This window comes from Hyaloscypha bicolor (assembly GCF_002865645.1).
Source record: "Hyaloscypha bicolor E unplaced genomic scaffold K444scaffold_165, whole genome shotgun sequence".
Classification (NCBI taxonomy): Eukaryota; Fungi; Ascomycota; class Leotiomycetes; order Helotiales; family Hyaloscyphaceae; genus Hyaloscypha; species Hyaloscypha bicolor.
The window spans coordinates 8,136-140,317 of NW_020194667.1; the positions used below are offsets into that span (position 1 = coordinate 8,136).

Below are 132,182 nucleotides of genomic sequence, written 5' to 3' on the forward strand. Positions count from 1 at the left end.
AATATTAGTCTTTTTTTATTATAGTATTTAGCTATTAATAATTAATATAAAATTATAGGCTACTGTTTTTCTTTTTAATAAATAAGACTAGTAATAAGAAAAGAGATTCGGACGGCTTAATAAAACCCTTTTTTAGGTTCTTAATAAGATACTTTCTTATTTTTTCGAGTTTACTAAAGCTTATCTTATAAAAATAGGTTATTTTTATTAAAGGATCGAGTCTATTAAAACGGAGCTTATAGTTAAAGAATTAAGACTAGGGAAGCTTATCTACTACTTTCTTAGAGAATGCCCTAGCTATATTATATAGCTATATAGGGAGAGATATCCGGAGCTCTTAAAGTTCTTTAAGATTAAAAGATAATATATTACCGAGAATATTAGGTTTATTTATATCTAGGAAATATATTAGATTACTGGTTTAAGTATAGTATTTGGCGGGCTATAGTATTAGTTATCTAATTACTATAAGTAATAGTAGATATTTCTTTAGTTTATAATCCTATTTCTCAAGTATATAATTAATCTTATTAATAGTAACTAATCTAACTAAGTTACTAGGGTTTTTAGTACTTAATTAGAAAATAGCTATTCTAATAAAATAGCAGGAATAGTCTAGTAGCTTGACTATTTCGAGAGTATTAAGGTCTAGCTCTTCCTTTCTTATCTGGTATTTGGCTTTCCTTATAAAAAGATCTTATAAAGAGATAAGAAGTATATCTTTTTGCTTTTCGGATCTAGTTTTACTAGTTTCTTTTAGAATCCTAGTTAGAATATCTTTAGAATAGTTAGCTTTTTAATATTTCTTATTAAAATATCGGATTTTCTAAATAAGGTCTAGCTAATTTATCTTATAGTTCTCTAGCTAATAGAATTAATTCCGTTAATAATCCGGCAGGATATTATACTTTATTAGCTATTTCCTTTCCAGAATTATATTATAAGAGCCGAGGTTAGTAGTAAGCAGGTATTATTAAGTTTAGGAGTACTAATTAATAGCTAGATCTATAATAGCTAGATATTAAATAGCTTTACTAGGTTATCTATTAAAACCTTATAAGGAAATAGGAGTTTTGAGTTTATATAAGGGTATTTATAGTACTTTTATTAAGGGGCAAATATGCTTTTAGTTAATTAGAATATATATATTTACTCTAGTATTTACTAAATACTAGAAGGTTATAGTTTTGCCTTTCTAGTATACTCAATAATTAATAAGAAACTAGTTCCTACTAATTAGCTAAATGAGATCTATAGGTTCTTAATAAAGTTCTTATTCTAGGAAAGTTACTTCTATACCTAGAGCTAGACTTTTCCCGACTTATTAATATTATACTTCTTATTAAATAATAGATAGAAGTCGGTATCTTTATTATTTATTCCTAAATTATTGGCTTTCTCTAAATAATTCTCTTTAATAGGTATGACTTTATTAAAGTCAGGACAGATACTTTTTATATATCTAGGCTTTCTATAGCTATAATAATAAAGACCCTCTGGCCAGTCTAGTTTCTTCTCAAATTCTCGGCAAACTACCTCCTTTAGCTATAATAATACCGGCTACTAAGATTAATTCATTAGATATAGGATTACTATAGCTTCTTGGATTCCGGCAAGCTTTCTAGCCCGAGGTAGTATTTAATAATAAGTAGTTTCTACTAGTTATTTCTCCTGGAATTACTAATTTTTAATTAAGAGAAGCCTATTCTCTTATTTCATATATTACTTAATAAGGTTCCTAGAAGTATTAAACTTCTTATTACCTAAGCTCTTAAGTAGCTCGAGATTTATTTTATCTATTAAATTATTATATTAGTTATTTGGTAATTTCTCTAGTTTTATTATTAAATAAGTAAACTTTACTTAGAATACTAGAAATAGCTTATTTCTTTATCTTAGATACTAGTATATCTCTTTTATTTCCTAGTACTCTATCTCTTTACTTTTACTATAAGCTTACTAGAGGATTTTAAAGATCTATTTAGTAATTAAGATCTATCTAACTAATCCAGGTTCTAGTTAATTACGAATAAAGTTACGGGTATTTCCGGTAACTAGTTATACTATATAAGTAATTTTTAGTAATTTACTATTAAATTCAGAGAAGTTCTATATTAGTTTATTTCTTATATTAAATATCTAATTATTAATCTAGTAATTATTCTTATCCATAAATAGAACAGGATCCTTAATTCTAATAAGCTATAGTTAATTACTATAAACTAAAAGCAGGAAAGAGCTTTAATATTAGTCCCCAAATAGTTCTCCTAACGGGGATCTATAGTATTCCTAAATATCTGCTTATTTAGATCTCTATTTTATTACTTCTTCTTATACTAGTCTTTTCCTTATATAAAGTCAACTAGTAATTACCTCTAGCTCGTCGACTTTTTTAGTAAGTTAGTTAATATATAAGTGGAATTTCTAGTAGTATTCCGCTTATTTATTAGCTATAAGGCAGTATTTATTAATAAAATCATCCCGTATAAGTAATCTTTACTAGGCCTTATCTGTTTTCGGAGTATTTATACTAATTTTGAGTTCCAAGTTAGCTAGCCGCTCCTTAATATCTTCTTCCGAGATAATATTATAATAGCTTTCCTAGTAATATGGGTTTATAATATTAAAATCCGGCTTCTCCGTTTTATTATACTAGAGCCTCTTATCTAATATACCTATAGTAATAGTACTTGGCCCCGGGCCGTCTATAGTAGCTTTAGAAGAGGTATTAGCTATAGAGGTAAGTACTAAGTAAGTTCTTCTTATTTAATATTAGCGAACTATAACTAATTATTATCTTATCTAGTTTTAAATTAGTAAACTAAAACCGACTATTGTCTTTTCTTATTTTAAATTAGTAGACTATTACTAATTCTTCCTATACCAGGGAAAAGGGCCGGTTTTTTTGCTCTTATTAGTATTAAGGAAATATTATCTGCTCTAGTTAAGGATTAGGCTCCGAGATTAACCGGGTTATAAAGAATAATATTTTTCTTCTTTTATATTAGTAGAGGACTAATTACTAAAAAGGAAATATTATCTGCTCTAGTTAAAGGTTAGGCTCCGAGATTAATTAGATTATAGAGGATATTATACTTCTAGTTAAGCTTTCTAGTTCTTTATAGTTTAAGGAGGTTATTAAATATTAAAAGCAGTATTCTGTTTTTGCTTTCTAAGAATAAATACGGATTCTTTACCAGTAGTATTATATTACCTCTATAGGCCAAGTTAAGTAAGCTTAGTATTATATAATAGCAGGATTAATATAATAGTTAAAGGCTTAAAGTTTAAAGAATCTCATATATTAGAAAATACTAAGCTATAGAATAAAATAGGAAAAATGCCTTGACCTTTAGTATTATTTTGTCTAAGTAATTCCGGCTTAGCTTTATTTTATACCTGTTTCTAATATCCTATCCTTAATAGATTATACCCTTATACTAGCTATTATAATAGCTTTAGGAAGTATAATAGAAGAAACTAGTAAAGAATAATTATTTTCTGGCTTAGGAACTATATTATAAACTATTATATCTAAGTATTCTTATTTAAGTCTAGATATATCTGAATTATTAATAATATTAAAATAGTATTTCTTTTTTTTATACTAATAAAATATTATTATTTTCTTATATATCTTACTATATTTATAAATAGAAATATTTATAGGCTCGAAGTTCGTATTCTTAAGAATATAATCTCTTACTAAAATAGATAATTCCCTTATAAATTCTCGGTACTAAGTAATTTTATTTATTTCTTTTCTTTTTAGTAACTTCTTTAATACTTTATTAAATATATTAATATAAGATTTAAATAAGATTTCTCTATCCTAGGCTTATATAATAATCTAATTAAGAAAGTTATAGCTAATTTTAAGTATTTCCTAGTTATATTCTCGGAATTCCTTTAATAAAGCCTTAAAGAACTTAATCTCTTAGTAATTTCCTGAGTTATTAATATAGTACTCCGGTATAGCCTTAATCTAATTCTTATAAATAGAAAAGATATAATAAATAATTCTCTCTCTTTTAATATTATTAGAAATATAATAATTCTTATATATATTTATATATTATTCCAAGAATATAAAAATATTACTTCCCTAAAACCATAGTACTTTAGGAGCTCCTATAAGTAGTAAGTTTAAATCCGGTACTAGTATATACTTATTCTTAGCTATATTAATCTTAATAATTTCTTCTATAATTAATTATAAAGTTTCTATATCTGAAACTTCTACTAATAAGATTCCTAAAGAACTAATTTCCTATTTAAGTATATCTTTTAATTTAGGAACCGGAATTAGGAAAAAACTAATTAATAATAATAGATATAGTCAAGGTTCGAGTTTTAGTATTAGTAATAATAAAATAATAGCTTTTCTAGTCTTATTTCTATTACTTATACTCTCTTTCTTATTTCTTTAGCTTAATACTTATAATATTTTCCCTTAATTTTACTAAACTAGATATACTTATTAATATTATTAAAAGTAATAATAAAAATAATAAATATAATTTCGCTAATTTTTTTAACTTTTCTGAATTCTCTTTTCTTTTTTTACTTAATATTTTTTTCTTTTTCTAAAAGCTTCTCTAGTTTATCTATATAATTTCTTATTTCCGATTTCTTTTTAATTTTTATTTCCGATTTCTATTTACTATTTTACTTGAAATTAAGAGTATTTCCTCTTTTAAATATCTTTTCTGAACTTAGAAGTAAGCTTTTCTACTAAAATTAATACTATCTCTATTCCGGTTTTTACTATAATTAAAAATAATATATAAATTAATAATATAACTTTATTTCCGAATACTAAAGTTTGGTTCTAACTAAGGTCTAACTTATATTATCTTAGTATAATTTTTCTTATTTTATTTTCTCTACTTCTTTTTCTTTTATAATTAGCCTTTATTTCTATTATTTCTATATATTATACTAGTAATTATATTTTATAGCTAACCCGTATTTAAGTTACTAGATATATTAGAAATTAATATAAAATACTAAGATTAATACTTATATATCCTTAATATTTTGGCTTTAGGCTCAAGGTATTATAATAGCCCTTTTCTCCCCTAACTTACTAAGCTAATAATTCGCCTTATAAATACCCCTCAGAACTTTATAAGAATATTACCTTAACTATAAAGTTTCTATTCTCCCTATATTACTTATTATAAAATATATAGAAGAGAAACTATAATAAGATAAAAACTCATATAAAGTATACTAGAGTATAAAACGTGACTTAATAGCAAAATAATAAATTAAAAGTATAAATAGTAAAGTATAAATAACATATAATATATAAAAGCTCAATTAATTAAATATTTATAAAGAATTATTCTCTAAGTCTATAGAAAAACCAGCTTTCTTATATGATTTCCGCAAGTTATATATAAAAGGCTATAGCCTTTACTATATAATGTAGTACGGCAGGCCGTACTCGTCGAAAATCATATTATTTTGGCGGTTTTAAGGTTTAGGTCACATGGCAAAGGCCGCGGCCTTTTGCACGTGACTTGCAGAAATCACATAAGAAAGCTGGTTTTTCTATAGACTTAGAGAAGAATTCTTTATAAGTATTTAATTAATTAAGCTTTTGCATACTATATACTATTTATACTTTACTATTTACGCTTTTGATTTGTTATTTTACTATTAAGTCACGTTTTGCGCTCTGGTATACTTTATATGGGTTTTTGTCTTATTATAGTTTCCCTCCCACAATAACCTAAATCTTAAAACCACTAAAATAATATAATTTTTGACAAGTACGGCCTGTTATATTATACTAGGCTAAGATATAAATATTAATTAATATAGAAATAACTATTATACTTACTAATAATCCTATATTTCTAGAGATAAGAAGCTAGAGCTCTTATATTTATTACTAGTTTCTAATTACTTCTAGTAATATATATTAGTAAATTTTAAAAAATATTTAGAGAATAAAAATAAATATAATATAGTAGTAATCTTTATTAATTACCTGGATAAGTACCTTATTATAATTCTTATATAAGATATAATAATAGCTAAAGAGTTAGTATTTCTATTTCTTATTTATATAGTTTACTAAATTAGTATCCCGGAAACTATAATATCTAATTAAGGCCTCTGGTTTATATCGGATTTCTAAAGCGAGTTCTATAAATATATTAGTATAAAGCTCAAGTTATTAATTACTAATTATTCCTAAACTAATAGCTAAATAGAAATTATTAACTAGTATTTTAACTAATAGTTATATTTCTATATAAATTATTACTAGAATAATTAGAATAAATAAGTAATAATAATTAATTACTAGTAAATAGTTCTAGTTTATAAAACTATAGACTAATTCCTATTTCTTATAAAAAAGGCTATAAACTATAAATATTATTTAATTAGAAAACCCAAGTATAATTAGATATCTTAAAAAAAGAGCTAAATAGATAAGAAGTAAAGGCTCTAGTAATATAGCTTTATAAATTATAATAAAAGATATAAAAGAATATAATATAAATATAAGAATATTATATTATCTAAGCTAATAAGTATTACTAACTAGTAAATTTTAAAATAAGAAACAAGATATGAATTATAACCAAGTACTAGAAGAATAATTATCCGAGCTATAAGCTAGTTTATTAAATAGAAGAACTATATGAAATCCTGAAATATATAAAAATATATCCGGTATTTTATATAGAGAAGCTATATAAAGATCTAGATAATTCTTTTCCCGGATAAGTAAATCCGGAGCCTCTATTATTAGAACTATAAGATAAAGAAACAGAATATAAAGTTTAAGAGATATTAGTAATAAAGCTATTCCGAGAGAAGCTTAAATACTAAGTTTAGTAAAAAAAAAAAAATTCAGATCCGGAATAATATCCTATATTCTTATTAAATAATAATACCCTAGCTCTTTAGAGCTTCTATAATAAGAATCTCGAATAGCTAGAACCGCTCTAGAATCTCTTCTATTAGTTAGACTATATTAAGAATAAAATATTACTAGAACTATATAATATAAATAGAAAGCCTTATAAATTATATATAAAAGGCTCTGGCCTTTAATATATAACTTATAACTTGAAAATTTAATAGAAACTTTTAAAGCTCGGGAATAAGCTTATTTTAAGGAAAGAAGTAATATTATAATTATTATAATATATAATACTAGTAGAGATTAGACTAGAGCTAGTAAGGTATCTAGTATCTAAGTATAATATTTATAATTACCTAATAGTTATATATAACCCCGAGCTTAAACTAGTATATAGGCCTATATATAGCTTGTAATTATTTAGATTCGAGGCTTCTTTAAAATTCTCTTCTCTTTTTAGCTTTAAATCATTGAAATAGAAATAGTTTAATTATATTTTTTAGGCTCTAGATCTTATACTTATAATAATATTAACTTAGTCTTTAGTAATTTTATTAAATTAGATATTATTATTAGTATATTATAAAGCTTGGAATTAGTAAGAACTAGTAATTAAGAATCTAAAAGCTCTAGTATTAATTATAACTTTATAAAAGTAATAAGTATTATATTTTAATATACTATTAATTATAAATATTTGAATATTTTCTATTTATTTAATAAGCTTTTAAATATAGTTTTTACTTATTATCTAGTATATAAAAAAAAGAGAAATAAAATTATTTATAAAAGTATTAGTTATAAAAATAGTAGCTAAAAGGCTTTTAATAAAAATAAAATAAAAATCTAGATAATATTTCTTTTCTTTATTTATTTCTACTAGTAAAGCTTTAAAAGTATTACTTATTAGTTCGTTTTTATTATTCTTATTATTCTTTTCTCTTTTAAATTCGGTAATATACTATATATAAGTACTATTAAAGTATTTGTTAAAGTTACAAGTATTTTGAAATCTAAATTAGTAAATATTTCTATTCTTAAATCGGGCCTTTTTAGTTTTTTATTTCTCTAGTATATATTTCTATAAGTAATATTCGGGTTTCTTATATATAAAATATGACTTCGGAATATAATTATTATAATTATAGAATTTAAAGTAGTTACTACGGGTTCCGAAATTATAGCTAGATTCGTATTAATAATTTCTAAATAAATAATAGCTTAAAGAATTTTAAAAATAATATTATTAATTAGTAAAATAGGTTTTAGTATTAATTTATTATTTCTTTTTATAAGTAATAATAAATAATTAGAGCTTATTAATAAGCTAGCTAAGTTTATTAAAAGAGTCCGAAACTATATATTAATATATTAGTAAGCCTTAATAAAAAATAATAATCTTATTATATAAGAATTCGATATTTTATATAATAGAAATAAAGCTATATTATAATTTATATAGATTATTAATTAGTATTTAGATAAGCTCAAATATTATCTTTTTAAAGTCTTTTATTATTATAATTACTAAAGTAATAGTATTTCATTTATATAGATTTTAATAATAGAAATTAAGGCTTTTAAAAAAGCTATAAATATTTATATAAGCCTTTTTATATATATAACTCGAGAGCTAGTTATTATAGAAGTAGTTTTATATTAGTTCCTTTAATATAGTAAAAAAAGCTCTTACTAATACCTTTTCTAGAAGCTTTATATATTAGTAAATATTAAGGAAAATAGTAAGTTTATAATTAAAACTATTATTAGTTCTATTATATTTCTATATTTTAAAATATTTTTTTATTATTTCTCTAATAAGCTTTCTAGTAATAATAATAAGTATTAATTAATAGAAGTTCGGGTTTAGTAATAATATTAGTAATAATAAAAATAAAAGTAATAAATAGCCTTAATTTAGAAAAAGTAAATAAATAGCTTAATTTCTTAACTAAAAGTATCTGGTTTCCTTATATTTAGTTCTATTTAAAATAAGATAAACTAATATAATAGGTCCCTAAAAAAGATCTATTCTAATTAGACTATTATTAATAATATTAGCTTTATTTTATATGCTTTTTGTCTTTTTTCGGGCAAGATTAATAAAGAATTATATAATAGTAAGATTTCTATAATTCTATTTAATATAAATACTATTATATTAAAATTAGGCTAAAAGATTTTATATAAGTATATAATTAATTAGATTATATATTATAATATTAAAGTTTTTAAAGTTATTCTAGAATAAATTCTATAAATTATTATTACTTTTCTTATATAAGATATACTAATATATTTTAATAATTAGATATTTCTAAAGATTAGTCTTTATTATAGTTACTAGATTAATACTATTCTTTTATTTCTTAATTAGCTTCTTTCTCTTATTAGTATTTATACTAAACCAAGTTCAGGTTCTTCCTAGTATATATATATAATTTATAGCAGGAGGGGTTTAAAGGTAAGGTAGTTTATAGTAGGTTTATAGAAAGGATTTAGTAATAAAGATATTTAGATATCCAGATACCTGATTTAAATACTAGATATCTGGTTCAGATACCTAATTTAGATATCTGGTTTAGATATCTAATTAAAATATTAGATACCCAGTTTAGATACCTAATTAAGATACTAGATATCTGATTTAGATACTAGATATTTAAATACCTGGTAAAAATATTAAAATAAATATTTTATTCTTAAATATTTCGTCTATAATAAGAAATTTAGGAAATAAAATATTATAATTCCGGGAGGATCTAAAGTTCAAAGAACTCGATTTAATAATAAAATCGAAATAGTAATTTAAAAGCTTTAAGAATATATATAGGATATATATTTCGGAAAGAGAGTTCTATAAATACAGGTATTATATAAATAGAAAAAATAGTTTCTAAAAATATAATCTTAGGGCTAAAAGAAGTTAGTTTTAAAAAATAATAGAAATTAAATAAATAAATAGTTAAATAGCTAACTATTTATTAATTAATAAGAGCTAGTATCTTTTCTATAGGCTATTAAATACTTTTATAAAGTTAATAAATAATTTCTTTCTTTAATATAAAATATACTAGATTTGTTTTAGGCTACTAAATACTTTTAGAACTAATCTAAAATCTTCTCTAATCTATATATATAAACTAATTAGTATTAGTTTACTAGTAATATATAGTATTATTATATAGATATAAAAATACTAGTTATATTAATTAGTAAAGTTATTATTATTTAGAAATAGAAATTATAATATTATAATATTAATATATAATTCCTAAATTTACTAAGCCTAAAGATATCTAGTTTACTAGTTAAGTTATTTATAGAATATAAGATTATATAACTATATCTTATATCTTATATCTTATTACTTATATCTCGTATTCGGTATCCTATAACTATATATATAACTTCTAAAAGAATAGCTATACTAATAATAACTTATATTAATTATAATATAAATTTATATTTATTTTATAAAATATTAAATTTCTATATAATAAAATTATTATTTTTTATTAAAGCTTATTAATATATTAATATATAATCTCGTATTTTTTTCTAATTTTAACTAGCTTATTAATAAGCTTTAATTATTTATTATTACTTATAAAAAGAAATATTAAATTAATATTAAATTCTTTTTTATTAATTAATAATATTATTTAAAAAATAATTAAAGTTAAAAGAAAATAATATTATAAAAATAATAAAAATAATAATAATAAAGATTTAAAATTTAAATTCTTATTTTATTTTAATTAAAAGCCTTTTAATTACTTTTATTATATTAATAATTATAACTAATATTTTTATAAATAAAAACTATATTTTAAAATTTAATAAATTATTAATAAAACTAATAATAATAAATATTAAAATCTTTAAATATTTTATTACTAATTCTAACTAATTTTAGGCTTTATAATAAACCAATAAAACTATTAAAAATTAAGTTAATATTAGATTTATATTAAAAGAAATTAATTAATTAATTATAATTCTATATTATTTTATAAAAACTTAATTTTTACTTAGCTTAATTAATATAAATAAACTAGAAATCTATTTTAATAACCTTATTATTTTATTTCTTTTATTAAATATTATATTATAAAGTTTTATTTTCGAATTCTTTATTTATAATTTCTATTTTTTTAATAAATATTAAATTATATTATATATATTATTATTTCAATTATTTATTAATTAATAAGCTTTAAAATATAATAAAATAAGCAAGCTATAATATTAATATAAAAACATTTAAATACTTTATAAAATATTAGTATAGGCTCTAGTAAATTATTAATCGAAATTATTAATTAGTAATTATTATTAGCTAATTAATTAATAGTTAATAAATATTATTAATTAATATATATAAAGATCGTAAAGTAGGGAGTTGTATTAGGTAGTAAAAGAATTAATTAAACTAGCTAGAAAAGAGCTTAAGTAAAATATAAAGCTTTAGGAAGTGAGTATATAGATCCTGACTAAGCGGAGTAATTATACTAGCCCTAATTTAGTAATTCTTATTATAATATATCCCCCAGGAAGGCATAATACCGTATTCTATCTATTCTATCTAATTAGAGAGCCTTGAAATAGCGAAATTCGTCCGATATATAGGTTTTATAGAGCCATATTAATATTCTAATCTGAATAGGCTTAGTATATATTATTTCCCCAGATTACTAAATTCCAGGGAATCCCTATATAAACCCTCCCTTTTTACTAACTTCAGAGCCTCTAATCAAATACTCTTCTTTAATATCCTTCCAGAAATCCCTTTCCAAGCTTCCGATTATTATAAATATGGCTTCTACCTTTTCTCGTACTACTATTAAGTTAATTCAGGCTCGTAAATCCAAGGTATTTTTAATCCAAAATACGTTCTTGCTTTACCTTTTATTAACTTTAAATAGTATTAAGTAGCTTGCAAGTCCGCTATAAGTATAGCTCTTAACTATTAATATAAAGCTCACTTTTAATAAAATATTAAGGTTTAGATCCCTGTAATATCTTCTAATATTTCCAGTATTCCTTTACTAAAGGTAAAGAAGTCTATTCTAAAGCCTTATATTTCTCGTCCTGCTTATACTAGTCTTAGAGAAATTTCTTATATGGGTTATTATAAGTTCTCTATACTATTCTAAAGCTCGTTTTGACTTAATATAGTCTTATTTACTCTAAAGGGCAAGAGTAATAGTTCTTACTATAATACTATTAGCCAAGGTTCTTATTACTAGAAGTATACTTCTGGTTATTCTTATTTAGCTATTCCGATCTCTTATATTTCTATTATATAGCTTTTTCTTATAGAACTTCTAATTACCAAAGATATTATAAGTTCTCTTTTCTTAATTCTTTTTTATAAATTCTGACTATTTTAAAGTATTTATTCGCTCTTAGATATTCTATTTATATTATACTTGAGATTACCGAATCTAATAAAGAAAATAGTAATAAGAGCTCTTTTATTAAGGTTTAAGAAACTATTAATAAGAATAAAAAGTAGTCTAATTAAATAAAGGGCCTTTTATATAAGCTTATTAATACTATAGTAAAGTGCCTTTAGATTTCTTACTATTAGCTCTCAAGCTCTATTATTTTAATAGATTTTATAAATAAAAGATATAAATAAAAGCCTCTTTTTATATTATTTAATTATTTTAATCTTTACTCTAATATCCTAAAGATTTAATAAAGCTCTAAAGTTCTTAAATTTAAATCGGAATAGATTTTTTATAAGTTTATCTATAGGTATATTACTTATTTAAAGATATATAACTTGAAATATGCCTTTATTATACTCTTAATATAGCTATATATTCTGGATATTAATATAATAAAGCTTTATAGTAATCCTTTTATTCTCTCTAATAATTAGTTATATAATTTGCTTATTATTATAGAATATAGTCTAGAGCTCTCTAAAATCTAAATATAGATTTCTAAATAGCCTCTAGAGAGTTATAGTTTCTTTTACTATATAAGTAACTTTGTATATTTCTAATTTAGTTAAAGAGATAATTATAGAGCTTTATTAAGTAGCTTTCTATAATATTAAATCTCTAAATAAGGAGATTATATACCTATAACTCAATTATTATATATCCAGATTATTTATATATAAAGTATTAGATATAATTTATAACTATATCTCTTTATATTCTCTATTATACTAAATTACTAAAAACCGGGTTCTAAACAGGTATTAGAGAGCCTAATCTATAACTATAAAGTACTCTAGAGCAGGATTTATTAAGAACTAAGAAAGTACTAAAGTAGTAAAAGCTATATCTGCCCTAATTATAATTATAATATAAAGTAGTAATCTAATCTTCTCTTAATATACCTTAATTTAATATAGATAAACTTAATTACTATATCTCTAAAGATTAATTTCAGGTAATAAAGTACTAGGGTACTTCTTATCTATTATCTTGAATTTCTTAGTAATCTTTTTAATATAGGTATTATAAACTAGCCAGAGCTTTTTAGCCTTTTAATCTCTAATTATATAAATCCCTAGAAATTACTTTATATCTTATATATTATAAAACTTATAAACTATCTTAATCTAAATAATAATTAATTAAGTATATATTTCATTATCCTTATAATAAAGTACTTAAAAGTTATTTATATAGAAAATAATAAAGACCTTATAATCTATATTTATATAAATATAGGACTCTTTATTAAATCTAAAGAATCTAATTTTCTTAAAAGTATTTATCTAATACTTATACTATAAAGCAAGAAAGTCTCATAATCTATATAGAGCTCGATTTATCTCTACTATATAGCCTAGTACCTTAAAACTATCTGGTAGCTTATATATTACTATAGGCCTATTAGAATCTCTTTCTATATTTATAAATATATTTATAATATTAAATTACTTTATTTCTAGATTAAAATAAGCTATAATTATATTAGCTATTTAAAAAGACCTTATTACGAGTATAGTAGTATATATAAATAGAAGTAATACCTCTTCTTAAAAATCTTTATAAATTACTAGCCTTAAGTAATACTAAGTAATATATTTATTAGAATTAATTTTATATATAAATACTTATTTTAAAGAAATCAGAAGTATACTTGCTTTATTACTAGAAATAATCCTCTAGTAATTTCGAGCTTTAAAGTTATTAATCTCTAGTTTAGTATCCGATTTAAAGTACTCCCTAACTAGATACTTCTCTAGATTATTTCACGTCTTTAGAGCCTTTAAAAGATTATTAATATAAATTTTTCTTATTATTATATTATCCGAAATACTCTGCTTTAGATATACTCTTAATTAAACTACTATTATAATTACGATATATATAGTCTTATAATTAAATTCCTTCTTATAATTCTCTAGCTAATTAGGCCAAAAAGACCCTAAAAGAAACTCTAAGTAATTAATCTAATTCAATTCACTTATTATTTATAGTAATATACTTATTATAATAATTATACTATTACTAGCTTTATCTGGATCTCTGTCCTAATTATTTCCCTTATATAGATATATTTAAATTAGTCTATTTCTGGTTTTAATAATTAGCTTCTTTATTTATTTTCTCTTTAGTTTTACTATTTAATCTTCTATTTTAGCTAAGCTATTTACTCTTTCTATAGAGAATTCTTCTATTTCTATTAAGCTATTTACTTATTTCATAAGTAAGCTTTTTGTTTTATTTATAAAAGCTATTAGTAGACCTTATTACTAGTTCTAAAGAGATTCTTTCCCGCTTTTATTAGTTTAATATACTTCTCTAATAGTTCCGGTATATTCTATTATATCTCTCTCTATAATACTAAGCCTTCTTAAGAGCTTAGTATCTTTATTTCTATTACTTCTAGGTTCTGGTATACTTTCTGGCTCTAAAGTACTTTATAGAATTATGAGTTCTATTCCTAGTAAGGTTATAGAGCTTCCTATTCCCGAGTTATAACCTATTAGTATACTTATAGGCTCTTTTAATTATTAGTTTATTTACTTATTATTCCCTAGTTCAGGCTCATTTTCTATTTACTTTAATAAGCTATTATATTATAATTCCTTATTCTTAAAAATTAATTTAGTATCCTGAATCTCATTTTCTAGAAATAGTTTTACTATATCTTTTATAATCTCTATACTATGGCCTTTAGTATATTTATAATTCTTTTTATAGAGAATATTCTTATTAAATATAATATTATATATAATAATTACTTTATTAAGTATAAGGACCCAGATTTTATAAATATTAGATATAATATATCTAACTAAATATCTAATATACTCATATAATATAACCTTAAATACTCTCTTATTTTGTCTTACTTTATAGTCCTTAATTATTAGATATACCCTAGAACTATATATATAGATCCTATTCTAATTAGGCCTAAGATTAACTATTATTCGAGTAATAAACTCTAGGTTATACTAACGGAAATAATTATAGAACTATAAATCGAGTACTTTATTTAGTATTCTCTAGTTATTTATATATAAGAGGCTCTAATTATATAGATAGATTGCGGCCATAGAACTTTCTGGCTATAGCTTTTCAGGCAAATTAGCTATTAAGTATATTATAATAGCCTTATTTATAATCTCTTGCCTTACTTACTTAGTATTACTATTTGGCTTATATATATATAAAAAAGAAAACTTGATTTTAATATTTTCTTCCTTTACCTAGATCTAATAGGCTAATATTTCTTGGATTAGAATAACTACTTTTTCCTAATTATACTTAATATAAGTAATTAAAAGGTTATATTATCTATATACCTAGTACTCAAAATCCCTAATTATATTAAATACTACTAAACCCTCTTTACTTAGTAAAAGGTATCCAAAGAGCTTTTTACTAAATTCGTTCTTAATTATTAGAATTTAGCTTAAACTATTATAGCTATTTGGGTAATTAAATAAGTTCTATAAAATCCTCTAAAATAGTCGAGTAAACTTCCTTTTAGTTAGCCTATACGAGATTACTTACCTAGTATATATCTAAGCGCAAAATTCGTATATAATTCTTATTAGTCTATTAATTATTATATTATATACGTAATTAATAAGCTTTTATAGAGCTTTATAGGCTAAATATTCCGCTCTTGTATATTATTTTTCTTCTAAATTACTTCTCGGCTTAAGATACTTCTTTAATTTCTTATATTAAGCTCTAATTAAATATTCGAGTATTAGAAACATAAGTATATTACTAGTACTAGTAGGAATTTCAAACAAAATATTAAAGTAAATAAAGAGCGGCTTATATTTAAGAAAAACTAAATTAAACCTATATTCTAATTATATTAATACTATATTCTCTTTATAATTTCCTAATCTAATTATAAGATTATATTTATAATACTAAGCTTTCTTTTCTATTAGGCAAGCTTCGGAAATAATATTTATATAAAATCCTTTAATAACTATAATATTATAGAGAATTAGATCTTTAGTATATAGTCCTATAGGTCTATTAATTACGTTTTTAATTATACGAGTACTATATCTAATAATTAGAAAACTAGTTATTTCTGCTTCTATATAATTATTAATTTTCGCCTTAATAAAAGTACCAGAATTAATTAGATTCTTGCTATTAACCAGATATATAATACCGTAATTATCTAATAAGATACTCTAAGAAAGCAGATATCTTGAGAAATTAAGTATTATATAAATTTCCTAACCTGGGCTCTAAATTATAAATATAGGATTTACTAGAATAATATTAAAGTTCCCAGAAAATTAGGTTCCGGGTACCTTGGGCTTCTTTTTAGAACTAGTACCAGGCATTAGCTTCTCTATAGCTTATTTACTAGTAATTTTCATATTATATTTCTCTTCTAGCTAAGATTTCAGATCCTTCTAATACTCGGTCAAGATTCTTTCCCGGATTTTTCTAATCTATTTTTTATTAGGCTTAAATTTTATCTAAGTCTTACTTAATCCAGTAATCGTAATTTCTATAGTAATATAGCTAAGTGGGTTCTACTTATACTTATAGATTTTAGAACCCTTATAAGGGCACTTATAGTACTTATACTTATCCGAATCGGGCTTGCTATCTAATCCTTTACTAGTTTAATTCCCGAGTATAATAAAGATTATAGGAGCTCCTAAGTACTTAGTATTCTGGTTTTCTAAAATAATCTAATTAAATACCTGGCTATACTATTCGAGTATAAGAATTAGAAGCCCTAGCTTATCTTTACTATATAGATTACTAAGCTATTCTATTGCCCAAGTTAGTATAAGTTTCTGCTAGAGGGCTATTAAGAACTTAATTACTACTAGAGTACCTTTAATTTCGGCGATTTTAAAAGCTCTGGCCCTATTAAGTACCTTCTCCCAATTAGTAAACTAGTGCTTTAGGCTTACTCCTCCTTTACTTACTTATAGTAGAACCGAGCTATATACTCTCTGAGTAGTAATAATTTATACTATATTCATAGAACCATATTTTATTAATAATACCTTGAGAACCTTATGAATAGAGCTCTATTTACTCTTCTCGAGGCCCAAAGTAAAGTTTATAAGGATCTCTATATTAACTATTTAATAGAGCCATTACCTAATTATATAGTAGTATACTAGCTTATTTATCCAGTCTAGTTTCTTGATCTCATAGTCCCGTAAAAGTACCAAATAGTAATCTCTAATATCCCTGAATATTATAGGCTATAGAGATACTAGTTTCGATTCTTTCTTAATTATAGATCAAATATCTTTGTCCCAATTTTCCGTATTAACTTAGTATCTGGTATAGTAATCTTCTATTTCCTTTAGTATGAGTTCGTTAATTATAGAAAGAGGCCTAGGAGAAGCCGCCATATTCGTTTTAATTGCTTTATTATTAAATAGGTTAATCTTATCCCAGATGCCCTCGTTACTAGCTACTCTATAGAGAGTATTAAACCAGTCTGTCCAGGAACTACGGTTCTTTAGGACGACGATCTTTACTGTGGCTTCTAATATAATTGCAATTAAGCTTTGGAAACTATAGGAACTATAGGAATAGTTTCTATTAATTAGTTAATACCGGAAATGCGAATTAAAGTGTGATTTTCGACGAAATAAATTAAATAAGCTCTTAAATACTCTCTGTGGCATACTAATTAGGAAGCTTATTAGTACGAGGCCGGGCTTATAACTAATATACGTAAAGATTATAGAGTAGGAAGTTGTATTGGGTAATAAAAGAGTTAATTAAACTAGCTAGAAAAGAGCTTGAGTGAAGTGTGAAGCTTCAGAAAGTGAGTATACAGATCCTGACTAAGCAGAGTAATCGCGCTAGCCCCAATTCAGTAATTCTCACTATAATATTAATATTATTAATAAAAGTAGATCTAGGCTTAGTAATAGCTATAGGGCTAATATACTATATTTATAGGCCTTATACTGCCTTTTCTTTTAATATAGCAGAATTCTAATTTAGTAAAAGTAATATAAGGCTTATAAATATAGTATATTGGCCCTATAATAGCCCTATAGTATTACTAAGGCCCTGGACTAATAATTATTAATTATCGAAAAATTAGTATAATTATCTAATTATTACTTATTAAGCTTATTAGAGCCTATACTATAAAATATTATAAATAATACCAGAAATTGAAATAATTATTAAAATAATTCAAATTTAATCTAAAAATAATATTAGCTTTAATTATTTTATTATTATTATTATTATTATTATTATTATTATTATTATTATTATTATTTCTAAATAAATTAGAGTTTTATAAACTTATAATAATATATATTTTCTTTTAATTTTTAATAAAACAAGAAAATATAAAATAATATTTTTTTAAATATTAATTAGAAAATATTAATTAGAAAAGAGTTAATTAGAAAAGAGTTAATTAGAGAATATAAATTAGAAATATTAATCTTAAATGAGCCTAAAAAATTAGTTATTAAGTATTTGAAATTTATTTGTTTTATATATAATAATTACTTTATTTATTTTATATTTTAAAACTAGAGCTCTTATATATAAACTTTCTTATATTTTTATTAGAAAATCTAATTATAAATAAAGGCTTAAATAAATATAAATAATAAATTAGATATTATTAAAATTCTAAAATCTATTAATACTTTTATTTAAGTTTTCTTTTCTTTTTCTTAAAAGAAAGAAAAAAGTTATTTTACTTTTTTTAATATTTAATAAACTTATCTTATTAGAAAACTATATTATAACGGGATCTTTTCTTTTCCAGTATTTTTTACTAGTATATTATCTAAGTTTATATTACTTCTTTTATTTAATCTCTTATTCTATATTATATAAACCTAGAAAATATATATAATTTATATATAAATAATTATTACTATTCTAGTATTAATAATTCTTCTTTTATTATAATTGTTTTCTTATTAAATTACTATATATACCCGCTAATTCGAGTATAATTACAAGTAATATATATTATATATATAATTCTAATATATTAGAAGATTTTAAATAGCTATTTATATTAAGTAAGAAAGAGTAAAGTATTAAAATCAAGTAAAGTAGAGCTTAATATCGATTTGAGGAGATAATATGGCTCTCCGGCTAGTTAATAATGTATATTAACTATAATAGAGAGTTGGAAATCCAAACCTTTCTTTGTGGAATTATTTGATACAAATCTTCTAAGATTCCTAATAAATTCTGTAACGAAACCTGACCTCACCAAATTCATTACTACCTACCTTGGGGCCTTAGAAGTCACCGCTCTAACCTGAGCGGAGCCCTAAGAGGACCGTATTCTGGCTACCTTAAGAATTGGTTATAGCTTCTATATTTGTTTTTGATATAGAATTTTAAAGGTATCTTATTGCACGTTAAACTTACAAGGATCCCTACCAGAGTTGATTTGCAGCCTATTTACTTATCTCGCTCGTTTATGGGTTTTTCCGCTTTGGTAGCAAGATAACAGAATTGGAAGAAGTGAAATTTACTTTATCTTCTTCTGGCTATTGGCCAGTACATAACTTTATTAGAAACCCAATCTACTTATAATGACTTAGGGCTAGATGAAGGATCCACGGTGGGGTCGCCTCCTTTTTAAAGCGGAACGTCAGAATTCCATCATCTGTATCAAGCTGCTGCTGCCAGCTCAATACCGTATCTATTTGACCTTTGTGCATCATCATAGTCTCTGCCAAGGACTGGCCATACTCTTGATGGGCAATCGCAAATTCTAAAGTCGATGGGCAAAGCCGGAATTCGAATATCGGCACGCTGAACCCATACTTTAGACGTACAACAAAGGGTTCTCCTGTCCCTATCAGATACTAAAGATAAATAGTTTGCTGTCCCGAAATTTCGACGCTGGTATCCCCCGAACGGAAGATCCTATCAAAGGCCAAAATAAAGCCTTGATCCACAACGTATTCCCAAGCTGGGGGATAGGCTTCGATGGCTTCTATATAGGTTCTTGTTGTCCCTGACAATCTTGTGAGCCTCAATCCACTTTCGTACATAGTCATATATTCTGTGCTAATGTAGATTGGGATGGCTGCATCATTGTCAGGTTCCTGAAACAATGATAACGATATCGAAATTGGTACTGCGCCACATCTGATGAACTGTCCCACCATGGTAGCTTTCCCATCCTGTTCTGGAGAGGGGATGAGAGCAATGGCGATATTTCGTGAACCTTTCTCATTGAGCTTAGCGCAATTGAACAACCCAATGAAGGTATTGTCACTACCAGGCACCTTGCGCAATCTCATGGAAATTTGGAGGCCTGCATTTGTCATCGAATAATGGGAGATGCCAGCCCAATCAGGAGTATAAGGCACGACGTCCGCGAATCCAACAAAATCAGATGGTGAGCTTGCAAGTAGTTCACGGTTACCCATAGCTCCGACTTGTCTGGATCCCCACGCAAAGATGGACTGATCGTGAGAAGAGCTGATAATGGCTTCCTGGAGCCGATGGAAAGCTCTCGCTTTTTCGCCATAAAGCAATGGCATATTCACATTGAATATACCCAGGAGCGAATAGGCAACATCTTCTTCACGTGTAGTTTGCCGCAATGCCGCCCAACTCATCCTTTCAGCAATGCTGGCATCGCAGCATCTGTTGTAACCGTTCAGATACTTGGTCCCTATCCCGGTAATCTCAGTGATCAACCCATTGATGGAACCGGTGGGCGGGGAATCACGAAACATTGAGTAGAGTTTTTTACCCAATCGAGTCCACGATGCGTTGTAAAATATAACCATTCGAGGAGCCAGTAGTTCTTGGAGAGTCCAGCCCCTAGTCCACCACTTGCTCTTTCTGAAAGCCAACGTGGATTCTGGAACACCTAAGTCCATCGTATCATGGACGTCGGCCAGGTAGGCATAGCAGGCTGAGGCCCTTTCATACCAATTGAACATGGAGTTGATGGCTTCAGACAGTTCAGCACTGCTTCTTTTATCGATACAGCATGTGTCGATCCAGACATAGTCAAAGCCACTGCCCAGTGCTTCTCTGCAGCAACCCTCAATCTTATCCGAGTCGTTGTTGTATCTCCCTTTCGTGATTTCTTTGAAGAGCACCTCATCCTTGCCCCAAGTATGCGACAGAATAACATAAGGAGGGACATCCTTCTCGAAGAACTCCTCCAACCTCTTCGTCTTGGCATTGAGGAGCCTCATGGGTTCGCTTTGCGTGTTGCCAGCTATCGACAAAATGTAAGATTACATGCGTCTTCGAGTAAGGCTTACGGTCCTCAAGTGGTTCCTTGAGGTGGCGCAGCTCAAATAGAAATGGATTCCTTTCCCCAAGAAAGCGACCGGTAGAAGTGACTTCCCACAGCTACGGGGCACGCTTCGAGCCTTATTACGACCCGGGGCTGGTGTTCTCGTAGAGAAAACAGCTCTGTTGGGTGTGTGTATGTACGTCTAAAGAGGGAAGAAGAAGCGGTGAAGATCCACAGAAGAAATAGGCAGAAGTGAACCAAGTCCAGGTTAACGAATTACCGGGTAAAACACACGTCACGAAATACGAGAGAGATTTCTAGAACTCTGATTAATTCTAGAAGAGAAGCGTGAAGCTCGTAGAAGCTTGGGAGCGAGGCTAAATACTCCTTAGCGCCATAATTAAGCGAAACGTGTGCCTGAGGCCTAAACGAATTTTCCCCCTCACAGCGGGGAGCTCGAGAACTAAGATACAGGGTGTCGAGCTAAGCTAAGTCACGTGCGACATAACAAGCCTCCTGGTGGTCGTTTTGAGAGTTTGCGGATGTCTGATGGATGCTGATCCGAGATGGTTTGTGGAAGCACGCCCTTTCTGAAGCTCGACTCACGATGTCCTCAAGTGAAGGTTGACGAGGCTCTGACCTGGCATCGAGACCTAAATATAACCCGACATGTGTTGCAATGTTTTGGAGGTTGACGACTTGATTTTTCAGCTCACGCGGGGTAAGCACTCTATATATGCATCCGGTATATAAACTACAGTGTACCAGCGTACACTCAGTTCCAACAACATGGAACGTCTGCAGCCAGCACGTGATCCCATACACCACGACGAAAAAGAAATATTCGATCAATTCCATATCTGCCCAACTATCAGGATGTTTACACATCTCTTCCAGCACCAGTCATTCGATCTGATATGATTCTTTGGTAGAAAATTCACCTGGGTGTGGGGCCATTGTCCTCGAAGCAGTGGGACATTCCAGACCAGAGCTTGACTATTTTTTTGACTATTCCGGAAGTTGCGGCACTTTCTCACGTGGGAGAGCGACTATATTCATGAAGTATTGCCGAATTTATGTTTCATTCTTCGGTACATTCAAGCATACTACACAATTCTCAACTACATCTGCAACACCGCCACATCAGGGGAGGGATATCAAACATGCAACACTCCCAGGACCTTCCAGCAACCGATCGCCAAGCTCTTAGAGGTCCATATTACTCTTCTACATCACGCCAACTCCAACCCCGGACCCTTCGTTTCCATCTTCAAGAGGACAAAGAGGTCATGTCTCGACCACCAGCTCCTGAGTCTCTTCCCATAGATATACACCGGGATGGCCAAGAGCCCCAAGAAGATCGAAGTGCCGCCAAAGACATACATTATCTGTTCCGGACCGTTGGATTCCACCCAAGGGTTGGCAAAATTTGAAAGGCCGTAGAACATGAAGTTCTGCATGCGGGTCAGCTGGGAAGCTATGGCATTGGCAATAAGAAAGAAAATTACCTTGAATAGCATGTTCATGATGAATATCTCACTGCTTTGGCTTCGGAATGCATCGAGACCGTAGGCCAACGTGGCAAAGATACCGATCAGAACACCAACCATCATGACGCCTTGAAGGAAAGCACAGAGGATTGCATTGGCACCAATAGCCATTGTATAACCAAACAGAAACATTCCAAGACCCATGAAGACAGTCGCTCCCGACATGAATACGAGACGGAATTCTGGCTCACTGGAGAATATTAGAGCAGATCAGTTGGAGGAAATGGAGGACTTACTATACGCCTTGGTTTCGTTTCCCCATATACTTAACAATGGGGTCGCTAAACCAGCCGACAAAGATAGACCCGATCATGCCACCGATGAACGGTCCAGCACCAATGTATCCGATCTGCGCAGGCCCAAATTTCCAGGGCGGCCCGGAAAAGATTCCCGCGAGAATGATGGCCGACCCGACGTACCAGGCGTTCAAGAGTCCGGAAGTGATGATAGCATAGCAAGCGGCGGGATTTAACAACGTTAAGAATGGCCCCAGTAAGTACTTGAATATGTTGTCCTTGGAGTAAATACCCGTGTATACGGCCAATTCTTGAACGAATGTTTTCTTAGGCGGTATATTTGCCAGCTCCATCCCGACCTCCACTTCTCGATGCCGCTCCTCGATCTTCGCCAATTCATCCAGCTTTTCATTAACTGCGAGGTCGGTTTCGTAGCGAACATCACGGAGGTAGGTGGTCTCAGGGCAGAAGAGGAACATGAGTACAAATTGGACAACGAGGAATATCTGGAACATGTGGAATAACCAGAGCCATCCGAGACTTGCAAAAACTTGTCCGCAGATGATGGAGGCGAGTGAGGACGCCGAGTTCTGGATGAAGTTCTGGAATGCCACTCGTGTGCCACGCTGATGTACGAAGTACATATCACCGATTGAGGCGATCATTAGGGATTCGAAGGCGCTGGTGGAGAAACCTTGTACGATGCGTGCTGCGAGAAGGTAATTGTAACTAATTTTGGACTCGCCGATTGCTGTTCCAATGATATCGAAGATTGTGGAAGCCAGGAAAACGGGCCGTTTGCCGTATTTTCGACTGAGGGCACAGACGATAGGTCCTGAGCAGCCTGCCGCAAGGAGATTATAGCCCGAAACGAGAACAACAACTGAGAGTGGTTTCCCGACCTGTTCGGCGATGACGAAGTATGAGGCATTGAGGAACGGCCCCTGAGCCAATCAGCGCCTGTAAGTCGTGTAAGAAGCAGAAACATACGTTTGTGCCTGCATTCAGCATTGTGCCGAGACATAGGATTGCAATGATCATGTCTTTCTTCCACATTGGCCAGTTCAAGGGATCATTTGGGTCGTCACTGGGTTGCGGGGAGAGGACGATGTGGCTGTCTTTCCCTGTGCCATGCTTGAGTCCGACAAGCCGCTCCTCGGAGTGAGCAGCTTCATCATCCAACAGCACAGTTCCAGGGACATGTGCGAGCTTATTATCTGGAAGATTGTAAGCTTGAATATATCAATGGGAAGTCCAAACTGGTTGGGACTAACCTTCCAGAACACCAAGCCCCATTTTGAAGCTTGCCCGACTTTCAAGAGTGCAATACGAAAGAAGTTATTGAAGCAACACCACTTCAAACAAATTAAACAGGGAGAGAAAGATCTCTCATCCTCGTGGGAGATCGGCAGGTTCATATACTGGGTGCAGATTGACTCAACAGCCAATAAACAACAACAAAAACTCCAAGCTTCCAGAACCATTTACCCCGCTGCATCCCTAGGATCCGATGCGAAACCAATATTTGGGAGTTCAGAAGCGAGCATCGTTACGCGTTGGTTGGTGGTGCTGCATGATTCAGGACCCTTACCCCAGACACTCCTCCCCGCATTCGTGCTCGGCTGCCTGTCAACCCATGCAGAGCCCTAGGGCATCATCGGCAGATGTTATTGAGATTCCATCGATGACACGGGAATAAACGCTCGGAACCTTCAACCGCGGCTTGGGAATCCCGGATGTTGGCTGCATTGTCTGTGCTGACGCAGCTTGGCTGGCCTATATTGTACGACACTACCGAAATAATCTTCTTCTTCAGCTCGAGAGCGTCTTCTTGCCCTTTCCGCCGCGATATATTGATACCGAGATCAACAAAGCTGTCAGCTACAAGGCATGACCGAATTCATTTCCCGAAAGGAGCTGCCACTCGGGAATGCCCCTGTGTCATGTGGAGGAGGACTTCGCATCGGGGAGGAGGAGTTGGGGAAGCCCCAGCAGCGCTCCAAACGCCACAAGGAGCGCCACGAATGAGGGGAGCTCCATTGACATCTCTCTTTGTAAGATTCTTCATTTGCCAAGTGATGAACAATTGCTTTGAAAGCGGAGAAGTGGAGATGTGTTGATCCAGCCGAGACTTCTCGGCACGTCTTGCATGTTGCTACGAGCTGGAGATGCAAACAACCTGCTCGAATTTGAGGATGGAAATAGAACGTTTCGGGACTTGTGAGCACGACTACACTGTACGGTACGGCAAGCTCTGTCTGCCATGCACGACGCTGCGTTGCGCCTCACTTGAGAAACATAGGGCCCAATGATTTGATTTTGCGCCCAGCTCCGTGGTACTCTGGCAGCCTGGGAGGGCACAGCAGAAAATCGTGTGACAAGATGAGTTTCGCAGCCTTTGCGCTCCGTGGAGTCGTGGACTATTGATGCTGACTTCTGGGAACATGGCTTGCCTCGAGATTTCTTGCCCCTGACGAGTAATTACCCGGCAAACGCGTGAGTCAGGTCCCTTGAACGTCAACGTCAACGTCTCTACTGCATCTTCAAGATCCCGACTGCACACCGAAGTCATGACCCTCCAGGTGCTGCCCGATGAGTTGCTCGTCCAGATCTCCAATCACTTGGAGTTTTCGACACACCTCTCAAATCTTGTACTGTGCTGCAGACGCTTCTACCGCCTCGCCAACCCAGCGCTTTATTCCAGTTTCAGTGATCATAGAGGGCCGCTGCAAATACTGAAATTTCTGTCAACGATAATGGCGCGGCCGGATCTAGCACCCTATGTCAAGACTTTCATCAGCTCTGGCCCGCACTCGCATTGGGAAGAGACCACACTTTTATGGTAGATGCCATGAGCATCACACTGAAAGCAGAGCTGGCGAAGATCTGCGGAAATGAGCGTCAGAGGGGCGGATGGTACGACGCGATATCTGGCTGTAAAGGACAAGTTGGTGCTTGGGAAGCGGTCGTTGCAATGTTTATGCTGCTTCTCCCAAACCTCTCAAAACCTAAGCCTTCCTTATTACCATGATACAGGAGAAGACCTGAAATGCATTCCCGCGGTAGTTGCTCGTGCGGCACAGCTCCAAGACTCGAACATTCTGTCACCATACGCTTTGAAGAATCTCCGCAACATCGAACTTGGCATTTTATCTGACGACGAGGGAGCAGTAGATTGGTCATAAAAGACTTTCTTCCCACTCAAATCTCCAGGAGCATAGCCTCGGCACACAACTTCTACAACGACTTCTACAAACAGAATATCCCAGCTATCCCAGGGGCTTTTCCACATGCGACCACTTTTCGCTTCAAAGATCCGATATGTCTCCCCTTGTGTTCCGAACTCTCCTCAAACCTTTCCCCAACGTCACGCATTCGACGTACAGCAACTGCGGCGAAGCAGAGCCCCCATTCTCGTTCTATCCACATGAAATGAGGTTGAGAATCATCCACTCGCAGCCGTCGCTGCAGGAGCTGACCATCATAAACACCCAAGAAGAGATCGAGACAGTGGACTACCTGATGGGGGAGAATGAGGGTTTGCCGCTTGGGTCTTTGGTGAAGTTCCATAACTTGCGTCGGCTTGAAGCTATGGTACGCACTCTCGTGGGGAGGAGACCAGGGGATCCTGGTTTCGACTCCAGCTTGCCGAAAGACTTACAGACGGGCCCTCGTGTTTGTGAGAATACTCGGTTTGCAGAAAGCTTGCCAGAGGAGTTAGAGTTGGTCCTTAAAGCCTGTTTGATTCTTTGCGGTGGTGAAGGTGTTGTTCGAGAGGAGCCAACAAGGCGCATTGAAGAGCATGAAAGTGATCACACTTGTCTTTGCCTATGGTATCTCTCTAGACGAAGTTGCGGAGGAAGGGTCGAGGTGCGTGGCTGAGGGCCAGAAGTTGGGCATCGTGGTAAGTAGACATAAGGGAGAATATCCGGGTTCTGAGTAAGTTCGTTGAATATCCAATGCCCGTCTTTTTACAGGAACTTACATCCAATTAGCGATCAAGCTGATGAACTGCAAGGCATATGAGCAATTTCTGATATGGTAGGAGTGCCGAGGGCGTGTCAGAGTATGTGAACAGACTTGAGGGTGAATCTCAAGATTTTTGGATTTGTTGCACATCGCTTCAATGTACCAAAAGTCTTGGGACATTGAGATTGTCCTTGGAGTAGAGAGTGAATCTCTGAGTCAAGGTTTTGGACCACCCAGGGAATGGTGAATCAGTTTTTGCTTCATATCTCGCTCAATGTTTCCCATTTTCTGGGACATCTTATGTCGAATCGAAGTTCGATTCTCGTCTCGCATTTTCAACGCTTGAGAGAGCACCACAGCAGAATGCAGAGGGAACTTGGGGAGGGGAAGTGAGTTTCCCTGGCGACGGTGAACATAGGGTGGCGTTCTGTGGCTTTCATCTCAAGCGAGATGCGACCCTTCGGACCACGTTTCAGACATTTAACATCCGAATTAACTTCTTCACCTTCCTCTTTCCTTTGAATTCCAAATCAACTCTCTTGAACCTCCAGTATGGCTTTCAGTAAGCTTCCTGAAGAGCTGAAAATACAGGTGTTCCCCCAGCTTAGAATCCAGAAAAGGGGCATGTTGGAATGGGACTACCCCGAGTCATTGCTCAATGCAGCCCTTTGCTGTCACACTTGGAACGAACTTGTCGCGCCAACCCTTTACTCGACATTCGTCGAGAAAGAGTCGAATACGGCCAAGTTTATTCACACGATCTTGGAGCGGCCAGACTTGGCATCCTATGTCAAGATCTATTCGAGCAATTTTCCATGGATTGATCCCCTCAAGCCCGAGCTACTCGAGCCGCACCGCGTCAAAATCGAGGATCTGATTGCGACAGCATGCGCGGAAAAGGGGCAGAGGGAGCTTTGGTACGAGGCAATGTTCAGCCCCTACCCTTCTTCGCACCCAATTGTCGCATTGGTCCTGTTACTCCTACCCAACCTCTCAACATTGGAATTTTTCAAGGAGACACCAATGGGCATCTACACAACCCTCGTTTTCTCCAAAACGGCTCAGCTACAACAATGTGACCTACGAGCACCGTATTGCAACCTTCAATACGTTCAATTAGCTAGGTTCTCCGAAGTGACGAACTTCTTTGAATTCATCGAGCCATTCGTTCGACTTCGGTCGCTAAAAACTTTTACTTTTGAGAATGCAATAATGTGGGAGGATATTTATAAGGGCATCGAAGTCGTCGCACCGCACATCACCCGTCTATCTTTCCTACGAACCGACATCCACCCTCACGCATTGGCACCTCTCCTTGAGCGTTTCCCAAACCTCACCTATTTCTCATATGTCTACAGCAGTAATACTAGCGACGGGATCCACTATCCTTACGTCAACTGCTCTGTCAGAGACGCAATTATGCATCTGCAGCAATCTCTCGACGAGTTGATAATCGTGGACCGAGAGAAAGACCCAGTCGAGGAATGGGAACGTAACTGGAATGAGGAATTGCACGAGGAAGTTGTCATCTCTCAAGAAATCGAGCCGCGTTCCTTGGCCTTCGGGTCTTTGACTGGATTTGTCAAACTGCGTCGGCTCGAAGTTACGGTTTTCACGCTCACAGGACCAATTCCACGTGCGGTGTTTAATGAGGGAGCCACTGCTGTGGCGCAATTCAGGCTTGGGCAGGCGGCGCGACTTGTGGAGAGCTTGCCGAAGTCGTTGGAGAGGCTGGTTTTATGGAATTGCACTGAGGTGAAGAGAGGGGCAGAGAAGTTTTTGTTTGACAGAAGACGGCGGGGTGAATTGCGAAAGTTGAAGATGGTGGAACTGGTCTTTTCAGAAAGATTTGATGTGGAAGACGGACTCTGGTGGCAGACTGAGGGGGAAAAGTTGGGGTTGGTTGTGACTGTACGGATGGATAGAGGCAAGGACTATGATGGACCAAATTGCTATTGAAGATGACACCAGTGAAACTTGGAACTTGAAGCTTAATTTGGGACATTGACAATGAGATCCAGCATTCGTGCCCTCCTTGAGCCGGCATTGAAAGGCATCTATATAGAGAAATATAATCACGTGATCTTCATTCAACAAACCCAAAGATCTTGGAAGAACCAGTTATGGAGAACTATACGGATACGATCTATGCAGTGATGGCGGTGCTGTACGACAACAAATGAGCAGGAATATTGTAGAAGCTGAGCGCTGTGAAACTAGTTTTGCAATGGGCCATGAGAGAAGGTTTGGTGGAAGTAGAATATTGTATGGAAGATGGGAAACGTTGGGAATTATGCTTAAAATTGTAGTACCAGACAATGTTCCATAGTACAAAATCGGTCAAACACTCCGACTCTTTCCCTGACATAACATCCAAGGGCCTACCATGAACGCCACTGGATCCAACCAGGCAAAGATATACAACATGGAACGCCTCAATTTGGAGTCATCACGTGATGACTTCGTCACAGGCAACCACTCGCCAGCTCTTATCTCATCTCACAAACACAGACAACTCCACGCTTAAACAGGATTCAGAGCCCAAAGCTCGAACAAAGGGACCAAAAATCCATTTTCTGCGGCAACTTTAGCACTTACAAGGTTTACGTTGCACTTGATCGTGGAGAGGATTAGAGCCTATCGCCTCATGCAGGAGCTTGGGAACGGAAGCCGCAAACGAGGCAGCAACGCTGCTACGACTCACCGAACCAACTCAAACTCATCCATTTCATCGAACCCCTTCCCATATTATACTGTTGCAAGCTCGCAATTCTCAGCACTCATCGGGTTCGCCCCAGAACCATGACGCTCAACAAACTTCCCGATGAGCTGGTACTACGCGTTGTCTACCAATTAGACTCCCCAAAAGACCTTTCAAATTTGGCTCTCTGCAGTCACCACCTTCATGCTATCGCTATCCCGATATTGTACTCATCATTTGCGGAGAACCAATGTCAACAAACGTGGGCGTTCCTTTGCACGCTTTTGAAGCGGCCAGACCTAGCGCGCTTCGTCAAGTCTTTCACCAGCACCTCATGGAGCGTCTATTGGTCCCCACCTGATTCGCTCGATCGTAATCGGGACGATGTGAAGGACATACTCGAGATGGTATTTGCAACCAGTGAAGATAAGAGCGAGAAAAATCTCTGGCTTTGGGACTTCTACTCTGAGGAAAATTGGGATGCAGTCACCGCATTCGTTCTCCTTCTCCTACCGAACATTACGAGCCTCAAACTACCAGACTATCCGAGGCTCTCAACTTGGGTTTCCAAAGCTCTCCACCGAGCCTGCAAATTTCAGGACTCGAATACATCCTCACCATATTCTCTGTCTCACCTGCGTGATGTGGAGCTCGCCGCTGATTACTTTGCTAGCGGGGATGTGTTCGCGGACATGGTCATGCCATTCTTGCCGCTCCAGTCTTTGAGACGCTTCACCTGTGCCGGCTTATGGTTGGGACAACGCAACATTGAAAGTCTCAGAGGGAACGTCACCCACTTTTCACTTCCTTCTTCTGACGTCAACTCATTGGTATTCGCCGAACTTCTCAAGTGCTTGCCCCGTCTCGTACATCTTACCTATTGTCACAATTGGGTCGATGTCGAGGAAGAAGGGGCTGCTCAGCCTTTTATACCGCGCGCCATACGGGATGGACTCATGCCATCGAGATTTTCCTTGGAAGAATTAGTTCTTGTCAATCATGAGGAAGAATGGGAGGACTTTACCTTTGAAGTAGTACCACTGCCTCTGGGATCATTGACAGAGTTCGAGAAATTACGCAAAATTGATGCTACCGTGTACACTCTTGTGGGACGAGAAAAATCACACCAATACGGCAATGTACAATTCGTCGAATCCCTGCCCCAGTCGCTCGAGATATTGGTGTTGCGAAATTGCGAGCCAGACATTTGGTCGTTACTCCACGTATTGCTTGACAAAAGACGAAACGGATGTTTGGGGAAGCTGAGGATCGTGAATCTGGTATCACGAACTAAGGCGTTTATGGATCTATCTGCGAGTCGGGAAGCTGCAAAGAAGTATGGGGATGAGGCCGAGGACTTGGGAATTTTGCTGAACATAGTTGTTGGCTTGCCAGTTGGCGAGGTTGCTCTGATTGGAGGTTTCCGCCCTGTCACTTCCCAGTGAAATTTTCAATTAAAAGCACTTTACCAATAGCCGGCGGCTCTTGACGAGGTTCGTGGAGTTGTGTACACTTTATAAAAGTATGGAAAAACATGGACAAAACAACTCGGACCACAAACCAAGCAATGGAACCTCAACGAGAGACAGCAGGTAACGTGATGACTCACTCTCCCCATCACGTTCGTTCCCTTCTTCCAAACGAAGTTCGAAAACAGCGAGGTTATACTGACAACCCCGCGCGGGGTAAAGTAACATTCACGATCTTCAACATGTGAGATGATCGACACTTCGACATCGTCACATCCTCGCATCGCTCGCATCATCTGCAGTACTTTGAGTAGATTTTGAATGTCTCCATGGTACTCTGCCTCGGCAGTGCGCGCCGTGAACGTGTGATAACGTTACTGTACTACTGTGCCATGTGCTGGGGGGTATCTTTTGGTCGGATTTCCTGTGGTCCGACTGGTGGAACGGCGCAAATGGCGTCCAACTCAATTGATTCAGGACCCTGCCCCGACCCTAGCACGGCCCAGTCGAGGCCCCGTTTCTGGCATGAGCTCGGCGGCAACCCCAGCCCCTTTCCGGGGGTGGCACGCTCGAGGCGGCCCATTCTTACGGAGCTATCACCTTAACGGCAAGGCTTTAAAATGCGAATATCGAAACTCTGTTGTGAAACCTCCAATAGCCCTTCTGCCACGAGCCATCCAACCTAGTAGCCACGGGCCGACCAGGTTCGGTTCCCATTGCGGGGGATGTTTATGACATTCGCAATCTCCCGAGCCTCAGTTCGAACAATGCTGGTTCTTTCCTTCCTTCCTGTTTGCTTTTCGACATTCCTCCGAAGATGGTGAGAAGATGAAGCTATTGCGAACTTCGAGCCTGTTGTGGCTGGCGACACTTGTTTCTCGTGGCTGGGCGATCTCTCTCCTTGAGGTGCTGCAGGGCTATCCTCAGTTGAGCAGCCTTTACACTTTGGTCAATTCCTCATCAAACGCGACTGCATTGCTGGCAAACGCCAACAACTTCACATTCCTTGCGCCGAGCAATGATGCTATTTCGAAATTCAATGCCCAGAACCCAGGTGTTCTGAACGGTACTCAGATACTACCGAATATCCAGTATGGACTTCTCAAAGGCGGGTATCCGACGCTCTCGATCTCAAGCACGCCGCAATTCATCCAGAGCAACTTGTCTGACTCCACATATGCCAACGTCACCGGGGGACAGGCAGTTGAGCTCGTCTTAGGAAGTGATGGCACGCCTGAGGCGATAACAGGGAATCGAAGCATCAGCACTTCATCAGGCTCCGTAAGTCCCAAGATCCCATCTCTTCGCACTTCTGCTGACAATGGAAACAGGATATTCCCTGCGTCGGTGGCATCGTCCGTATAATCAACTCTGTCCTCTCGATCCCTGTTACCACTGTGATGGAGATCACAAATGCGAACCTGCAGTACTTCATTGCCATATTAAATGCCGATGGGTATCTGAGTAGCAGCGCGACATATGTGAATCAAGTCCTCGATTTGCACGATGTCACTTACTTCATTCCCAACTCTGCAGCCGCTCTCGCTGGTGCCACCCAGCTCGCTCAAAACTCCTCTGCAGCTGACCTCGAAGCCGTGTTCGAATACCACATCGTCCCAGGATCCGTCAACTACAGTCCGATGCTGAAAAATGGAATGAGCTTGAAGACCCAGCAGGGGACAAACCTCCAGATAACAATCCAGGGTGGAGATATATATGTCAATGCCGCGAAAGTCATCGCATCAGACTTGATGGTTGCGAACGGAGTCGTGCACGTGCTTGACAAGTGAGTCCTGCACTTCCCCCCCCAAACCCACCAGAGATCTAACAATCCCCAAGCCTCCTAAACCGCTTCGACACTTCCGGACCCCCAAAGCCCACCGCAACAGCATCTACGACATCCAACCCAGCTCCAACCTCAACCCAAAACTCCATCACCACCCCAACTTACACCTCCAGCGGCGGGAACAGCGGCATGTCCACCGGCGCCAAAGCCGGGCTGGGAGTCGGTGTCGGCGTCGTCAGCCTCGCGCTCATCTCTACCCTCGCCTTCCTCATCTACCGGCACCGCCGCAACAAGGCAGCAGCAACAGCCGCAGCGCCCTGGGACAACAGCTCCATGTCGGGCGCGACCGCATCGCCATTCAACAAATTCTACGTTCAGCGGGGCCAGGTGCAGCGACAAGAAGATCCAGGATTGGGATTGCAGAGTACGGGGATGCAGCAGCAGTATGGAGCGGATTCGGGGGTTGCGGGGAGGGAGTATGGACAGGTTGATGGGCCGGCCATTCCGCCTCGGAGTCCGAGTAGAGCATTGAGGGGGGATGGGAGCTATTTTTGATGAGTTGAGGGGTGGAGAGGGGAGGATGATTGTGGAATAATGGATGGCTGGATGTATATAGCTATACCCCTTACGACTTTCATGCTGTTGTGGGCTTTGAAATGTTGATATCTTGTGGCAGGCGAACTCATATAGAAATCTATCATTACTCAATTTAGTTAATGTCAAATGTGGAACATCTTCGAAGTGAGACACCAAGATCCTTTCCTGATCCAAACTTCTGGCTTGAGATGCTGAACCGGCAGCAATATCATCACTCGAAGGGACTGCCCCCAGCGCGGAGATCTCAAATCTCGTCTCCACACCCTAGTGAGTGAACACCTCTCAATAACAGGGGCGCACGGGATAAGCGAGACTGTTCATGTTCACTATTTACTGTTTCTATCTGATTGCCTGGAGAAACGACGCACCCCTCACTCCATCCATGCATATCCACTCGTAAACCCATGCCATCTATCATTCGCACCACCCATTCCCTCCATCCATTCATCTGCCCACATTCAAGCAGCCCGCATATCATTTTACCGCCCAAGCGCCAAGGCAGAAGCCGATCGATCTGCTCGCTCCGATCCATAACATACAAAAAGGTAAAGAAAAAGGCGAAAGTAGCAAATGCTTGCTCTTAAGTACCCAGGTCCAAGAAAGTCTACTTGAGGAACAAATCCACTCCGTTTCTAACAACGCGTGATCGGTCAACGTGGTCTAAGCCGAGCATATCGTCTTCTGCCGTCAGCATCTCATCAAGGATGGAGTCTAAAGCATCATATTAGCATGTGATTCAGAAAACCAAGACGAGCGTACTTGCCATCAGTGAGATATGTAGGTTTCGAATAAGAGCTTCGCTTGACAATGGCGAATTTTATCTTTTCGAAGTTTTTGCCCTTCATGCCAGTTCGCTTTTCCAATCGTTTCTTGGTGTCCGAAAATACTTCACCAGGAATTATCTTGAACCTGAAAGGAATTCCATGTGACTTGCTTGGTTCGCTCTGGAAGTGGAATGCTTGGATAAGCTCTGATCCTGGCTCCAGATCCTCTTCCGGAATTCTTTCGGCAATGACATGGACATACTCCGTGATGCCCATGACTTGGCTTTCCCGGATGAGGTTCTTGTGGATTTTGCTGCTGTGAGTCTCATAAACTCGAATGGGGCCAGCTTTCTCTTCGTCGTCCAGTTGTGCCTTTTTAATGAGTGCTGCAATCAGGTCTTCAACTGTGCCGTTCTTGGGGACAAGGATATCAAAAGGTTCCTGTACTATATCAGTAATTGCTCTAAATGAGCGTGGCTTATCTTACTTCTTTCGACATGCCATCGCTCAGCCAAATAACTCTCAAAGCTTTCTTGGTATCCAGTTCTGTTAGACTGATGTCGAGAACCTCAAAATAAAGGGCATCAGGCCGTTGGTTGTTATTGGCGAAGGTGCTGTATGGCGGGTTGAGAATGGTTGAGAGACTCTGACTTTGTCCACGCTTTACGGATGCTTTTGGGTTTCCATTTGCAGCATTCACGGTCCAGAATCTGAGATGTGTTGGGTCGACCTTCAAATGCTCTCCCACCTTTGCTGCAATTTGATCATAAGAATGCTTATTGCTAAGAATCAGTTCAAACGGTTGATACAGTTCGGGATTGGCATTTCGTGTCGGATGAGGGTGGAATCTGACTTCTCGTCTGTGAACGAGAAAATCATAGAACTGTTGAGCGTTGTCGATGCGGTCCAGGCCCAGGTTCGATTTCGATAACGAGGTCTTGTCGGAAGAAGACTTTGAGGAAACGCTCCTGTCGTCGTTGTCAGCAAGCGTCAACTGATTGGTGAGATATGTGACGGACTCTCGATCGCTTTCCGATGACTTGACGTCCGCTTTCTGGAAACAGACAATATCCCCATCTTGAAGCTCAGCTGCTTTGAGAGACTGCTTGGCCTTCATTGGCTCAATCATATTTGGCTTGATCTCCTGTGATAGTATTAGCGAGATATTACCAATAGTGTTTGATATCACGTACTTCAAACAACCGCAGCTGCGTCTTCTCTATCCAGCCCATCTTCTTTAGAATAACTGGGACTAAATCCTCAACTTTCTTCTCCCTACTGATGTAAATGTGACCCGCCCCCGACAGAGATTGGCTTTCAACATCGAACCATTTCAGGAACAAAACAATAAGATCGGTCTTTGGTGCATTTCCATTCGTTTGACTTGGAGTCGCTGGCCAAATGGCATTGCCATCGATGTTAACCTCCTCAGCTACCTCTGCCCATAATCGTAACTCCGCAGACTTGCTACCCCCCAATCGCTGATAGGCGTCCTCGACTGTTGTATTCATCTCGGAAATCGGTGCATCTGGCCGAATAGTCTTGTTTTGCCGGTTGACCATAGCCCAGAGACGTATTCGCTTGGGGTCAACATTAGTGTCCTCTCCAACTTTCGCTGTCAATTCTCCTATCGTAGATTTCCGAAGGAGTCGGTAGAATCGGGGGGCAGCAGGCTCATCCTCGCTGTTGGCGCGATCAAAAGAAGTCAAGTCCGTTCCGCCATGAGCTCGATAAGTATCCTCCGTGATGACCTTGCAGCCCAGATACAGGTGTTGCTCCTCTCGTTCTTTCTTGCGCATTTCGCGCAATGCTGCTTCTTCGTCAAGTTTCTTCTGGAGATGTGGTGGCGTATCCCTTTTGGTCACAGGAAGGAGAACTTCATCGAGTCGACTTTGGCGGATATAAACCAACATGTAGGCGGACATCTGGCGTATGATTGGTTTCGTTTTACCACGCATTGCCATTGGACCGTTTGGCAGTAAAAACTCACCACCAAAATTATCTTCTAACACTTCTCTCATGGTAGCCTTTGTAACTTTATCGTCGTCGTACTTGTAAAACCATCCCTCTTTGTTTGGCTTGATGAATGCATAGTAGTGACCAGCGTTGAGATCACCACTGTGGACCAGGACACCATGGAGTTGATAAATCCAGGGTTCTGATTTATCTGCGTCATCAGACAAGTACGGCGCTGCGTCAAAAGTCTCGGGGAATTCGTAGCGATCGTTGATCTTCATCATCGCATCGCGGTCAATGTCGTATTGGAACCGCTTGAGCTGTAAGTGGAGGACTTCGGGGAACGTCTCGAAGATGACTCCTTTGTTGGCATCCTGGAGCGCGAACTGCTCGCCTGCAAAGTATTGGTTCTCGCCATTCATAACCTCAACTTGGACATAATCCTTGAAGCTCTCCTCGAGATTCTTGTTGCCGCTGACGTTCAACTGGATATCCCAGAAATCTTCAACCCGCCGAGATTCATATTCGACGTTGATGCACGAAATGTAAGTCCGGACCTTGCCGCAGAAGAGCTTGGGCAGAACATTCTCGGCCTCAGTTCCCTTCATCTTCTCCTCCATGCGCTCCATAAGCTTGCGAGAAAGCTCTTGTACATCCTGCTGCTCGAAAATGTGTCTCGTTTCCCAGCCGAAGGATTTGGTAAGCTCATTCGTGCCTACGGCAGTGTTCGATGTTTGGAGTTGATAAAAGAGTCGTTGGAGGGTGTATGCGCTATTCTGGAGGGTCTCTTCATCTTGTGTAGGAATTTGATAGATAGCCTTACTGGTTAGCCAATATCCAGCGCTCAGGACAATGTAATCATACCTTTCGGAATGCGTTTGTGAAGTACAAAGACTGTATGAGTGAGTTCAGGTAGCAGGTAGCGCCTTGATTCTTCAGTCCGACGTAGCCGGTCTCCTTCTTCGAATCATAGTTGTTAAAGTTGTGCCATAAGACCCCAGTCTCGTCCTTGCAAATTCTTACATACGAAGTAATATTCGCAGTGTAATTGTCTCCCAATAAGTAGCGGCCAGAATCATCCCACGGGGCCGTGTATAGCTTCCGTAATTCGACAAATCTTGTAAATCCCCAGTCGCCCTCCTCCTTTGTGAATCGGTGGTGGGCAGTATGATATTGGTAGATGGCTGGTGCTTCTGGATTCCATACAACCAGCCCAAACTGTACACAGCAGGCAAAATCATCTGGGGGGGTTCCTTCCGGATAGGCATGCTCGAGGTAGAGGGAAACGTAATCGACATTATTGCCGTTGGGAAAGAAAAGAACGCGCCTACTGACGTCAGCAAAGGATGCCCAACCATTTTCTCCTCAATTTTGAATGTTGCATACCAAGGATGGCCCCCGGCTTCAAAGGTAGGGCCATGATCCCTCCGCGGATGGTCTCGCCAGTTCTCTATCGCCCAAGTGTGTACTTTGTCCTCGAGGACAGGAGGTTGTTCCGGGAGAAGAGGAAGGACAAGCTCTTTCATGCCCTCAACTACCAAGAAAGTGAAAGTCAGCCAGTGGTACAGCTCAGGAAGGTGGGGATCTCATACAGTCATCAGCCCGGAATACCGGCTCGTCTTCTGGGTTGATGATGGCAATGTCGCCGTCATCTTTCTCAGCCTCTGCTGCATCGTTGAGTAGATCTTCCGAGTCAACAATCATATCGTTGCCGGGGGAAAGTGCATCTGCATTGAAGAGCTGCTCATAATCGTCAGAGTCATCTTCGAAGATCGGAACCACGCGGATTTGCGCCATGGTGGATGCGAAGTTGGAGGCCTTGGTTATGTATGAGGTGGAGGGGAACCTGTGGAAGAGGGGCAGAGAGGGAGGGAGAGGTTCTTACCGGATTCATGATTGCAGAGGTGAAATACGCCTTCCCAGAAATACAAAACCGAGATCAAAGAACTGGAAAGGCTACGACGATGGCGCGGTGTGGTTTCCTGGTTGATTCGGGCTGTGCAAGAGCACCTTGCTCTTCCCAGGTTCTTTGGCCTCGCTTCGCTAACGGCCGCTGGCGAATGATGACGTGAAGTACCGCGTCTGTAGATGTTGGCCTTTCAATAGCCGCGATCAAGCTTTGTAGTTGCCACAAAACAAGAATATCTGTCGGAAAATAAGAATGGAAGTTGATGCTTGCCTTTGTAAAGGCAAGAGGTGACAAGGTGAAGAGGAGGATTCACGAAACGGAATAGTGAATGTCTGGAATGGCCTGGTGCAGTTGACAAGGCTGGCTTTGGTGCCTGTAGCCTCATTCGGCCAGAGACGTATGGTCGGATGCGTTTGACGATGGCCGTTATAAGGGCGGGAGGTGCTGAGGTGAGGAGGGTGATTCTCGAGCAGAACAAGTGGGTGTCCGGAATGGTGCCATACAATGGACAAGGCTGGCTCTGGTTTTTTGCCCGCCTCATTCGACTAGAGAGGTGTGGTCGAATGTATTTGATGAGATTTGCGGCTAATGCTCGGAACTCCTTTCGAGATAAAAGGGGCCAAGGCGGTGAAGGGACTTGTGAAAAGTTTTGAGAATCTGTGAATGTATCAAAGTGCTATGGAAGATTGATCAGAGATGTGACAGGAGTGAATTGCTCGGGTAAGCTTCGGGACCCCTTTCGAGGTAGAGGGAGCGATGGGGTTAAGGGGACTTCGTCATTTGGAGAATCTGGGAATCCAATCAAGGTAAATGCTTAGAACGTCAGCGATCTGTAATTCTCAAATTCAGGAAACTCAATTTACTCGAGGTGTCCAGAACACTGGGGACTTTTAATTTCGAATTTAGAGGGTTCAATGTACCAAAAGTTTCTGGGACTTTGACATCAATTGCGGTGATTCACGCAAATTTACAAAGTCATGGAAGCATTGTACCAGAAGTTCCTGGGAGATTGATAACAATGAAAAGCGATTCACCAGAATGAAGGTGTGCAAGGTGAAAGCGGTAAAGGCACTTGTGACTTTCAGATTCAGGGAATCATTGTATTTCAACTTGTAGACAATTCAGGAAATATAAATATAAAGGTACAACATGAATGTACAAAACTAACGGAAGATTGATTCCAAGCCTCGAAGGGACGGAACCGGCTATAAATGTAATGTCTTGGATTGTCTAGGACACTTTGAGACCTGCACAGGCTTTGGGACAAGTCCACGTGCTAATAGGGGGCAAACAGCTTGGATTGGGGGATATCTAGTTAGACGCCAGTAAATAACAAAGCACAATCTCTTCCCCACTGACAGAAATCTCGTTGAGAGTAATAAAGAATGGAAAACTAGAAGATCCATCATGTCATGGCAGCCTACTTTGTCTCATCCTTCACAGGAGCCTCAGCAGCAGCATACTTGACAGTCAACCCTTCCTTGATATCCTTGCCCTTTCCACCATACGCTGTCGGTAGCTCTTGGCCCCAACCAGGCAATTCTCCAGCCAAGTTACTTCCATAACTCAATGGGTGGAACTTCTTGACAGTTTCCGCACTCAGGAAGAGCTTCATGGCTGCAAAAACCCAGCCCATGACCAGGGGGACATTGACGAAGAATTTCTCCTTCAGGAGTTCGGGGTACGCCATGCTGAAGATCTGGATGGTCTCCTTGGAGGCGGCTTTGACGGCGGGATCCATTCGAAGGAACGAGACGTTGAGATAGTCGTGAACTTGGACCATTCTATAAGGATCAACACCGTTTTGAGGGATGGGTACAGTTGCAGAAGCGAGATCAAGCTCTTTGAGAGAAAGTTCCATCAGGGCAGCGCGCCATTTAACGAATCTGAAATGCATTTAGCACCTGAACTCAAAGGGAGGTATCAAACATACTCTTGGACATCTCCGAAGGTCTCCTGTTTGTTCTTCACGCCACCATAGATATTCCAAGTGACAATCTCCTTCTCGTGACTCTCGGTCTTCGGATACACTGTGACAAATCCCAAACCACCAAACTTGGCTTCATTGAATTCGGTCTCGGCCAGGAGCTTCCTGGGTTGCATTTGCTTCCGCCACTTCAGTGCCCCGCTCAATTGAGCCTTAGCTTTGGCTATATCCTGGGTGTTGGCGCGCAAGAACTTCTCCAGAACGATGGAAGTGGGAACATCAAACGAGTTGGTGAGCTCTACTCCCCACATCTCCGTGTATTGCGCGTCCGCGATGACAGAAGGCAGCTCAGCGAAGAGCTTTGAAAGAGGGGTGCCAGGCGGCGAAACTGGTCTCTGAACATCATCGCCTGAAGCTGGCTCGGTCTTTGATTGGGTTTCAGAAGCCTCAGTCTTCTTCTCGTCCTTGACGGGAACCTCGGGAGCTGTGGTTGGAGCTGTTGGGGTTTGCAATGGAGCTTCAGCAGCCTCGATCTTCTTTTCTTCGGCGCCCGGAATAGGTCCAGGAGCCGCGGCTATTGCTGCTACAGGTTCAGCACTCATGGTGATGTATTTTGATGAGAGATGAGGCCAGAAACTTACCAAGGTAGAGTGAAGCTATTCGTGAAACCAAGGGTTTTATCAAAAGTGGGGACGTTCACCTATCAAGGTAGCACGTGGTGAATCCCGAATTTGAATAAACATCTCACCAGCGAGTAGCGCCCTACAACGCAGCGGCTGATGCTCGGAAAAGTAATATACTGTCCTGAACTCTCGCCACCGAACTTTCAGTGACTACTATCTTCGCATTGGATGAAATCCTTAAAATGTCCCTTGCTTTTTCTGTTCAAGCGGCCGATTGCGGGGCTGTCGCGGGACGAACCTTCTGCTGCAACTCCGCTCTGGCAGAACCCCCTCTTCTCCCCTATGCCTTACAATCAGCAAACAATCCACCTTCGAGCCTCACTCTCTCCTTAATACTCGCATGGAACCGCCGGCATGCTGCAGTCCTGTTCGCAGAATGGCGCCAAGACCCTGCGGTTGACGATGGGAGCTCGGTGTAGGCCAATTCAGCTGTACTACTGCGTTCAAGCACGACAAGTCCACAATACTCCCCCATGGAGACCAGCCACTACCCTGGATGAGTGAGTTCTGTCTGCTACTATCAAAACTCAATGGCTGATGATCGTAGATGGGTAGGAAAGGAAGCCAGGCCGATAAGTCTCAGACAGCTCATGGTCTTTGGCCGTTCTTTGACGGAAGCTCGATTGATAAGCTCTGCGAATTATGTGAGGACAGAGCTGCCAACGAGGTGGATACTCTCATCCTGCGAGCCCGGGGCATGGACTAATGAGACTCAGGTTGGCACATCGAATTCGAGACATGCAAACTCTGCCCTACGTAGTTGTGACCAATCCCCACATAAGTCAAGTCTACGAGCTATATTATAAGGCATTTGAGAGCCTACGGAAGGTGCGGGAGATTAAAACATTGGAGGACAATGAGAAGTTCTGCAAAAAGATCAGCCAGACTCTACAGGAACATCTGACTGTGATTCCCAAGCTGTCAATGGGAGTGATAGAATGCTGGGACCTGATGAAGCCAGAAGATATGGACAAGTTCATGAATACGATTCTACGCTCTGTATGCCTTCCCACATTTCAACTCTCCAGAATGCCCGTTCGACTAACAAATCTCCAGCGTATCTCCCGCCGAGTCATAGCAGAGCAGCATCTCGCCCTGACCGAAACCTTCAATTCTCCCTGGCACTTCCCTGATTCGCCCAATGCTTCAAACACGGGCACCGAGTTCGTCGGTGAAGTCTTCCTGAAATGTAACGCTGGCGAGGTCGTAAACCGGTGTTACAACACAATCCTCTCCCTCAGTTCCGCCACCTACGGTGCCACAACTCCTCTGCCCGCCCTCAAACTCTCCGGCCACCTTGACGCAACATTTCCCTACATCCTCTCACACCTCGAATATATAATCGGCGAGCTTTTACGAAACAGCATCCAAGCTGTGGTGGAGCGGCAGAAATCCTCGCCTCGAGGATGGGAGGAGACACCTCCGGCCATTGAAGTCACAGTCTGCGAGGCCCCACAACATGTTATAATACGAGTCAGCGACCAAGGCGGTGGAATACCTCATGACACACTGCAGTATCTCTGGTCATTTAGCAAAGGGCCTCGGTCCTCACAAAGGCTGGAGAATCTGACGCAAGTTCCCAAGATGGCTGCCACATTACAAGAATTACGGGTTTCGTCCGATATCCCGACATCACTCCACCCGCCGTCTGAGCCGCATGAAAAATCTGAGCACAGTGGAGCAGGACATGACAGCTCTTTATCAAGTCTTAGTAGCAGGCCACCGAATCTACGGCTAGGGATGGGTCTGCCATTGAGTAGAGTGTATGCAGAGTACTGGGCTGGAAGTCTGGAGCTACATAGTCTCGAGGGATATGGCGTTGATGCATTTCTGCAGATCAGTAAACTGGGGAATAAGAACGAGCAGTTAACAATGCGTGCCAGTATGGACGCAGTATAGAGATGAGCATACCCATTTCAATATAGAGATGAGCATACCCATTTCAATATAGGATTGGAAACCACATGTCACGATAACAGCAAGTATAGAGAAGCATGAATTACATTCGGCTAAAGCTAGTTAAGAAACAAGTCTCAGTCCCAGAAGCACCTAAGAGCATAATTAAGCAGCTCCTCAGCACCCTGCTGCATTCGAAGTCAAGAGACGACACGAAAAGGAAAAGGAGAAGAAAACGGTGTTGCCAATGACCTGCTTACAACACTCCTCACACCCGATCATCCGGCTTCTCGACCACCAAAATATTCTGACTTTTGTCCGGGTATAGTTTCGTTGCGCGTGGAAAGAGGTGATTTAACGACGACCATGGCTGCGGACAGCACTGCCCTGCATCTGCTCAAGCTCCTGCTCCAACGACTTGATCGCCGCATGCGTGCTCTCCAAGTCTTTGTTTAGGCGATCACGCTCGCTGATGAGCTTCTGCTCCCATTGTCTGAACCGGTGCTCTTCAATCTTAACCTGCTCCGTGAATCGCTTTCGGAGATTCTCTTCCTCTTCCTTAAACTTGGGGTTGTCAAGTTTTCGGGGTCTGGCCTCACCAAACTTGCGGGTCTCCATTTGTTGGGCGCGGTAGGCTTCGTAGTGTGCTTCTTCGGTAGTGTGGATGAGATCCAGCATGTGGGTTCGGATGAGAATCGAACGCAGTTTCTTGAAATCGCAGTGGTCTTCGTTCTCGACTTCTGCGACACCCCATGAGTATTGGCGGCCCTTGACGATGCGGCCATCGCTTGTCTTCACATCCTTCTCGGAGCCGATGACGGCAAATGGCATGGCGGCCATGAGACTTCGGGCGTGTTGTGCAGCAGCCTCGTCATCCTCCTCGACAGGCGGTGTGTAAATCTTGATACCTTGCGCTTCAATGACAGCCCGGATCTGTGTGATATTAGCTTCTGATTTGCAGACCGCCTTTCGTTGTTGAACGTACCCTTTGCTTGTAACGGGCCAAATCAGCCGGGCTGAGAGTATCTGCCTTCGCAACGACCGGGATCAAGTTGACTCTTGAGCTCAATCTCTTCATGACCTCAATATCTAGCGGCTTCAAGGTGTGTCCGGTGGGTCTGATGAAGTACAGGCAAGCGTGAACACGGAGATCAATCTTATCAACACGGCGGGGTTGTTGCTCTTGCAACATATACGACTCATGTTGATCATCCAAGAACTCGATAATTGGCATCCAAGAATCACGGTTGTTGACATAGTCGCCAAATCCAGGAGTATCGATAACGGTGAGGCGGACTAGGATATTGTCAGAGCTGGCAATTGAAAATATACACCCATTATGATATACCTTTGAAGAACTTCTCCTCAAGCTCAGCCTTTGTGATTTCGATCTCGACGGTTTTGTCCACTTGCTTCGCGTGTCTCTTCTTGTGGTCGGCGTAGTTTTTGATGGTGGTGGAGAAGAGGGTCTGCGATGCGGTCAGAATTATTACCTCCGCATGGGCTGGTAAGGATTGATTCCACTTACGTTGATGAAGGTGGTCTTTCCGAGTCCAGATTCGCCAGCAACCATAATCGTGAAAGCTGCGCCTCTCTTTGCTACTATCTTATGGCGCTGGTTGGGCTTTGCTTGAAATTAGCTGACATTCTGAAGCTATTCTGAAGATATGCTTGATGCAACACATACTAGGTTTGCGATTCCGATAGGGGACGCGCTCTCTGAGGTTGGGGGAGCCATTGTGGATGTGCTTATTGCAGATTCACTTGCTTTGGGGTCGAACGCAGATAGAGACTTCGTGCCGTCGTGAAGGGAGATGATTGTCGCAAAAGTTGTTTGTGATCAACAGTCGTGGGCTTTTCAGGAGGTTCGGGAAATTCACAGTTCCCCTTTTCGTTTAGAACTCCCGGACTTTTAGCGTGTCCTCGAAGAGTCTAGCGTGCCTGCCGCTTCGGAGAAACTAGTTACCGATCAACTTGCATGGGAATAAAAAAACTACTGGGCGAGAAATACATCGCAAAAATGCCAATTCAACGGTGACCATGAAGACGGAGTTTAGGGTATATTTTTTACTCCTCACAATGTTTATGCGACGTATTGACAGTTCACATAGTTCTCCAACCTTTTGGGGACTGTATACAGCCAGGGAAACCTGCTCTTCAGCCCTGATGGATCTTGTCTATTCTCTCCAGTCGGGAATCGAGTGACGGTTTTCGACTTGATAAAGTGAGTATTAGATTGAAATGGAGCGAGTAATCCGCTAATTGTACTATAGTAACAAATCCCATACTCTCCCATTCGCGCATCGAAAGAACATCGCCAGACTCGGCCTCACACCGCGGGGTAATTTACTTCTTTCAGTCGATGAAGATGGCCATGCAATATTGACAAGCGTATCTCGACGAATCGCCCTCCACCACTTTACATTCAAGTCTTCAGTCTCTGCACTCGCATTTTCTCCCTCGGGACGTCACTTTGCTGTGGGAGTGGGGCGGCATATACAGGTTTGGCACACACCTTCAACGCCAGATCAAAACGTGGATGGAGAGTTAGAATTTGCCCCGTTCATACTGCATCGAGTGTATGCAGGTCACTATGATACAGTCCAGAGTATTGAGTGGTCTAGTGATTCTAGATTCTTTCTTAGCGCAGCTAAGGACTTGACCGCCCGAATATGGAGTTTGAATCCCGAGGAAGGCTTTGTTCCAACGACACTTGCGGGACATAGGGAAGGTGTTCTCGGCGCATACTTTTCAAGGGACCAAGAGACGATTTATACAATAAGCAAAGATGGTGCTGTTTTCCAATGGGCATACTTGAGGAACCCCAATGCACCTGAACCAGAGGAGGACGAGGAAATGGAAGATGCAGACGAAGATTCCCATGCCAGATGGAGAATTACACAACGACATTACTTCTTGCAAAATAATGCCAAGGTTAATTGTGCGGCATACCATGCAGACTCGAATCTGTTAGTGGCTGGTTTCTCGAACGGCGTTTTCGGACTATACGAGATGCCCGAATTTAATATGATACATACTCTGAGTATCTCTCAAAATGATATCGATTTCGTCACCATCAACAAAACTGGCGAGTGGTTGGCATTTGGAGCCTCAAAGCTTGGTCAATTGTTGGTTTGGGAATGGCAATCCGAGTCCTATATTTTGAAACAGCAAGGCCACTTCGATTCCATAAACGCCTTGGTGTACTCTCCAGATGGACAGAAAATTGTCACAACAGCTGACGATGGCAAAATCAAAGTCTGGGACGTGAATTCGGGGTTCTGCATAGTCACTTTCACTGAGCATTCAAGTGGAGTTACAGCTTGCGAATTTGCGAAGAAGGGAAATGTTTTGTTCACATCAAGTCTTGATGGATCCATAAGAGCGTGGGATTTGATTCGATATCGAAATTTTCGAACATTCACTGCCCCAACACGATTATCATTCTCATCTCTGGCCGTGGATCCTAGCGGGGAGGTGGTCTGCGCTGGATCTTTAGACTCCTTCGACATCCACATATGGTCAGTTCAGACTGGCCAATTACTCGATCGATTGGTAGGCCATGAAGGGCCGATCTCATCACTTGCCTTTGCGCCAAATGGAGGCGTTGTTGTCAGTGGAAGCTGGGATCATACAGTCCGAATATGGTCGATCTTCGACCGAACACAAACCAGCGAACCTCTGCAACTTCAAGCCGATGTTCTCGACATAGCATTCAGGCCCGATTCGAGACAACTTGCTGTATCAACACTGGATGGCCAGCTCACATTTTGGTCAGTCTCAGAAGCAGAACAACAATCAGGAGTCGATGGAAGAAGAGATGTCTCTGGTGGTCGCAAAATTACAGATCGTCGCACTGCTGCCAATGCGGCTGGGACGAAGAGCTTCGGCGCTATCAGGTATAGTGCCGACGGCACATGTGTACTGGCTGGTGGAAACAGCAAGTATATTTGCCTCTATTCAGTCGACTCGCTCGTACTGTTGAAAAAATACACAGTCAGCATCAACTTGTCATTGTCAGGGACACAGGAGTTCCTGAACAGCAAGCTGTTGACGGAAGCTGGCCCAGCTGGCCTTATTGACGAGCAAGGCGACGCATCAGATCTCGAGGACCGGCTCGACAAAAGCCTTCCAGGATCCACAAGAGGTGGTGACCCATCGGCCAGGAAGCGTATGCCGGAAGTACGAGTAACAGGTGTAGCTTTTGCGCCAACAGGCAGGTCTTTCTGTGCCGCCTCTACCGAAGGACTTTTAATATATAGTCTGGATACGATGCCGCTTTTCGATCCTATCGACCTGGACTTAGCTGTCACACCAGCCTCAACACTGCACGTTCTGCAGAAGGAGAAAGACTACCTAAAAGCCCTCGTCATGGCTTTCAGATTGAACGAAGTTCCATTAATACGACAAGTCTACGAAGCAATCCCGCATAGCAACATCGGACTCGTCGTTGAAGAGTTACCTGTCGTATACGTACCACGGCTACTTCGTTTTGTTGGCAAGCAAACAGAAGAGTCACCTCATTTAGAATTTTGCCTGCTGTGGGTACAGGCCATTTTGAATGGACACGGTCAGTGGATCCGTGAGAATCGAGCAACTGTGGATGCAGAGTTGAGGACGGTCAGTCGTGCTGTTGGAAGGATTAGAGACGAGTTGAGACGACTGGCCGATGAGAATTGTTTTACGATTGATTATCTTCTGAGTCAACCGACGGCGCAAAATGGGGCGCAAAATGGTGCTGCAAATGAGCAGAAGTCTATCACAAATGGAACTGATACCCAACAAGTGGAGATTGAAGAGGATGACGACGACGATACTGAGTGGATAGGCTTAGACTAGGAATCTAATGTTCGAGCATTCGGGTCTGCTATAATGTACTTGTTGGGCAGTCAGTTTGCACCCCCAAGATGAGTTCGAATCTTCCATCGTTGTGTTGGGCAATGGGCCTATAGGTGGCAAGTCAAGCCACCTCCGTTGCTAAAGCGCCTGAGACGAATCCTAGACACATGCCTCCATTTCCGGGCTCGATGCATCTAGCAGAAAGCGGCGGGACTTTCAGCATAGAGTAGCTAATCGGTTCTTTCGTCTCAGCTTTTCCCAGCCTCTTCGCCTTAAGCTATTCTCGCCAAACTGGCCAGTGCCTTCGCCCAGAGTTTCCCTGTTCCCCCATTCAGCTCCACGTGCCGCGTCAGCTCCCCGCCCACCAATCCTACCTCACAGGGGGAGTTCCCGTGGTTGTGTGGCGTAGAGGCAAGCTAACGTAGTGCATTAGCCTTGCCTTTCCTAGAACAATGTATTGTGACTTGAGAGGCTCGAGAAGCTGAAAAAGCCTCAGAGCCTCAGAGCCTCGCAGGCTTTTTCTTCGTTCACAACACCTCTCTCCTCGGCGCTTGCGGTTCATGGCACGATACAAGCCATAGAGTCGATTTTGCTTCCAGCTTATTCTGAATTTCAATTGTTTATTGTTCAATGTCTGCTGCCATCATCCAATTGGCGCAAAAGTCTTCGGCTCCCAACGGCAGCCAGAGAACCAACCAACCAAATGGAAAAGACCCAAGCGTCCGAGAGCTCCGGAAGCGACCACTTATTGTCGGAAATTTTGAGCGCATTAAACAGAATTGATGGTCACCTTCAGGCACAACAGACCCGCGTCGATGAGCTGGACAGTAAGATCAGTGCGGTGACGACGTCTGTAAAGGAGGCTGTGGATACGACGCAAAGCGCTAAGAATTCCACTGATCGTCGCTTGAAAGTTGCTACAACAGTTCAACCATTCAGGGAGAGGAGAGCTAGCACATTTCCTACAAGCCCTTCAACGCGACTTCGTGGTCCTGGCCTAGAAACATCGGGCAGAAATGGCAGCGGTCAGAGCACCTCGAGCCGCTCTTCTCTATCCCAAAGAGTTCTTGTAGGCCAGTTCAACGACAGACACTCTCCTCGAAACAGCCTCCCAGGGAAAAGCAAGATCTTTACATTTCCAACCCCGCCCAGCAACTCAATCCCAGAGACTGGTTCTGTTTCGAGAAGAGGAACATTAAGCTCTCTCTCGCCACCTCCCATGGCTCAGAACGAGCATATCGATCACGCAATACATAACGATGGCCTGGACTGGTATACAAAGTTCCCACCGCCAAAGAGCTGGGTCGTTACCAGGACTCAAGGGAGGGATCTTAAAGTCAAATATGGCGGGGAGGACGCGAAGAATCTTTGGAAAACATTCGTTGGAGACTCGTGCACTATTCCTCCTGATGGCAGGGTCGAAATGACTTTTCAACAACATATCCTGGAGCGTTTGGACGAAACACAAGTCGTGTTACTTTTAGAGACACTTCGGGATGTCTCAACCCAACTGGAATATCGGCGTCCCGGAGATCTTAAAAAGAGAGGGAGCTTCAAGGTCACGGACTACGAATTCGATCCCAATTTTGAAGAGTCTGTAGCAGAGTATCGTGTCGACATCCCCAGTGGGAGGTTTCTGGATCCAGACCGTCGAATTAAACAAGCAGCAACAAGCCCTAGTAGTGAGGACGCGAAAACAGCACCCTGGAAACGAATCATGTGAGTGATTCCGTTTGATCACGCTTGAACATATTTCCCTTCCATGCTGCAAAGGCTTTGGAACAATGAGGCAGTCTTCGAAAGCAGAGCGTGATCGACAGAATCTAGACCCGGTCCCGGTATTTCCGCTGACGCTGCATAGAGAAATCAGGGGCTTGTCAAAGAAACTTATCGACGAGCACGAAACTTGGACAAAATCCATTGACGAACACGAGACATGGACTGGTAATTTTCGAGATCCCTGGAATGAGGCTTTACCTGTGGTCAATCCTATATGTCCTTTCTTGACTAACCGAATAGACGAGACAAACTACAGCCAGCAGGGTTACACCGGGATGAGGACGGTTCAGGAAGCTCTAAAGCACCACCAACAATGCTGGCGGCGACCACCACCTAGCGATGACAACTTATGTTTTCATGTTACGTTTTACGAATTGGTAGATCTCACGCATGATGACGAGCTGGAGGGTGAAATTTGGAGGTCTGGTAAGCTCCACAGCGACAACCCCGATGAGCTGGAGGCTTTGTACGGCATCAGAACCCGTCGAATCCGAGAGAGTGCTTGTACTGTAAGTTTTGTTCTTTAGTATCCCTTAAACCCCCCCTAAGTTAAGACTCATCCGGTGGCAGATTGTGGTGGTTCCAGATCCAGCAGCGTCCCAATTCTGGACCATGCTGTACATGTGCCCAAATGGCTTCGAATTATATGATAAAAGCAATGAGTTCGAGCATTACGATATGGTATTGAGTGCAATCAAGGGTCGAGATGCAGAAGGTGCTCTTGAGGCAATGGTAGGATTTTCAATCCGTATGGTTCTCCAGCGATGGGAGAAGATCTTGGAATATTTTACGTGGCTTCTGGGTCACAGAGATTCGCTTTCGGATCCGGATGCCCACGATAGCTTGCTTTTCGACGACGACTCGTTTTCAAGATCACGCAGATATTTCTGGGCTATCAACTACTTAGCGGAATTGGATATCAGCATTTCTCGAAACATCATTCAATTGGATAGATTTATTGGAGAGGACTCACCTAACAAGTCGATTCGCGAACAGCTGAACCAATTGCAACATCTACGAGAGCGGATCCTTGGTCAAAGAGATGAAGCGATTGCATTGCGGGACGGGGTGAGTAATTTGAACCATTTCATTAGGAACGCTCAATGTTCGTTCCAACGGGTCTCTATAACATTGAGACTATATGCTCTTGGAACTTCCGTTCGGGTATCAAAGCTTCATACTTAATAATCGGTTGAAATGGCTTCTTAATGCCAGTTTATATCAACGTTGGCAGATAATGAGCTTCATGCTAATATTCGAAATAGCTATTCAGTGCGAGCGGGGTAATGGAGAGCAGAGCATCGACAAGACTCAACGAAAACATCAAACTCCTTACATTCGTCAGCATATTCTTTCTGCCACTGTCATTCTGCATGGTATTTCCATCCCTTGCAAATGCTAATACCATTCTGACCTTACTACAGTCCGTATGGAGCGTCAACAATACTATTTTTAGCCTCAAAGCTCTCATCATAGTCGCCACCCTCGTCGGACTCAGCACATATCTCCTAGTCTTCAATCTCAACAACGTCGTCGAACTCTGCAGTCGGGTCTACAGAAAGCGCAAGCTCCTGCTCATTGAGCTGATGCAAAAAGACCTCGACAAGAAATGGAAAGAAACAGGTCAAAAGTTCACCAGCTTTCAGCCAAAACAGGAGAAACGCAAACCCTCAGAATGGATGTTAGGCCTCTTCGTGTTGCACAAAGCCTTCGGCCGCTTTCAATTTATCAAAAGGCTTTCGGAGGAGGAGAAGCAGGAGAAAATCCGTTCGAACAAGGAGGGAAGTATGCCCTATTGGCCAGATCTCCCGTTGCCTGAGGAGCTTGCACAGTCGACGGATTTAGCAAAAGTCCAAAGCGCGGGTGCGGGCGAAGTCAGGAAGAAGCCTTCGATTCGAGACAGATTTGCAAGGCTGAGTATGGTGTTTAGAAGAGGTGCTGTCTCGCCAGGAACCACAGCAAATGTTTGAATCAGCGAGTCCTTATCCGCAACAGATAGAAACGTGTGGACGTTCGATCTGATTGCAAACTTAATACGTAGACAACGGCATAAAGTAATGGGAACATGGGGTATATTTTATAATATATTAATAAAGACCACACTAACATACCCTATAGGTCTCAGTTTTATCTCCTATAGTAGTATTCCGGTCCCTATAAGCCCTATAAGGGTCCCCTGAAACAATTAATTAACCCCCGCACCTTCTTACAAAGGGGTAAAAGGGGGTGAGTGAGATATAAAAGTTAAACCATGATATTTGGTACTATACTAGTATATAGCTACTCGGGAAAGAGGTGGTGGTGGGGGGTGAGGCGATGTAAGTACGGATGTTGTGGAGGGTGGCGGTTATGCCGAAGGGGGTTCCGGTGTGGAGTGCGCCTGTGAAGCAGGAGGGGCATGACATTTTGATTTTGGCTTGGAGGGTTAGGAAAGAGTATGGATGGGAGGAGAGAAGGGAACTTAAGATGGGTGAGGCAAAGAGGAGGAGATCGGCGATAGTGACAATCTCCGCACAGAGGAGGCGTCAAGGTTTACTCGGTCTGAGTACGAGTACTCGGAGAGCTGGAACAATTATTGGTTGAAAGGAGGCTGGGGTACTTGATTGGACTGAGTTTGTTCTTGGCTTTTTAGCTTGGCAGCCCCAAGAGTTCTTTCGGACTTCACTCTATTCATAAAACACGTCTCATCAAAGTATTATAGAAATTCTGTCTCATTCCTGTCGTCTATAGAATTCATAACGTTCATACGCCAGTCCAGTCAAATCCCGTATTACTTGCTGTTTCCAGAACGAACAAATGCAACATAAACATCTCATCTCATCTATGAGCGTAAGAGCAAAACAAAACATAAGTACGGTACGCAGAAATATAACAGACAGCCTGACCCAAACGATAAATTAGACAAGACATGAAGCGCGCTACTGTAAATGATGCATGCATGCTGGTATCTTTGTATACTCTCTCAAACAAAATAGAAAAAAAACGAGAAAACTCCTCCAAATATGTTGAGGATTAAGGGATAGCGTTCAGCTCCTCTCTCTGCCTCAAATACTTCTTCGCCAGCTCGTCGCCTCCAACGGAGGAGAGTTCCATCCAGTGGTAAGCCACACACATCGTAGCCGGATCGCTCCTCTCACGATCCCGCTCTTCTTTCCCGGTGCTGCCACCACCATGCATCTCCATGACTTGTGCCTTGAATGTCTCTCTTGGCTTACTGAGCGGTGCAGTGACGCGCTCAACAAGCTCGGGGTGGGTGAGGTAGAAGATGGCAAGTTCGCGCTCGGCGACGGGATCTCCTTCTTTGGCGGTTATAGTCCACATTTTAGCTGCGTCTTGCATACTGTACTGCATCACCTCGCCACTTGCAGTGGTTGGTGGAACGGATTCGGTGTTCGATGTAGTGGTCTTGCGGGTCTGCGTATAATGGACGACAATCTCATCGGCAATTTCGATGAGAGTGCGGCAAACGTCTTGCTTCAAGCCCAGGGCAGCGAGTCCTGCATCCCAGAATGCTTTGCCGCGCTCAGTTTTGTCGAGAACGGCAGCCGGAACGAAGGAGGCGATGAATTGCAGGTCGCGGAACAGAGTTTTTGGTCGAATATCTGCATCACGGAAAAGGTCTTGGAGGACGTCGACGATCATGTCGGTGCTGGCTGGGTTGGGGAGGCTTAGAGATCGATCGGTTGTGCGGTGGACTGGGGAAGCAGAGGCATCGGATTGGATGAGAGTTGATGCTCGCCGTTCTTTGCAGTTATCGATGGCCTCCTCAAGATTCTTGGCTCGAGGTGTGGTTGAAGTGGTGTCGGTGTGTCCGAAAGCATTGATGTGCTGAACTTCTGGAGACTGGGGGGCTGCAGTCAAGGACTCATGGCGAATGCGTGGTCGACGTGGGGCCGATGGAGTGAGATATGCAATGATAAGATGCTCCAATTCGAAAAGAGCATTCAGCTTTGCGTATGGATTTGGATGCACAGAGAACATTCTCAGCAACCGCTGGAACGCCATTCTGTAAGGGAAGTCTGGGGAGTCCATTTCCTTGGAGACGCTTTTCCGAGGCGCACCCACGAGATAATCACTGGTCGAGCTCTCAGCTGTGGAGTGGACCTCGGGGGTACTGTGCTCTGTTGAGCGAGTACCGCCAGAACCTCCTCGCTCCATTCGTTGAGCAAATGAATCGGGATTCTCGGGAGGGGCATCAGTCTTTTGTGCTCCTCGCAAGTCTCTGAAGCTCTTTTTCTTCTCCAGGGTTCTCTTCTTGCTCTTTCTTCTGACTTTTCGCTCCGCCCGTTCCTTCCTCTCCATGCAGTCCTGACCGAGGTCACCCGAGAACCAAGAGTCAGTCTCGCTCCCACGCGCAAAGACCAGCGTACCAAGATCACTGATGAGGAGACTTGTCAAGGTCTGCTTCAAATCTATCAGGAATCGTTGTTTCGCTTGACTTGCACTCTCCTCCTTCAGCATTACCGTCTCGTTGGTAGACGACGAAGTTCCTGGGCGATGGCTGCTGATGCTAGTAGACGGCGATTGAGCTCGAGTTTGGAATGGCGACCAGAATGTTGTAGCAGAATCAATGGTCAGCACAGGGCTAGCCATCCCGAAATAATCTTGAGAGTCCATCAGATCTCCAGTGGTGCTCAGTCGGGACGTGCTGTATCTGCCGGAATCAAAACTCTGCTGTGAATTGTTCCTAGCTGACATCGCTCGCAAATCTCGTAGGCCTGGTCGACTGAAGTCGGTACTTCTTAAACCACGTTTTCCGTTATCTGACTCACTGGTATCGTCCCCAGATATGCTCAGTGACCCAAGTCCGTTGAGGAACAGATCACCCTTTTGTCTGCCACTATCCAGAATTCGTTTGTCTCTGTAGTAGAGCTCGCTTGACCAGAGAACTGGGCCCTCCATCAAATTATCACCGACCAACTTATTGATACAAGCCTCAATCTCCAAACAGAATCTGTGAATACGCTCTTCGCCTTTGCAGAAGTTCTCAATCCCGAATTGAGAAAGCCAGACCAACGTTTTGTCTGACTGTTCGTCAGATAACTTGTTCGGTCCACCCTGTTCCTCAATCGCAGCCATCATATCCATTACTTGGGCTTCGGTCTTCAATAGGAAGTTATTTGTGGAGAGCCTAGACGGATTCCGGGGCCGAGCACCTCCAGCAGAGAGATGTGTAGATCTTCTTGGCGACGCCATGCACTTCAATGCAATGGCTATATTCCGAGCAGTATCGTAGGCTGCAGAGTTTCTCACGTCTGTGACGTACCACATCTTGTCTCGAAGAGCCTTGAGACGCTTCATCATAGATTCAATGGTGACATCGTGACGCTCCTGGGATTGCTTCAACCATACCAGCCATGCATCATACTCTTCAATGGCGCTCGTGGAACGTCGAATCGAGTCTCTTGGACCCCGAGAAAAGATACTCAGGAGAGATGCATATCCATCTCGCTTCAAAGAAGTAGATGAAATTTGGTGTAGCTGATTCAAGGTCTTCCAGTACAAGTGAGCGTTGACAAAATCTGACTGGGCTTGGCATTGTGCTTCGGCCGCTTCCAGCATTGTGACCAAGACAGAAGTGGATTCGCGATCAGCCTTGTCGCTTTCCGAGTCACGCCTTAGGTGTTTTGAAGACTTTGAGTCAGGTTGCTTAATGTCCCTCCCAGATCCTGTAGAATTGTCACGAGGACGATAAGGATTCTTCGATTGCGCCTGAGCTGATGATCCTGGCCGACTTCGTTGCTTCTTGCGAGGGCTTTCCAGTGCAGATGTCCTGTTACTGAAGGTCATTGACTCGGCCTTTGAATCTAGAGACTGTGGGATCTCGTAGTCTTCAACAAGCTTCAATATTGAGTCTCTTAGTTGATGGTAGTCTTTCCCAAGATCTGGACCAGCACCAGGTGCATCATCTTCATCGTCACTGCTGGTCGTAAATTCTTCCTCATCGGCCTCATCATCGGGGTCGTGTGGCATATGAGTTGACAGAGTTTGGCCATCGGCCGACATGAAGAGAACCGCCCACCGTTCTGCGCAAGGATGACAGGATCCAGAAGTTCCATCAGCACCCAAACCCTGATTCATTTCATACGTAGCAATGCGGAGCTCAAACCCATCATCTTCGTAATTTGTTGGGGTCGAGGGCTCGTCCAGCAGAGGTTCTCGCGAGGTGGTGATGTCGCTAATCACCGAAGAGCCGCTGTTTGAAACTATGGAAGCATTGTCGAAGGCGTTGCGCGGAGCAGCCATCGATAGGGACTGGCTTAAACTGGACATGCCGCCAGTAGTGACTGTCGATATACCTGATATCGAAGAAGCGGAGGAACGTAGACCACTTATGTGTATATCCTTGACAGAGCCAGAAACTGGGCGTCTTTCCGGGAAAAGCGCAGTAACCATCGTTAAAAGGTCTGATGGACTGAGAACAAGATATGGATGAACTTCCACAGTCTCTCTTAGCGATGTTATGGATCGCGCTGGAAGTAGCTTTGCCTTAGATCGCGAAGGTCTGTTTGATCGGAAACGGGTCATGATATTCTCGATGTGTCCCTTGATTGCCAGTGGAGTGGAAGACGTACTATTCCTATAGAAAATGTGAGATACTTGCGTGCCGGGAGTTTGGATTTACATACCACATCATATCAATGACCAATTTCTGAGCCCTCATGACGACCTCTTTGAGGATCTTCTGTCGACCATATTCGGTGATGTGGTATTCGGACATCATTCCATACGACTGGAGAGATCAGCAGCGAACATGAATGAGAGATTGGATACCACCTGCCTCGGGATGGATGACGACATTTAGCAAGAAGACTGAAAAGAGCCATTTTGATATCAGAAATCTCCTCGTTGCGTGGTGCCACTTGGGATCAAGTTTCCGGAGAATTGCGTTACCAAGTTCAATAAGCCCTTCCGGGATACCTCCTGCTCCTGGATCATCCACAATCTCGAACAGCCCCTGAACGGCAGCGGTATAAAATTCGTCAGCCGCGATGGAGTCTTTGGCATTTCGCGGCTCGACATGGATACGGGTCCCAGCCTGGTCCTCGGCTTTTTCCAATAAGAAGGCTCCATCCTCAAGGATTTTCATGAGATACCATTCCATACTGCTTCGACCTGACCAATCTCGCATCGCCGTCCAAACATTGAGAACACTGCAGATAAATTGTTCTGTACCGGTCTTCTGCTCGGTGATCAATCGGGCACATGTGGAAGCCCACACATCTGTCCTCCTTAGATCCTCGCCGGAGTCTGGACCAGCGGAATTGGCGAAACAAGTATGAATCAAAGCAGATAACGGATCATGACGCTGAAAGGAAAGCAGACGCTCAACTGCAGAGGGTATATGCGCGGGAAGCCGGTGATTGCTGGAAACATGGCCTTTTGAACGATTATGAAAGGGCAACACGGAGTTTATAGGTTCCAATCCTTGATGGAATACAGTCAAATTGGATAGTTCTGAAGCCGTAAGACTTGAAACGCGACTGGCCAAATAGTCTGGGTTCGTCCGAATCTGGGTCAAGAATTTGAGAAGGCTCTCACGGGACCGCTGGGGTATTTCATGCATAAATGTGGTCAAGCCACTGGGGTCTTCTCCGCCTTGGGGATTCGCACGGCTGTTGTCCAAGTCGGGTTCCAATAAAGCATACCTGCGGGTGGCATCGCAGGAATTCCGGACATCGTGTATAGCATTATAAAGATTTGCAAAGTTCTTTTTCTCATCAGCTCTGAAATTGTCAACCAAAGTACGATGTGACAATTCTCCACATCGTGCCAGGCGGGCGGAGAGGGCGGTGGATACGAGAGACCGTTGCAATCGAATGCGAGAGTGGGCTCTTTTCCTTTCTTGATAGGTGCACAGCCGGACCAAGTGGGCAAGTTCTTCCAAAGTTGTGGTAGGGCTAGCAGCAGTCACCTCCGTGATCTTCGGGTTGCTATATTGTGAAATGTCTTGTAACAACGGAAGAGGTGGCAGTTTGGTCGGCGTTGCGGGAGCTTCTGGCAACTTGCCTTTGCCATTTGGAGACGGCTTCACTGGCTCTTGTCTTCGGGGAGCAGGGGATGGGGATGCATGCCGCGTACTGCTTCGGGGCCTTTCCCGCTCTGCGGGCTCTTTGTATGAGGTGGGGGGTCTATTGGGACTTCGGGATTGGTATCGATGTAGTCTAGGAGGGACGACATGTTTTTCGGGAGGAGAGGGGGTAGGAGATCGCGAAGAGAGCTGGGTGATGGTGGGAGAGACAGCTGCAGATCCAAGAAGTCAGCATCCAATATTTGCGCGTGAGAGAGAAGAGGCAGGGTGGAGGAGAAGTGCGATTTCATCCCATGTTTTGGACGTACGGGGAGAGGCGTGAGCAGGCCCGGGAAGGGAGAGGGATCGCTGCATTTGTATCATCGCTCCATCTGGTTGTGGCCTGGCTGCGATCTCGAGCTCCCCAGCTTCGAGATGCCAGTGCACGCAAACAAGTCGGATGGGTTCTGTGATGTCGCGCTGCGCTGCGCTGTGCTCGCGCAATCAGGGCGAGGCCGCGGAAGCCGTTGCGAGGCTGGCCGTGGATTATGCGGGGCTCGGATCCGATAAGGTCAAGCCGATTGCCTTCTCTCACACGCAAAGTCCAGACGACAACTCTCCTGCTGCGGGCTTGGACGTGAGGATATAAGGGACACCTGGGACGAAAAGCACCTGTGAACGCCTCTCGCCGCTCTCGTCTCTCGTCTCTCCTTCTTGTCGGCCGTGGAGCATCGCGCAGGTAGCGTGGATTTGTTGGCAGCGTGGCCAGCCACGGCACACACGCCCAATCATGGCCAACGCCGGATCATCGCCAGCACAGCGACGAGCAGGGATCTTCTCCCCGCGGTCCAATCTCGCGTGCAGGAACATCGTCGAGTCTTCATGGCTGCTGCTGGTGCTGCTGCCGCTCCTTTCAGCCTCCGACAGATCGCACTGCAAGTGCCTGCGGCTTGCAGTCCACAGAGACAAGCTTCTCGGTGGCACTCTGCTGGCTGGTGTCCAGACATTGCTGCACACTGGAGCGGTCCTGAGTGACGGGGCGAGGGGCTGGGGCTGGGGCCTTGGGATTCGAGATGGCGGCCGGTGGGTGGCCAGTGGGGACACCAGGCGTTGCACATACTCCATGGCAGCTGAAGATCGATCACTGGATGCTGGATGTCCGGTGCGAGATCTGGTCCCAGCAGGTCGACTGGCGGGGATGCCTCGAATCTGTCTCTGCCGTTTGCCTCTGCAGTTCCACATACGCTGCGCCGCTGAACGGAGGCAACATAACGGTACGCCGTCATCTGCACATCAGTCTCATCAAGGGTGAGCGATGTGCTGGCCGCAGAACCGGTCGCAGAGAGAATCGATACCAGAAACCCTGACAATATCGAGTCCCGTGTCTGTCCGCTCTCCAGCAGGTCGTGGTCCCATACCTAAATCGTTGAGCCAGCATTTGCGTAAAATCCTTGCTGCCAACGCACACATACATGCTTTGGTGCGAGGACGCACATTCTGCCTTAAAGGCTCGTGGCTCAAGAGCAGTTGCTGCAGGTCTCCCTATTGTTGCCGCTGACATGTGCAAACCCTTGAATAATGGGCAAGCGAGGAGTCCCTTTTCCCCTCCATTCACGTGATGGTGGATCATGTGACTGTCACCTGACCCAAAGTGAGATTCCATCCAAAGTAGCCGAGTTCGCCTTTGAAGTTACTCTTCTGCAAAGTTTTGATCTCGCTTCTATGGTGCCTCTTCAGTAAATCTACTGCAATTCTACAAATATGTAATTTTCTGTCTTGTGAGGCTGAGCTGAGCCGATGCAAGCGCCATTATGAAAATTTCTCCGAGCCTCATTTCATCCGATCTTGACTCGGTTTATAATAGTATCTCAACATTCTGTAGAGTACAGATATCGCGAGCCTCTCCCCAATCAAGTCGCACCAATGTCAAATAGTACGGGGTATGGGTACTCGCCTCTTGGAGACAACAGCATCAGGCTATTGCAGATCGAGGCAGTCACCAATCCTTCATTGAACCACGAGAGAGCTGCAATACGGTGTCAAATCCATCATTTCCATATTGCAAAGGCTCCGAATTATCGGGCGCTATCATACGCATGTGAGTTCCATGCTCCACTGTTTAACCTACCTCGGACAGGATGCAATCGTGACTCATGGCAAGGCACAAATTGATCCCAAAGACGTCGATTATGGATGATCCTAATGTTTCAACTCTTTTACAGGGGGCAATTCGGCGACTCGTTTTATCTACTTGAACGATCAGCGGATCGAAGTTCGAAAGAACCTGTGGCAGGCTCTGTGGCACCTACGTAACAACAATTTCTGTGTTCCACATTTGGCAACAGAGTATGGTTTAACTGAGAAAGATACCAAATGGATATGGATTGATGCGCTCTGTATCGATCAGTTGAACACCGTTGAGAGGAACCATCAAGTTTTGTTGATGGGCCGCATCTACAAGACCGCAGCGGAAGTTTTCGCGTGGCTTGGCTGTCTAAGCGACCTACCTTTTGGCTCCAGAGTTCATACCGCAGTGTACCAATTGGCAGCTCTAACAGAGTATAAAGATCCAAAGGTTTGGGAAGAGCGGATCTTGCGGTATGGTCTGCACAATTTCGTTTCACTATTTACGCTACAGTATTGGCAAAGGATGTGGATTCTACAAGAAATTGGACTCGCTGCCAAAATCACATTACTCTTCGACACTATGTCTGCAGATTGGACTGGATTTGAACACCTACAAAAGACACTGAAATGGACACAACACATGAGATCCGACACAAGCGTTTTCGTCAGAAAGGAAACTCGATTTTTCTGGGGAATGTTGATCGCTAGCCAAGCCTTTCGCCTGGCATTTCATCGCCTCGATGCTTCTCACAACACACTCGAAGAGCTGCTCCACACCGGCCAATTCTCCGTCTGTGCTGATCCACGAGACAAAGTCTACGCCGTTCTAGGTCTTGCCACCGACTGCCAAAACGGCGAGCTGGAGATCGATTACTCCAAATCCCTGTTCGAGGTGTATTCAGACGTCATGAACTTCTGCAGCAAGACATATAATGGGCCAAAGCAAAGCGAAAGACTGCTACGATTGAGTAGGTTGCTCCAGGCAAGCTTCGACAGAGCAGCGGAGCTCAACGATGGAGCCGAAGCATGGCTCTCCTCATCAAGCCCCTCGGCAAAGAGCTTCACATTCAACATACGAGGCTTAAGGACCGGCAACATCGCCCAGCTGCGTGCTCCAGTCCTCTCAAGCTCACTCTTGAATAAACTTTCAAGAAGACCACCCCACTTAGGAATGTCCCCCGATGAGATATCCAAACAGCTCCTGGAACTCTCCAAAGCGATCCCAATCACTTCTAGCTTGTCATCTGCCTTGCAAGCATCCTCTACCTCAACCATCAATATTCGTGCTCCGCAGGCTCTGGAATACATTAAGCCAATCCGGATCTACCGTCCAGGCAAAGAAGAGGCAATACATACCTGCCTCCCGTTTACAATGGATGACAATCGAACAGGCTATGCGCCAACGAATGCACAGACAGGAGACGTCATATGCCAGTTCGCCGGCTCTGAAGTAGTGGCTGTGCTTCGCGAGCTACAAAACGGGAGATACGACATCATTGGTCGGGCGTTTGTGGAGTTTGCGTCGTCGAAATTGGAAACTGGAAAATGTGGGAAGGAGGATGAGATTAAGTTTAAGTTGGATATTGTTACGCTGCAGCAGTTGACTTCGGCAACGGACCCGGTGCTTCTTCAGCCTGGCTTGGTGCTGACTGGAGGCTGAGAACAGTCCTGTTATTCCTGAGGAAATCATGCCCTGGAAATGGATCAGCATTACCAAAGAATCGTTCACAAGGACGGCTCATGCCGTACCTTTGCAACTTTCTAAGGTGTGAAATTGGAAATTAGGTTCAAGGGACCTTGAGCAAACGAAGTCAAGCGAGCCCTCCTTCCAATGCCGATGTCAACCCTTTATTGAGATCTAGAAATACCTTTTCAGCTGGTTCTTTCGGCCCAAGCGTAGCTGAGTAGAAGTTTACTTCATTCTAGGAACTCTTCCATTGGCCCAATTCTTCGCTAAGGACACAAATACGTCAACGTGTAGCAGCAGTCCCGGGCGGCTTTGTTTGCCACATCCAGGAGAATCGCTTCGGGAAGAGATGTGCTAGTCAAGGGGCCCGAACTCGCGGATTAAGTGCAAGGGATCGAAGAGACACTGAAGGTGGGATTTGATAGGGTGTGATCGTTGAAAGCAGCACGTGGATTTATGTACAGCTTTGGTCCTGGTACATTGAGAGCTAGTGAACACGTGAAAATTTTGTGGCTAGGCGTCTTAGTTCTCTCTGACGATATGCCCTTGAGTGAGGATAGACCCATCGTGAGAGAGTTAGCGATCTAAAGCGTAATTGTCCGTGGCCACCACCTTCTACGCGCTCGCTCCTAAGAACACACCTAGCGCATATATGTTTCGACATCGGCGGTAAAGCGCTCCAGACAACTTACCAGACAGAAAAGACAACCCAATTGACGGCGAGTGTTCCCAAGTGTAACGCCGTAATTGCTACTCGTTATTTCCGACTTGTAGCTGAAGGACCGCTCTCAAATGGTTTCAATCGAGAGCTACGAAAACTTTGAACAGGAGATATTCACGTTCTTCGAAAAGTGCCTAGAAAACCCGAGTCATGCACGGAGGCACTTATTTCGATACATAGTAGAACAGTCGGACACATATCCCATCTTGAGTCAACACCCGTTATTCATAGCTCTCAGCCAGGGCGATTGGCCGCCTGAGAGCTTGCGGAGTGATAAATCTATTCCGGGAGATATCTACAACGACGATCTTAAGCTATTCCATCACTTTTTGATATCCTTTGCAATCCTTGCTGGGCCCAGATCGTGGGAACGAAAATGACTTGCCAAAACCTCTGCAGGATATTTTGCACAATCCCCGTCTCAGGTATGACTACCTTCACGCCACCCTCATTCCACTCTCCAAGCTCACCATCACCACACCTGGACTTTTGTGACTGGTCGTAAGAGGCGCGGGGTCATGGGCGATGTTCGCCGAGAGACGTATAGCGTCGAAGCAGTTGACCTCGCGTAGTTGGGTGGGCAGCTTTGGAAGATGGCGGATCTCGCGCCAGGGACTGCTGCTCCCCCGAGATAGGAGGACCTGCCAATTTCCGGAATCAGCTAATAAATTCCAAAGGAGATCAGAGCCATGAATACGACTGTTCGGGAGCTTCCACTTACATTCCGTGCTGCCTTATACACACCAGGTAACCGAATTTTGATGGCCTTGCTTGCGGCTATGATGGTATGCATACTATGGATGAGGGGAATGAGGAAGGGGACCCAGTGAGTACTGCCTAGTGCAAATTCTATGGTCTTTTGCTAGAGTGGGAGGGGGACACTTCCATTTTTCTCGTTCGGATCAGTATGTCTTTGGATATCTGTCACTTATGGGGGTTTTAGTGGGTATGTTTCGAGGAATTTGCGGATGCCCTTGAGCGCGGTGTGCGAGATATCTTGCATTGAATGCCCTCTTCGGGTGCTTCTGCTCGTCTATCTTGGGATACAAATGAAAAGAGTGGATCGAGGGGAACTCCTCAATGCGTTGAAAATGAGGGCTGAATTGAGGGATGGATGGAAAGAGCTTTTATAGACCCAGGTTCTTTCTTCTTTGTAGGCGCGATTTCTGAATGTTGGGATTGAATAGGGGCCTAAGCGAGGAGCCAGGGGTCCCAAGCGAGCCCCTTCAGAGAGTTTCTTATTCGGGAAGCACAACTCACGAGGATGGTGTTCAGAATTAAATGAACAAATAAATCTAAGAACTTCTATATAATGAGTGCATTCTCAACATAAGACAGGAAGACAACGCTTGTCTAGCTTGTGATTGAATTCATAAAACAAAGAAAGATGTAATTTCATGCAGTAAAGACATGTGGAATGCCGCATCTTCATTGCTAATTTTGAACTGTGGTTGTGCCTACGACGGCGCTATAATTGTATGGTTTCTTTCTCTATTTGTAAGAGAAAGATAATATGCACTTTGAGTGAACAGGACTTTTTTCTGTCAACAAAATGAGGTATACGTCACGTGATATTGATTCTCTGTCCTCCAAGACCAGCTCATCCGAAATGCAGGCACTGATTATTGATTATTGATGATAGATTATATATGGATACGCATGGCGACTCGATGGAATCCTCTGCATTATGCTACCATTTGTGATCAAAAGTAGGGAGCTCGGGCTTCGATGCTCCAAGACTCCTAGTGCATTTCTCCCGGCATTACATGTTGACATCACCACTCCAAAATCACAGCCTCGCGAGATCCCATATGGAGAACCTCACATTCGCATCCAGAACTTAATTCATTAAATCCTTACCAATATACTTGTTTATCTCTCATCAGGATGGGAATCTCACACTCCACAGCTAGGTGGGTTGCCCCACTCTCCTTCGCCATCGACTTCGCAGCTCAGCAATATGGAATGCTCTCTTCCCCAAATATGAGAGATGTCCATGATGCAAACCTCTCTTTTTGGTCACCTCAGCCATACTTCATAGCAGGATTCTTCTTCCCGCAACAGCTGTTCCAGTTAGCATGGTTGTATCGACTCTACAAACTGGACCCGAGCAAGAGTGCGAAGGACAAGGAGGAGGTACAGATCATGGTGGATTTTGTGCCTTACTACGCAGTTGGTAATATCTGCATTGCAAGTATGACTGATCTTCCTTGCCTTTTGATACCCCTTTGGAGAAAGGTGCTAACAATTGATAGCTTGGATGGTGTTCTGGAATGCCTCCGAACTAAAGACAGCAAACGTATTCGTGCTCATCAACTCCTTGACGCAACTTTACTATATTTTTGGACGTCTGCCACGAATGAATACACGCTCAACATCCTCCGTACTTACGCACATCGTTTCGAAGACGTTTGCGGGCATTGGAGTCCTGGACTTCTTGCACAATGGCTCCGTAGCCTATTTCGATCATCAGGGCCCGAATACATTGGTCAAGGTCTTGACGGGTGTGGGGTTTGGAGCTCTTGCAAGCTGCAGTGATTGGATTTTTGGAGGATGTTTGGTATATGATTTGGTTGCCTTGGCTGTAGGACAAAGAGGCATCGGAGAGACGGGATGGAGCATTTTATTGGGAATTTTTGCTGTGGGCACAGCGGGCATTGTTACTGCCAAAAATTGGGTTTGGTAGGTGGGTGCGTTCCATGGAGTATATACCTGGAGGGGAAATGCTGATTGTGATGCAGGCACCCGTATGTGAAGGAGGATCTCGCTGCGGGGTACGAAGCTGCTCCAGCGGAAGACACGGTGTAGGGCTTTGTAAAAATAATTTGGCTAGCTATTATGGGTTCTTTTCAGCTGCAAATAATCCACCTCGCTGCAGCACCGATCCTCATCTCTTTGATGCGGGATGGAAGAACAAAGAAGTCTCTATCGTGACCCCTGATTTGGTTGGTTGTCTTGGCGATGTGCTCTGTGGCTTGCATGTCAGCTGCAAGAAACTGAGGCTCGGCAACCTCATTCCTCATTCGAAATCTCTCTGCTTCAAGACATTTCCTTGGGCTCTTTCTCTTCATCACGCCCATTCTTATGTCATTTATTATTCGAATCTAGTTATAATTGAGAGCCCTCAAGATGGACCCAGGCACAGCCCTCGCCATTGTGGGCCTCGGTTTGGATGCGGTGAAGGACCTCCATTCGTACTATGTAGTCTGGAAAGACCGCGATCGGGATGTGGAAGAGGTCGGACAGCAATTGATTTGGCTTATGAATCTTTTCCAAACTATGCAAATAACGCTCAAACAGGATGATCTCAACCCAGCCCAAGTCCAGATGATTTGCGGCTCGATTAAGAAATGCGAGGAAATCATAACCAAACTCAAAGTTAAGTTGGCCAAGGTAAAACGAGAAGGAGATCCGCGTACGTTGCTGAAGAAATTGGACGATCAAAGGAGACGGGCGCTTTATCCTTTCAAGAAGGGGACTATCGGTGGCCTTCTTGACCTCATTGACAGCTGCAAAGAAGAAATGAAGATGGTTATTCCGTTGCTCAACCTGTAAGTTTGAAATCGTGTCTGCAGTCTAGTAACTCGTCTCTCCCATAGATTCATCAGGAAAGATCCAAAAGGGTTAGAGAGACTTGGATATCAAAGTAACATCCGTCTCTAGTGTTGTTAATGAAACGAAGGTGATGATCGTGGATGGGACCAAAGGTACCAAACCCGATACTTTGAGTGAGGCTCTGCTGATAATTTATGACAGAGAAGGAGCGGAAATGAGTCATGGACTGGTTGAAGCCCAATCAGCCAGGCAGCTATCCATGCCGCTACTTCAAGGAATCACGAACCGGGGACTGGAGAATGGTTTCTAGAGGATAGAGATGAGGCCGATGCGAGCGCCATTAAATTTGTTAGAAGAGTCACCTCGATGTCCAACCCCGAGGCGAATATATCTGAGATTGTAAGGCAGTGGCCAGGTAACGATCACGAATAGGCGGATTGCACGGGAGTGTCAGTCCTCCATTTATTTCAGAGAAACTGTAAGTCTCAGCTTTTCGAAGTACTATTTCCTCTTTTGTAGCAATGTCCAGCAGCTCCTGGAACATTCTACTCCCGAAAGTACTTTGAAGAAGTATGCTGACTCCGATTTCTTGGGGAACAGGGTGGCGGCGGTTGTGATAAATCTCTCCTCAGAATCACTACTTTCTACTTAGAACCTCTGCACGGTCCGACATTCAAATCAGAGACGCGGCTGACCCTTGAATCACTGCAGGCCCGTTCCGGAGTTGATATTGCCTCTGAAAGGCAACTTCTATTTTGGAGTCGTATATGGATCTTTCATAATGTAGATGCTGTTCGCTTTTTTTCTCAGGGCGTTATGTTTTGAAACTCCACGGGGGTGGATGAGAGTTTCGAAACCCGAATCTGTGACTTTTACAATCAGCCTCATCATTTCCATGCTCGAGAAACGGCGCCTGCAACAGGACAGACCCGATAAAAGTGGGCATGAACAATTTCCAATAGATGTGGCTAGCTCGAGTAGCGCACAACTTCAGGAGACTGGAATTCAAACGGGCGGCAGTTTTCTTTACGGGCCAGCTCATTTGATAGCCCGAGGAACCTCTTTGCCATATCCACCCGATCAGGTAAAAGAGAAGCAGGTGTTCCCCGGTTTCGTCTACTATACATGTTGCGTCTTAGCCGATGAAATTCCTAAGCTGGAAACTGCTACTATAGAACCTGTCATTATCCTAGAACCCTCCTCTCTTTTCTGGAAAGCTAAAAGGAGGCGGAGAAAATGGAAAGCTTTCCTTTATTCCCTATTAACTTTAAGAATAATTAATAAATAGCTTTATTTCTAATCTCGAAATACTATTAAAATATAACTAGTATTCATAGCGTATTTATTTTCCTTGCCTAAAAGCCTTCTCAAAATTGGTAATCTCCCTAACAGCTCTATCTTTATGCTCCGTTTCGCTTTGAACTTGTCCTTGGGAAAGAAGCTCTATGGCGCTCGAGACATCGTGTAGATAGCTATTGAGGGTCATGGAATCATTTGTGCCTTTAGCAGCCCTATTTGTCTTATTTTAGAAAAGACACAATAGTGTAGTAGATTGTCAAAATCCGAACCTTGACGAGTCCATGTTTGTTTTCCTCGTGGGAAGTCTTTTAATCTTCTCGTCCATGATGTGTCCCTTTTAGTCAAAGATGGGGCTTTGGAAGATATGATATGCGAAATCGTTATGTGAGACAGCCGCAATATGCTTCCTTTACGGGAAAAAGTGGGGAAGTCTACAGAAGATGGACGATATTCGAAGAGAAACTTACCCTCCGCGAGGTCTGTCCCATCCCATTTATAGCTTTGATTTCGAGTTGCTGGCCAAAACGCTGGACTGTGCACAAATGTCCTCGAACTGAACTCGACTTCAAACCCAATTGCATCCACCCGCGCACATATGTGCACGATCATACGCTCCTTAATTACACGTGATTATATCACGTGAGTAATTCCCTGCAAGGAAAGGGTTGTGCACAAATGTGTGCAGACCCCTGCCAACCTCAGCCCCGCCCCAGCCTCATTACAATGGACGCCTTAATCTTGATTTTTTTTTTTTCAACCTTCTCTTGTATCACGAAACGCGAACGGGTCTTTTGCTTCTCCTCGAAGGCTTTGGAAGGAATAGCCCGCATTCGGCTGCTCGAGGAGTCATTGAGAGTCTTACATTGATTTCCTGTCCTTGCTTGGAGCGGCTGGCAGAACTGACAGTGCGATCCTGACATCGTTTCTCCCATTTTTCGTCTAGGAATACTATAGTTGACTACTGAGGTATCGAGAGAGATTGAAGCCTTTGGTAGCAGCAAACGCTCTCCTGAAACGCAGGATAAATTCTCCGAGCTTCTTGTCATTCCCCAAGCAGACGGCAAGCTCCTTGTCCCCACGGTCTCCTTCGCAATGCTCGCAAATCCACTTCTCCGGTTTTCAGGGCACATTGAATTGCGACCCTTGCCATCCAACAGTACGCTTTCTAGCAAAACCTTGCCTTCCGATCACATAAACGTAGGGGCGGACGCATTGCAAGGCGCCCCCCAGCAACCTCAACAGCACGTCGATGTTCATCAAAATCATAAGATCTCGAAACCATTTCGCCGGAAAATCAGCAGAGCCTGCGACCAATGCAACCAACTCAGAATGAAGTGCAACGGCCAAAGCCCTTGCGCCCACTGCGTCGGTAAGCTTCGTGCCCCAAATGATCAGACTTTGCTAATCCAACTTAGAATTCGGCCTAGGCTGCGAATATCGCCGAGAGCGAAGGAAGTGTGAGCAAGCCTCGCGTAAAGATCTCGTACAACAAGCCACAGCTGCTGCCTCTTGCAGCAGCGGCGTTGTGAGCTCCTCATCATCAGTCCTCATTAATTCCAGTAGCCGTATCGAGACATATTCAGCCGCCGACTCAGCTGCGCTATTAACACCCGTCAACCTTGTGAGCTCCTGTCGACAAGACAACTCATTTTCAGTTGATCCAGCCTCCGAACATACGACAGGCCACAGTGCATGCAGTGCGTTTTCGAGTGCCGAGAGCTCATACGACCCGGACTGGACAGCTATCTCTGACCTCGCCGAGCCGAGACGTATCCAGAACCGCATTGGTCAGAGAAATTATCGTGGGTGGCCTTACCACAGTAATCTTGCGCTCACAACTAACTAATAATACAGGCAAGAAGCTTAAAAGACGTCTTGAAGATCTCGAAAGACGGGCAGGATCATCCTCGACTTTTCTATCTCAGGCGCAAGAAGAAAACCAGTACAAGATAAGTCCACAGGTGGGCCAACTGTCACCAAGCAGCTTGGCAAGCCAATATACTCCACCATTTCAAGACGAAGATAGTACATTTTCCCAGGGATTTGACAAGAAGAGACCTCAAACGCCCCCACTTTTTCAATATCACTCGTATCCAGCCCCGGAAGATATTATCTATTCACCATACCGATCGGTACACACCAGCCAGAAGCTTGAGGACTATCGGTCACCAACAGCAGCTATGTTACCTTCAATGATACACCTCCACCATCCCATAAAGCCGAAGAGCCACGAGACTGTTCTTCATAACGTTACCGACAAAAGACTCGCAGAAATCGATCTTTATGGCCAGCGCAGTTTTCATGTCTCTAACCCATCCACAGTTCCTTGCATTCATTCCTGTATTACAGAGAATGTATCAAGTGATGCTTCAACAGAATCGCTGTGTTTGGAAGAGAACCCAGTTGGAGATGATGATGCTGATAGTGAGGATGATACCCTCATGATTTCTTTAGTTATGAAGAGGAAAACAGAGCTAGTTGATCGAATGATGGATTTGTTGTGGAACAATTTTAATCAGTACTGGGACCGAGGATTACGCCAATGTGGATCAAGGCTGGAATCAGGATCGGAACATGTTACGACATTGAGAACTCCTTCAAGAGAGCCGGATGACAAAAAAGGAAGGAAGCGTTCGCGTGATGATGATGACGATGACGATCAATCTAGCAATGGAAGCGGAAGACAACGAAAGCGTAACGGCAAAGGTTCACCTGAGGATCTCAACGAGTTACTGAAATTTGCTTGCCCATATCGGAAACATAATCCACAAAAGTACTGTGCTCAGGATTGGCGCACCTGCGCATTAACGCCACACAGTGATGCGGCTCGCGTGAAGTAAGATCATATCCCGCGGTTCCATATCATTTACAAGTACTAATACTGATGTTCTAGACAACATCTTTACCGAATACACAGAATCCACCAGTGTGCACGATGCAAATGCACTTTCAAAGACCAGGAGAATCTCGAAGAACATGTATTGGCTATTAAAGGCTGTGATGTTTCGACAAGGGAGCCGGTTGATGGCATCACCACCAAGATGAAAGATATCCTGCAAGTTACGAAGGGTGAATATCGTCGTCAGTCTGAAGCAGATAGGTGGAGAGGGATATATCGCCTTTTATTCCCCAATGAAGAGATTCCTAGCCCATGTAAGATTTTACCCAACGTTCCTGCTTTAAATTTTGCTCACAGCCAGTGTAGATTTCGAACCTGTTTTGGAACTTCAGGATTCCGTTAATCTAACCCCAGATCGAGAGATTTTGGACTTCCAAGAATACATGCGGCGGCAAGTCCCCCGCTTCTTTCGAAGCGCGCTAGAAACGATCGTGAATAGCGAAACTCAACATCTCGAGGAGGATTTGCGAGATCGATTGATGGAACTCATCGAAGAGTCTCAGAGTCTGGCTATAGTCAGTTATCGCGAGAGACAAACCGTCGTGGTAGCTCATTTGCCACGGCCGATGTCTGCGAACCAAACGAGTATCGAGCTAACACCAAACAACACGATGGCTTCCAAGAAAAGCAAAAGCCCTGTCGCTGAAACTTTAAGCTTCTCTCCGCGAGCCCCAGCTCAGCTCGAAGCTTCCTTTGATATCCAAGCTAGCTCTGTGCAAGCCTCTCAGAAAGCAACAAGCTCGTCCGATTCTGGTTATATAAGTTCTGAATCAGGCGACATCGAAAGTACCAACAGTAGCGGGACTTCAAACATGCAATCCCAGATGTTTTACTCCTCTGAACTACTGGCTAGCAACCTTAGCGCAAACTTAACCTACAATGCTATATCGCCAGCAATTTCTGATAGCTCCAACACCGCTCAAGGAGGTGACTTGATCAATTTCGGCGGGGGTGTGGAGGGCTCATCTTGGGAAGATTTTTTCTCAATACCTGATATGAGCACTGAAGCATTGTGATGCCCAAATTACAGCCAAGAATGAAGTCTGAAAGTCTCTCTCCACTCGCATCCGATTCCCATGCAGAGATCTCGATATTTTTCACTCACGGCGGCTGAACTAGGCGAGAATGCTGCTTAAGATTGCTAAGCAGCGAGCTGTAGTTTTATTGAATTTATTTAGATTGGCTATAATGGAAGCTGCGTGAAAGGAGATCAAGATTCGTTGCGAGATATCTATGCCTATCCGCATCCAAAATCGTGTCGTACCCTGGGCAGTCAAGGTTGTGCTATATGTTGAACTTGAAGAAGTTGGTTGTTGTGTCTTTCAGGCTGGGGAAATGTTAGCAGGGTGTTAGTTGTAAAAAGCGAGAAGTCAAAACACGTTATGATGTTGTCAATCTTGCTCAGGATGATCAGGCCTGCTCAGGCGAGCTGCTCAGGGTGCTCAGGGTGTCAGGGTGCTCAGGCGAGTTGCTTGGGTTGATCATGCAGCTCAGGTGAGTTGAGTGAGCCGAGGGTGAGCCGAGGGTGATTAGCGCCTGAGGAAGCGCAGCAAGCTTACTAACTCTATACGGAACTCAAGAAAGAGAAAATTGATTCATGATACCCCTAAATCGGCTATTGGTGCCACCAAGTAAAGGAGCCAATCATCAAAACAAATTCTCTGACTGGCCTTCTTACAGCTGAAGACCAGAATCATTTGTGGCACTATTGCCTTAACAATAAGCGTTCCAAAATAGAGAAGTTTACGGCTGTTACTTTTTGGATTGTGCGAAAGTACAGTACAATAGCTTGGATGTATTCTCTTACGCTTCATGTCGCCGTTAGGGGGTGGGCCAAAGACCTGCGAATTGTACTTCCTGGGTTCCGAATTTTGGCCTTGAAGGCCGAAGTATCGAGCCTCTGATTCAGGGGGTTTTTGGACTCAAGAACTGTGAAGATCTGTACAACGCTGGAGAAAAAGAAGCTGGATCTTTCAGCGTTTCCGAGGATAATTCTTGCCTAACAGAATCCGGCATTCGGGTAGATCACATCCTTGCGGTAGAGGATGCCTTCACAGGTCAAGAGCCGAACTTGCAGCTACTCAATTTCTTCAATCGTGCTACACAAAATGGACTTGGCAAGAAGCCAATTCTATCACAATCTACGTTAGGGGTGTTTTGGAGGACTTTACATCTCGATCAAAAGAGTGCGCGGCGACTTCAAAATGATGATGAGCATCTGGTTGACTTCCACCCCGACAACGATAGAGATGGTCGCGTGTGGTTTCAGAAGGATGACCTCTTCGATCTTCAGTACTGTAAAGGGAGATGTCTCTTGACATATAAAGAAGGATATCTTTGTCTCGGACCTGTGGAAGCAAAGGCAGGAGACCTTATTGTCGTAATGCCTGGCGGCAAGGTACCCTATCTTTTGAGAGAAACCGGAGGAAAATCTGAATTGATTGGAGAATGGTATGGAGCTTCCGAACAACCACACTTAAATCTAAGAAACAAGCTAACCCCTCCGCAGCTATGTACATGGAATCGTGGATGGAGAAGTCATGGACGACCTCCGGGAGGGAAAATATACACTTCTAGAATTTAGTATTGCATAAATCTACGCTGCATTAACGCCTCGCCTTGTCAACAGAGAAATTATTTCCCTTTAAATGTACCACAGGAAGCGGTAAATTGAAAATTCTGACGAAAATTAGGAGGACAATTTGGGGGGCCTTTTTGGGATGTCTTCTTATTTTCAAATGAGAAGCCTCTATTCCCGGCTTGCAAGAATGCCAGCAAAGCATTCTCAAATAAACCCTAAGCAGAAACCATATGAAATCCATGCCAAGCAACGCCCCCGCACTGGGTACACTCAAGCAGCTCTATCCAAGGCCTAGCCCACCACTCAACCTCCAAACTGTCATCCCCTTCATCCACCATCCCTCACCATATTACTACCTATCCACCATATTTCTCCCTCAACTTCTCCCACACAATTCTCGCGTCCAACTCCCTCAACTCCGCCTTCCTAAGTGCACCACGGCTATCCCTCTTCGTCGAACACCACAACAATACATCCTGAGCCAGCATGCCCTCCATCGTCAGGAACATCCATCCCAGGGCCGTCTCATCTTTTCTCTTCTCTTCCGCCTCCTTAAGAGCTCTTTCCTCTGCCAAGGTTGCTTCTTCAGCTTGTCGTGCAATTTTCCATTCTCTCCTCCTCGTAGTGAGGAGCGCGAGGGCTTGTTGTTCGGCGTCCGAGAGGAGGTTGGAGTGGGCGGGAGCTTGAGTGAGGGAAAGACATGGCAACGGATCGGGAGTGAGGGTGGAGATTGGCGCAGGTGTGGGAGCGAGGGGATTGATGCTGCTAGAGAGATCGAGGATGAGGAAGGCTGCTGTGATCCTGCTTTTCCACGGTGCGTAGTCACTCTGGCCTGTGAGGCGCGGGATGTCTTTGGCGCTGATTGCTGTCATGTTGATTTTTTGCTGATGTTGAAGGTGGTTGTGTTGTGGTTGGGGTTTGGGAGCAAGACGAGACCTGAAATAGGTGGGCGCGCAAGGAAGGGGAAATGGATTCTGTTTCCGCTGATGTGCACAGCCGGTTTGTGAAGTAAATTGGCTGAAAGGCGTGGCGGTAGGAGAGATAGAACAAGCTGATCTTCTCCAAAATTCGCGGTGGTCCTTTGTAGTGAATAAGCAGAAAGAAGCAGGAGGTGGTTTGGTTTCCGTGATGTGCAAGGCCGTTGTGTAAAGGAATTGGGACGAAAGGGGAGGTGGTCATTGTGTTTCCGTCGATGTGTGAGGACGTTATATAAAGTGAATAAGCTGAAAGGTAAAAGTTATGGGAAGGGCCATTCTATTCTTCTTCAATATTGGAGACTTAAAGAAGCAAAGGAAATTAGTCAGGTGGTTCAGGATGCTCTCCTCTCAAATACAAGGAGATCTTTTGGAGCGAATAAGCCAAAAGGAAAAAGTGATAGGAATAGAAAGGACAAGAGGCTACAATGAGCTGTTCTTTATCGATTAGCTCACTTAAGAATAAGGCATCAGATTGTAAAAGAACTTCAATTTAGCTGCTTCCAAAGTGCCTTGCATGTAGGAGTCAAAGTACTCAAGAAGAGCAGGACAGAAAATGCTTGGCGATTCACTTGTGCTTAGAACCATAGGCGAGATCACTAAACAAGAGTTGATTAAAGAGAAATTACAAAAGAATGTTGGCTCCCGTGGCTAATCAAGTGAAAAATTAATTCAGTTTTTTGTTCTAGCGCTCGACAACGGTTAAAGATACGGTTCAGGATCCGTGTTAAGGAGAAGTTAAATATGGAGTTGAATATCCGATCTATGGAGCTTACAATGATTGGTTGTCGTTAAACTTATTGAGAGCACTAATAATGCCACAGCTGTTCTTGCAAGTGGGAATACGAGATCCGCTCAACATTTTTAACTCGAGAGAGGAAGAACCTAATAAAGGGCTAGACCAGACGGTAGAGATGTTTCAACATCCAGTCTGAAGTTGGTAGTGGTATGATATGGATGTGAATTAATACACACGCCAAGGTCAATCAAAGGTACAAACTTCTCAATAAAGAGTGTTTAATTCACTTCAGGGGAACTAGCTTCCCGAGTATGCTATTGCAGTTCTGACAAGGCGCATGACAATTTCATGATATGAACATCTTGTTTAATAGAGGAATAAAGAAGCACTATCTCGAACAGTAAGAGCGGCGTATAATTAGGCTGATTAAGGGCAGATTTCGTCTCGTTGCTTTGGTGAAGTTGGATCTAGAGAGTAGCGTATCTCGGCTAGAAGCGAGACAGAAAAAGGGGGGCTTCTACACTCCACATCTAGCTAACAGGGAGTTAGTTACAGGATGTACTAGTGATGCTACTCCCATCCTGCATTCTCCGCATTGGTCCTGGCTTCGGGGGGATCCCAAGCCAAGCAAGAAGTCTCATTCCCTGCGAATAAGCAGAGAACTGTCCAAAACTTTAACCATTTCCAGCTTTCTGCAACCTGTGCTGCCAGCCTAGCCCTCCAATGATGAAAGAGCGTGCTAGCGCAAAAATATTCTTGCATCATTCCATCTCACTGTGGGGCAGGAAAGACATCATCAGCCTTACAAGCAGCCTTACTAGTGCAAGCACGTGTGACCTCATACTCGCCACCAAAAGACGTCAGGCTAAAAGATGCACGTTCTTGCAGAAGCGGACACGATCCCACGAACACTTTCGATATAGCTTTCTTCAGGACACCATCTCAATTTCAAAAACGGAAAGAAGAGTCCGAGAACACCGGTCAGGTCATCTAGCTTAAGTACAGTACCTCCACACCGACCTCATGTCCTAATGAAATAAATTATGGGAACACGCTAGTACTGGGCTTTTGATGACAGTACTCTGCTGATCAATCGGTCGATGGCCATCCTTGCAGCCTTGTGCATCGAGGCATCTTGCCAATGAGAGGTGTCAACAACCTCCAAGGGTTCGTGAGAGGCTGACTGCAGCTTCAAAATCGCCTTTCACTTTGGAGGCAAAGAGGAGGAGAGACTCCGGAGTAAACATGGTGATGTGTCCGGAGCAGCACTGGGTAAAGCAATAAAGATAACGCACTAGTTTTTTCTGCATGAGGTCTGATGGGGATATTCTTTGGTTTGGCTGGATGAAGACTTGCCACGAGGAGAATAGAGGGGCCCATCGAGATTATCGAGACCGGAGCTTCTCCGCCAGAAAACAAGCATCTGTGTATGGAGCAGTACCAGGTACTGCCGTGTAACTCCTGCTGGTGGGATGCCGGTAACCAAAATGTTCTTCCTTGAGGGTTGCATCGATATAGGTGTACCATCTCCCTGGATCCTTTGGCGGAGCAGCTCCGTAATTGTGCAAGGTCTCGTCTCTGGACCAGGATCGCATGAGAACTGTCAGATGCTCTGAAAGATAGACAAAAGATTTTCCTCTGGAGTCTGCTTCGAGACCGAGGAAGACAATCGAAAGCTTGTGTGATCATGCTCTGATTGGGACAACGCGCCTCATCTTTCGATCTGACGTTTAGGGTCGACCGTCAACCGTGTCATCTCCGTGCTAAAGACTCCACCTCGATGCTCGATTGCAACAGCAACTTCCGTACTCGGAGCTGCCCCAAGCTCTGAACACCTCATCTGAGATTCGCCTTCATGCCCGGTTCTGAACCCTCCGATGAAGCGACTATCATTGAGCCCAGGATATCATCTGCAGTGTGCCGATGTCAAACTCATAGGCTTGGGCGCTCCAGCGGCTGCCATGACATCGCCGGCGACGTCAAACTGAGATCAGATAATTGGGTCCTCCTTACCCGTAGCCAAAGGTTGTCGAAAAACCCCGGAGTCCTCACACCGGCTTCAGCTCTCACGGCTCTCTTCCCTTGAATGCGGCATCATCTCACTCCATCCTCTTCAGCCGCGACAGACGAGAATGCCACTTCCATCAGAGACCGACTTCCTCGCGGGGATGATGCGTTGATCCGCACACGTTGTCCCTCAAGCAGTCGAAGAAAATCCTTGAATGCCGTCTCCCGTGGCGAATGGGACGTTGACTTGTCTCGCTTGCGTGCCGGGAGGCAGGGTCCATGACATCAAAACAGCCTTGGCATACGTTTGGGGACTTCCTTGATTTAATTGGACAATGGCCGAGAACTTCAAAGTATTTCTTCACTTCGATCCTATTTTGATCTTCACTTAATGGTAAAGTCTGGGACCAGCGTGTGCAACGGTCTGTGAAATTCTCCGAAGTCTCATAAAATACGATATGGTGATATCTGCACGTCAGCCTTCCAAGTAGCAAGGAAAACGAGACAACGGGAACTTTCCTCGAAAATGCTTGTCGAGGCTTGAAATGTACTTGAAACAACTGGGTTCCACTCTTCTTTAAGGAGGAAGATTTGCGCTGCGCAGGATGGGGCCGGGTGATGATATATAATCGGTACCCCAGCACCTTGCAGCAAAACATTGGAGTCGGACAATCATTTCCCAGAAACTTCGGGAGTGCTTTCATGTCCCGTCCAAGGCTCAAAGCTACCAATCAAGAAACTTTTGCCTCGAATGAGCTGTTGATGATCCTTGATCAGGCTGCATGCGTGATTTCTCGCCTTGCAAAGTGCTGATCTTCACGTTCAGAGCCAGGGACTTACTTTTCATCCGGATCAGCCTTGCCACGCTCACAGCCTTGGTGATGTTCCACCTTTGTATCTCTAACTTACTGGCGGAGCCATTGCTCCCCTCACGTGTCCAGATGAAGTTCAGGATAATGAATCATTTCAACCCGCCACTCGCGGTGGGGTCTAACTTCACTTTCCGTCAAAGTCTAAAATCCTTCACGAGACTCGCCAAGGCACGAAATCCAATCCCGGGTTTGTAGTCCCCTTGACTAGGCTTCAATTCCCATCTTGTGGCCGCACTAGTCTATCAATAGCCTTGTCGTCTCATCTTTTTCTCGAAAGTTGATTTGTTGGAAGGAAGTTCAGGGTTGCCCGCCACCGCATGACATCGCTTCGTTGGAATGACGCGAGATCTTCAGGGTTCCGTCCCTTTTCGGCAATAGGCACTCTCCACTCCACCATCCTTCCAAGTCCTCGAACTAGGGGTCGTGAGAGATGAGGTGATTGGTTGATCATGACGATTGAGCCTTCCCGCTTTGCAAGGGTTCTCAGGATCGGAGGGCTAAATAAAAGCGGGTCACTCTGGGAATGGAAACAGAGGATGCGGAGGTTGAGTAGAGCTAGTTTTAGTGGATTGGGGGTCCTAGTCAGATTAAGTCAGTGCGTGAGGTGCGCCTGTTGGTCGGGCATAGTTCCCGGCTTCTGGGTGATATATAGGACCCTTAAGCCCCGCCGTTTCTGGTCTTTGAAAAGCATATTCACATCAAGGTACTGGTACCTCATCTGCAAATATTTATATCGTTGATCGAATCTCCTTTCTGCCAGAACAACTCCTCTATTCTACCTTCCCATACTCTCAACTACTTTCCTCACCTCCAAGAACTTCAAATTCCAAATGTCGTCCTCAACAACACACCTCCAAAACCCACAACCATCGACGGAATATGATATGGACGGACAATTTTCTCTCTCCGCATATGCAAGGACGATGCACCAACACACCAAGAAGCAGATGGAAGCCGCATCACGATCAGCTCGAAGAAGGACAGCGAACGAGACTGGGACGAACGTACACGGACGATTAAATCAGGAAGGAAGTGTCTCGAGTATGGATAGTACCCGATCGTCTTGATCTTGGTTGGGGTTGGTGATGATGAACCTTGTCAACCATCACTGGTGATAGGTGTCGTGGTTGGTTGGTCCGTCCGTCCGTGTCATGAGGCTGTACATATGGGACATTGATGGCGTTATGGTGTCGTTTGGATTTGAGCGGCATTGTGTTATACTTGGGTGGATACATGGCCGGCAGTGCGTACATTCTCTGATGATATTACTCGTCATGATAAAAATATAGACGACAGTTCAACTTCCTCATCTCTCATTTATTGAATCTGTCATGGTGTTCTTGATGCAACAGTAATGACTTTTCAAACTCCATTTACTTTTAAAGGATCAAGAGTTGGCAGTGTTTGAAAGAACCAATAATGGCAGTAAACTACACTGTGCTGAATATTTGGCCGAGAACAAGGTCGTAGAGGACGGCTGAGTCCTGCCAGGAAAACTCAAGCGGAGCGACCTTCAAATCCAATTCGCTTGAGTTCGGGAGCTGTTCTCAACGTCCTAGTTCGAAAGACACCTTGGTCCCATCTTGCATTCATGGTATTTATGTAGAGGACATTTGAAGCGAGTTGATATCACGAATTTTCGTCAAATACCAGAATTTTGCCCCAGAAATGTCGGAACAGTCGTCAACCACCTCGCCAACCCAAGCCTCGTCAAATTCCAACGGAATCTCACCTCGTTGGGATCGCCAATAATTCGGACTCCTCACCAACTCCTTATACCCTCTAATCATCCATCCCCACTCCCTCAAACAACTGCGTAACCCCCCACCCCTCCGCATCCCACGGCTCTCTCCAAACAATCAGACCCGTTCTCGTTGTCGAGAAAAACCGATTAAATCAGCGCAGAGTTCTAACTCATCGTACAAATTACCAACGCGCAGGAGATTGTCCCTCATTCGTGGGTTTGGCAAAAGATCGATCCACGGATGATGAGGAACTGTGCACTGGAGCTTTGTTGGTCGGAGGCTGGGCGGAAAGGATGAGGCGGTAGTCGTGGTCCCTTGGGAGCGAGGAAAGTATGAAAGCGTATTGTCGGCTGGGAGTCAGAGAATCAGGGAGTTTCTGAGCATGACACGGAACACGTTGAACTTGACCAGTGTCAAGAAATGATCCACTGGCGGAGAGATTTTGCAGCAATTGGCGGTTATCCACGTCCGAATTTGGAGACGATGGTTTCTGGTGTGGTGCTAGGTTTCCATATTGATGCTGTGCGGGCTAAAGCCATGTGATTGATCTTTGATGACCCAACTGCGGAGTGGAAAGAAGGCCGTAAGTCCTCTGGGTTTGCAGAAGGGTTGGGATTCAGTTCGCGGTTACTTTTTATTCTGCAGACTCGGGCTTAGGCTTGATATTCACAAATCGCTCAGGGGGGACTTCAGGGATGGAGTTTAAATATACTTTTCTCCGTTCTTTTTCCTGCGAGGTATATAAGCACGAGATTCTTCTAAAAGCTATAGTTCAGAGGATTCTACTTGGAGGAGAACCACCGGCTTACTCTTTGGTTCAGCAGATTCTGAAGTTTTCTTCGCCCTGCAGCGCTGGATAAGCCTGACCAGTCGTCGCCTGCGAGTAGCCCCTGCCGCCATGGCATCCGTTTTAGTACTATTGAGGATGCATCTGAATTTTCTTCCCCTGTTCGACGCATGAGAGCGAAGGGCTACGCTGTATCGTCAGCTCGATGGAAGAGTTTTAAGGTCGGACTCAATAGGTAAGACCACTTGAGAGCAATCCTGAACTGGCTTAGAAAAGAAACCTCAAGGATTCGAGTGTCGATGCAAGTGGCTAACAGTGAACAATCTCTGACACCGCGAGAGCGATGTGAGAGAGAATCTGGAGTTTAAGGATGCAGTTGAAGCTGGTGTTGTCCGAGAGATGCATACCGACATTTCCCCATCAATGGCCGGCAAAAAGCGGCATGATGGGTCATCCCTGCTTGCTCAACCCCCTAAACTCACAACATCATGCCATAATTATATTCATCATAAGTCAATTGCAAGACCAAATCTTGAGGTATCATAATTCAAAGCTATGTCTCGATTTGGCAAATTAGTTTCATAAGTTCGGATAAATCGACGGTGCAACACAAGGAATAGCAATGCTACTTATTGTTTGGGTTCGCTAGCCTTTCCATGTTCTCGGCGTCCGAGAATATTATGTTTATTCGAGACTTTGATACAATTGCACTCCCAGGGTTATCATAAGGTTCTTGGTTCCCTTTAATAGCCCACGATCATCTTTGGCACATATGGCTCCTCAAGATAATTGCACTCCTCTTCGATCAAGGTAACTTTGACCCTTCAATAGCCTGATGAAGTATTTGATAATGAAACCTTCGGCCGAGGAGCAAGCACTTTCTTGATAATCGAACTTGGCGTCGTTCAAGAAGTCTAGAAGGGGCTTCAACAAGGAAAGTGAAGTCCCAGTCCTACAACTTTTGAAATCCTTGTAAGAAGAATTTGCTCGTAGGCCTGACCATTGTTCCATGGGAGAATGGTACAACCGAAAGTCCACCTTCTGGGAAATTTTCAATTCAACAACCAGCATTGCGGCCATTGAAAAGGACGGAAAGCACTTGCTCGCAGATTTGAAACCCGAATCTTGGTTTGCGCCAGGAATGCACCGAAGAGAATACATGATCAAAACACCAAACGCGCGCAAAAAGTTAGATCTAGGTAAAGTGGTTTCGTTGCCCAGTGTAATTTTACAGCTTTGGTCAGGAAATTACCAATCCAGAGCAAACGTAAGCAGCTAAGCTATTGTAACAGCATTCCGGTCCATCCATATTTTGTTTCATAGTGTTTGACTGCATTGGGGCCTCAGCTCGGCCATCAAATCAAAGAATCATCATTCTCATCATCCGTATCAATGCCCAATGCCGCTTGAAGCAGATCTAGCTGCTTTTGCAAGCTCTCAGTCTGTTGTCGAACGCTCCTGATTCCGCTTTGAACACCACCAATGATTTGATAGATCTGCTTCTGCTTCTTTCGTGGGAGTGTGTCTATGAGAGGAGTCGCCGGGTGGCCAACGTTTCGAGCTTCAGATTGTGCAGCCATGCTAGTGTTTCGATACGAATTCTCATACGGTGTATGTTGCGTAGCTTGAATCAATTGGGTGCTAGGAGACAGCGAATTCGACCCATCACGGCCCGGCTCTACTTTCGATGTCTGTCCTGTTCCACCCATTCTGCATATGTTCATCGGTGGAGTGGTGGGACCATTTCCCGCGTCTCGTGGATCTGACCCAGCCCGATATAGGATTTGGTGTCGTTCCGTGCTATTGGGAGGGAATTGCTTCTCGTAAACGTAGTTTACTAGTGCAGGTCCATCACTATGTGGTAGGTTGTTTGGAGAAAGGTTGTAGGAGGCGATCGGGTTTGAGGAACCAGGAAGAGCCGTTTGCGTCTCAGGGTAGGTGTGCATGAGGGCTTGAGCTGCTGCTGCTATCGTCGAGGGAGAATCACGCTTGCGCTTCAATGAAGACGAAGGTCGATCCGAATCGGCAAGAGGAGGTGATCGTGTTATGTAAGGCTCTGCCAGCTTGCTTGGGGTGGCCTTGAAGACCACACCCTCTGCTGCTCCAGTCAGTATGGGAATTAGAGGAAGGAGTCGCAGCATACCTGCTGCATCTTTTCTAAGACTACACAGATTCCCTCTTGTGCCCATCTGTTCCCAAGAAATTGGAGTCAGCATGCTTCTTTGAGGTAGTTTCAGGAGTAAAATGCTCCGGGAGTTCTTGGGTATGCGAGCAGAATGTCCCAAGAGCTGCTGGACATTGCTACGAGAGGAATTGATACTCTGAGACGTTGGGACTTGCCTGACAAGTAGCACATGCCCCATGGAACCAGCCTTCCAAAGATACGCAGACAGAGAACCGTCCCACCCCCGAAGCGCAGTGCGTGCATGGTGGATCCCTGATCTGACCCCGCGTCGAGAGTAGAAAAGCTCCCCGAGTCTGCGAGCGCGGGCTTTCCGTCGATTTCTCAGGAGGAAGCTCCTTTCCAGACTGCCATGGTATCGGTCGGACCTCAGGAAGAGCGCGTAGGCCTTCAAGAGCATCTATCCCTGGTTTCCGGGCTTTTGAGGCCGAGTTGTGCGGTGAGCCCGCTGGTGAAGTGGCGTAGAAAGCTGCGCCTGGCGAGCTTGAGGCGAATTCATGGGGCGCATGTTGAGGCAAACCGTTCGGAGGGTTGGCAAAATTATTCTCCAGAGTTGGAGGCATGGTAGAAGAGGTGGTGTGGGGAGGAAAGTTGGACGGGCCCTGGCGGTCGGATTTACGCGCTATCAGCGATTTTGAGACGTCAGATCGGCTCAAAGGAAATTCAGGTTTATTTGTATTCTCCTTTCTACTTATAAACCTAGATTCCACATCCTTCAGAATGTCCCATTTTCTTTCTTTGTCCGATAGCAGCAAAGCCGATATCAGATACTCTTTACCACCATCAATTCGGCTTCTATATCTCTGGGATCATGGTGGTACGAAAGAGGTGTCTTTTGTGGGACTGGACCAATACGGCCAACCTCCCACATGCCATTGAGAAGCTCAACTTCGATGGACCTTTCTCCTCGGTATCAAATTGGAATGCATGGAGCCCGCCTGAGCTGAAGAACCGCCTGCCCTTTCGCCCCACGGTGCGTGGGATAGACCAACTTACAGACTCAAACGAGTGGGGTATGATATCAAACGATGGTCATACTATCATACATTATTTTAACGAGCCAGAGCGAGCTGTAATTTCCCCCAAGAAAGCTGCTGAGATGTGGAGAGAAAAAATGGTTCCATTGAGAAAGGAAAAGGGGAAGAAGATTGTCGGGCCTGGTTGTGCTAGCGATCCGGGGGGAGAGGCGTGGCTTGATGAGTTCATGAAAAGGGTTCAGGAGATGGAAGAACCGCCAGATTATTTGGGCTTGCATTACTATGGCCCGGATGGGGCAGCTGCAATTCAGTACATTGAAAAAATGTATGTTTCAGCATTTTTTTCTGTCCAGGGGTTGTCATTGACAATAAAAAGGCATCAGAAATATCCAGAATACCCAGTCGTGGTCTCTGAGATAGCATCTATTTCTCGAGAAAAGAAAGAGGTCTTTGCTTTTACTGCTCAAGTGGCAAATTGGATGGATGAGTGCCCTTATGTGTTTGAGTATTCGTTCTTTGGCTGTATGGCCAAATGTGCAGATGATTTTGTCAGTCCGGAGGCTCAGCTCATGCATGCTGATGGGAAATTCACACCATTGATGCACAAGCTCATGAATGAGCAGCCCATAGTCAATTTCTGATTAGTGGAATACAGGTCTGGCTACCCTTGAGTTGAATGGAACCTTCATGGCAGGAATTGAGGAGGATCTGGGGTTGCACAACATGCTACGAAGTACTAATCATTCGAGCACTGGTGAGGTGGACGCCATAGTTCAATGTTACATCTATTTCCATTTTAAGGTAGAGAAGGAGAATTCGTTTTGCAGACCCCTGGACCTGGTGGACGGGTCTCGATATGATTACTCATTGTCACCGACCGCTTGAGCCTCCTCCCATTCGGACTCGCTTCTGTGTTTGTCAACCTCGTTTGATTAGTGAGGGCCTCTGATATATAAGCCAATTGAAAGATAGGCTCCCAGATTTCTAGGTACATTCATACAAAGTCTCAATTCTCTTTTGATTTTGCACGTAATGCTATTGTCGGGCTTCAGGGGCTGGCAGTCTGCCCGAAGCCGTTCGATAATTTCAAACACTCTCTAAGGCCGGAAAGGCCTCCGAAAGTTCCTTTGTTATAGATAGGAGAAACTACCTGATCCGTTTTGCTCTCTGATTTTCTTATACCGATTTCTTCCTTGCATTGAATTCCTCGAGTCCAAAATCTGCAATCACCTACGAAATGGGAGTTCCAGAATCTGGCTTGTCAACGTCTTCTGCTGCCAGCGAGGTGACGAGCTCAAAGGATGAAGGGAACCGCGTTGCAGGGGGATTGGAAAGCAATGCTAGTGCTCAGAACCTTGATGTTGAACCAGTGATAGAACAAAAAAAGCCCTTCAAGTTCAAGCTCACCATTTTCATGCTTTGCTTCATCTCTGTGGTGGTTGCAATGGCAAGTCTCTTATCCCTACAAGTTTATTGGGCACTATCTCAAGTCCAATCCAACCCCTTTAGTCAATTCTAATCCGAGATTCGGATGTTAGGACTCGGTCATCGTGGCTTCGATGTTACCGGCAATCACAGTCGCCCTCAAAGGGACGAGCTTAGAAGCATTTTGGGTTGGAATATCCTATCTTTTGGCACAAACTGTTAGTATTGCTTGCCATGGGTCTAGTCTTCTAGCTAACATTTGTTAGGTGACGATCCCCCTCTACGGAACTATTTCAGATATCTTGTGAGTCTCCACATTCGAAATGACCAGGAAAAAAGCGGTCCTGAATCTCACAGCGGTCGGAAATGGGCAATGGTATTTGCGATTCTTGTATTCTTATTTGGCAGTATCCTTTGCGGATCTGCCCAGGATATGAATTGGCTGATTGCCGCACGGGTTGTTCAAGGGCTTGGGGGTGGAGGATGCCTCTCGTTGGCATCTGTCATCATCAGCGACATTACGACTTTGAGGGAGCGTCCAAAGTTCCTCGCTATGGGAGCGTTCGCGTGGGCCTTAGGGATGAATATTGGAGTAAGCTAGTCGGAGGTAGTTTTGAAGTCTTTCCCGCTCACCGTGGAGAATAGGTGCCCGTCGGCGGCGCCATTGGCGAGTTCTCGTCTTGGCGTGTTGTTTTCTGGATCAACATTCCGATCTGTGTCATTGGCACAGCTGGACTCATCTATGCTCTACACCTTTACCAGGAAATATCGTCACTCCGGTCAAAATTAGCGAGAATCGATTACTTGGGGATGGGTATCTTCGTCGCATCTACAACTTTAATGCTCTGCGGCCTCACGACCGGCGGAACGACTCATCCATGGAAGTCCGCCAGCGTCCTTGCTCCTCTGATTCTAGGCTTCACGGGCCTTGGGGTCTTCGTTCTTGTGGAGTGGAAGGTGGCAAAAGCACCAATGGTCCCCATTCGAATCTTCTCAAATCGAACCGCCAATGCAGGGTATTTCGGCGCATTCATACACGGCCTTGTGCTTTGGTCCTTTACATATTATCTGATCATATTTGTCCGTCGAGCTTTCATTGATGAGAGATGGAAGCTGACACTGATTAGTTCCTTGGCGCTCGTCGGGATGCTTTGTTCAAATCTTCAGCGGAGACTCTTCCAGGCAGGCCAGTGCTTCTAATTTCGTTCCCAAATTCCTGTGCTGACATTTCACCAGCGCCCCCCGTAGCACTGAGTGCAGTCTTTTGCAACATCTGGGTCGCCAAAACACTTCGATTTCAGAAAATGACCTGGCCCGCCTGGGTCTTTCTTACATCCGGCACAGGACTTAACGCGCTCATGAAGCCTGACTCGAACGCAGGCATACTATATGGACTCAGAGTAATTGCCGCTACAGGCGGTGGGTGGCTATTCCAATTGCCAATATTTGCAGTCCAGTCAACAACAGTTAATGATGATCTCGGCATCGCCACCGAAGGAATTACCTTTTTTCGAAGCGTCGGCCAGGCATTTGGAGTCGCTATCGGCGGAATTGTATCTTAGAATGAATTCGATCGATATATTAACCGAGCTATCACAGATGGAACCGTACCAAAAGAAAATCTTGTCACTGGTACCCAAGCCGCTGGCGCTTATGAAATTATCGGGACATTTTCCTGAGCATGTCATTTCAGCTTATCGATACGTCTACGCTGATTCTTTGCGGACGGTTTGGTATGTTACTACTTGGATTGCTGCTGCGGGGTTCCTCGTAAGCTTTCTGGTTAAAAATGAGAGCATGGATAGAGGCCAACAATCTAAGCAAGCTTTCAACAGCCAGCACAAGGAAAAGAAGGCAGACGAGGTGTAGAAGCTCGACTTGGATATCTTGGAGAGCAAGATTGAAACACGAAAAGTTGCGTAGATCAGGAGAGGGACTTCTTTCTCGTCTTCTTGAATCAACCAATTCACATCCTTCAGAGCTTTAACTGGTTCTCCATTTATGAGGCCACCGGTATTCACAAGAGATGGCTGGCTGAACTGATTTTCGGGGCCAATTAATTTCAGGGGCCCCTACAACCGGCGGCTTGCAAATCGTCAACAGAAATACTGTGCAAACCACACTTCGTCCTCAGGAAACCTTATTTCAAGGTGCCTCCATACTTTCGAAGACTTATTTTTCGAGCCAACTTTAAATTGAAAAGTCTGAACAGCTCACATAGCTCCAAATGATCCTCCGCCGGATTTGTTGTGCTTCAAGTTCAGCGTTCGAGTACCAACGCAGCTCATGCTACTGAGTCTAAGAGACAAGGAGAAAGGAGCGAGCATGTGCCAGATGCTGTTCAGGAAGGATCGATTGGAGAGCTATAAGCTGGACAAAGCTGAAGCTATATACAAGAGAATTACAGAAGGTTACTAACGGGATAGAGGCAATAATCAGGACCCCACAATCAGACCATCTAATAGCATGAGACTATGGCTCGGATACTTGATAGCATAAGGAAGGGTAAGTTAGGGGGTACGCAAAGAGAAGTCAACTAAAATTCCATATAAATATACAGGAAGCTGATCATTGAAATCAAAGCAAGCACAGCGCCGTCAATCCAAATGTCACCACAACAAATGAGGATACCGCAGAATCTCTCCAACCTTGTGCAGCACCAGTCCTAACTCCACCTGTAGGTGTAGGAGATGATTGCACCTGGGTATTCGGCACAGCCAAAGTAGGTGCGGCACCTCCTCCGCCAAATGTCCGAACAGATGTTGTTGATGCATGCGACGAAGTCGGACCTGTTTTCTTTCCCGATGCTGAGCTCGTCGGGCTTGATCCTCTGCCGGTCCCAGTCTTCGCTGGTGTTGTGGAAAATCCCGAATATGTGGCATTATACGAAGATGCTAGGGCAAGGTAGGAAGCCGGAACTGGTGCAATCGAAGCGCTGTAGGACGAGCACTCTGATGTAGCCATGTCCATATAACCGGATATTGTATCGATGCTGTATGCAGCCTCGCACCAGTCGCATCTACGTTTGCATCAGCAAGGCTGGGTAGAAGGCCATATATTTGGCTATAGGAGCTTACTGCTGTTGAGCTGATATCCCTCCATTCTCACACAAGCACTTCCAGTAAGCTCCCCAATCATCAGCTGTCTGGAAAGAGGAGCACTCGTCTGAAAGTTTGACTGAAGTGTCGCAAACGGTGACCTGATCAAGACCTCCCCAGCAAAAACCGAGATTATCTAATTCGTCACGCTCTTTGATATTTTTGAAAGGTTCTCGTCCTGTTCGGTATCGACGGAGAGCCTCGTGGTATGGAGGAACGGGGGCAGGTGTCTAAGATAAGTAAGATGTTAAAGGCTGTCCATCCAAGATTTGAACCGGTTGAGAATGGGGAAGTTTCTCCCCACAATGACTTACAACGACAGCTGCCTCCAAAGCCACCGCACTCACGATTGCAACGGCTGCGGATGCCCAGAGAAGTGCCTCAGAAACCCGCATTTTTTTTTCCGGGTCTTGGATGTCCACAAAAAATGCTGAAGTCAGCAAGCATATCAACCCACCGCGATAGATATACTTCTGTTCAGCTCTCCTCAGAAGAGCCGGCACATTTTTGTCCGATCTCCCCGTTCATTTAATTTTTTTTTGTGTCTTTGCCGCCTCCTGCTTTCATGGTCATGGCCTGCAGCAGCAAACGCAACTTTCGACGATCTTCGTATTTCGATGGCTGAAAAGTGACAATCATTGGTCGGCAGGGTGGCACAAGCGTGTCCCTTCTTCCTTGAAATTTTATGCTTAATCTTGTCTTGCTCAGCTATTTGTTGAAAGCAGTACTCGCGTTGCTATTTCTGTGGATGGTCTCACGATAGGGGCAAGATCCTCGTTGTGGCTTGAATCCTTCCCCACACTACCCGATGGTCCCGCTTCAAGTTGCCAATAGCATTTGACAAGGAGCGCCACCAAAGCGGCTCGTCAGGAGAAGTTTAATTTTAATAACACGATGTGCGCCTATTCAGTCCAAAGTCTCCAGGTCGGCGTAACTTTATGCCCGTTTGATGTTTCAGCCTTTGCTGGTAGGGCTGTCAGCAATGGATAAATAATGCCCCGCGACATCAATCGCGCTCAATAGGGGTGGGCGCATCAGCTCCAATGGAAATATGGGCACGCAACTTGCAAATAGTCCCACAACACACAAATCTTTGTGCAAAGCTGTTTGGATTTAACAGACAGCTCGGGGATTTCTTTTCAAAGAGTTGGCGAAGGTTCTTGTCTTTTTCTTAACGTTGAGTGTAAAAAATGGTCACCATCACCGTTGGATATATTGCTGGCTTCATTGCTGCAGCAATCTTCGTGAGTGAGTGCACAATGGCGAGTCATGTAAAGTCTTTTGTACGGCCACTAATCCTGCATTCTAGCTCGAATATGGGCCCCGTTGGTCATGACCTTCATCTTGTCAGGCGTTCTGAAAGATAGAAACAGTGCTGCTACCTGGTAAGATAGTTAACGCACGTTATTCAGAGGTTGGCTAACGACTGCCAGGAGCGTTGCAGCTCGATCTCTTGAAAGAACACACTGGCCAGACATTTTGCGTTCCGACAGCGTCAAAACTCATGGGGCTCGCAAAACCGTCGTTCTCCTCACTGCTCTCATTACTGCCATGACAATGTTGATAGCAGTCGCCGGGATAGTCACGCCGCTCGGAATATACCAAACCCTAGCACTGTCAGAAAATGTCCAAACACCTTTCAAGTATCTCCTTGACACTTCCCCGTTTGGCGTCGGGACGCCACCGAGAAGTAACTTCAGCTTCAATCGGATTTGCGCCACCGGTGACCTGCTCACCTCAATGCCTATACCTTGTCCCTTCTCGGATACCATTGCAATAACATCAACAGACGGAAACTGGATCAATGCCTCGTATCCTTACGGCTATGATATCTCAATCCCCAAGACCACTTTAGATATATATTCCAGTGGGGCTGGCAACGACACCACCATCTCAAACTATTTTGACATCCAGTGGAGGCAATATATGATAACGTCTGACCCCAAAAAAATTCTCAACAATGGTTCACTCTATCTTGTGGAAGCATTTCGTGGCATGCAGTCCTTGGGCCTCAACAATGCTATCGAGCCGGTTGAGGGACTGATCGTGGATACTGTGAATGGCGGGATCGGCTTCAGAAATCGTACGTCATAGAAGAGAATTACTTTTCTATAACTGCCCTTATGACTTTCTTTCGAGACAATCTTGTACTATTTCCTGAACAGTCTGCATTGAGCAGTCGCTGACTCTACCGCCGCGCAGACACTGTACCTCCTGGCTTTCAATTGGGCGTTACATGGGAAGAAGACCTTCTTTTCATTGAGCCCGAGACGGTATGCGTCGACACAAATACAACCCTTGATTACACGATTGCTGTAGGCATCAACGCCACGATTCCAATTATTGATCTAGTTCTGACTGACCGTGGAGGCTTCGTGAACATCAACAAGACGTTCCCAGTAGCTAATCTCACCAATCCCCAAGAAAATCAGGACTTATGGACCAGAGCGTACAAGGCGGCATGGATGACTAACGCCTACACGATGGTGTGGTACAACGTCACGAATCCTCACAATTCCGCAACGGGTCAGAGCGCCTTTGCTTACCGGGACACCTTTCTGGGAAAAGAATTTCCTATCGTCGAGTCCTCGACCCAAGGTCTTTATACTTCTTTCGGAATGGACGCCACGTTTAACCAACATTTGAATATCGAAAGTGACGGACCTGGAAATTCTTCAAATCCCGCTGCTGGTGGCCTCCCAAACCCCTTTAAGATATCTAACACCAATTTCACTGATATTGGTTGGTCCTCACTCATTCTTTTGGTCAAAGATGTCGTCTGACAACGAGTAGGTATGCTCTGTGCCGGTGCTGGCGACGGCGACTACGCAAATATCACCAACATTTACGTTCATTGTGCTCTCATGAGAGGTGTAAGTCCCAGATTTCTCAGTGTGCAGCATCTTCGAGTAGCCTGCCAGTTATTGAGTTTGTAGACACGTCTTGAGAATAGACGGCGCGTAAAACTCATTCCGAGCACCGAAACCCCCTTCTTGAGACACTGCTAACCCAAGAATCTAAATTTTAGATACCTCAACGTAAGGATGACGGGTCAGGCATAGTATTTGAGCCCGGGAGCCGATGGTCCCAACCGTTGTACACCTGTGCCAGCTCTGTGAAAGCAACCGTAAAGACCGTCTCGTTCCTTTTCAACGGCACGCACGAGCTCAGCAATCTCAAGGTCAGCAAGGTCCAACCAAAAAATTATTCGGATCCAAGTAGTCTACCTCTTTGGGGAGTTGAGAATACTAACAATGAATACATTCTGGGGGGACTCAGTATGATATGGGGGCTCGTGTCTCCCAAGTACGAAAATCATCCAAATGTGTCGACAGTCCGACAAGAATCTCTTTACCTTACTGGTTATTTCAGCGACATTGGCAACACTGGATTTACTTCCGTGCCTGGCTGGGAAAATCTGCCAGCCAGCGATTTCTATCATCTAGCAATGGAATCTGCATACACTGTCAATTCAAACGCAGGTTCAGCGCTGGATTATACTGGCCAGAACAATATGGCAGTGTGGGCCAGATGGCAGAAACTCTCGAACTCCACTGCGACCGCAGCACTTATCCCAAATCTGATCTTTACAGACTATGCAGCTGCCGCTGTAGTTGGAACCAAGGGGGTTCTCGGTCCTGGCAATGCAGCTGCCCAAAATCTCGTGCCGCTCACAGTCACGCCCACGATCTCCGTGATCAGATACCACTGGGCGTTCGCAATACCAGCTTTCCTGGTTATCGCTGCGCTTATCTTCTTCACAGCAGTCGCTGCGATCGTCATGTTGTGTCGACGCCATAACATCGGCAGATTGCGCATGCACCTCAATCAACTTGCCCCTGGCCGTATCTTCACAGCCTTCCTTTCTCCGGAGCCGGGTGCAATGAGTCTTAGTGCTGAGGCCTGGAATAGAGCCATGGGGAAGCTGGTGATAGACGTCTCGGATGAACACTCTTTGGGTGCTGGCAAGAGCGACATGCCAGAGAAGCCAACCGCTGTGACTGGATATTGAGCTGTATCCGATGAATCTGATGGCGTTGGGGTGGAGTTTCTGGGTGCGAATGGGCATTCAAGAGAGAGGAGTGATGGTGATATAGGAAAGCAGGGATTTTTCAAAGCGCCGCCTTCGGTTACAGGTCGTTGAGTTGTTGTTTTCTCACGATATATATATATATATACACTGTACTAAGTCTTGATGAATGTATTGTCTTTCCCTTTGTTAACCCTCAATTGCTGGTAGGAGTATGCTACACCTATCTCCCCGTATCAAAAAGGTGCTACATGTAGCGGAAAGTTGTAATGGTGGGATGTACAGTACTTGTAGCTCTTCAAAACGCAGGGCATCTGTCACCCGTTTAAGAACTCCGCATCAGGAGTAGTTCTAACATGCGAGAGACAGCGTGTGTAGAGGGTGATGAAGAGAATCATTCTCAAATGGGACAGATATGTAATTCAGTTTGCCTGAATGAGCTTGATCCGCGATAATACCCCATGCTAGGACGGATTTATCAAGCCCCTTTTCTAGTAGACCCGTTAGCGAGAGCGCCTAACGAGCCCGGGCCCACAGGTCTGTGCGCACAGGGCATTTTCCAAGCATTTTCAGGCTTCGCGAATTCGCCTTCAGGGTACTAAATAGTAAAGTCTCTACGTCTACTTGAAGAATATAAGACAACAATAAATAGTTACGACTTAGGATTCGGGATTTGGGAATTAAAATAAGTCAAGTAAAGTTTCATTAATTAATTCTGAGCAGTTTAATTTTTTAATTTTTTAATTATAACTAAAATGCCCTATGCGCACAGACCTGTGCCCCCAGGCTCGTAACTGCAGCCCCTGAGCCTCCTAAATTTAGCGACCGGGCTTCGACGGCCCTTGCCTGGCGAGCCGGGATCGGAGCCCCCACCTCCCGCGCCCTTCCGGATTTTGACATTTCATCTGACACAGTGACATCTCATAACCTTGACGCCAGGTTTTTAAGCATCACAAATCTTCGGACCTTTGACGCACATATATACCACACAAGATTTCATTTTAACCCCGGGTAGAAATCCAAGAGAAATGGACGGAAAGATTGATGTTCTCCTATATGGAGTTGGAGCGTGAGTCTCTCCCCGGAAGCCGCTTTTGACCAGCAAACTGACTCGATCGATCTAGAATTGGCTCTTTTTATGCCTTTATCTTGAATCGAGTTCCGTCCGTTCGGCTAACACTCGTTGCGCGCTCAAATTACGAAGCTGTGAAAGCCAATGTTAGCCTTCCAACCCCCCCCTCTTTTCTCTTTAAATACATTCTCACGTGATGAACACAGGGCATCACACTGAACAGTGACATTCACGGAAAGCATACATTCAGACCATTCAAAGGTATCATTCGCCCTTTTTGGCCGCTTCCGGCAAATAATAACTTGGTCTAGTTGTCAACAACCCCACGGATGTAGCCGGTCACTACGACTACATCGTCTGCGTCAACAAGGCCATCAACCAAGACGCTGTAGCCAAGTCTCTCACTCCCGTTGTTAGTGACACAACAACCATTGTGCTGATCCAAAATGGAGTGGGGAACGAAGATCCCTTCCGAGCACAATTTCCAAACTGCTCCATCCTAAGCTGTGTCGTATGCTCACAACCCCCTTCCCTTCCTACGACCAACCTCAATTAACAACCGATCATAGACATGGGTAGGAGCAACCCAAACCTCGCCCGGAATAGTAACGCACATAAAATCAGAAAACACCGAAATCGGTCTCTTCCCCAACTCCCTTCTCTCCCCAACCCTCGAAGCCACCCGCCTCTCAGACTTCACCGCTCTCCTGAAAGCAGGAAACACCAAATTCGTAGTAGAACCCAACGTCCAGATCCGGCGCTGGGAAAAGGTGGTGTGGAACGTAGCCTGGAACGCCATCACCTCCCTCACGCAGATCGACACACAGACCTGGCTTCACTCGTCTCCCGACGCTATTCCCCTCACCAAAGCACTGATGGAAGAGGTCATTGAAGTTGCAAGGAAATCGGGGGTGCCGATGAGAGATGGACTTGTTGATGAATTGTTTACCAAGATTCTGGCACTGCCGGGCGTGTATACTAGTATGCAGAAAGATGTCGTTGCGAGGAACCCCCTAGAGATCGATGTTATTCTCGGTGTGCCGGTTAGGAAGGCCAGGGAGCTAGGGGTCAAGATTCCGGTGCTGGAGGTTATTTATACGCTTGTTGCGGCCGTGGATTATGGTGTGAGGGAGGGGAAGCTGTTTCCTTAGATTTTGTGTAACCTTAAAAAAAAGTAATTGAAATCGTTTCGTCGGAGCCTGGAGCCTTCAACTCCACAAGGTAATCTTTCGTGTGAAGCGGATCACGAGATCTCAACGGCAGCCTGCAGCATCGAAGCCCCAATGAACTCAGTCGCAAACCGATCAATCAGAAACGAACAAGCCGGACCGAACCAAAGCGCCTGATGACCAACTTCACGACACAACCAACGAAAGGGCTCGTGGTATTAATCAGGCACTACCCGGGTAATACCCATTCCGATCCAAAACTTCCACGCCTCACTGCATATAAACCAACACAAACCAACATTTCCCTCTCTCTCTTCGCCCACTTCCCTCAAATCCTCTCCGAAACATCAAAATGGTACCTCTAGATATCCTTATCATAGGAGCTGGTCCCACCGGCCTAACTCTCGCCCTCGAGCTCGCAGCCCAACCCTGCCCTCCCACTTTCCGCATCATCGAATCAACATCCATCCGCTCTGGCAATAGCCGCGCCTTCGTCTTACAACCACGAACCCTCGAGTTACTAGCTCGCCATGGGATCACTGGTCGGTTCATCGAGCGAGGACGCTTCAATGACGCGATTAGGTTCTATTCCAAGCGCGCTTTCGTTCATGAGTTAAATTTCGGGGAGGCGGGGATGGCGAGGAACACGCAGTTTCCGAATTCGTTAATGATTAGTCAGGCTGATACGGAGAGAGTGTTGGAGGAGGCGTTGAATGGGTATGGTGTTGTTGTCGAGCGAGGCGTGAAAGCAGAGAAAGTTGAGCAAGATGAGGATGGAAGTGGAGTTACGGCCGTGTTGAAGATTGCAGGAAGGGAAAGTGGAGAGGAGAGAGAAGAGGCGCGGTGTAAGTACGTAGTTGGCTGCGACGGCGCTCATTCTGTTGTGAGGAAGACGGCGGGATTGAAATTTGAAGGGGGCGTATATCCGCAGGACTTCGTCTTGGCGGATGTAAAGATGAAATGGGAGCAAAAGTCCTGCCTCTCCTTCTTCTTCGGGAACGGGTTATTGGGTGTGTTCCCGTTGGGGAATGGTATTTTCAGATTGATTGTTTCTCGAGCAAAAGAGAGAGGGAAGGAGGATCAACCAACCTTGAAAGACTTTCAAGATGTGGTGAACGAGATGGTTCCCGGTGAAACAGAGATTTATGATCCACTCTGGATAACGAGATTCAGATTGCATCACCGGATCGTGGATTGTTATAGGAAAGGACGGTGTTTTGTAGCGGGTGACGCAGCGCATATCCACTCTCCAGCTGGCGGGCAAGGAATGAATGCCGGGATGCAAGACGCCATTAACCTAGCTTGGAAGCTCGCCAGTGTCCTGAGAAGCCAGTCTGCTGACGCTCTGCTTGATACCTATGATGTTGAGAGAAGGGAGGTTGGGCTGAAATTGCTGAATGGCACGGATCGAGTGTTTGAGATGTTGGCGTCGAGCAATCCGGTGTGGTTGTATGTGCGAAATACGTTAATATCGTGGGTTGTGCCTTGGGTGATGAGTAATAAGACGGCGATTCAGAACAGGTCTCGCTTTATCTCACAGATGGGGATTAGATATAGGGAGAGTCCGATTGTGGGACAAGTTTCTACTTGGAAGGGAGCGTTGAGGGGTGGAGATCGGGCACCCGATGGAGAATTGAAAGGGCCTGAAGGACAGAGATGGATACTCGGGGTGTGTAGGGGAGTGGGCTTTCACCTCTTGCTGTTCTCTGGGATGGCCGACGCGGCGGTGAGTGATGGGAGACTTGAAGAGATGGGGTCAGACTTTCGCAAGGATGGTAACGAATCAGTGAAGTTTCACAAGATTCTCAGCACCCCAGCTGCGGATAACAATGGAAACGTTGATGAAGAAGGTAAAGTTCATGAGTTGTATGGTTTCAAGGAACCGGGTTATGTTCTCGTACGACCCGATGGGCATATTTCATTCCTTGGACTTCTCAACACAATGGATGAGCTAAAGATATGGGTGAAGAAATAGCCTTCTACATCAAAAAGCCTCCCAGCCGTATTCTAGAAGCAAGATTCTCTGCTCCGTTTTAAATAATACTTCAACAAGTATAGCAATATCAATATAACTTTAAATCCTGGTATTATGGGGTCGGTTTCCGCACCAATTGATCCGTCTTCTGCATGAGCTCTGGGATCTGGAATGGCTTCGCAACAATATCGTCCTTCAATTAGTTAGTAACAGGACAAGGATTAAACTTTTGGATAATTACCATCCCAGACTCAAGGGCTTGTTCCATTTGCTCCATTCTTGTGTTGGCTGTAACGGCAATTATAGGGACTGGTCCAACGATCTTGCCCTCCCTCTCTAAATCTCGGATTCGACGTGTGCATGCCAAGCCATCCATTATTGGCATCTCGAGATCCATCAATATGATCGACAGCTCCATTCGCGGTCCGCTTGAACTACTGTCATTCCAAAGGGTTGTCGTTGAGAGAAAGTCAAGAGCTTCTCCACCTATTTAGGATCAGCACTGGGTCTGAGGGGAAACGACGACTAAAAGGAAGCCTGTTGCTTCCAGTTTTGCCAAGAATCTGGGAGGTGCGGAAACATTTCGCAAGAGAGACATCCGCTTACCATGATTTGCCACATGGACAACGCACCCAGCGCTCCGGAGCTGTTTGCTAAGAACTTTCTGGTTTATCAAATTGTCCTCAACTAGTAAGATATGGTAATTCCGACGGGTTTTGGGAGGCGTAAGAGTCATAGTATCCATCGTGACGTTGATTGTAGATCCATGGCCCATCCGAGAACCAGGTGTACTCGGATTACTGGAGTGCTCTCCGATGACTTTCCGTGCCTTGATGAAGAAAGCAAATGTGCCTACTAGCGCTTAGTCGAGGAATTGCACAAATTGAGGTAAAGGACTTACTTCCAGCACCAGCGGTCGACTCCACCCCTATTTCGCCACCCTGTAGCTCCGTGAGTTCCCGCGAAATAAACAGACCGAGGCCCGACCCTCCATATTGAACCTGCAAAGTGTCAGCACATGCACATTACAATAGGGTATTTTGTTTTTTTGGAAGCACAAACATGTGTACGTGGGCTCGCTTGGCTGAACCTGTGGAATAGCTTCGTCTTCTCTTCCTCATCGAGACCTCTACCCGTGTCTTTGACGGCGAAGTAAAGGTAAACTTGAGGCCCAAATCCCCAATCCGGCGCAAGGGTCAAGTCGTTGTGTGAATTTGAATCCTTTGACGGGAACCATTGAATATGTGGCGCTGACTCCTTTGGGGGTTTTGAGAGGGATGCTCCAAGACTGACCATTATCTCGCGTTTGCTTTCGGAACGAGTAAACTTGATCGCTATGAGGTGGTAAGTCATAGTCTTCTCTAACTCCCCCCCTCTTCATAGGTACTGACCATTTGTCAAAAGATTAATGAAGATTTGTGTCAGCCGGACCGGGTCACAGAAGACCCAGTCAATCTGTGCCTTCTTGTAGGATTCCTCAAGTACGAAAGTCATCTGGATGTCGTCTGCGAGCAACTCCCCTTCGAACATCTTCAATGTTCTTCGCACTGTCGATTCTACTTGGATTTGGATTGGGGTAACGTGAAGCATGGCTGAGTTGAGTTTTGACAACGTTAAAACATCGTCGATGATACGCTTTTGATGTTGAGCGCACAGAACAATCGTTTGGGCCGCATCCAAGTTGCTCTCAACTAGACTTTGGGACATCACTTTCTGATCCGCTGTCTTGAAAGACTGAAATTCGACCAGCGAGTTTGCAATACCATCAGCGCAAAGCATTATTGCACTGAGCGGGTTACGCATTTCGTGTCTGTCGGAAAGTCAGCAGAAATGGCTCTGGCCTCTGTTTGAAAGTTCTAAACTTACGAAGTCATATCGATAAACGTCTCTTGTTGGCGCTTTGCCTCCTCAGCTTGCAGTCGGCTTTGGAACTGGACAGACTCTGCCCATTTGAAGTGGCTGATGTCAGTCGTACATCCGAGAACTTTAGTCAAGTTGCCTTCATCGTCTAGTTGGGGTATGGCCAGAAACAAAATCCAGGTAGTGTCGCGGCGGACTGATTCATTGCTTTCCTGGCTGACCCAAGGTTTTTTGAGACGTAGCTCTGAAGTCACTTCCTCCTTTGCCACAGTCAATCTCTTCCACTGTTCGTGAAAGGTGGGATGATCCTGTTGTTCGATACAATTCAAGATTGACATAGGGTAGTGCTGGGATCTGGGATGTCCTGTCATCTCGTACCCTGCGACTGGTTAATCCGGTGCATCTTCTTGACCTGGGTTCGGGGATAACTCACATTGTGGATTCGCCCAAGTGATCGTTCCTTCCGGGTCAAAGGTAAACATGCCTTGAGACATCAGTTAGGATCAACGCAATCGACTAGGTTATGGCCATACCACAAGGAGCCAGTTCGGCCATTTGCTGAAAATTCCTTTCGTGCTGTGCTGCCTCTTGTGTTCGCAGTGCAAGCTTCTCCACAAGATTTGCCCGTGCCACAGCGCTCTCCTCGGCAAACTTTTGGGCACTGATGTCGGTTCTGCACGAGTCAGTTTCGAGAGTCGGCGTCAGCTGAACACAAAACTTACATGCAACCCATTATGGTTTTGATCCTTCCCTCTTCGTCAAACTCCTGATCTGCCCAGCATATCAGCATTGTGAAATCTAGCAAGCCTGCAAGATCTAGGAGCTGAATAGCGGTCTTTGCTCCCAAGACACACTTCACAAAGCGGCCTGAATGGTCTTGAAATAGATTTCGTAGAAATGAATAGAAAACCTGTCTAGGAATATGCTTACCGCATGAGCACAATATCCACTTTTGCCTAGGCGTTCCCGTTGCTTCATCAATCCAGGGATTTCGCAAACGAAGCGCAAATGACCGCCTGCCTCTCTGAGTGGTGAGGCGGATCCACTCTTCTGTGATGATAGGGTGGTCCAACTCTGAGATGACATTCATGAAAGACCTGCACCAGGTAAGTTGAAGATAACGAGAGCCTCGCTGGGGATACGCACATCTCTCCTTCAAGTCCTCTGGGATGGCCTGTGATTTCGTACCCTTAAAAGTCTCAGTATTTGCAAACATAGGTCCCTCCGAAATACTCACACATGTCATTGCAATAAAGAATGTCTCCTTTGGGATTCAAATAATACATCCCCACAGGGTTGAGCTCTGTGAGAACTCTGAATTTGGACTCGCTATCAGCGAGTTTTTGGTTAAGAGTTAGCTCCTCAGGTAACATATCGGGGTCAATCATGTCAGTTGATGCGCTAGCACCCGTAGAAGTCTCGATTGATCTCGAAGTGGACCGACTTGATCGAGGGGTGGTCCCGTGGCTTGGGTTGCGTTGTTTTGGTACCTGGGATCCACTGACAACTCTCCATCTTCCCCGCAAGGTGGAACTGGTCCAGTACATGCCACGAAAGGCATGCCTGGGAAGGTAGCCATCAGTTGACCCATCGAAGTTGGGCACGCTTGTTGACCATGCCTTAAAATCAGCGTCAGCAGCTGCCGCTGCTTCTTGTTGTTTAGTAGGTGGATGAGAGGTTGGCGGATAGAAGGTTTCAGCCTCGATTACATTTCGCAGGTCATCAAAAAATCTAAGAGAACGGTTGACGAAAACCACTGGCATGCGACCATTCAGGGGCTGGCCCAGAGCGTGCAGGTCGAGGATAAATGTTGGACGACTATCATGCTCCAGCAGCTCTTTGATGCCAATTTCACTCAGAGGTGCGTGTGGCCGACCATTTTCTTGTACTTCTGTATCTGATCTGGATGTTAGTGACCAGCTTGCACGGCTGGGACGAGGCTGGAAATGCGTTACCCTCAGAGGTGGACGTAGAACCTGTCTCTCCATATTCCCCCCTCGCCCTCTTCAGATGGCGATGCACCATTTCTCACGTGTGGAGAACCAGCTGTCCGGAGGCAGTGGGGATGATGCAATGGGGCTCACGCTCGTAGTCTCGGTCGTCATCGGAGAGCGCGGCTCGCGATTCGCGCGGACCTTCCTCCGTCGGATTGATCGGCGCAGGGCATTCAATAGGGCTGGATCGCGTGAATGCAACCCCAGACGCTGCTTCCTCCAAGTCAGATGTGTCGAGATGGCTCTTGCATGGTCAAGAGGACAGGCCCGTGCCGGGGAAAAGTGGTTTGCTCTCGAGGGCTTCCTTTTTGAAGATCCTGCATTCTTGTGGCGCTGTGGCGCTTTCGATTTCCCGTTTTTCGAGCTGTGGTGTCTTGAGTGCACGTGACCAATCGACGATCTGGCGAAGAGGCTCTGAAAACCAAGCCCTTCGTTTCTTCATCGCTGCACGGAGCCATCTCCGATACGGCCGCGGTGCTTCTTCCGCCAAAAGGAAAAGAACCGCGCTTCAGCAGCCGACAGCCTTGCCGGGGCGTGTCATGTTTATCCCGAGAGTTGATCACCATGCCAATCTCAGCGCCAGTGCCGCAAGAGGCTTGTCAGGTACGAAGTGCTGGGAATGTCTCAAGATAGTATCTGCTTCAAGAGAGTTGTGAGCTTACACTGTCAGAATACCATAATATCGCCTGTAGAGAGAAGCCGATCTGTGTGGCCAAGTGATGTTTGCACCCTTCAAACTCTCGACAATAATCGAGGAATCACAACCTTCTCCCCTCTCTCATTACTCTATGGCGAAACCCATCCGCAAATACCCAGGTTCCTCGTTCTATATATGTTCTTGCAGCGAAATTCGGAGTCTTGAGTCCCTGTTGTTCCTCATGCCCCCACACTTCTCTCTATATAGATAGAAGATATCTATCATCAAACTACGTCAATACCAGTCACCTGCAGTGGTTGAACCTACGGTACATACATCTCTCGTAGACAGATAACCTAACCTAAATTAAGGTATGTAGGTAAGATGACCTACCAACAAATTATGACAGGCAATTTAGGTTCAACCTACGACTTACCGCAAACCTAAACCTAAGTAAGCGTTATGGCTAAAAAAAACCTATCATAGGTCACCTAGGTTGCACCTATAAATCCTAACCTAATGCCGAACACTGGTCAGCTATGCTCAAGTATGCGAGTGCTTGATATTGGATGTCTGTACTGTACTTTCAAAATGATTGCGAAGCGTCGGGAACTTAGGGTATCGTTCCCGTTTCCGCACGGAATGGCCGATTTATTACTGAAGTTCATTCGGTTGTTCGAGATCGAGATTGTTGTATTTCAAGCGGCCGAGCTTTCTCCGATGAGTTGCTTGGAGTACCCTCACCCTCACATATACGGACAATCTGAACACGCAATCTTGAGAGGGTGCATATTAATCGGATCAAGTCGTTTTCAAACTCCCGAGGAAAGTCCCCGCGTCTATTAGAGTGCGCCGAAAGTGTGACATAGGAGGGAAGTTGCTCGTGTTAGGCCCATTGAACATTGAACACGTTTTCATTCACGGTGCTTGGTGGTTGGTATTCGGAGTTTATCTTCTCTTGTCACATTAACTCTATCTCCGGGCCCTACAGTTGTGGTTTCTAGGCCTAATGATCAACAACTTGAGTGGATTCTACATCTGAGTACTTCCACGTCAGTGATCGAAGCTCTTCTTATTTAGATATTACTGCATTCCAGGCCGGGACATTACAGACTCTATGGTGGCGCACAGAATCAAACTGATTGGTCGGTTTTTGACAGATGCCCCACTTTGCCCCATGACGGGTGAAAGTCTCCCCGCCAGCCGGCGAATAGACATCATAGATTAACAGAGACGAAATGGAATCTGAATGTTGCTCAAGCATTGCGTTGGTCGAGTTTTACAAATACATAGGTGCTGAATTGGGTCAGTATTTCTCATATAAAACCGGCATTCGCTCACCGCTTCCAAATTCTACCCAGGTCATCAAGCTCTACATCCATTCAACTTAACAACCACTCGATCCTGATTTTAACAAACTTCACACATTCAAGAGTATTCCAAAAGTACCATTATTCTCACAGCCATGTCACCCAAGAAGACTCTCGTCGTCTTCGGAGCAACAGGCAGTCAAGGAGGCTCCGTCATTAAGACCATTCTCGAGGATCGCACACTCAGTTCCCAATTCGAGATTCGAGGTATAGCCAGAGATCCGTCAAAGCCTTCGGCAGCTGCTCTTGCACAGAAAGCAGTCACCCTCGTCAAGGTTCTTCTCCCGTTGGAGTTGATCGTCAATAATTCGTCACATTGATTTCACACTGTCAGCCCGACCTTGATGATAAGCCTTCTTTGACTCACGCCCTGAAAGATGCCTACGCCGTCTCCGCCGTGGCAAACTGGCAAGAAGTCATGAACGAAGAGCGAGATGTCCAGCAAGGAGAGAATGTCGCCGGTGTCGCAAAGGTAAGGCCTCAGACGTCCTTCCCCGTACCCATCATCTAATTTCGACAGAAGCAAAACGTCCAGCACCTAGTCTGGAGCAGCCTCCCTTACGTGTTAAAGAGCATGAACCCAAATCACCCCCCAAGTACCTATAACACAGCTAAAACCTGATTAGTCACCGAAGGCAAAACCACAGGTGTCCTGCACTTTGACAGCAAACCAATCGTGAAAGAATACATCATCTCACTTGGCATCCCTTCACCTCCGTCCACGCTGGCGTCTTCTTCAGCTACCTGCTCTTCTGGCTCAAGCCCGTCTCCCCGTCCCCCTCCCCGACCTCCAAATCCTACAAGTCCTTCCTCCCTCTCACCCAATCCCTCAAACTGCCCATGATTCCCGTCAACTGCGACACAGGAAAATACGTCAAGGCAATCCTCTTGAACCGCGAGAAGGTTCCTCGGGAAACAGACCTCCGTTCCTGAGGGTCATTATAGTCCTGAGGATCTTGTTAAGGCGTTGAAGGAAGTGGGTGGGCTGGGTGTCATGGTGGAGCAAATTACTGAGGCGGAACAACGCAAGCATATGGCTGCCCTAGGGGCTCCGGAGTTTTTGATCGATGATATTGTGGTAATGTGAGGTTTATGCAGGACTATGGGTTCTTCAGTGAGAAGGTTGCTGGAGAGGGGCGCGAGGTGAATTTACTAACTTCGGGACTTGTGTTCGTGGTTGTATTCTTGCTGACTGCATATTAGCTGGTGGGTGAGCACCTGGAAAACTATGAGGAGTGGGTGGCTAAGAGTCCGGAGGTTGCGCCTTAAAGTGATTGGTTGTGAGACCAGTCGTTAGATCAAGCATTGACTTTCTTTAGTTCGCAGCCTAGACTTGAGTTTTGTTTTGCTTCCCTCACTAGTTGTTTGACAGTCATTCCACAGAGAATCCACCTTGCATTCTTGGGTCGAATCACGTGACATAGTATATAAACCTTTCCCCCTCGATGATAAGTTGGGCATTTACAACCTGCCGAGGATTGTAAGCTTCACGCTACTTAAGAAAGTCAATTTCAGTTATCCCTCCGACCAAAACGATTTTGCCCCTAATTTGATAAAAGGGGTTGGTTGCACCAGGATGCCTCGCTAAAACCCCAGATTTCGCTAAACTCGCTTCTATCCTGAAAAAAATTCTGACCGCAGACTTCAAAAATCCAGCAAAATGCCTTGAGCCGCTCCCCGCCTTTAGGATCTCAATTCTAAGAGACCCTCCTTTACCTCACATCGAACCGAGAGAGAGAAAAAGAATAATCACAATCCAACGCACCATGGCGCCCCCAACGTCCCTCCCTTTCACAGAGGACTTCCAAGACGCGGACTCCTACATCTCCTCCCTCCTCTCCTTCTGCGCCGCATCAACCATCTTCCAAACCCTCTGCGGCGGCGTTCATATCCTCGACTTCTTCACCCGCGACCCGAGCCTCTACCACACCGTCATTCCCCAAGAATGGCGCTCCTGGCTGCTGGCACGTGAGTCAATGGACCTCCTCGATCTTCTCATGCGTGATGATCTCTCTGAACCTCGCACCGATGACCCACCGGAAAGCCTGCTCAAATATATCAGAGAAATCAGGAAACATTCTCTTCGCCGAAATTTACCACCGAGAAATGGAAAAGAGAGGAAGCTGCCGAGACATGTGGCGGTAGGCATGATTCCCAAGAAGATCCACGAGGTAGGGAATTTCGCAGATTATGTGGTTCGCGTTGCGGACGATGTGTCTGCCAGTTCTGGGAAAGAGATCACGCATTTCGTTGATTTTGGGAGTGGGCAGAATTACCTAGGACGGACGTTGGCGAGTCCACCGTATAATAAGCACATTATTGCCGTGGAGAGCAAGGAGCTTAATATTAATGGAGCAAAGAGCATGGATGTTCTTGCTGGTGTTGCGGAAAGAGAGAAGGTGATGAGGAATAAGAAGTTGTTTCGAAAGCAGCAGGACAGTATGACGCCTGTGGAGTTGTTGAAGGATAAAGCTGCAAGGAGAATTGCGAAGCCATTGAAGGCGCCGGAGGAGGGGGCCGCGGATTTGAGACCCAGTAAGGATTTGGCTACTATTTATACGCCGGCTGACGGGAAGGGATATATCCAGTATGTGGAGAATATTGTTCAGGATGGCGATTTGTCGAGTGTGGTGGAGCAGATTGAGAAGATGAAACTTGCTGCGCCCCGGGGGGAGTTACAAATCCTGAATGGCGATGCTGAGAGAGCTCAGCCGAAGGCCGAAGTCATTGATGAGATGTCTAGGGACGAGCAGATTCGTTTGATGGCGATCTCTATTCATTCCTGTGGCAACCTATCTCATCACGGGATTCGCTCTCTCCTTCTCAATCCTTCAGTCCACGCCATTGCGATCGTGGGATGCTGCTATAACCTCATGACCGAGCGACTCGGGCCGCCGACGTACAAGTTACCTCTCCTGCGACAGAATCTGCGAGCAATCAATGCCCCACGCGTCACTCGAGAAGCAGCGGCCTGTGATCCCCACGGCTTCCCAATGAGCGAGCGCATAGGCACGTACAATGGCGACGGTCTGAGGCTGAATATCACAGCACGGATGATGGCTGTTCAGGCTCCACAAAATTGGACAGAAAAAGAAAGCGATGCTTTTTTCACACGGCATTTCTATCGGGCTCTGCTGCAGAAGGTCTTCTTTGATTATGGAGTTGTGACAAAGATGAGGCAAAATGCCGATGGAGAGCAGGAGAACGGGTTCGAAAGCACGGAGCCGGTCATCATTGGGTCCCTGAGGAAGGGGTGTTACAGTTCTTTCAAATCATATGTTCGTGGAGCGTTAGAGAAGTTAAGTACAGACCCGGAACGAGGTACGAGGGTTCATGAGAAGATGGGAGGTATCACGGATGAGGCAATTGAGGAGTATGCGCAGCGATATGAGGGCATGAAAAAGGAGCTCAGCGTCACGTGGTCGTTGATGGCGTTCAGTGCTGCAGTGGTGGAAAGTCTGATTGTGGTTGATCGATGGCTATTTCTGAGGGAGCACCCGGACTTAGTGAAGGAATGCTGGGTCGAAGCTGTGTTTGATTACCAGCAGAGTCCGAGGAACTTGGTTGTGGTTGGGATCAAGCGATGAGGAAGTTAGCTCCTTCCGAGTCGAGAAACCGAAGGCTGCTTCCCGAACAGCGTCGCCAGCCGCAGTGCAGAGTCGATATCGCGAGTGGAGCAATTGAAAGCTACTAGCACCGGCGGGCTGGGGAGTTAAGTATCCCATGGCCGCGTCCGTACAATGAAGGGGGCGGCTGATATCGAAAGATGCAGCCACTTGTCACGACTCCCAGCACGCTGAGGAGCAGGAGCTCTTCCCAACTATACTATCTGCGTCTGTCACATGATCTAGCTCAATTTCAGATCGAAGATAATGGGGTCAAAATCTGCAATCTTCCCGTCCCTTCTTTTTGTTTGAGGGACACTGTCCATTGCAAGGTTTGTTACTGGCCATCCATAATATCAACCAACTCCAGAGTAAACTTATATTACCTTTGCAGTCTTGCAGGAAATAATCATAAAAGGCCCTTGTTCTGCTCAATCTTCCTAAATTTGGTAAAATAATCTTTCTAAATTTGTGAGAGTGAATGAGGGTTCGTGCTTCTCGCTCCAGTCTCTGAATATAAAAAGGTTCTTCTACTTTTCTACATCACGACCCCTTCTTGACACAACAACATCTGCTCAACGTTGACGTAGCAAGACATCACCTTCCTGGAGATTCCTCGTGTCAATACATACTCGCCCATTGGGCACTGGACCACTTCTCGACAGTTTCTCCTCGTCAAACAACTTTCTCGATTCGACATACCACGACGCGTCAAGACAAGAACCATCATCTCCGTTTCTGAAGGAACACCAGCCATGGCTATCATAAAATCAAACGCGACCGTGACAGACGCTATGACATCGGATCTTTCTGCGCTCGCAGAAGCAGGTGATAATCCAGTTGAGGTTCAAGGTACGTTTTAGTAGACGCGCAAAGGAGCACTAACCTAATTAAAACAGAGAGTGATAGAGATAACAAACACGTCAAAGTCATAATAAATACGATTCCTACCGAAGTATAGTTGCGAATATTCGGAATGTTATCAACAGCCTCAACTGCTTGCCTGGGCCTGACATGCCGCCGTCTTTATTCCTGCCTCAAGGACCAATACCCTAATCCAATTCTACCTTGCATGTACCGATTGTTACAACATGAGCTGCGGTGGTTTTACTTTAGCTCTGGCTACTTGTGCGGGTGCCAGGAAGCTACTCACAGGCTCGGGTTGGGGCAACGTATCGAGCATTGTGTGGGTCCAGACTATACGTTGATATATCTTGCCGTGGACAGAGATTGGGGTCCAGGACATCCTCTACTTGTTCCTTCAATTGTGTATAGGTGCCCTAAAATATGATTGCCTGGCAGCGTTCGTAGAATTGGGTAGTGTCTGTGTGGTCGAGACTGTGATTGGGTAAGGGCAACAGTAAACACTCCTTTCGGTTTCCACGAACCTGGTTTTGAATCGCGACTTCCAAAGCCCTATAACACGGGTAATGGTTGGTACCCAGCAGCTATGGCAGCAATCAAGACGGATGTGGCTCGATTTGACATTGTCGACGAGTGGAGGATGTTTTGGTATCGCTTCCCAGTCGCTCAACGCAATCCGAAGGACTTTGAAGCCAGTTACAAGGAGGCTTGTTTGGAAGATATGTTTGATGGATCCAGGCAGTGTGTCAAAAAATAATCAAGGCTAATTAATTAGAATTAGTTAGAATTGATTATAATTAAGTATGATTTGATTAGCTTGATTTTTATTATAATTAATTATAATTAACTATAATCATCACGTGATAATACAAAAGTATACTATCTTAGGCATTTTTAAAGATTATTAAATAACTAGTAGCTATAGTAACAAGATATAAATAAAATCTATAAAGCATATATAAGAGTATAAAATTAGTCTAAATCTAAAATAATAAACTAGTTTTTATTACGTGGTACCAGTCACGTGGTGTTATTACACGTGACTTAGCATGTGGCCAGTGCTTCCTTAGCCTGGCAAATAGCTCAATTCAAGCTCTTTACTACTACTATAACATTAATTTATCTTGATAGTTTTCTTCTTTAGAAATCTCTTTCTCTTTTCCCTTCTTATTTTCTTATTTCTTCTTCTTTAATTACTCTAAGGGTTTATTTATAGCTCTTTTATTAGTGGCAAGGAATCACTGGAAAACAAGGAGGTTCTAGCGCCTTTGGCTTCGCTTACTAATTAGCGCTAGGCCTGGTTTAGTAAAGAGCGCCTTTAGTAATACCGAATATGGCTAGCCCAGACCTTATTTTAGCCTTATCTCGGCTTCCGAAGCTCCAGAGTCATGTGTGTAATCACGTGATAAATCTAATTAATTATCTTTGATTATCTTTGATTATAATTAAGTATGATTTGATTAGCTTGATTTTGACTTGATTTGATTTGAGTAGGGGGGTCTAATCAAATCAAACCTAATCATTTGACACACTGGATCCAGGCTCCTGGGTTGTAGAAAGGCAATAGTGCACCATTCATGGGTGTTCCTCTACCTCCGACTTGGGTGACGAAGCTCTGGAAAAACCCTGGCTTTGGGCAACGGAGCATGTGAATCGCCAACGAGAATTGCAGCGATACTAATATTATCGGTCTCTGGGTCTTTTGGCTTTCTGCAGAGTGCGTTCATATAGACGGGGGCTGTGAGGTACAGTAGGGGTGTGTCTCGAGAGCAGGGAAGTTGCGATAATGGGAGCGGCTCGCCAGCAATACACTTTGGGTCTCCATTTCGTATCATATGACACCGTGGTGATGAGAAATTGAGTGAAACCTTGAATTTGAAAACGAAAAAGGCGTAAGATTGATCTTCCCCAGGCCACCTGTGAGGCCTCTACCATCCTGCCCTTCTCGAAGTTCCTGCCCCCATCGGTAGCCCACTCAAACACTTGGAAGATACTCAATAACATCTTGCTCAATTTCTAGGCATAGCAGATGAATGCTGAACTTATCTAACTTCCATGAATACCAAAGCTACAGGCAGGTAGTGGTGAATCGGCTACAGCTTGGACCCCCCCCTTCAAGTCCGTGTAAATAAGGCTGCTCACCATCTACCCTTTTACGTCACGCCCTCTTCTCGACAGAACCTCTCCTCTCTTCTCTAGCCCTTGGAAACGAGCAATTCTGCACAGTACATCTGCATCCTCTTCGAACGAGGGTCCTCCCCCTGATTACAACCATACCTTCTCGTTCCGAAGCAACTTTGGCACAGAAACCGCCCACCTTCGATCAACAGACCACCAATTCCAACATGGAGTCAAATGGAAAAATTATCTCCGCAGACACATCATCAATCTCCATCGCCTTTGAGCAGACTATCAATGCTTCTCTTCGTCCTGCCTTGCCAATAATCCCAACCCAGGGCTGCAGAAATACTCTTGTTCATAGCGAAGAGATGAGCGAGAAGATGGAGGCACCCGCTTTGAATGGCTTTGAACAAATTGGTGGAGCGGCAACATTGCAGCCAACCGGAGAAGGCGAAGTCAATCCCTTGGAGGTACCGACAGACATAGGACATGACATTGAACACGGTCAGGGGCAAGGTATGTTAGTCTCATCCGGAAGGTGAACATTTATCTAATGCAACCAGAGATTGGAGGAACGAGCGAAGTTATCAGATCCAACCTCGATACGATCCTTGTAGAATTGGCCTTACGTGTCTTCGATATGCTGCCAGAGGCTACAGCAGTTTGCCTTGGTTTGACTTGTCGACGTCTTTACTGCTGCCTCAAAAGTGCATACTCCATCCCCATCCGTCTGGATAACTTCGTTAATTATGACTTGGGTTGTAATGGGATTTACGCTTGTGGTCAGTGGGCATGTCTGGGATCGTGCTGTTGCGTCGGTTGGCGCGGCTGGGACCTTCCACCAAATGGCGTTCCGCGTTACCGCCTTTACCTATGGGAGCTTCTGGACGCCTGGATGGGGTCAAAAATACCTGCTTGGATACCTGGCCCTTGAAACGGACGGGATCTTCAGATTTTTCAACCTCGCTGTTCTGTTTGTTCACGATGAACGCTTTGAATACGGTTCGGGGGACAACCACCCTCCGACAATGGTTGGTCCTGTATACTGGAGATACTGTGATTGGGAAGCAGCAAGCAATGATCTTCCTGTGTATGAGGACGACTTCCGCTCACGTCTTCCGAGCCCTTTTAACAAAGGTCAGGACTGGTATCCAGAGGCCACCTCAGCCATTCGTGCCGACATCGCTCGCTTTGAGGTTGTTCGTGAATGGAGAAAGTTCTGGAGGCATCGATGTCGCTTCTTTCGAAAGCACGAGGATGCTTTTAACCAATTTTTTGAGGAGTACTGTCTGGACCAGGCTCTCGACGTGTTCGAGGATAGTTTCAATCTCCTGGGGTTGTAAGCGGCTGATCTCACTGTAGTTTATATTTAGCCCACGACACGCAAGCCGAAGAACGTAGAAGACGTGGAGAAAGGTTGTAGCAATGATTTCCATTGGCTCTTGCCTTCATCCGTGATAGTTGGTATTGCATTTGTGCTGTACATATTTTGACCGCCGTGTTCAGCGGATGAGGATTGGAATCTCTGTCCAGAAAGCACATCACGTAAACCGCCGAGGCAAGAATTGACTTCGCGACGGCCTAATAACGCATGATCTTGACTTATAACCTTCCATGATCCTTGGCCATTGGCCGCTCCTCGAAGTTACCACTTTTTGCTTACTCCTGAAAATGCATCAAAGATTATCGATATTAAAATAATTAATAGGTAAGAAAGGCCACATAATTTCAGATACACCGGGCGATCCATTTTAGTAGATCCGAGAGAAACGGTTTTAAATTCTCAGGACTACTCTAAGTTCAAATGTTCTCGAGTCGACCTTGATTACTTTTCGTGTGCCCCCACAAGGACCCTCAACGTGAGGATGATATGCTCTACCAAACAGTAAATTGAGCGAAACCATAGTTTTTGGATCTTCCCGGATTTCTTTTGCCTTTTTTTCGTGGCACCTTGCTCGCTTAAAAAACCGCTCCTCCCACTTCGTAACACTAAGCGAGCTTTGCAGATCCATCGAAAAACCAACGCGCCTTGATTAAAGCATAGGTGGAGTAACAAGATTCTTATACTGCTAAATTAGAGCAGCAAAAGGTCATATAAGAGTTAGCTCCAGTTACTCCTTCCAGCCAAGCATGCTTGGCTCCCCACCTCTGCACAAATCACCAGGAACTCATGCTACCCCACCCCCTTTTTAAGCGACGCTGCAATTCCAAGTCCCGACGGACAACCTTCAATGGAGCAAATGATGTAAAATTGCCATTCGGGAACAGTGTATCAAATGAATAGAGTAAAATAGAATAATAGCCGTTATTCTATTTTATTCAAGTATAAACCTCGTTATTTATATTTTATTCATATATTATTCAAGTTATTCATGAATATTCATGAATAACTTGAATAACGCACGTGATCTGTGCACGTGATAAGCTAGCTTAATTAGGTAAGGCCTCGGGTGGTCCCGCACCTGGCGCCACCTCACTAGCCAATCAGGTAGTAGTGGCACTTGGTAAGCGAATCGAACCTCAATAATACTTCCAAAACCTCCGTAAATTATAATTATATTAAATTACTAATATAGGAGCTAAAAATTAGAAATTGAAGAACTAGAATCTCCGGACTAAAGCAAACCTTTATAATCAGAAGAATTATAAAGCAGACTTTAGAATATTAGAACTTTCTATAAGAATATATCGTTTTTCTCGAATTCACTTCTTTCTTATATTTTAATTACTTATAAAAAATTAACCATTACTCTTATTATATTACTTTATACTATATATATCCTTATATATACTTAATATACTCGAAAATGTCTCAAGACTCCTTAATCAAGCTTAATATAAATCAAAATCACCCCGATTTCGAATTAAGACTACTTAATAAGCAAGCTTCTCTTTTTAAGAAAGGCTATTTAAAAAAGACGCTAAATCCTATATAAGAGAATATCAAGGACCTCCGTATATATACTATTAAGTATATAATTAGAGGATATTTGTAAGTTAATATATTAATTTTTAATAAATTTTTTACTAACTAATCTAATAGTAAAATATGGCTTAATTAATAAATATATACTTCTATAAGTAATTATTACTCTCATTTTCGGCATTCCCATAGATTTATAGATCTTAAGAATTTTAAAGATAGTAATAATAATAGTAAATTATTTTATTATTAATTAAAAAGAAATATTTACTAATATATTTAATAGATAAAAGTAAAACTTCTAGTCAAGTCTTACAAATAACTATAACTAGCCTTTTTAATAAGTAATCGGGACAATGAGAAGAAAGCTTTATTATTAATTACTTTAAGAGATTATTATTAAATTTTATTATTAATAATAATATCTCTTTTCGGGCTATTACTACTTCAAGCTTTAAAAAGCTAATATCTTATTTAAATTAGTAAGCTTTTATTACCTTATTCTTTATTTATATATATACTAGTATTTAATAGTCAAGTACCTGCTATATACTCGAAGGCTCTTATAGATAAGCTTAAGTTATACTATATTAAAAAGAATTTAAATATTAAAAAAAAGTTAAAAGAGAATATTAATTCTTAAGAAACCTTCTCTATTATTTTAGATACTTGAATAAGTATAAATTAAAAGGCCTTTCTTGGAATTATTATATAAGTTTATATATTTTAATAATTATTAAGTAAAATATATACTAATATATTATAAATACTTTATAAATAAGGATTTTAAATTAAAATCTTATTTATTAGCTATAAAAGATTTAAATAATATATACTCCGGTATTTATATGCTTTCTATTTTATTAGAAGCTTTAAAACAATATAATATTAAATATAATATTACTAGATAAGTAATTTAAATTTAATTTAATTATATAATTACTAATTTTTTTTTATTAGTATTACTCGAGATAATACTGGCTTAAATAATACCTTATTAAAGGCTTTTATAAAGCATTATAATAAGAAAGGTATTAAATTTCAAGGAGATATTCCTTATATAGTTTATATATTAAATCTAGTAGTTCAAGATATTTTAAAAGCTCTTATTAAGAACGATTATAATACTTCTTATTCTATAGATTTATATAAGTAAGAAATAAAAGAACTTGAAGATAGAGAAGAAGAAGAAGGAAAACAAGTAATAAGTAAGTTTCCTATATAATTTATAAGAATTTTATTAATAAATTCTAGATTTATTAATTTAGAGAAAGGTTAGAAAGACTATTATAGGTCTTAAATATAACCAGGAAAACCAATGACTATTAGAAGCTCAGATTAAAGCTTTTAATATAGAAAATACTCGATTCCCTTAACTTAATAAGTAATTAATTCTTTAATTATTAAATTATTAATTAATACTAATTATTTATAGATTAAAAATATAGTAGTCTTCGACTTATTATATATTAAAGAACTTTTTATATATATATAAAGCTATTAAGGTAGTTATTAATAGCTCTAACTTAAAGACTTTTAAAATAAAAGTCTAGTTTTAACTAATATTAAAATTACTTATTTAAATAATATTTTAAATATAATTTCAATATTTATTAAGGCAATAACTAAGTTATAAGCCAAAAACTATTCTACTATATATTATATTATACCTAAAGTATATAAAATATATAATAAATTAGAAAATTTCAAAAAAGAATTTAAAGTAAGTCTTTTCTTAAATTCTTCTTATATTATTAATATTTTTATACTAATATTTAATAGAACAAAGCATTTATAGATACTATAAATAAGAATATAGCTAAACTTCGAAACTATTATCCTAAAACAGGTATTTTAAATAATAAAAATAAAGTTTTATATTTGGCTCTTATTCTTAATCCTCGAATTAAATAAGAAGAATTAACTAGTATTAGCTTATCTAGCGGTATATCTTCGGATATATATAACAGATTAAAGACTAATTATAACATATAAGTACTTCCTTTTATTAGCTTTTAGTATTTTAATAACTAATTTTTAAATTTAGATATAAATATAATTATAATATATCTCAAGCTAGATCCAATACTTCGGATATTAGTATGGCCAATTCCGATTCCGATTCTAGTAGCTCGGATATATATATTATTAATTTGTCCTCTAAAATAGAGAACGAATTAATAACTTATTTAGAAGAAAAAAGAGAAGATAAAAAAATAAGTAAAACTTTACTTAAATTCTATTAAATATCTATCCGATATTCTCTTAATATTTTTTAATATATTAGTACTAATATATATATAGACTAAGCCCTTAGACTATTAGAAGTCTAATACCGCTAGATTCCCTGTATTAGCTTTAATAGCTAGGAAATATTTAGGAATTCCGGCTTCCTCGATAGCTAGTAAGAGGTTTTTTTCTTACGGTGCTCTTATTATATCTAAACTATATAATAAACTTAATAAGAGTACTTTTAAGATAATATCTTGCTCAAAAAGCTGGGGGTTATTTCAAGATAAATTAGAAGAGGCTAAAAAAGAAGAGAAAAACCAAGATTCTGAGGAGTATAATCAGTTTATTATTATAGAAAATTGATATTTAAGTAGCCTTATATAAGTTCTAGCTTAGCTTATATAAGGCTGCTTAATAAGTACCTTAGTTCTTTTTTTTTAAATTTAAATATATGTCGATTTATAATGATCCCGTGACTTCCACGTGATTATTCATGGTTATTCATGTTATTCATGAATAATTATTCTATTTTACTCAAGTTTTTTAAGCTACTCGTTACTTATATTTTATTCAAGTTATTCATGAATATTCATGAATAACTTGGATAACTTGAATAATCCTTTAATACACTGTTCGGGAAGAGGAAAACAATTTTTGGCTAGGGGAAAACATGTGTCATACTGGGTAAATTGTCTACTCTAAAGCTATAGTGGAAGAAATAATATAGTTCTAAAAGAAGGCTATTATATAATTAAAGGGACGGCTGTTATATCGTGGCCCGACGCATGGGATAGGAGTCTAGGACTTGTGCTCAGAGAGCCAGCGAGTGAGGCTAGTTTGGTTGGTTCTCCACCCTCAATTTCTCCTAAAGACTCTCCGTATTTAGCCCAACATAAGCCACAATCTGGTTCGGTGGAAGTAGTCTCTTCTACTCGGCCTACTCGCCCAAGCTCAGATATGAAGGCGAGTGTTCTTGCATTTTCGGCCTGGTAATATTGCTTATCGCCATCAGTATCCAGGTCTCCCGCAAATGTGTCAAATGTGTATTGTGTAGTGCAGAAATTGAAGCAGACGCTGGTCCATCGCAATTGGAGCTCAGGAGGCGACTTACTAAATCTCTTTAAAATAATTTATTTTACTAATTGTCTCTTACGAAGATTGCGGCATAAAGTGACGGGATTACAGGGCATTTACGCTCGCGTAGTAGTCTTAGCGGACTCCAGGGTGTGGTTTAAGGTAATATGCCTGCTATAAGCCTTGTAACTCTAGGCTTAAAGCCCTAAAATAGGACTGTGAGACATCCACAAGGTTATGGAAGATCTTCAAGGTTATAGTGCTGCTGGCAGAGCAACTATAGGGATCGGACGCTATGAGAGTAGCTATTACAAGGCCCCTTTAGGGACTCTGCCCTTGTAAGTACAGGGGATATGCCTTCTAAAGGTGTGGTACCCCTTGTTTATAGTTTATAGCGTGCTTATAGGGGAGTAGCCTGGAAATATAGGGGCTTTAGTAGGTGAGTGTGGTAGAAAGCGGCCTGAACGTGAACCCGCTGTACAGATGCCCGGTTATCTCGTTATTATACTTTATGCCGCAATCTTCGTATACCTATTTCTGCTAATTTTCCTAAAACAAGTAGTAATTGTGACGGCGGGATCAATGCAATGGTCGAAGGCTCAAAGTTCAAAGAATCTCATGTATTGGAAAATACTAAGCTATGGAACAAAGTAGGGAGGATGCCTCGACCTTTAGTATTATTCCGTCCAAGCAATTCCGGCTTAGCTTCGTTTTGTGCCTGTTTCCGATATCCTGTCCTTGGCAGATCATGCCCTTACGCCAGCCGTCACACTTCTCTTAGTAAACCTCTTATTCTATATAATTTCATTTTTAGTAAACTAATTATTAGTAGGCTTAATAGTAATAGAAAAAGGCAAAAATTAGGTATTTAAAATATATATTCCTGAAATAATAATAATAAAATATTATTCTATATAGCTATAAATATACTAGTATAATATATATAGAAATAGAAAGAAATAAAGAATTAAAAGATATAATAAATAAATTAAAAAGAAATATAATAAATTAATAAAAGAATTAGTAAAATCTATAATATTATAGAATATAATATAAATAAATAAGATATAATAATATAAAGAAATAAGAATTAAGAATATATTTTTAATAAGGCTATATTATAATATATAGAATAATTTCAAAATAAAAGAAAGTATATAAAAATAAAGATATATTTAGAATATATTAGTAAATTTATTAGTTTTAGCCTCTTTTAAGGCCGAGATTCTAATATTATATAATTATTAAATCGGGACCTATTATAAATCCCGAATTATATTTAATCTTTTATTATTAAATAGGCTTATCTAATTAGGTAATTAGAGAGCTAATTAAGCTATTACTTATATTAGGAAATAGGCTTTTATATTACTAATATTAGAAAAAATAGCTATAATTACCGAATTTAATATAAATATTCTTAATAAGCTAAATAATATATATAATAAATTCTTAAAATAAAAAACCTTTATTAGAAATAGAATTAAACTAGAATTAACTAAAGAGAAACTAAAGAACTATTAAGCTAATAATAGAAAATTCGAAAATATTATTAAAGGCATTACTAAAGGCAAATAAAAGAAGCTTAATAAGATTAAGATTATAATAAATAGTTTAGAAACCAAGAATTAGAATAGAATTATATTATATAATAAAGCCTTTAACTAATATATTAATAATATCTATAATAACCTTAATAAAAATATTTATAAAAAGTTATATTTCCTTTTTAAAATAAAAGCTTTAGTATATAAGGCTATTTAATTAATTAATAAAGCTATTTTGAAATATATTAAAAATAAAAAATATTAGAATATTAGTATATATTATAGTATGTATTACGTATACGGCTAGTTACGTAATATATACTATACTCTTATATAGTAGAATAGCTAATAAGGCTTCTAACCTTATTATTATACCTTTTAATCTAATTACCTATATAGTAAAGCTATTTCCCTATATATACGTCTATTAGTCTAAGCGACTCGTAATAGTATATTTACTAAATTAGATATTATTAAGGTATTTAAGTATATTAAAACTATTTTAAAACCTAAAGAATTAGTTTTTAAGCTATTATTAGCTAATAATCTTAAGGCTAGATAATATATTTTTAATATTTCCGGAATCTTTATTAAAGAATATTATAATAATAAATCTTTCTCTAACTTCTATAATAAGCCTAGAAAATAGGCCTTTATTATAATTTTAATAGTAATTTAATTAGATCTAACTAATAAAACTAAAACTAAACTAATAAAACCTATTATTAATATTAATAATAAAACTATTTAAGAATCTAGTAAAAAAAAGAATAAACTAAATCTAAAACTTCTAATAAATAATACAGATTTAAATACTAGTCTAAATATAAGATTAGTAATATAATAAGAAATAAAATAAAGAAAAGTAAAAAAGAGATATTATCTAGAAAGCTAAAAACTAAAAAAAAAAAGAATATTAATAATATTAATAATATATCTAAGTATTATACTTATAAGATATTAGCTAAATAGAAATTAATACTTAATTATTAAAATAACTATATCTTTAAAAAGTTATATAATAGTATTCTGGAACTTATTTGTAAATAAAAATATTATAGAATTATTAATAGATTTTTTAAAACTTTTTATAAAATATATCTTTAGTAATTTACTAATGTTTTTTCTATTTAAATAATTAATATTAAGCTTATAAATATTTTAAAAATAGTTATTAAAATCTATAAAGTTATTAAAAATAAGAAATATATTTCTATTATTTAGATATATAAGAAAATATAGGATTTCTTTTTAGAAAATAAAGAAATTATAAACTATAAATATAAATATCGGATTTTTAATTAATTTTATTCGAATTTATAGTTCTAATTTAATACTATAGCTTCTATTCCTAAATTTAGTACCTTTAATCTAAATATAAATAGCTATATTTATAAAAAGAATTACCTAAAATAAATTAAAATACTTAATATCTAAAAGCTTTTAATAAAGAAAATAGAAATATTATAATTTCATTTCTAAAAAAACAAAATATCGAAATCTAGAAATCTAGATAATAGCTATTTTATTTTAGTTTTTTAATTCTTAATAGCAGATCTTTTAATATAACTTGGATTTTATAAAATATTAGCTAAATATTTTATTTATCTAATTATTTACTCTTAGCTAGCCCGATATTATATTTCTAGAAATATTAATTACTATTAGTATAAAGGAAATACTAAGAATCTGGCTATTATTAAAGCTCTAAATAGTAAGTTTTTTTTAGTAAGGAAAATCGGAATATTAGCTATATTTTCTTTATAAACTATAAGAAGGTAGTTTCTTTTAATAAAAAAGTTCTTAAGAGTATTAATTACTTTTCTATCTATAATAATTTCAATTTAGAAAATATAAAGAAGTTAAATAAATATCTAATAAAGAAAGAAGGAGAAAAGTATTTAAGTATAGTAAACTTAACTAAATAAATAGATATTTTTAGCTAGATAATTTATAAATTTGGAATTATAATTAAAGAATAATTAAAGAATAGCTTAATAATAATCTATTATTTAAAAAGTCTTTTATTATAATTCTAATAAGCCTAATTACTATTTAGAATAGAATATATAAAAATAGAGTTTTCTATAAAGTTATTAAAGCTTTTTATTAAAAGCTTTCTTTTTTTACTAAAGGCTAATTTAAGAATACTAAGAATAATACGAAATTTAAAGAAGCTATTTATTTGGAATATATTAGTATAATATATAATATAATTCGCTATAATAAGCTATTTTAGTATCTAGCTATAAAGGTTAAGACTAACTAATAATTAAAGGCAAATACTAAGTAGTAAAGAGAACTATATTATATTTAGTATAAGAATATAATTAAGCTGGTTTGGATTACTTTTAAGTAAGTTCGAGAGTATGAAATAAGACTATTTAAGGGTAATAGATTATATTTTCGGTATATTAAAAAGAAATTAGAAATGCTAGTAGAGGAGAATCCTAACTATTTTATTATTTTGGATTCTGAATAGGGATTTTCTATTAGTTTTTGGTATTTAGGGGACAAGTATAAATAAATAGGGGATCAGATATAGTACGGCAAGCCATACTCTATTAAAAATCGCTTTATTTTAATAGTTTTAATATTTTGGTTATATAATAAAGGCTAGAGCCTTTTATATATAACTTGCGGAAATCATATAAGAAAGCTGGCTTTTCTATAGTTCTAGATAAGAATCTCTCCTTTATATTCAATTAACTGAGCTTTTGTATACTATATACTATTTATGCTTTACTATTTATGCCTTTGATCTTGTTGTTTTACTATCAAGTCACGTTTTGCGCTCTGGTGTACTTTATGTGGGTTTTTGTCTTGTCGCAGTTTCCCTCCCACAATATCCAGAAAGTAATGCGAATATAGTGGTTGGCTGCGGGCCGACCCCTACCAATATCTAGGTAATCTCATTGCTATAATTTGGCTTCTTTCTCTTTCCTGTACTAATTATTAGTATCTATATAGTTAATATATCCGTATACTCTATTAATCCTGGTCGTCGATTCTATCGCTCGGGGTTACCTTCCAATTAACTAGTATAGCCAGAAGTTAGACCTAAAGGGTCTTCTCACCTCGACCCATTATCCATAGATAACAAAAGAAATGTGGGCCCAACGCCCCGCATAGGCGTTTACCGTATATAGAGACTGAGAATACGGCTTAGTTTGCAAGCAGGCCTTGGTTAAGATACGTTACGATTTCAAAGACGTATTGACCAGGAGCATTTCCCTTTTCCCCTAATAGAGGGCTCCTTTTATTATTGATACATACCGCCTAGAGAGCGCCTGTTATAAGTTGCCGTATTGATTAACCCACAAATGGTGGGCATATCATGCTCCTACAGTTCCGCCTGTCTTTCAGGACTAGCCGTGAAAATTCTTTCCATTTGAAGTACCTAGAAAGGTCTGTGGAGCCTTTTAGGCGTCGACTATAAATGTTGGAGTCCTGGAAAACTGGTTCGATTCCCCCGCACAAGGAGTGCCATAATGCCACCCATCGTGAACATTTAGTGCTGCCATACTGCTCTTCAGACGAGTCCTCTATACGAGCAAGTCGGTGAATATCATTAAAGAACTCGGCATTATAATTCTCCGCACTCCGTAAAGCCCGGAAGCTTGTGGTTATAATGACATCGAATATCGTACCCGATATCTTTGCTTCCCGAGAAGCGATGAGCTTGAAATCAGTTAATATATCCAAGGCCGTATTAAACAGTTTGAGATCGCTCAAACGATTTTCGAGCATAACTCCCCCAAAACCCTTAGCCGTCCAATTTGGGATATATGAGGGGAGTTTGGGATTTCGGGGTTCAAACAAATGGCTAAGAAACTCGAGCGTGCCTGTTCGCTCGGTTGACTTGATCACAACAGCCTGACATACTTCTTCGGGCGAGAGCGTATAATCCGGTTCCACAAGGTCCGTATATACACCAGTTCCTAAGCCCAGTAGGCCATACACTTTGTCCCGTGGATCAGTAACTTCTCGTCCGCAAAAGGTTGCTATTGCAGCGAGTATGCTATATGAGGGTCCTCTGGCCTTGGTGATGAAGTCCAAACGAGCTGGTTGAGTGAAGGCATCGTGCACGGTCAACCCAAGTTCAGTTGAAATTTGCTCCGAGTCCCATATTGTGCAACCTGCGCAGCACCGAGTCCTGTGACTCCAGAAATTTGCTACGGCCATGGACATTGTTTCGCCAGTAATGGAGCTCTTGCTGCATTGGTAGACCAATCTTTGAGAGAGGACGAGTTCCCGAACAGTCCATGTGCGATTCCACCAAGGGAACCCAAATAAACGGACGAGGTGGCCACGAAGCTCGACAGAACTCAAAGAGAGTCCATTCACAGAAATACTTGGCTCCAGCAAGGGATCCAAATGAAGAGTTTCATTGCCAGCCAGGCTGGCCAAAAATTCTAGTGCCATATCACTCCCATCCCACCCTTCACCGAGCCAAACCACAACTTGTGAAGCTTGACCGTAAATGGATCTCATTCGGGAAACCTGATGCTTTCTTTCCGTTATATCGTCCTGATTTATACAGAGTGCATCGACCTCGCCGAGAAACCCCAAAAAGTCACCACCCCCGGCAGATCCTCGGCCCCGCCAAGACCCTTGCCTAAGGTAATTAACGTTTCGACCTCCCCATTCCCCTTACCCCCACCACCCAGGGGGCGATAAATACTTTAAAAAAGTAAATATAAGTTTACCTATTACATAGTTTCGTGCTACGCCCATTAGGCTGCTCCTCACCTGCTCATCCTCAGCAGCCTGCGTAAGGCTGTCGCGCCCGGCGGGCCCGGCTGGTATTTATTGTTTGTGCTCACCGGGTAGAGAAGCGATTGTCGAACGAGTTGTTCAATTTTGTTCAATATTCGACCATTCTTCCCCTTGAATATAACTTCGATACATTTCTGCAAAACCTTGTTCCTCCGGAAACGATGGATGACTATCTATTTCGATTCAACATCGAGAAGTGCAGATATATTAATGAGGAGACTCGATGCTTAGAGATGTTTAATTATTCAGTGAGTCTATTTCAACCCTCAGTACGACGACTGACCGGGGTGTACTAGGACCCTCTTTATGACACTGTGGTTGAGCAATCGCTACCACTCAATCAATTTACTGATTTCCTCTCGCAGAAGGTATGTTGCCTTTGAAATTTCTCAAGCCCCGTTCTAAAGCATAAACAGGGAGCGTTTGAGCAACCGAAAATTCCAGATGGTATGACTCAGCTTGCTGGTTTTAGAATGATGTTTGTCGATAGACCCTGATGACTTTAATGAGAAGGCTGACAACTCAGTCTGCAACAAAATGTACTACACCCCGAAGTTTTCGACCCCTCCGTCATTAGCCTCCCACCTGATATATACTCTAAAATGATGACCGAGTTGCATCTTCCTTACAAAGGTATAGAAGGATCAAGCACTGTGGGCCCATTCTTCTGGTCTGCAATCGATGATGATGACAAGCACATCTTCCGTATGTGAATCTCTACAGGAGAAACACTTCGTTCCAATCCTCTAATTATCTTTTGGTTTGAACAAGCTGACAAGTGCTTCTCAGAAATCATATATCGTAAATCCGATGTTACAAAGAAAGTCCATACCAGGGCCTGGGAGCTCCTGTTATCGTTTAATGTGCTAACAGGCATCACTACGGCATTCTGCAAAGCAAGCCCAAAGTCGCACATTATTGATAGCATTAAACATCTCAAAGCATCGTCCCAGCAAATCGGTCATCCTATACTCTTTCCCATCATCATCTTTAGCCACTATTACTCGGCGAGGTTAGAAGTCCAGCAACGAGATGCAAGACTCGGGTTGCGCAAGATCGAAATGGCTCTTAATTTTATACCGGATAAGTATGAAAGTGAACTTGTCGTGGGCGGCATGGTGGTTGAAAACAGCGACGATTATTTCGACGAGAATAAGATTATTGACTTTGATCGTATTAATAGAGATCTGGTCGAGACACACACCAAAACACTGTCGCACAGTCCAGCTGCTTATCTACGAGTACTAGATGGGTTCAAAGAGGCTATGAATTTATTTGAGATGCAAAGGGTTGCCATTCAGTGCAAGTGGCCAGAGCTTACTCATTCCAAATTCGCATCCCGCATCGGTTTCTACCGAAAGAAGGTACAGGGTCAAGGATATTACCAGTCTAGCACCCTGCAAAGGTTGGAGGCTCAGCGGAATGCCGTAAGTTGTTTTCTTCATAATGATAAACTCGAATTTGGGATGTAGCTGCTAATTGATTTGATGGCAGCTCTCTGTGTCCTGCGGACAAATAGATAATAGAGTGAGCTTTCAAATAGCTGAAGCTCAGACGAAGCTAGCCTATTCAAACAAACGAGAAGCTGTATCGCAAAAAGTGATTGCGATACTGGGAACGGTATTTCTTCCAGGCGCCTATCTGTCCGTATGTTATGTCTCCAAAATGTCCCTCACCCATCCCCAAATCAACAGTAACACTTTCCTAGTCACTGTTCAGCATGACATTCTTCGACTGGCAATCAAGCAAGTCTAACGAACTTTACGTGTCGCCACTCTTCTGGATCTACTGGGCCATATCGATCCCTCTGACAATCGCCGTCGTCGGCACTTACATTCTATGGGACCGGAGACTGTCCATAAAGGCACACAAAGAAGACGAAATGATCGAAATACGGATGCTAGATATGAAGAGAATTTCTCAAAATCAAGCTGTAACGAGCAGGAGTGTTGTAAATGGTTGCATCCAGAGAGCCTAATGAGAGGGTGGCTTATGAACGAGTTTCAATGATTCTATAATTGTTGAATCCCGCTGTATTTTACAACACTCTCCCGAAGCGAGTCGAATATAGTAGTAATTGCGAGACAAGACAATTGGGAGGATTAAGCTTAGGGTTCAGTTGTTTCATATCAATACGCCTCGCGATCCTTTCCGAATTCTAGAGCTCAAGGTGGACGGATGCACAGGGAGTAGGAATTATTCTGTCAATTTAAGTCAGTCCTAGAGCCGCTTTAGCTACCTCTAATTATATTACTGTTCTATATAGTACTACCTGCAAATTGGTAAGGCTAGCGAAGGGAAATTCGCACGCTTTAATAATAAAAATATAACTATACTAGCTTTAATCTTAGCCTTAACTTTAATCTTAACCTCTTTCTAAAAATAACTTTAATTCTAATATATAATATTATTAAAGCTTTTTTTTATTAAAAATATATTAAAGATAGCTTTAAATAATAGTTCTAGTAAAGATAAAAGTAGTAGAAAAAATAATAAAGCTATAAATAAATAAAAAGATAATATTTATAATATATTTTTTAATAATCTAGACTCAGTTTATAATATTCTTTTCTATTAATATATTTAATTAATAAACTTTTTTATTTCTTAATCTCTTTTTTATATATAACTTTCTTTTTTACCTTTTTCTCTTTTATAATAATATTTTAATCTTCTTATATTATCTAATAATACTACTAAAGTTAGAGAAATAGAACTATATTAGGATAGGAAACTAAAGAAATTAGAAAAAGATAAGATAAATCTAAAAGCAAGCTTAGTATATATTTATAAAACCGAATTCTTTTAAGCTTATATTACTTATAATAATAAAAAGAAACCGAGAGGCCCTTTTAAATACTATATAGTTATAGAAAAAAAATTCAATAATATTTATATAAATTATAAATATAATAATAATAGTAAAGTCTATATTTTCTATTAATTTAATACTAATTCTACTAAGTCTAGAAAGCCTTATTTTATATTTATAAAACTTTTTATATTAAAGCCTCGATTACCTATAAAATATAGAAAGCAAATATAAAAATAGATATAAGATTAGAAGATAATAAGGAAGGAGATTATAGTAGAGGAGGATAAGGATACTAGAAGAGAAGGAAATAAAGAAGATATAGATAATTCGAGTAATATAGGTAGTACGGAGGATATAGAGAGTAAGGGAGATAGAGATATGTCTTGTAATCCATAGGATTTGCCTTACGGACCACGTAAGCTAAGGGGGGACTAAGAGTAGTTAAGAATAAGGCGTATATGCTGTACTTTTTTTTTTTTAGTGAGGTATAGGGGGGGGATGCGGGCGCGAAAATCAAAAAATCAGAAAATCACTTTTCGCTTCTCGGTTTTGTCGACTAGCCCGCTAATGGCCTCAGTACACTGACCAGGATATTCCTAAAGGAAGCCATATTCACTTCCACGAAGAACATCTTGCATTTGGACAGAGCTCTGAATAAGATAACTGACCAGTCATTGGATCTGCCGGAAGACGGGTAAATGATGCGTTGTTTGATTTGAGTGTATAGACCTTCGGCAAGGGATTAGTTCTTGGGAGAGATCTTAGGTCCGTTTTCGCCCCACAACTACATGTTTTTGGCAACCAAAAATTGTGTTTGGCATTGGGTAGCCTACCAGTTGATCCCCAGCCTCAAGCAGTCTCGACAAGAGTGACAGATTACTCGCCGTCAAGGGATGAATGCGTAGCTTGCCCGATATCTACCAGAGTGTGATTCCATTCTCCATGTGTAAAGCTTAGAACCCGATGGCAAGGTTGCTCGAATATTCTTACGGATAAATGGAACTGAAAAAGCGAACTAGGAAGCCGTCGGCATTGTGGTACTAATGTTCCTCAACCAACCAAGGGGAGGGGAGATCGCGCCAGCTTCATCTAGTCAAGTAGTCACACAGCTAGGAAGTTGTCAAGTTTTGGTTTGGCCCGGAAAGCTTCAAGGTCTAAAATTTCCACATCAATTGACTCGAGATTGAAACGTCCGCCTCACGTGGATCTCACTACCGCCAAAAAAAACATAATCTGGAGCAAGAAATCGTTCCAACCAATTCCCTAAGGATGTTCTAGATAAACAGCAGAAGCAAAAAAAAGCCAGAAAAGTTGCCAGGGCCACTTTTGCTAATCTCCGAGTCAACGATACCACTGAGATAAAGGAGGGTTCCATTATATAGGCAGCTGATGCAAAGAACCAATCAACTGCTAGCAAAGAATTAGGAGAGATGTAAATACAGTATACTTGCACTCCTCAAGATCCCAGATTCCCGGTATGAACTTGTATGTATCGAAACCGATTGCGATGAAAGCTGAAAAGCAAGGAGAATGTGACACGGAAGTAGACATTGATAGAGACACAAACAAACAAACAATAAACTCGTACATGTTATTATTATTATTACTGAAGTCATGAGGTTATGAACACTTGTGATCACGGTAGAGATAGATGTTTATTGGGTTCAAGCAGCAGAGTAGGGTTGCAGCCACGGTGGTTCGCAAGTATCAACACCAAGCGGTTTAATGGGATGTGATATTCGCGTTCACGGCGAGGGGGAGGTGGTTCGTATACTACAAGAGTTGCGATCACTCAGTTCATCGACTCTCGCTTCCCTCCCTGCCAAAGTAGGATCATATTTAGGATTTTAATATATACACCATATTTGCAGTCAGCGCACTGACCCGACGTCTCTGTCCCTAGCACTATCACTACCACTTGGTCAGCCAGAGTAGGAAGAGAGGCCGCAAGCGCCGAATAGAGGACTCCTCTTTCCAAAGCTCCCTTCTTATTTAACATCTCATGATTCATTGCACAGAGCTTCAACACGCAGTAATACTCAAACTAATCTGCCACAACGTCAGGAAAACTCCATCATATTATAGGACATTGATTTATCAAGGAACCGACATGCCATGCCACTCAGGGTATACTCGACCTCTTGCTTAAAAAAATGATAAAAGCAAAACCCCGAACCGACGTCACATTGAGAAAACGCGCCCAGATAACCCCAATGTACCACAACTTTGGAAACATTTGAGTCGATGTGCGACAGAACGCTGACCTCCAAGACCCTCCTCCCTCCTTAACAAACAATCTTATTCGTACCTGAGCCACCACCTCGAGAACATCGAGTTCGATGGCTCAAGGGACGAGCCGAGGGTCCTGCATTGAAAAGCATAGCTCAAACCCCATCTGAATCCAAGCCTCAGATCGTTCGATTACCCACAGACCTTCCCCCCCAGACTTCCAGGGACACTTGTAGAGGAACGGAGGCTCGCAGACGGCGAGGATCGACGCGGGAAGGATTTAGGTGTTTGCTGCTGCTCGTTTCGAAGACTGATTCGGAGCGGGTACATTTTGTAGACACCTCTTTCTTCTGAACGTAGTCTTTGTTTAGAATTTTTCAGGGGGCTGGGAAGGAGTACTTCGAGGAGGGAAAGACATGTCCACGGGGCTGCCTGGCTCCGCACTGGCACTACGACCTCTGCCTTCCGAACTTTTCGATATGAAGGATCGAGTGCGTTGCTTGACGACCTCTCTTTGATCGTTCTGAGAGATGTCCCCGGGTGTCTCACAGCGCTCGACGTCATGAGTGGGAAAGCCGTTCGGTCCACGAAACGAAAGGAACCGTCGAAAAGGAGAAGCCCTCAAAAGCGTTCTGGTACTGCGCTGCTCGAACTCAGTTGGCCTGCATCGATGTCAACGCCCACCGAGTCATCGCAGCAACGTTCCAATCAGGGGCAACCCCCCAGCGCAGTTCCCAGCCAAATCCTAATCCCAAGCTTCCATGCATAATCAATTACATTACGCTAACATTATAATCCAACAACAATCACTTACTCCTAGACAAAGTAGTTGTCTCTACTATCACGCTCGCATCTTACTTGACAGGAACTCGGCCAGAATTCCCACCCGAAGCACCGAAGGGGGGCACGCGATGAAGGCTGTCAGCCCTCGCTTACGAATAACGAAGGAACAGTTCTGACTAGCGAGTGTACTAAGTTTACTCGCCGCATCCATCATAACTCGATTCCCAATTTGGGATGCAGGAGATATTGATAGAGGGGAGTGCGGCGAAGCTCCCTCGTCTGCAATCTGCTTAGAAGTAGATGAGGGTATGGCACACTTCGTGAGAACCAACTAGAGAGCTCGTGAGAGACAGAGAAATGGGAGAAGCTTTTGATAGGAGGAAAATTACGTTACTTGAAGGCTGTGCCAGTGGCACAGTGCAGCGCAGCCAAGCAGCTACTTACTGGAGAACCTAGCAAGTTGAGTTATGACAGAAAGAAGATGGTTGGAACTGGCGGTTAGCCCCTCGTAAACGCGCGAGTGATGAATCATGGGCGTGTGTGAGAAGGATGTGAGAAACTGCGGCGTAGCAACAACAGGCCTTGGAGCCTGTCTAAGCCGAATACGGCAGTTGGGCTTGGTATTGTCTTGAGAGTGGAGGTGGTGGGGAGCAACTTAGGTAGCAAGTCGATACAGATTCTGTGTAACCTCGCTTGAGGTTGCGAGTGAGTTTGTTGTAAAAAGATTTGTGCAGAATGACTTTCATGTTGGCGAATGCTGGAAACAGAGTTGGGATCGGGTACCGAGAGGATTGTTGGCGAGGGGAAGGGGAATTGTGAGCATTGAGCAATTTTCAAACGACTTGTTTCCAGCACTGAGAAAAGGCTCGGCAGTCAGTTGTTCCTCGGTGATGATGTGAGTCCAAACTGCCAACTTGCCAAGGCAATAGTTCGTGATGGGAGCCGATATTGGAAGGTTGAAGCTGTTTCTGGCGGATGTTAGAGCCCCACAGGAAGGTAAGACAGCGTCTCTAACGCCCATCTCCCAAATCCCCTTCAAGGAGCTTTCTATTTCGATTCTCGTATGGCATGCCGTACTCGTAAAGCAAACCTGCTGGCATCCACCAAACCTCCGAGTCTGTATGAGATCACATACGGAGGCATTTCGGCCCTGACTTCGCAGTTGAAAGGGAGGTGGGTAGCAAAAGGGGAAGGCTTCGCTTCCGCAGCCCTTTGTCAGCGAACCGCATGCGATGCCGATGTGCTTGGAACCCAATTAAAAGTCGCGAAATCCTTTTTCCGCTGACCCATTCAGTTGGTCGTGCATCTGTTCCCGTGCCGTACTGGGAACATGTCGACGCACGTGGGGCGCTGTCCTTACGGAGTATATTGCTCTGGTTTCTAGAACGGATGAAAGGAAAAGTGGGTGTCGTGGAACGCCCAACAGTCGTCATGTGTCGGGGACTCGGGGGGAAAGGCCATGTACCGCTCAGTTCGAGGCCTGAGCCTACAATACAGGCCAAGCTTTCTCCCGTGCTCAACGGCTGTTCTGAAAGGGCTGAGGTCCGGACTGGTCCCACAAAAAACAAACGTTGGAAAATGTGGCATTTAAAATTTATCACTCCGGCTTTCGCGCCAGAATCAATAAAGAGTTACCCTGTGCAGCGGACCTCAATGTCAAATAGACTGCGGCGTCATTCAAGTGCCGCAGTTGAAATTTGGAATATCGTATGGACGGCGCGTACAGGCGAGAAACTGGAAATGGCAGAGCTTGCGAATTTGGCAGCCACAACTAGCTGGCCCGCTGACGAAGAGTAAAGCCACTCAAAAGGAAGGAAAGGGGCCGTTTGGGGGGTGTGTCGGTGTACCGCTCCGTATGATCGGCGCCGTCCGCCCCTGTCCTCCCTACCCGGCCAAACTGTGCCGCCCGCAATTTGGGTTGGAGTCGCGAACCCGGAAAGCATCGCGGTCGGTTGGGGCCCTGGGGGGGATAATGGCGCTACGATCGAGAAAGCCATGTGGTGTTCGTCGTGCGTTCCCACCGTCCCACGACAGCACCAGGGGGGTTGCGGGCCGGGCAGGGGGGCCTGGGGGCCGGGGGGCTGTCAGCTCGGGAGCCAGACTTCCTCTCGGCATGTCTTCCCGCGCTCTCCAGCGGCTCCATTCCCCAGCGGCTCCACCCTGCGGGCTCTACCTGGAATTCCCATGCCCAGCCCGCCCGCAACAGGGCCAGCACGGACGAGGGCTTCGTCTGAAGAGTCAGGACAGAAGAGGTGAAGCGCGGCCGATGGCGACCCCCGGGCCCCGGCACAGGGGAGCTGCTCTCGTCCACTTGCAACGATCAGGCACAAAGCTGGCAAAGCTGGCAAAGCTTGAGGCAAGAGCAGCAATAACACGTCTCGTGTGGACGGATAAATAATAAACCCAAATCCTTGGGACTTCCCAGCCGGAGGCAAGCAGACGCATTTGCTCTTTTGGGCATGAGACAGGAGTGGATTTGCTTTGGTGGTTGCGTGTTCAGGAGACAGCCAGCAGGAGACGGGGTGCTGCTCCGCTATGCATGCACGCAGTCAGTGCATCCAGCCCCTTCGACTTTTTGCATCGCGCCCATCGGCCCTTTGCTTCACCTCGTGCTGCACTCAGCTTGAACTGGAGCTCGTATTTTCAACACCGGCAGCTCAACGGCAAGCAAATCACTTCAGCCTCTTCATGCCCTTCCAGTTGAACTTCAATATCGCTGGCGGATGAGCACGTCGTCTGGATGTGGCACACTGGCAGCCCTGAGGCAGAGCTGGCCCCCCCCCCCCCAATTCGGGGCCAGACCTCCGTTTGAACTGCCGGATCCGGCCTGGCGTGATCGTGTGGCCTCAGCGGGCTGATGACGCTGTTCCCACGAATCACGGCATATCCGCACCCCCTCTCTCGGTAGTGCTCTGCAATCTCTAATCTAGTAAGCCGAAGACTGGGGCTTTGGGCCTGTGGCTCGCGCACCAACACTAGTAACAAGGTTACAAGGAGCAACGCTACAAAGCGTGGATCAACGATTCTCCTTCTTCTTACGGGAATTTTAGGCGAGACATAGCCAATTGGAAGCTTCGACGCTTCTTGTCTGTGCCTCAGACTTTGGAAACTAACTAGTTTCAGGTTGTGGATTGAGGGTGGAGCACTTGGTGCCCCTTTCTTACGGACGTAAGAAAGGTGGACGCTTTGGGGACGATGGGGCCTGACCTCCCTCTCCCTCAAAGACAAATTTGAATTTTTGACAAGCAGCGTGATGCCCCTCGTGCGAAAAGGCTCCCGTGATTGCAGTTTCGGCGTGTGCTCCGGCAAGCAATCTTGCAATACGGAGCTCCTATTATCGGTATTGCTCTTGCTTGACCCCCCTTCGGCACACGGGTGTTGCACTGATCCCCCTCCTCATCTAGTTTACCCAGTTACCGGTATGAAATACGTTGTAATCTGATGTACAACGTGGCCGTCTATTCTTAGCATTTCGTGCAGCTTGTTGGTGATCCCGGCAGAAGTGAGAGATCGTAATCTAACCAATCACGATGGATTCCAGGGGGGGATCTGAGGGCTCCTGTTGCCCGGGTTCTTTAACCTTTGTCCGAACTTTGATCGGTAGCATGAATTCCTGTCTCTGGTCCGGTGGGAGGGGTCCTAATCCCGAGAAATGGCAGCGCCTGGTGACGCTGGTGTGCAGCGCCAGGGATCTGAGGGCGCTCCCCAGGCCCGCAGCAGGATCCAAATGCTGGTCCATGCACCTTTCGGGCGTGTTGCAGCGCTTGCAATTTTCCTGTGGTTTGCGCTAGCATGATTCGCTGTTTTGACTTCTCCGTCCCATGTTGGGCATTTTGAAGGAGGCGCCGGCAGAGACTTTGATCGCCGAAGTCCCAAGAGGGATGAGGGGAAACGGGCCACGAAGCATTTTGAGGAGGAGGGAAGACCCTGGGCTTCAGGGCAGGGGCTCGGGGGGAAATCCGATGACAACCATGGGGTGGGGAAGAGACTTCTGTTGCACGCCCATCAACTGTTGTTGACTCGTAGGTTTGGACTCGAGTAGTCTGGTCGAGTCGACTGCCTAGTACCAGCCATGCACGCCCACGAGTCGTCGTGACTCGTGAGCTACGGTATTACAGTAGTTCGACCTGCGTTTCCTGGCGAGATGGTAATCCAATGTACTGTACAGCACGTCTCGCGGACTCTTCGGCACATTGCTCCGACGGCATCCTGCTGGACTCTGGAGTCACTGTATCGAGTTCGTGGAACGCTTGGCGACATCGCCGAGCTGTCCCGAGCTCCCCCCACCCCATAATTTACCTGAGGAGCCTGTCCATGCGGGCCACGCCTCTGGCGCTTGTTCCTGCAGCGGCGTGGCACAATCGGGGACCCAGAAGAATCGGGACTGAGAAACATCCCTGCTCGGTATTTTCTGATCGTGTGAACGGCACATGGATTATTTGAGAAACTGAGACCTGTCTCTCGATTGCCGCGACGGTTGAACAATTCCGTTGCTCCTCCCCACCATCGAGACTCGATTATTCATTGATTCAGCACCACGGACGGTACATCGTGAGGTCGTCGTGGCCTGGATCCGGAGAGACTTGCGACATGCCCCCGCATGCCACGGCCCGTCCGCGGCATTGTTTGGAGATATGCAAGCCGGTCCGGTTTTGGGCAGTAAGTTGTTGGTTCTGGGGTCGAATTTCTTCATTCTGAGAGCCAGAATGGAGGTTTCCGCAGGCGAGTAGTGCCGAAGTGAGAGCTCATCACGACAAGTGTCTGACCCAGGCGCTGGCAAGAAAGAAAGATACTTTTCTAGCTTCAAGCTTCAAGCTTGTAACTGGAACGTCCTGCAGGCTGCATGCCATCTTCAACGCGCCGCAGCCCATCATCTGATGTTTGTTCGCCAATCTTGGTGGTGAAGACCAGGAGGCCGGGCGAGTGGTGGGACACTGAAACCTGCCTCTCCCTCCAACTTCCAAGCCTTCTTCGCCAGACGCCGTCTCCGCCACATCAATATTCCTACCCCCGTCTTATCAACAGCCCCTCACGCCGTTTGACACATTGATACGCCCTCCGCACCCCGCGGCCGAGATTGGGAAAAGCAGAACGTCTCCCGTGAACGGTGGGGTGTCGCACAGTGCACACGAACCCGCACAATGGGCCCTTCTCTCTCTCTTTCTCTCTCTCTCCCTCTCTCTCTCCCCCTGGGCCGGGTTCGCAGTTCCGTATCCGATGCCGTGGGTTCGTGACAGAAAGCTGGCCGCGAGCTTCCCTCGTTGTGCAATGATCCTCCGGGAGCTACGAGTAAGTTGCAGAAGTCTGGCTGGAAGTTTGGAACGCTCTGTCAAGATCTACATCGCGAAGGAAGCGCCAGAAGCAGTGGGAGCACACCTGCGTTAGGCTTTGCTTGGCTTAGTCGCATCGGGACAAGTGCCGAATCCAGCTTGGTGGGATTCCCATCACTTGCATACACGTCGCTCCACAGGGCGGAACGCACCAGCGAAACGTTACCACGGCATCCATGGCTCGAACGGCAGCTGGCAGCTGGCAGTTGTAGCTCCGGCCGTCAAGAATCGAAGGAGTCCATCCGTATGTCGTAGCTGTGGCCAGTGAAGTGTGTTGTATAGGTAGAGCCTTGTCGAGTGTGGTGGGTGGACGTAGATGTCGGATGTAGGGTTATCCAGGTGAGGGGCCCTTGATGATCACCATGACTTGGGCCCAAAAATACCTCGGAGCCTCGCTACCACGGTTATATTCGTAAGGCAACGCAATGCAATGCGAGCGCGAG

At 42.9% G+C, this 132,182-nt stretch overlaps 36 protein-coding genes across 36 annotated transcripts; 22 read left to right on the plus strand and 14 right to left on the minus strand.

The window, feature by feature from the left end:
* Window positions 1-19,894: 19,894 nt before the first annotated feature.
* Window positions 19,895-21,737, minus strand: K444DRAFT_619349 (HET-domain-containing protein). Its single transcript, XM_024881500.1, has one exon. It carries the CDS (start codon window positions 21,537-21,539, stop codon window positions 20,187-20,189), a length of 1,353 nt encoding a protein of 450 aa, XP_024729546.1. The 5' UTR covers window positions 21,540-21,737; the 3' UTR covers window positions 19,895-20,186.
* A 913-nt stretch (window positions 21,738-22,650) lies between these two features.
* On the minus strand, window positions 22,651-24,747 carry K444DRAFT_572042 (MFS general substrate transporter). The gene is made up of 5 exons (XM_024877343.1): window positions 24,644-24,747; window positions 24,360-24,586; window positions 23,370-24,313; window positions 23,092-23,323; window positions 22,651-23,037 (listed from the first exon to the last, which is right to left on the minus strand). Exons 1-5 carry the CDS (start codon window positions 24,663-24,665, stop codon window positions 22,816-22,818), a joined length of 1,647 nt encoding a protein of 548 aa, XP_024729547.1. The 5' UTR covers window positions 24,666-24,747; the 3' UTR covers window positions 22,651-22,815.
* A 1,706-nt stretch (window positions 24,748-26,453) lies between these two features.
* Window positions 26,454-27,599, plus strand: K444DRAFT_186905 (uncharacterized protein). The gene is made up of 2 exons (XM_024870893.1): window positions 26,454-27,308; window positions 27,365-27,599. Exon 1 carries the CDS (start codon window positions 26,691-26,693, stop codon window positions 27,249-27,251), a length of 561 nt encoding a protein of 186 aa, XP_024729548.1. The 5' UTR covers window positions 26,454-26,690; the 3' UTR covers window positions 27,252-27,308; window positions 27,365-27,599.
* A 2,259-nt stretch (window positions 27,600-29,858) lies between these two features.
* On the plus strand, window positions 29,859-31,810 carry K444DRAFT_619352 (uncharacterized protein). The gene has a single exon (XM_024881501.1). It carries the CDS (start codon window positions 30,141-30,143, stop codon window positions 31,482-31,484), a length of 1,344 nt encoding a protein of 447 aa, XP_024729549.1. The 5' UTR covers window positions 29,859-30,140; the 3' UTR covers window positions 31,485-31,810.
* A 259-nt stretch (window positions 31,811-32,069) lies between these two features.
* Window positions 32,070-34,040, plus strand: K444DRAFT_668349 (FAS1 domain-containing protein). The gene is made up of 3 exons (XM_024887397.1): window positions 32,070-32,789; window positions 32,840-33,294; window positions 33,348-34,040. Exons 1-3 carry the CDS (start codon window positions 32,337-32,339, stop codon window positions 33,847-33,849), a joined length of 1,410 nt encoding a protein of 469 aa, XP_024729550.1. The 5' UTR covers window positions 32,070-32,336; the 3' UTR covers window positions 33,850-34,040.
* A 455-nt stretch (window positions 34,041-34,495) lies between these two features.
* On the minus strand, window positions 34,496-38,408 carry K444DRAFT_646895 (ubiquitin carboxyl-terminal hydrolase; the record flags this gene model as incomplete). The annotated part of the gene is made up of 7 exons (XM_024885263.1): window positions 34,496-34,602; window positions 34,655-35,096; window positions 35,143-35,799; window positions 35,849-37,429; window positions 37,476-37,938; window positions 37,998-38,145; window positions 38,204-38,408. The coding sequence occupies 7 exons, from the start codon at window positions 38,406-38,408 to the stop codon at window positions 34,496-34,498; spliced, it is 3,603 nt and encodes a 1,200-aa protein (XP_024729551.1).
* Window positions 38,409-39,822: 1,414 nt separating this feature from the next.
* On the minus strand, window positions 39,823-41,082 carry K444DRAFT_619357 (CRAL/TRIO domain-containing protein). The gene is made up of 2 exons (XM_024881502.1): window positions 40,454-41,082; window positions 39,823-40,406 (listed from the first exon to the last, which is right to left on the minus strand). The coding sequence occupies exons 1-2, from the start codon at window positions 40,756-40,758 to the stop codon at window positions 39,941-39,943; spliced, it is 771 nt and encodes a 256-aa protein (XP_024729552.1). The 5' UTR covers window positions 40,759-41,082; the 3' UTR covers window positions 39,823-39,940.
* Window positions 41,083-41,267: 185 nt separating this feature from the next.
* K444DRAFT_187155 (pyruvate dehydrogenase kinase) lies at window positions 41,268-43,205 on the plus strand. Its single transcript, XM_024870894.1, has 4 exons — window positions 41,268-41,630; window positions 41,678-41,797; window positions 41,847-42,129; window positions 42,187-43,205. Exons 1-4 carry the CDS (start codon window positions 41,485-41,487, stop codon window positions 43,027-43,029), a joined length of 1,392 nt encoding a protein of 463 aa, XP_024729553.1. The 5' UTR covers window positions 41,268-41,484; the 3' UTR covers window positions 43,030-43,205.
* Window positions 43,206-43,380: 175 nt separating this feature from the next.
* K444DRAFT_542498 (septin) lies at window positions 43,381-44,764 on the minus strand (the record flags this gene model as incomplete). The annotated part of the gene is made up of 5 exons (XM_024875878.1): window positions 43,381-43,959; window positions 44,012-44,322; window positions 44,375-44,495; window positions 44,555-44,650; window positions 44,714-44,764. The coding sequence occupies 5 exons, from the start codon at window positions 44,762-44,764 to the stop codon at window positions 43,381-43,383; spliced, it is 1,158 nt and encodes a 385-aa protein (XP_024729554.1).
* Window positions 44,765-45,039: 275 nt separating this feature from the next.
* On the plus strand, window positions 45,040-48,226 carry K444DRAFT_572052 (periodic tryptophan protein-like protein 2). Its single transcript, XM_024877344.1, has 3 exons — window positions 45,040-45,084; window positions 45,138-45,250; window positions 45,300-48,226. Exons 1-3 carry the CDS (start codon window positions 45,067-45,069, stop codon window positions 47,863-47,865), a joined length of 2,697 nt encoding a protein of 898 aa, XP_024729555.1. The 5' UTR covers window positions 45,040-45,066; the 3' UTR covers window positions 47,866-48,226.
* A 1,252-nt stretch (window positions 48,227-49,478) lies between these two features.
* On the plus strand, window positions 49,479-51,817 carry K444DRAFT_187304 (uncharacterized protein). Its single transcript, XM_024870896.1, has 5 exons — window positions 49,479-50,153; window positions 50,215-50,712; window positions 50,910-50,984; window positions 51,069-51,714; window positions 51,763-51,817. Exons 1-4 carry the CDS (start codon window positions 49,650-49,652, stop codon window positions 51,612-51,614), a joined length of 1,623 nt encoding a protein of 540 aa, XP_024729556.1. The 5' UTR covers window positions 49,479-49,649; the 3' UTR covers window positions 51,615-51,714; window positions 51,763-51,817.
* Window positions 51,818-52,656: 839 nt separating this feature from the next.
* Window positions 52,657-56,776, minus strand: K444DRAFT_646900 (uncharacterized protein; the record flags this gene model as incomplete). Its single annotated transcript, XM_024885264.1, has 3 exons — window positions 52,657-56,224; window positions 56,274-56,377; window positions 56,426-56,776. 3 exons carry the CDS (start codon window positions 56,774-56,776, stop codon window positions 52,657-52,659), a joined length of 4,023 nt encoding a protein of 1,340 aa, XP_024729557.1.
* A 1,346-nt stretch (window positions 56,777-58,122) lies between these two features.
* On the minus strand, window positions 58,123-59,012 carry K444DRAFT_187271 (uncharacterized protein). Its single transcript, XM_024870895.1, has one exon. It carries the CDS (start codon window positions 58,895-58,897, stop codon window positions 58,247-58,249), a length of 651 nt encoding a protein of 216 aa, XP_024729558.1. The 5' UTR covers window positions 58,898-59,012; the 3' UTR covers window positions 58,123-58,246.
* Window positions 59,013-59,602: 590 nt separating this feature from the next.
* Window positions 59,603-60,335, plus strand: K444DRAFT_488107 (uncharacterized protein; the record flags this gene model as incomplete). Its single annotated transcript, XM_024873157.1, has 4 exons — window positions 59,603-59,753; window positions 59,878-59,979; window positions 60,022-60,176; window positions 60,243-60,335. Coding segments are annotated over 4 exons (501 nt in total), but the record flags the coding sequence as incomplete, so codon positions are not given.
* A 3,742-nt stretch (window positions 60,336-64,077) lies between these two features.
* On the plus strand, window positions 64,078-64,876 carry K444DRAFT_542992 (uncharacterized protein; the record flags this gene model as incomplete). Its single annotated transcript, XM_024875927.1, has 2 exons — window positions 64,078-64,384; window positions 64,446-64,876. 2 exons carry the CDS (start codon window positions 64,078-64,080, stop codon window positions 64,874-64,876), a joined length of 738 nt encoding a protein of 245 aa, XP_024729560.1.
* A 355-nt stretch (window positions 64,877-65,231) lies between these two features.
* Window positions 65,232-66,102, plus strand: K444DRAFT_187412 (uncharacterized protein). Its single transcript, XM_024870897.1, has 2 exons — window positions 65,232-65,897; window positions 65,947-66,102. The coding sequence occupies exon 1, from the start codon at window positions 65,320-65,322 to the stop codon at window positions 65,743-65,745; it is 426 nt and encodes a 141-aa protein (XP_024729561.1). The 5' UTR covers window positions 65,232-65,319; the 3' UTR covers window positions 65,746-65,897; window positions 65,947-66,102.
* Window positions 66,103-68,049: 1,947 nt separating this feature from the next.
* K444DRAFT_187426 (uncharacterized protein) lies at window positions 68,050-68,990 on the plus strand. Its single transcript, XM_024870898.1, has 4 exons — window positions 68,050-68,413; window positions 68,460-68,527; window positions 68,608-68,846; window positions 68,899-68,990. Exons 1-3 carry the CDS (start codon window positions 68,137-68,139, stop codon window positions 68,701-68,703), a joined length of 441 nt encoding a protein of 146 aa, XP_024729562.1. The 5' UTR covers window positions 68,050-68,136; the 3' UTR covers window positions 68,704-68,846; window positions 68,899-68,990.
* K444DRAFT_481765 (uncharacterized protein) lies at window positions 68,678-69,359 on the plus strand (the record flags this gene model as incomplete). Its single annotated transcript, XM_024873007.1, has 2 exons — window positions 68,678-68,846; window positions 68,899-69,359. Coding segments are annotated over 2 exons (630 nt in total), but the record flags the coding sequence as incomplete, so codon positions are not given.
* Window positions 69,360-72,880: 3,521 nt separating this feature from the next.
* Window positions 72,881-73,396, minus strand: K444DRAFT_703910 (uncharacterized protein; the record flags this gene model as incomplete). The annotated part of the gene is made up of 1 exon (XM_024888073.1): window positions 72,881-73,396. The coding sequence occupies one exon, from the start codon at window positions 73,394-73,396 to the stop codon at window positions 72,881-72,883; it is 516 nt and encodes a 171-aa protein (XP_024729564.1).
* Window positions 73,397-77,532: 4,136 nt separating this feature from the next.
* Window positions 77,533-78,039, plus strand: K444DRAFT_187533 (uncharacterized protein). Its single transcript, XM_024870899.1, has one exon. It carries the CDS (start codon window positions 77,566-77,568, stop codon window positions 77,854-77,856), a length of 291 nt encoding a protein of 96 aa, XP_024729565.1. The 5' UTR covers window positions 77,533-77,565; the 3' UTR covers window positions 77,857-78,039.
* K444DRAFT_619369 (uncharacterized protein) lies at window positions 77,809-78,426 on the plus strand. Its single transcript, XM_024881503.1, has one exon. The coding sequence runs from the start codon at window positions 77,947-77,949 to the stop codon at window positions 78,181-78,183; it is 237 nt and encodes a 78-aa protein (XP_024729566.1). The 5' UTR covers window positions 77,809-77,946; the 3' UTR covers window positions 78,184-78,426.
* A 33-nt stretch (window positions 78,427-78,459) lies between these two features.
* K444DRAFT_187535 (uncharacterized protein) lies at window positions 78,460-79,299 on the minus strand. Its single transcript, XM_024870900.1, has one exon. The coding sequence runs from the start codon at window positions 78,952-78,954 to the stop codon at window positions 78,715-78,717; it is 240 nt and encodes a 79-aa protein (XP_024729567.1). The 5' UTR covers window positions 78,955-79,299; the 3' UTR covers window positions 78,460-78,714.
* K444DRAFT_187622 (uncharacterized protein) lies at window positions 79,137-79,919 on the minus strand. Its single transcript, XM_024870901.1, has 3 exons — window positions 79,648-79,919; window positions 79,574-79,591; window positions 79,137-79,500 (listed from the first exon to the last, which is right to left on the minus strand). Exons 1-3 carry the CDS (start codon window positions 79,818-79,820, stop codon window positions 79,320-79,322), a joined length of 372 nt encoding a protein of 123 aa, XP_024729568.1. The 5' UTR covers window positions 79,821-79,919; the 3' UTR covers window positions 79,137-79,319.
* Window positions 79,920-81,791: 1,872 nt separating this feature from the next.
* K444DRAFT_619371 (uncharacterized protein) lies at window positions 81,792-82,424 on the minus strand. The gene has a single exon (XM_024881504.1). The coding sequence runs from the start codon at window positions 82,391-82,393 to the stop codon at window positions 81,950-81,952; it is 444 nt and encodes a 147-aa protein (XP_024729569.1). The 5' UTR covers window positions 82,394-82,424; the 3' UTR covers window positions 81,792-81,949.
* A 99-nt stretch (window positions 82,425-82,523) lies between these two features.
* Window positions 82,524-83,747, plus strand: K444DRAFT_668361 (glycoside hydrolase family 128 protein). Its single transcript, XM_024887398.1, has 2 exons — window positions 82,524-83,132; window positions 83,184-83,747. The coding sequence occupies exons 1-2, from the start codon at window positions 82,642-82,644 to the stop codon at window positions 83,446-83,448; spliced, it is 756 nt and encodes a 251-aa protein (XP_024729570.1). The 5' UTR covers window positions 82,524-82,641; the 3' UTR covers window positions 83,449-83,747.
* Window positions 83,748-84,044: 297 nt separating this feature from the next.
* K444DRAFT_646903 (MFS general substrate transporter) lies at window positions 84,045-86,101 on the plus strand (the record flags this gene model as incomplete). Its single annotated transcript, XM_024885265.1, has 7 exons — window positions 84,045-84,254; window positions 84,346-84,450; window positions 84,499-84,536; window positions 84,590-84,824; window positions 84,878-85,312; window positions 85,360-85,785; window positions 85,874-86,101. The coding sequence occupies 7 exons, from the start codon at window positions 84,045-84,047 to the stop codon at window positions 86,099-86,101; spliced, it is 1,677 nt and encodes a 558-aa protein (XP_024729571.1).
* Window positions 86,102-86,809: 708 nt separating this feature from the next.
* K444DRAFT_635636 (uncharacterized protein) lies at window positions 86,810-87,725 on the minus strand (the record flags this gene model as incomplete). The annotated part of the gene is made up of 3 exons (XM_024883891.1): window positions 86,810-87,251; window positions 87,310-87,560; window positions 87,645-87,725. 3 exons carry the CDS (start codon window positions 87,723-87,725, stop codon window positions 86,810-86,812), a joined length of 774 nt encoding a protein of 257 aa, XP_024729572.1.
* A 584-nt stretch (window positions 87,726-88,309) lies between these two features.
* K444DRAFT_668363 (uncharacterized protein) lies at window positions 88,310-91,639 on the plus strand. The gene is made up of 6 exons (XM_024887399.1): window positions 88,310-88,578; window positions 88,640-88,715; window positions 88,764-89,413; window positions 89,533-90,072; window positions 90,124-90,203; window positions 90,359-91,639. Exons 1-6 carry the CDS (start codon window positions 88,521-88,523, stop codon window positions 91,340-91,342), a joined length of 2,388 nt encoding a protein of 795 aa, XP_024729573.1. The 5' UTR covers window positions 88,310-88,520; the 3' UTR covers window positions 91,343-91,639.
* A 659-nt stretch (window positions 91,640-92,298) lies between these two features.
* On the plus strand, window positions 92,299-93,583 carry K444DRAFT_668364 (2-dehydropantoate 2-reductase; the record flags this gene model as incomplete). Its single annotated transcript, XM_024887400.1, has 5 exons — window positions 92,299-92,429; window positions 92,485-92,578; window positions 92,639-92,693; window positions 92,744-92,943; window positions 93,002-93,583. The coding sequence occupies exons 1-5, from the start codon at window positions 92,389-92,391 to the stop codon at window positions 93,581-93,583; spliced, it is 972 nt and encodes a 323-aa protein (XP_024729574.1). The 5' UTR covers window positions 92,299-92,388.
* Window positions 93,584-93,953: 370 nt separating this feature from the next.
* On the plus strand, window positions 93,954-95,576 carry K444DRAFT_646906 (uncharacterized protein; the record flags this gene model as incomplete). The annotated part of the gene is made up of 1 exon (XM_024885266.1): window positions 93,954-95,576. One exon carries the CDS (start codon window positions 93,954-93,956, stop codon window positions 95,574-95,576), a length of 1,623 nt encoding a protein of 540 aa, XP_024729575.1.
* A 112-nt stretch (window positions 95,577-95,688) lies between these two features.
* K444DRAFT_542571 (uncharacterized protein) lies at window positions 95,689-98,809 on the minus strand (the record flags this gene model as incomplete). The annotated part of the gene is made up of 8 exons (XM_024875884.1): window positions 95,689-95,769; window positions 95,818-96,062; window positions 96,183-96,428; window positions 96,478-96,577; window positions 96,639-96,910; window positions 96,968-97,386; window positions 97,443-97,815; window positions 98,674-98,809. The coding sequence occupies 8 exons, from the start codon at window positions 98,807-98,809 to the stop codon at window positions 95,689-95,691; spliced, it is 1,872 nt and encodes a 623-aa protein (XP_024729576.1).
* A 2,723-nt stretch (window positions 98,810-101,532) lies between these two features.
* K444DRAFT_599888 (NAD(P)-binding protein) lies at window positions 101,533-102,370 on the plus strand (the record flags this gene model as incomplete). Its single annotated transcript, XM_024878595.1, has 5 exons — window positions 101,533-101,712; window positions 101,772-101,909; window positions 101,958-102,033; window positions 102,064-102,154; window positions 102,178-102,370. 5 exons carry the CDS (start codon window positions 101,533-101,535, stop codon window positions 102,368-102,370), a joined length of 678 nt encoding a protein of 225 aa, XP_024729577.1.
* An 833-nt stretch (window positions 102,371-103,203) lies between these two features.
* On the plus strand, window positions 103,204-105,024 carry K444DRAFT_542235 (uncharacterized protein; the record flags this gene model as incomplete). The annotated part of the gene is made up of 2 exons (XM_024875863.1): window positions 103,204-104,067; window positions 104,140-105,024. 2 exons carry the CDS (start codon window positions 103,204-103,206, stop codon window positions 105,022-105,024), a joined length of 1,749 nt encoding a protein of 582 aa, XP_024729578.1.
* A 3,227-nt stretch (window positions 105,025-108,251) lies between these two features.
* K444DRAFT_635643 (uncharacterized protein) lies at window positions 108,252-109,370 on the plus strand (the record flags this gene model as incomplete). The annotated part of the gene is made up of 2 exons (XM_024883892.1): window positions 108,252-108,543; window positions 108,736-109,370. 2 exons carry the CDS (start codon window positions 108,252-108,254, stop codon window positions 109,368-109,370), a joined length of 927 nt encoding a protein of 308 aa, XP_024729579.1.
* Window positions 109,371-119,091: 9,721 nt separating this feature from the next.
* K444DRAFT_703933 (uncharacterized protein) lies at window positions 119,092-120,297 on the minus strand (the record flags this gene model as incomplete). Its single annotated transcript, XM_024888074.1, has 1 exon — window positions 119,092-120,297. The coding sequence occupies one exon, from the start codon at window positions 120,295-120,297 to the stop codon at window positions 119,116-119,118; it is 1,182 nt and encodes a 393-aa protein (XP_024729580.1). The 3' UTR covers window positions 119,092-119,115.
* Window positions 120,298-120,743: 446 nt separating this feature from the next.
* K444DRAFT_599894 (uncharacterized protein) lies at window positions 120,744-122,560 on the plus strand (the record flags this gene model as incomplete). Its single annotated transcript, XM_024878596.1, has 7 exons — window positions 120,744-120,830; window positions 120,879-120,950; window positions 120,999-121,060; window positions 121,109-121,287; window positions 121,372-122,009; window positions 122,077-122,229; window positions 122,291-122,560. The coding sequence occupies 7 exons, from the start codon at window positions 120,744-120,746 to the stop codon at window positions 122,558-122,560; spliced, it is 1,461 nt and encodes a 486-aa protein (XP_024729581.1).
* Window positions 122,561-132,182: the final 9,622 nt, after the last annotated feature.

Bases quoted from the DNA above. Each gene is read 5' to 3' on its own strand.
- K444DRAFT_619349 (XM_024881500.1), bottom strand. From the start codon at position 21,539: ATGAGGCTCCTCAATGCCAAGACGAAGAGGTTGGAGGAGTTCTTCGAG.
- K444DRAFT_572042 (XM_024877343.1), bottom strand. From the start codon at position 24,665: ATGGGGCTTGGTGTTCTGGAAG. The intron at 24,587-24,643 runs GTTAGTCCCAAC...ACAATCTTCCAG, and splicing joins GGGGCTTGGTGTTCTGGAAG to ATAATAAGCTCGCACATGTC. The intron at 24,314-24,359 runs GTATGTTTCTGC...TGATTGGCTCAG, and splicing joins TGCTGAATGCAGGCACAAAC to GGGCCGTTCCTCAATGCCTC.
- K444DRAFT_186905 (XM_024870893.1), top strand. From the start codon at position 26,691: ATGTCTCCCCTTGTGTTCCGAACTCTCCTCAAACCTTTCCCCAACGTC.
- K444DRAFT_619352 (XM_024881501.1), top strand. From the start codon at position 30,141: ATGACGCTCAACAAACTTCCCGATGAGCTGGTACTACGCGTTGTCTAC.
- K444DRAFT_668349 (XM_024887397.1), top strand. From the start codon at position 32,337: ATGAAGCTATTGCGAACTTCGAGCCTGTTGTGGCTGGCGACACTTGTT. The intron at 32,790-32,839 runs GTAAGTCCCAAG...CAATGGAAACAG, and splicing joins TCAGCACTTCATCAGGCTCC to GATATTCCCTGCGTCGGTGG. The intron at 33,295-33,347 runs GTGAGTCCTGCA...ACAATCCCCAAG, and splicing joins GTCGTGCACGTGCTTGACAA to CCTCCTAAACCGCTTCGACA.
- K444DRAFT_619357 (XM_024881502.1), bottom strand. From the start codon at position 40,758: ATGTGGGGAGTAGAGCTCACCAACTCGTTTGATGTTCCCACTTCCATC. The intron at 40,407-40,453 runs GTATGTTTGATA...AATGCATTTCAG, and splicing joins ACCTTCGGAGATGTCCAAGA to ATTCGTTAAATGGCGCGCTG.
- K444DRAFT_187155 (XM_024870894.1), top strand. From the start codon at position 41,485: ATGCTGCAGTCCTGTTCGCAGAATGGCGCCAAGACCCTGCGGTTGACG. The intron at 41,631-41,677 runs GTGAGTTCTGTC...TGATGATCGTAG, and splicing joins CCAGCCACTACCCTGGATGA to ATGGGTAGGAAAGGAAGCCA. The intron at 41,798-41,846 runs GTGGATACTCTC...AATGAGACTCAG, and splicing joins AGGACAGAGCTGCCAACGAG to GTTGGCACATCGAATTCGAG.
- K444DRAFT_572052 (XM_024877344.1), top strand. The intron at 45,251-45,299 runs GTGAGTATTAGA...ATTGTACTATAG, and splicing joins ACGGTTTTCGACTTGATAAA to TAACAAATCCCATACTCTCC.
- K444DRAFT_187304 (XM_024870896.1), top strand. From the start codon at position 49,650: ATGAGGCAGTCTTCGAAAGCAGAGCGTGATCGACAGAATCTAGACCCG. The intron at 50,154-50,214 runs GTAAGTTTTGTT...ATCCGGTGGCAG, and splicing joins TCCGAGAGAGTGCTTGTACT to ATTGTGGTGGTTCCAGATCC. The intron at 50,985-51,068 runs GTCAGCATATTC...ACCTTACTACAG, and splicing joins ACATCAAACTCCTTACATTC to TCCGTATGGAGCGTCAACAA.
- K444DRAFT_187271 (XM_024870895.1), bottom strand. From the start codon at position 58,897: ATGTGGAACTGCAGAGGCAAACGGCAGAGACAGATTCGAGGCATCCCC.
- K444DRAFT_187412 (XM_024870897.1), top strand. From the start codon at position 65,320: ATGGACCCAGGCACAGCCCTCGCCATTGTGGGCCTCGGTTTGGATGCG.
- K444DRAFT_187426 (XM_024870898.1), top strand. From the start codon at position 68,137: ATGCTCGCAAATCCACTTCTCCGGTTTTCAGGGCACATTGAATTGCGA. The intron at 68,414-68,459 runs GTAAGCTTCGTG...AATCCAACTTAG, and splicing joins CCCTTGCGCCCACTGCGTCG to AATTCGGCCTAGGCTGCGAA. The intron at 68,528-68,607 runs GTACAACAAGCC...TAATTCCAGTAG, and splicing joins AAGCCTCGCGTAAAGATCTC to CCGTATCGAGACATATTCAG.
- K444DRAFT_187533 (XM_024870899.1), top strand. From the start codon at position 77,566: ATGACGATTGAGCCTTCCCGCTTTGCAAGGGTTCTCAGGATCGGAGGG.
- K444DRAFT_619369 (XM_024881503.1), top strand. From the start codon at position 77,947: ATGTCGTCCTCAACAACACACCTCCAAAACCCACAACCATCGACGGAA.
- K444DRAFT_187535 (XM_024870900.1), bottom strand. From the start codon at position 78,954: ATGCGGAGGGGTGGGGGGTTACGCAGTTGTTTGAGGGAGTGGGGATGG.
- K444DRAFT_187622 (XM_024870901.1), bottom strand. From the start codon at position 79,820: ATGCGTCGAACAGGGGAAGAAAATTCAGATGCATCCTCAATAGTACTA.
- K444DRAFT_619371 (XM_024881504.1), bottom strand. From the start codon at position 82,393: ATGCCTCCAACTCTGGAGAATAATTTTGCCAACCCTCCGAACGGTTTG.
- K444DRAFT_668361 (XM_024887398.1), top strand. From the start codon at position 82,642: ATGGTGGTACGAAAGAGGTGTCTTTTGTGGGACTGGACCAATACGGCC. The intron at 83,133-83,183 runs GTATGTTTCAGC...GACAATAAAAAG, and splicing joins ATTCAGTACATTGAAAAAAT to GCATCAGAAATATCCAGAAT.
- K444DRAFT_668363 (XM_024887399.1), top strand. From the start codon at position 88,521: ATGGTCACCATCACCGTTGGATATATTGCTGGCTTCATTGCTGCAGCA. The intron at 88,716-88,763 runs GTAAGATAGTTA...AACGACTGCCAG, and splicing joins AGAAACAGTGCTGCTACCTG to GAGCGTTGCAGCTCGATCTC. The intron at 89,414-89,532 runs GTACGTCATAGA...ACCGCCGCGCAG, and splicing joins CGGGATCGGCTTCAGAAATC to ACACTGTACCTCCTGGCTTT.